General features: G+C 36.3%; 1 protein-coding gene across 1 annotated transcript; it reads left to right on the forward strand.

Moving 5' to 3' along the window:
- Nucleotides 1-31,577: 31,577 nt before the first annotated feature.
- LOC131067846 (uncharacterized) lies at nt 31,578-106,968 on the forward strand. The gene is made up of 7 exons (XM_058003014.2): nt 31,578-31,948; nt 65,881-66,183; nt 66,790-66,998; nt 67,133-67,181; nt 67,299-67,388; nt 67,615-67,677; nt 104,597-106,968. The coding sequence occupies exons 1-7, from the start codon at nt 31,781-31,783 to the stop codon at nt 106,826-106,828; spliced, it is 3,114 nt and encodes a 1,037-aa protein (XP_057858997.2). The 5' UTR covers nt 31,578-31,780; the 3' UTR covers nt 106,829-106,968.
- The last annotated feature ends 37,211 nt before the right edge of the window (nt 106,969-144,179 follow it).

Raw genomic sequence — 144,179 nt, forward strand, 5'->3', positions numbered from 1 at the left:
GAAAAATTGTTGGGATCGAGTAGTTGGGCATCTTGGTCCTATAACTACAAACATAGGCAAGTTTGGTCTTTTTGAGAATGACAAGACACACCAAGTACACTAGTGACCAAAAAAAATCATAGGGCTAGGGCAAACTTTCCCTTGTCCTCTGTGAGCGCCCTAGTATAGAGGGGTCTATGAAACTTCTATAAAAGCCAGTTTAGTTTGTCTTTGTCTCCTCTATCCCTTTTTGCCTTCACAACTCCTGAATCTGCCACCTACACACCAAAAGAAGAGAAATTATGTTGTGGATAGGGGTTTGCCTTTGATCAAACCCCGAGTTTGGAATCAACCCTAATTGAAATAAAAAATGAACTTTGCAATTGATTCAAAAATCTTTCCTATTGTGGGCAAGGTTGAAATGCTTGAATGCGTTGATAAGTCTTCCATGTGTTGATGCACTAACATTATAAATCATATAAAATTCATCATGAAATCGTAATTGAAACATGATATGAAGATGCCTTGATGTAGTTTGTTTCTCCTTGAATCAAATCTGCTATTAAGGAAGAATAAATTTTCTCTTGAATTAATATAATGTTAGCATAAGATGTAATAATGAAAATGAATCGAGAGGGATGCCTTATATAGGGATTTCATAATTAAAATCACCATTATCCCAACTTAGAATTGATGTATTTTTGGATAGAGTGGGGTTTAAATTAGAAAAGATTGCTAAATTATCCTCTCAAAATTTGGGGAAAAATGTTCAGGACCGGGTAGTAGAAATTTACCCCGGTCCTATCAACTTTTTTTTGAATTTCTAGGGATGCAAGATAACAAGAATGTAATGCCAAATCCAACTCACTGGCTCAAACCATAATGAAAAGATATGCAAAATATGATTTGAAAGTTGAATTTAGGGTAGGATTAAGGATAAATTATGACAAAATAATAAAGCACAAACCTAGAATTAAGTGCCCAAATAAGAGTGTGATGATGTAATAAAGTGAAATAAGACCCATAATATTGAATTAAATATTAATTAATTACAATAAAGCTCCTATAATGAATAAAGGAAAGGGAAACACTAAAATAGGTGGTAGGCGAGTGTGAAATTGGACACACTAATACACGTGTACAATTTATGACACTGCATTTAGCTCCCAATTTAGCAGAGTATGATGTCATGAGCATACTCTCGATAAAGTAGAAATGAAGAGATACAACATTTGAGAGCAAGAAAAACTAAGGATACGATAATACTGAGGGATGATCAAGCCCCCGAGCATAGGATCCTATCAATCCCTGTAAGTAAACTTTGAGTATAAAAAAAGGAAAACAACATTAGTACTAAAACACAAAGTTCCAAGTCAACTATTTGAAGAGACCTCGATAATCAAAATGTCTCAACTACTAATATCATTCTTAGCATGTTGTTGCAAGAGCACAAGTGAGATTATAGAAATAATAAGGATGTACAACAATTGAAATCGTGATAAACCATGATCCAACACTAGCAAAGTGTGTTATGTTATGGGTTGATGGGAGAGAAAGAAGGAACATGAATTCCATGAGCTAGCGAGTTGTGTTATGCTAGGTGATCCATGCAAGAAAGAAGAGTCATAATAGTCTAGTAAGATGTGTTATGCTAGTTCCACTCATCTTGATGCACATGTTGTTGTCTGGTTTTAGGAGTTAAGCATCTCGTATAAGACTTGTAGGTCTAGTTCAAGAATGCAACAACCTATATAAGACATGTGATAAAAAAAAATATGCCTGATTTTGAGCATGAAACATCTTGTATAAGACTTGTAGGTCTAGTCTCGAGAATGAACACCCTGTATAAGACATATAAAAGGTTGTGTTTAGTTTTGAGAACAAAGCATCCCATATAAGACTTGTTGGTCCGGTTTTGAGAATGAACACCCCATATAAGGCATGCAAAATATAGTACAAAGAGGGTGATATGCATGCCCCCCCTTAAGATGCCTACATAAAGGCATGTTGATGTCTTAAGGAATATTAAAACAAGAATGCACACCTTCAACACCAAGGAAATATGCTTTTAAGCAACAATATTCATAAATCCAAGCTAAAGAGGCATCATTCTTATAAGAAAATAAAATATAGCTGAAAAAGAGATATCTTGCAACAAGTGTAAAGGGATCCTTTTGACATATAAAAGGAGGAAGATATATTTTCCCAAAAACATCCACCTCCAAAAATAGAGAGGATATTTGATAAAGATAACATCTTTGAAAAGGAAAATAAGAATACACACCTTCTAAAAAATTTAGGAAATAGTGGATTCTTAGAGAAGGAATATACAACTTTCACTAAGGAGAGATTGTTCATGAAATATATATACCATTTCAAACAAAGAATAAGTCCTAACCAAGAAATACATATGTACTCATATGAAGGAAAAATTTCTTTGCAAGAAATGACATCAAATGAAAGATGCAACTCAACAAAAGAAAGGTGAATATTTGGAAGAGAGAAAGAGAATTGAAATGTTATTCTTTCCCCCTAAGCATGGAGATAAGGAGACCAAAGAAAGATAATTTATAAAAGACACACTCTTCTAAAATAAACAAAGAGATCCTCATCGGGGATTCATTTTCTCTATAATAGAGATGGGATCCTCAAGAGGGATATGCACGTCCATGATATAGAAGGGTTCATTATAAAAGATAAAACTCAATAAAGAGAAGGATTTGATGAATTATTATAGACTTTTGACACTAAGGAAGAGGTCCCAATTGAGGATATGTACTTAAGATCCTTAATAGGGATACTTGTTCCAATAAGAGGAAGGAGATCCTCAATAGGGATATACACCTGCATAATCAATAAGAGATCCTTATAGAAGACAATAACTCACACAGGGAAAGTTTAATATTAAGAAGGTGAGTTGTTTGAAAAATATTATTGCTCTGAACATAGAGATAAGAGGAGATACAAAATAGGCTATTATGTTGCTACCAAAGTATGATTGGACACAAAATTGTAGTACCATGAATGACAAAAATCCCCCAATAGGTAAGCTACTAATGTCACATAGGGACGATCAACATAATAGCCACTAATTTTATTTAATTATATGATAGATTGGATGAAGAAGATGAATACTCCATGTTAAATTCTCTACAATCAACAAAAGTAAAACCATGCATAAGATGATAAGTATTGAAATGTCTTGATCAACAAAGTATTTTCTAGGAGAAGAATAGGCCTCTAAGTCATGTTCCTCTTGCACACACACTTCCTAATACATCAAAGAAACCTTAGGAGAGGGACAAGTATATTTCATATTGGCCTCATTGGAATGAATAGAAGGTAAAGTGTCATAAATGAGATCGTCAATCCTATTAACTGCTTGGGAAGCTTCATAAAAGGGATTGTAATCATCACAATTTCCTAATGAGTGTTGAGAGATGTAGAGGGTGATTGAATTGAGTAGAAGTCATCAAGGGCTTCATTTAACATACCACAATCATCACTACTAAATATGGCATTCACGTTGAGAGATGGTTTTTTAAATTCTTTGGAGAGCTTTGAAGGATTATATCCAAGCGTAAATGAGGTTTCACGTATGTTTCTTTCCAAAGGAACTCTAATCCCTTGTTCACTCATGCCACAACCATTGTAATTATAACCAATTTTAGCTAAAATATGAAAACCCAAACCAATATTAGAAAGAGATGGCAGGGCCTCATAGGTCTCAATATCATAATTGAATGAACTATAAGAAGATTTTGAATAATTATTAAAACTAGAAGCAGCCAAAAAATTGTTACTAAGTTGTTTAGGAAAATTTGATTGCTTCTTAGGCTCCACCATAACATTATCATTTTTAGTCTTAGGCTCTACTGGGGGGACTTTATATTCTCCTATAAAGATAGGTGTAAAATCTATGGACCCTCAATCATCTTCTAAGAGTACCTCTTTAGATGAAGAAGTATCTTCAGGCAGAGATGGTTTTTCAACTTGAGTCTAGTAGAAGAATTAGAAGAATGTGAAGAAGATTTAGAATCGGATGAAGTTTTCAAACAAGCTTGTAAATTAGTATCAAAGTGCAAAGTATACATCTTATTGTTATAAATAAATTTGACTTGACGATGAAGAGTAGAAGGGACAAGCTCCACATTATGAATCAAGGTCTCCCTAGAAGAAGGTTGTAAGTAAGTTTATCGAACATGACTTGGATAGGTGTAGGTAAAATAATAGGTCCTACCTTAATAGGAAAGGTTATAGTACCTAAGGATTATCTAGCAAAAATATCAAACCCACGAATAGAAAGAGATTCGGGTTGAATAAGAGAAGTGTCCACATTAATCTTATGCAACAAATCAATGCTACAAACATTAAGGCTAGATTTGTTGTTCACTAAGGTTCTTTTTATAGGATTAGCATTAATAGGGACAACTATCATAAGAGGATCATATTGATTTTGAATATCATTAGAAGGTAACTCATTTTCAGAGAACACAATTTGAGCTTTAGTTGTTTTCATAGAATCAATCAAATAAGTCATATTATTAGGCATCGCTAAAAGTGGGACATCTAAGTTCTTTAAAGTATCTTGTAACATTTCATGATGTGTAGATGAAGTTCAAATCAAATACCAAAGAGATATCTTGGTAGGAGTGGCTTTAAGTTGTTTGATAAGGTCATACTCTTTACCAAGATATTGAGAAAGATGATGTGTTGGAGGAATTACTGGTTGAGAAGTACGAAGAGAAGAAGGGATAACTATAGAAGGGTTAGGTTTCCTATTGTTACCTATATTATATGTGTGGGAAATCAAATTATAACTCTCTCGACTGATTTGTTTGGCATATTCATAAGGACTCTTAGTGGCATAACCTCCTTGCATGGTAATATTTGGTTTGTCAGGAGTGTAAAAAGTATCATTATTATAACTTCTTGAACTACAAAAAGAGGCTTATTAAGAGGTTGAGAGGTTTGAGGAGTACTACCACCCTAAACAACAATCATAGGCTTATTAAGTGTTTTATAACCATTCACATGTATCATATTGATCAAAGATGGTTCGGGAATATGTAAGGAATATCTATTACAGATGATATTATCAAGTGGTTCATAAAGATGATTATAAATCTTAAACACTTCTTCATGAATAGGATTATCTTCAGATTGAATGAAAGGGAAACCTCATAGAAGGAATTTTTAGTGATATTAAACTCTTGTAATCTAGGAGAATCCTTACAAGGAAGGTACATTTTAGGAGAAAGATCAACATTACTCCTAGTTGGGAGACTATTAAAAGAAGTGTTGATTATATATTCTTGCACCAAAATGTCACCATGGATAGGACCAATTTTGGGAGAGAAACAAGCACTAGTCATCAATGCTTCTTCCTTTCTAGTGTAATCATCCTATAAGGTTTTCTTATGAGTAAGGTGTTAGTCCCAACCGGTATTGAGAGGAGAGGGGTGAGTCAGTACATTACCGGTTTTTACTAATTGATACTTTTACTTTAAGTATGAACTAATTAACCATTCACCAATGTAAACATTTACTACAGAAGATTAAGCATACATGAAAAGATACACAAAGACACACAAGTTTATGTCGTGGAAACCCAATAGGGAGAAAACCACGGTGTGAGTAGGAACTCACAAATTTGTACTCTTATGGAGTACGCTCAGTGAAGAGCCATCCATGTTAGGAGATTACAAAGATACTGGTTAGGTGCCACCCGGTTAAGGGATTTTGATCAAGGTCGATTAGTGCCTTTACCCTGTTAAAGGTAGCCTAGTTAAAGGAATTAGAACATCAATAAAGATGTTACCTGGTTAAGGGATTTATACAATGGGACCTATTAAAGTCCACCCAGTTAAGGGATTTATGTTGCAGTTATTAGAAAGCAACATATGGATGATCAGATACAAAGAGCTACACATTAGCCTGATCAGATCACAATTAAGTATCACTCTACGTCTGCATCAGTTGTGCTTGTTCTCCACAACTCTGCCTTCTGCCAGTTTGCTGGTACTTGAATTCTACACTATCGGTTCTTTGTCACCTGAGTCATTGTTCAGTGAAATCCCCTCTCTACTGGTCCTTTGTCACTTGACTCTGCAAACTCTAAAATTCCCCCTATGTCCACTTTCACATTGACTTGATTCACCTTGATAACAACCATCTCAAGAATGAGATATGTGTATTTATAGACCCTTTAGTCTATCACCAACTTTTCCCTCCAAAACATACCTTTCAAAATTTTGTTGTCATGCTTTAAGTTGCACTTCTGAAATCATGAAGGAATCTCTGTCAATATAGTCAAACATGTCGATAAGTCTGCTGATTGACTGAGAGAAGACTCCCATTTTAGCTGGCTGTAACTGAACATTACCAATCTATCGGTTACCGACTCTTCTGGTGTACCGATCAAAACTTGTCTAGTCGATTTCTTCCTATATAATGTTTTGCTCTTTGCTTAGCTGGTGGACATCTTCCATGCCAATTTACTCACCGCTTCCTGATCTCCTTACTGCTTGAAGGTATTCTCATTGCTTGTCGGCCTACTGCTTGTGATGTCCTTACTGCTTGTCGGTCTTCTCATTGCTTGTCGATTCACTCATGGCCTGCCAGTTTACTCACTGCCCGGTTTACTCACTGCCTAAGGACTATGAAGACTAAGGAGATGATGTTTCCAACAATGACAACCATACCATTTACCGTTCATACAAAATTACATTAGAATGCCAATATAAGGCAATCTCTAGGAGAAGGGTTAACACTTCCCGTCAATGCTTTATCTTTGAGAGCAATACCATGTATGGAATGTAAGGTGACATTAAGGAAGGTGTTTATGATATCTGTAGACACCTAAAATTGTCCAGTCTAATTAAATAAATATTTTATTTATTTAATTACTTTAGCTTAATTCTTCTATTAATTAAATAAATCCTTATTTATTTAATTAATTCATTTATCCTCTTCTAGCCTTATTTCTCATTTAAATAAATACATTTATTTATTTAAATTATCCTTTTCTTAAATTAAATAAATATTTTATTTATTTAATTTATCCCACTTCTTCTATTAATTAAATAAATCTTTATTTATTTAATTAATTCATTAACCTTTTCTACCTATGACACATGTCATTCATCTCTTAATTCATACACTACCTACCCTCTCATTATTTTATTATTTCTTTTACCTACCCTCTAATCATAGCCGACCTCTTTTACACCTCTCAATCTTATCCCTCCATTTCTTATAGTGTCTTCTATATAAGGAGATGCTTCCTTCATTATCAACCCTAATCAATCATTCTAATCAATCTATGCATCCTAACTACTTGATCAATTGACTACTCGACTACATTGCGCTTTCAAACATATGTGATCAAGCCTACTTGCAACCACATTTTCGTTCTTTGTTGAGCTCTTGTGCACATACAAAATCTGAGAGCAAATATACCAAGCAAGATCAATGGAGATAGGAAGAATGGAGATTCAAACCCTATTGGACATGTGATGGTATAATCATTGTGATTTCATTTGATTTGCATTGTCTTAGGTAATCTTCATATGTTATGGTGGATCTTTGTTGTTATTAGGCTAGGGTTTTGTGGTTGAATTCATTTAGTCTTTCAATATTGTTGTTTCCATTTTTACTGTATACATTTTGGCACGCCCCATGGGACATGGATTTTTGTTAGATCTGTGTTTTTTGCAGATTTTTCTAACCCTATATTGTTGTTTTGTAAAACAATTTGGAGAATAACCTTGTGCAGCTAGGGTTTTGGACACAAAATCAAGATCTTGGAGAGATTTTATCATATCTCACAAACAGCTTGGAAATTTGTACCAAATTTTTTTTGTAGGTTGAAAACAGTATCAAGAGCTCTCAAAAAAAAAAATTCAGATCTATTGGAGCATATTTTAATTTTCTATGAATTTTCATAAAAAAATAATTTTGAGAGCAAATGAGCGAATTTTTTGGATTTTCTTATATTTTTGGAAATATCTCATAATTATATAGAGGATCTGTTCTTTGTGATTTTAATTTTGATGCAAAATATTTCCTAAAAAATTGGATCTTTAAAAATTAGGGTTTTTCCTTATTTTGATCAGATCTCACAAACGGCTTCGAATTTTGGCATCAAATTTTTTGTGAAGGTCATGAAAAATATCAGAAGGATTCAATAAAAATTTCAGATTTTTGGATCAAATTTTCATTTTATATGATTTTTTTATGAGTTTTCATAAAAAAATTAATTTTGAGAGAAAATTAGCGAATTTTTCAGATTTTCTTACATTTTTGGAAATCTCTCAGAATTATACATAGGATTTGTTCTTTGTGATTTTAAATTTGATGCAAAATCATTCCTCAAAAATTGGATCTTTGAAAATTAGGGTTTTGCATTATTTTACTCATATCTCACAAACTGTTTGGATTTGTTACAGAATTTTTTTTATGTAGGTTTACAAGACTAGCAGGATTCTCCAGTAAAAATTTCAGATTTTTTGGATCGATTTTGCATTTTATATGAATTTTTTATGATTTTTCATAAAAAATTAATTTTTGGAGCAAATTAGCAAATTTTTTGGATTTTCTTACATTTCTGGAAATCTCTTGAAATTTTATAGGTGGTCTTTTTTTGTGATGAATCATATGTTTGAATTGGTCAACAAAACGCATTGTTGAAGGCCCCTATTTCACAAAGTCTTTTGGATCTAAAATTTACTTAACTTGTGTGCTTGCAGGAAGGGGTGATCATTTGAAACAATCCAAACTACTAACAAATCTTTGTTGTAGGAGCTTGGCAAGGGTTTTTGATCTTTATCATGTGCCTTGTTCTCATAGACTAGTAAACACTTCAATTGGTGCACTAAAATTGAACCATTGTCTTTTGTGTCTTGAGCAATAGGCTCTTTTTGTTTCATCTTTAGAGGGCCTGTCTCCCTGTGTGGTCATTAGGACTATTAGTGAGGAGAGAATGACCCAAGTGGTAGCAAAAGAAAAGCCATCTTCTTCCAAACCACTATAAACAACTGTATTCATGGTGAAAACTATGCATAACGTGTGCTGATTAGTTCATACCGACACTATGTCTCCCCATAAACCTGTTTGATCAAATTTATTTGATCATTTGTAGGGCGTAACCCCTACCAGCTAGGAGCCTTCTATATTTACAGAGCTGAAAGTGCCGCATGTATGGCCACACGAGCGGATGCCCTTACTAGCACCTTTTTGTTTTAGAAGCCAAAATCCTTCTAGTTGTTGGGGAAGGAGGTCGGACCTCTGGTAGCGGCCCACACACATATGGTTCTTAGTAGAGATACAAAGTTCACCACGGGGAGTTTTCATGGGGATTAATGCTTGGCTGCCCCAAGAAGTGAGTGTCGAGGGTGGAGCCAATGGAGTCAAGCATCTAAGTATCCGCTCTGAATAGCGTAGCCTCAGGGGAAACTCCATGTGGGATCAACAAGTATTGTCCTGGCCAACCATAAGAATTATGCTTGTCTTATTTTGAAGAATCAAACATTCAAGACCAAATAGCAAAACATTGTGTCTTTTGTGTCTTCAAGTGTATGCAAAACAAATTTTACATCAAATAACACACTTTTCTTGGAGAACAAAGCATTTTAGGAGTAAGATCAACATCATTCATCAAAACTTTATCCTTAAAATGCAATGGTGTAAATTTGGAATTAAGGTTTCAACAAATAAAAACACCAACTAACTAAATTAACCATAGATTAAAAGAAGGGGGTGAATCCAATAGATCTAGCTACATTTTGATTTAGAAAAGGGGCTTAGTATGCTGATCATATTTACCAATTTTGTGGGCTATGGGTCTCCTTCTTTTTTAGTTAAAAATTGGATGATATTTGGGAAATTAGGGTAAAACTATGAATAATTGAAGTCAACCGTTGAAAAAAAACTGCTATAGATATCCCATAGAGCCACAAACTAAGATCTAGACAAAATAAGATATTTATAACTTGCCCCCAAAAGTTTGGCTTGATTTTTTAGGACCAAGTAGATCAGATTTTCCCTTCGTCAAAAGTTGAACATATTCATTACTGCCAACTCTACCAGAATTCTTGAGTACAACTCCTAAGCCTTTTTCTTGTATAGCTCCTGAGCCTTTTTCAAATTAACCTTAATTGAAATAATGCAAACATTCAAATAAATATTAAGGAGATATACCTTAGATCTATAATTATTGATGATGATGCAATGCTCTTTGAATATAACCACAAATGATGAATGTAATGGCATGAGAAACACATTAACTTGAAAAAATCTAATCACACACACATGCTTGCATCGAGATTGATGTAACTTTGTTCCACAATGCTTGAAGAATGAAATGCAACCTTGAATCTCTGAAAAATGCTTGATGATGAATGTTTCACGAATGCACAAATTCTTTAGGTAGATAGTGAATGGAGACTTAGATTTAAAATGAATTGATAAGATGTCTTTATATAGGGTTCCCTAGTTAAATTACCAACCAGACTAACCTCCAACGATCAACTGTAGCCATAGGGACCGAATTCCATTGTGGAGGTAGAGAATCTACCCCATTTCAAATTGGGGCCTATTTAAAGGTGACGAGGGAATTTTGGGGTGCCATAGTCTAGACCAAGGCTCCACACCTTGGTCCTCCAACAAACATGACCTGCCAATCAACAAAAAGGGAAGGGAACTTCAATATGAGGGCCCACTCAATGGTGTTCATGACATCATGGGTTGGAAAAGGAGCCAAAACAGACCTAGAGAGGGGATAGAGATGGGACATGCTAAAGTAGGAACACAAACAAGAGGTGTAAATTAGATCAGTTACAATTTATGATGCTACAATAGGTACCTCCCTTAAATGCCTCTCCCCCCAACAATCACATATCAATAGTAACCTATTAGAAACAATACCTTTTTATTATTACAAGGTTGAGATGTCATTTTCGTAACATCCCAAGGGTTTGATGTTGTGCCTATTAACTATTCTTTAATAGATGTTGATGTTCAACCCGTTGATGGGCCTTCCCAGGTGGATCTAGTTTATGTGAGGGGCAGTGGATAATTAGGTCTACTATGGTTTGAAAAAAGCCAGAAGTTGGTTGGATGAAAGTGAATTTAGATGGTACGTTGAAGGGAAATCTAAGACCATCGAGGGTGGTATTTGTTGCTCGAGACTGGAATGAGAACATTTCAGCTATCAGAGCTAGGTGTTTGGTTGATAGGATGAATAACGAGGCAGAGGTGTAGGTGGCTTTATGGGTAGTGAGGATGGCTCGATCTTTGTAAGTTTCTCATTTGCATCTATTAGGTGACTCCCAAATTGTGGTAAATGCCCTTTCAAAAGGGTAGGTGAATGCGTGGAAGATTAATAAATTTGTTCAAATTTTTAGAAAGGATCTATAAATTTTTGAATCCTTTAAAATACCGCATGTTTTGAGGGAGGGTACTGATTTGGTTGATGTACTTTCAAAGAAGGCCACATCATTAATCAAAGTGTGAAAGGTTGGAGTGTGGGAAGATTTATGTGGTGTTAAGTTGGTGGAGGACTAATGAGCACGCCACATTTTGTGTAACCTTTAATGTCATTTAATGATATCCTTGCAAAGGGGTGAGTTGAAAGTCATTTAAATATGATGGTGGGTGGCGGGTTTTGGCATTCTCCAGGTGTTGGCATGTGGTAGAATCTTGAAGGATCGAGACAAGAGGAGGCTTAAAAGTTTTTCAACTAAGGGAGATGGAAGCAATTTTTTTACTCCACTCACTCACACGATAACTTGCCTTCTTTGACAAGATATCAAAGAAACAACTTAGGGGGATTTTCAAATTTGATGACCCCTCTTTTTTGTAGATAATGGGGATCCTACTTGAGGAGGATTACCAACAATCAGAATTTTGCCACAGAATAAAAGTGGATATTATTTATTTGATGGTGGAGGGGTCTAGCTTTTGGGTTGAGAGAGGAGGTGGTGTGGGTGATGAAGGCATGTGTTCCTGACCATTCCTTGTGTGGGTTGATGTATCTCATGGCAAGGATAGTGGTGGGGAAGGGATCACATCAACCATTTGGAGAGGGTATTATGTTAGGAGGGGAATCAAATATTGCATTTTGACCATTTATTATGTGAAACGATGGGGAAAATAGAGAGGTGTGCATAGAGGAATCTTGCTTTGGGTGGGAGGCACTCAAAAAATTCATCTGGGAGCATGAAGTGGAGCTATGAATTGCTAGGGAGGCCAAGAAAGGGAGCTCAAAGTAGAAGTATATGTTCAACCATCAGGATTTTTGGGTGAAGGGACCAAGCAAGGAGAAGAAGAAAGTTTAATGTGTATTGTAATTTTGTGTTTGGGATCTTGGGTAGTAGTATTTGTTTGTTGTTCTTTGTATACGGGTGCCTTGTGGTGGTGGTTTCAAACCACCTTTTATTTTTTGAAGGGTTGTGGTGTAGCTGATAGTTTGTATTTTTGGGGGTTGGTGGTTAATGTGTCAATGGCAATAAGCTTTCTGTTAGCTGATTGCTCTTCTCTTTACTCTAGGACTTGAATAGGGTTTAATCCTTGATTTTGAATTGATAAAATGTATTTTCTTTTAAATTTATAATATTAATATAAATCAAAGTTATCGATTAAAAAAAAAAACATATGTTGATGTGAATGGGTTTGATTCCTAGTTTACATGTTTAGACTAGTGAACCTCATTTCTGTCACTTTACATTTTTTTGTGAATTGGACATAGCTTGCATAGTTTGTGATTTGAATGTTCAAATCTATGTTTAATTCACATCATTTACATATTTAGAGACATTAATCACTTGTTTCATTGTTATAATTGCATACCAATTGTCAATTGCTTGCATTATCATTCACAGCCGTATAAAAGGCATTGAGAGCAAAAAAACAATTCCATTGACTTTTCCTTACTTCTTTGTTCGAGCTTGTTCTTGTGTATGAGTTTCACTACCCATTATGTCATATCTAATATCATGGTGAGAAGAAGTTATAAACTCATGGCTTCCCACAGTTTAAACACCAAGGGTGTTGAGCTTGAGTTGGTCAATCCTCTTCTCTTAATCCAACACCTACCATTCCTAGAATTGTTGAGTATTCTTCTCTTCATGCTTCTCATGATGAGGATGACTCTTTAACTTGAGTGTCCATTCAAAATTTAGGAAATATTGATAAGTGGTAGGAAGATATTCAATAATTTCCGAGTCAAGAGCACTTGGACTGAGAGGCAATCCCCTTGATAGAAGGTTTATGGAGGTTGATTCAAAATGATAAGCATGGTGTAGATGTTTTACATTGTATATCTCACATAGTGGATGAAAACTCTATGAAGTTGGCTAGGTTTGTGAAAGTGCTTGGACATTACACTCCTCCAAACCAAGTTGAGATTTACATGCCTATTCATACATCCCTACCTAATGTGCCTACATATACATCTTCCATCATGGCTACTGATACAATCAATATTATCACATTCCACCTTCAACCAATTTCCCATTTTTTTTTCTCAAATGTCTCATCCACCTACCTACCTATCATACCACACTTTCAAATCCTCGATTACAATCCAACCTTTCTAAATTCAATTTATCCATCGAAGCCACCATAAACCACTTGTTTCAAAATGTTTCATCTTTACAAAAACAATTTTCTACCATAGCTTAATCTAAATTCACTTTTCCTACATATTCCACATCTAGCCCACTTTTCATTGTAATTCTTCATACTCCTCTTCCACAACACATTGAGGTTCCTTATTTGGAGAAATGTAATGGACAACATGACTCCACACTTATGAAAATATTTTCTACTTTGTGTTGTGGCTTATTCTATGATAACAAACTCCTTGCAAAACTCTTCTTATGTTGTTTAAAGGATAAAGCTCTAGAATGGTTTCTCTCATATCCTAGTTATTCAATTGACACTTTTCAACAATTGGCTGATACATTCATTGAACACTTTCAAAACAATATTGGCGCACAAGTTATGTTGACTGATTTACTATATTGTAAACAAGGTGTTAAGTAAAAAGTAACTAATTTCATTGACCTAGATATAAATATTTGTATGCAAATTGCTTATCATGTGTCGAATGGTGATATTCAAAGGATTTTCATTAATGATTTGTAAAGTGACATTAGAGATAAGCTTTTATTTTTTGAATTTTCATCTTTCACATGATTGTACACATCACGCTACATAATTATTAGATTTAAGTGAGTCAATATAAACCCTCTTCATCTTTGACTCTAATTGATAGGAATGAAGATACTCATCAAACATTTCAAAACTTTAGAAAACAAAACAAGAGCTTTATCAAGATCAATGGCAATTAAGTCTTCCAATCATATTGAGTCACTGGGAATCTCTCTCATGACTCTAACTGGGGCAAGTACTCCTGCATCTAGTCGTATCAATCATGTCAATCCTAGTGGTACTCATGTTCATCACATAGTGCTACTCTTATCCTACTTCTTATGTTTATCACATGGCGTTGCATCCTATCAGTGTATATGTTTCTCACATTGCACTTGATCCTATTTTGCTAGAGCACTCACCTGATTTTATCAGTTCAACGACTTATCCTATTTTCATCTTAGCAAGCCTACCTATTTAGGGCACTTGTTGAGTGTGTCTGCTCAACAACTTATCCAATTGGCAACGTATGTTTATCATAGAATTAATTCTATCCTATCTTTCAATTTGTCTTCCTAGGGCACCTATTTGAGTGAATCCTCTCAGCATCTTATCCAATTAACAACGTATGTTCATCACAAAACTGTCAATTTTTTCCTATCTTAGACACAAACGCATTTTTGCTATGTAGATGCACTTTTTAACCTACCCAAACACATTTTGACGACATGGACATTCTTTCTTAAGCACAAATGAGACATTGTTTAGACCTAGACACGCTTTTGCAATGCAGATGCACCTGTTCATCACAGACGTGGTTTTGATCTTTGAAAACATGCCTTCTTGACAGAGACATGCCTATCTATCACAGACGTGCCCACATTCATACATAGACACAATTACATTCATAGACGTGTCCTAAGCCAACCTATACCTACCTATTCATCACATACGCATACAAACTAGACCTAGACGCGTTAAGACCTAATTTGTCAATTCTGTGTTTTTGCTAAACTACTCTAAAATGCATTAAATGAAGCAATAAATGCATAAATGTACAACTTAATGTCGAGGCACATACCGGCTCACGCATGTCATCTGGTCTTTGGAACCATCGGATGCGATCGAACCTGTGAAGCCACTCTGCCATCTCTCCTACATCATTGACTTCTTTCTAATCTCTAGGTGCTCTGATCTCCTTGATGTTGTGGATGTAAATGAGGATGTTTTCCTCGTGGCTTGTACATATAGGCTTGTTAGTCCTAGTCTTTTGTGTCAGTCTTCTTATCTCTTGTCTATCTCTTTTTCCCGTGTGACTTTGTCACCCTATCCTGTCGATCCTTTCAAGCCTTTCTTTCTTATCGAGAGATTTTCTGCAAATTTTTCATCCAATCTCTCGAGGGGGTATATCATTCCCGTTTAGGGCAACTTTGTATCAATTTATCTTCTTTGAGCTAATGCAACAAGCTGCATTGTCTCAAAGAGGGGCAAAATGTAGAAACCTAAAATTGTCCTAGCTTAATTAAATAAATATTTTAGTTATTTAATTATTTTATCCTAAGACTTCTATTAATTGAATAATTATTTATTTATTTAATTAATTCATTAATCCTCTTATAGCCTTCCCTTATTTAAATAAATATTTTTATTTATTTAAATTATCTTTTCCCTAAATTAAATAAATATCTTATTTCTTTAATTTTTATTTTTTTGGATCGGTAAGAGGCCATAGCCAAAAAAAAATTATTACTCAAATTAATTTTTACATCACTCCACTCGTGTGGGCGCTGGTAGGAAAGAGTGGAGGTGAGAAAACCTCCGGCCTTTCCCAGGACCGTAGTCCAAATAGTTTCTACATCTAATTACAATAAGCATAGATTCAGAATACTACAATAACACCCCGGGCTAGGGTGAGCAAGTGGGAAGATATTTTCTTTCCCTTACAAGCCCATATTGCTATTTGTTCAATTGTCATTGTTCTCCTTGTGCTTCGTTTAAGAGTTTGATATCTTATTTCTTTAATTGATCCCACTTCCTCTATTAATTAAATAAATCTTTATTTATTTAATTATTTCATTAGCTTTTTCTCTTCATGACACATGTCATTTATTTCTTAATTTTCCTCCACCTACCCCCTTCATTATTTTATAATTTCTTCTACCTACCCGTTAATCCTAGCCAACCATTTATTTATTTCACCTCTTAATCCCATCCCTTCATTTTCTAAAGTGTCTTCTATATAAGGACTATTTCTCTCTTTCTACAACCTAATGAGACTATCAAGCCTTCTTGCGATCAAGTGACTTCACTACCACCATCTGTTCTTTGTTGAGCTCTTGTACACATAGAAAAAATCTGAGAGCAAATTATATCAAACAAGATCAATGGAGATTGAAACCCTAGTTGACATTTGAATGGTATTATTGTTCAATTTGTTGATTTGCATGTTCTCAGTTATATTTATTGGTGTATGGTGAATGTTTTATTGTAGGATTAGGATTGTTTGTGGTTGGATCTTTGTGGTTTTACAAAATCTTATCATGATCATTTTTCACCACATACAACTTCCAAGACTTTACCACCTTCTTTTGATTCAAGAGCCTTTTGTCAATACCATCATCAACTTGGGCATGATACAGAGAAATGCATCTATTTGAAACATAAAATTCAAGATCTTACTAACTCTAATGCTATAGTGGTCAAAATGTGTGAATGATAAAGGAAATAAATTTGTGGCACACCCTAATCAAAATTTACAAATATTTACCAATCCTTTGCCTTCCCATTCTACCAATGTCGTTGTGCATAATGATACATGCTTTATAGCTATTGGTTATATATCTAATGAAGCTAACAATGTTGAGGTTTATTGAGCAACTAAAAGCCTAAGTGAGAACCTTGCATTACATTTGACTCAAGAGATATCATAAAATCATTTGATGGACCATTATACATTACTGTGAAGATCAAAGACAAGATTTCTCATGGAGTTCTCCTTGATCCAATATATGGTGAATTGTGTAGAAGAAAATCTCTATGCACAACAATTTCATCAAGATACTATGAAAAATTTGATATTGTGTTTAAGATGCATGATGGTTTCACTTGTGCCACTATAGTTTTCATCACCCTTCTTGTTGAAGTTTGTGCTAAGTGCTTAGATGTTACCTTTGCCATTATCCCTACCTGAGACCAATTTCATGTGAAGTTGGGGCATCCTTATCTTAAATACATGAAAGTCATCCCTTTCACCATTCATAAGTGTTTGAATTTTCCTCATAATGGGAAATTTCTAACAATCAATCATAGTCTTTACTAGCCCTAAGTTAATTGTGGAAACTTTGCCCTTGATTGATTTTGGCTAAAAAATTGCAACCTTTGAAACCTTGTCAAGATGTCCTCTTCCTTTCCTATAAAAAATTCAAAGCCAATAAGATATCAACCTTAAGAAAGTATTTGGGGGCTGCTTTGACTACTCTCCCTGTGGATCCTTCATCAAGTTAGAAATCTATGGAGAAGGAAATTTGTATTTTCTCATGTTCCATTGGATTTTTTTAATCTTAAAATTCAAATCTCTTGTATAAAAGAGATGGGTGCTTGAGAATGGTCCTTGGACTAATGAAGGTGATTTTTTATACATGAAACCTCGATTCCCTTCATTTCCCCCTCAAATTAAGACCTTCTCCTCTACCTTTCTCTAGGTGCTTCTTTGCATCCTCCCTTTTAGTTTTGAGAAATTGTTTGTTTGCAAGCTATAGGCAATTGCTTAGGCAGGTATTGTTATTTCTCAGATGAAATATTTAAGTATCAAAACTCCAAATTTGTGTTCGTATGTGTAGAAATGGACCTATCTAAGGGTCTCCTTATAGATGTTTCATTAATGGTGGGAGATCGGTGTTAGAAGCAACTTGTGGACTATGATAAAGTTCCTTTGAGATGCATAAAATGCTACTCTATAGATCACTTTATGCCCCAATCTCAGAAGTTTTGAGGTCTGTGAAAGAGTATTATAATAATCAAGTGGTAAGTCATCATATCGTGATGGGGTTGAGCTCCAACATTACGTAGTTACCCTCAAATCGCAGAATGTATGTAATGACAATCAGGATTCCCCAAAGGGAAATCCAATGCCCTCACCTCCTCCACCATCTAGAGCTCCAATCTCCCCTAGTGAGAAATCTCAAGTAGTTAATACTAAATTGAATGATCTAATTACCACTCCAATCTCAAAATCTACAAATTCCATGATCACTTATTTTTCTATTGAGCATCCAAGTGAGAATAACATTTTGGATATCCACACAAGTCAATCCAGTGGAGAGACACTAGGTAAAGTATTGTCCCCATGAAATGATAGAGATGACTCTTTTTCTTTTGTGGTGAGATTGTGTTAAGCCATCAAAGAATATGGTTTCTAGAGAGGTTTTAATAGATCAACGAAAGAGCTCAAAAATCACGTCTTTCGGGTAAGGAAAATCTATAAAGAATTTAAAAGAAGCAAATGATGATGGGGAGTCAGTGAAAATTTGAGCTCAAAGATCACATCTCTTTGGTAAGGAACATCTATAGAGAATTTAAAAGAAGCAAAGGATGATGGGGAGTCAGTGAAAATTGGACAACGATGCAAATAAAGAGGATGGAAAATGAGGTAAATTTCAACATGCATATTTGATCCCAGACTAAAAGTAGATCATTAATCAAGTATGTAGTTGAGTATCATCATTCCTGTATCATCCTGTTTTATAGGATCTCTTGTTTGGGAAGATTAGGATGTTTTTAACAAAGATGAGTTCCCGTATTTGTGGCCTCACGTAGCACATTCCAAGATTATTTTTCCTTGTATGAATGAATTAACTAGTGTGACCTCGATAGTGTCTCATTTACCAATAAAAAATAAAAATAATTATTCATTAAAATTTATTAAATATCATTTTTGTTATCATTGTTTTTTTGGATTAAGGCAAAAACAGGTTTTGAAGGGATCCTAAAACCCTTTACAAAAAGGATTCTAAAAGATTTAGAATCAAAGTTTTATAAAAAGTATCCAAAACAAGATAGGCTACGAAGTATAGAATATTATAAACAACATCCAAAAAGCCAATAAAAGCCCAAACGAGTAGCAAAAAACTAATAGAGAGACCGAACCCACAAACTAACAGAACCATCAACCCAACTACATGAGGCAATTGAGGGTTTCAACCACCTCCGCCTCTAGGATACTCATCTTGTTAGCTGCAACCTTCATTTCCTTGTAGTCCACATTTTGAGTGACTTCTTTCTTATTCATATTGCCTCGAGTCCTCTTATTGGGCTCTTCATCAACCAGGATTGTAGTGTCCACCCTTGACTTGACTTGTTTTGACTAGAGTTGACTTTTAATTCATGCATGATAGACATTATTGGACATAGGCTATTTCAGATGATTTATATGATGTTGATACTATCATTATTGATCGTGTGATTTATTAGATACTATATACTTACTATGTGATATATTATCAAAAGATTATTTTGATCATGTGATTTGATGAGCATAAGTGCTGATGGATTTTACATGCCTTACTATAATCATGAATTATTCTAATCATGTACTTGATGATGTTTTTATGTACTGACCATATTTAATGATTATCTATGATGAGTTGATCTTATGGTGTGTTTGATTGTTGTATGACTGTCTTCGAGATAGAGACAATTCTACATCACTCACTGCGAGCAGGATGTGTCATTGTGATTCTCTAACCCTTGCCTATTATGTGTGTGTGTGTGTGTGTGTGTGTGTGTGTGTGTGTGTGTGTGTGGTATCGTTGCTTGTGGGTGCAGGATTTGCAGGTACCAGACACCGACTCCACCTAGCTCCACAGGTCTGAGCATGTCTTTAAATCCCAATGGCATGTGGTTCGGAATTGACACAAGTTCCCCTCACATACTCTAGGTCTAAGTTGTGCACTGTGAGTCGTTAGCGTCTTGGCACAAGTCGCCATGTCAGTTAGTAAGCTTGATTTCTTCTGTGTTGTGAGTATGTTAGTATTGGTTGGTTAGTTCTATTATGTTGAGACTGATTGATGATTGATGCAAAATTAAATAGCTAATAATGTTTATTTTAATTATTTTGATTAATAGTGATTTGATTATTTGGTTATCTAATGTTTAATTTAATTTATTGGATTCTTGCCTTTTTGGGTATTTAATTATTTGATATTTAAATGTTTATTTATTTTAATGATGATTTAATATTTATTTAATATTTATTGTTTAGCCTATGTTGTGGTTTTATATTTATTTGTGATTTAACCTTTTATTGGTATTTAATTGTTAATTAATTAATTTATTTATTTAATCATCTATGGTTTAATATTTATTTGGTATTTAATGTTTATCTGGTTCTTTAATTCATTTATGAGCCTTTGGTTTATTTAATTTAATTTCTCCATTTGATTTATTTAATTGTGGCTCATGTTTTATTTATTTGTTTGACTTTTATATTAAGTGGGTTGTATAAATACACTTTAAAATAAAATAATAAAATATTGCCACCTAATTGTAAAAAAATGATTTATATTTATCTTACCTACCCTCTTCTCTTATTGGTTGAATTTGAAAAGGGAGGTAAAATTATATTATATGGTGGGGTTGGTAAAATATATTATAGAATCGAATATTTTGATTGGCTGTTGTGGAGGCTAGGGTTTTTGGTTATTGTTTGGCATTTTATTTTCATTCCTGTGATGTGTTTCGGATTGGCTCTTCTCTGAAAAATTTCTCCAACAAGTTTTCTTCCTTGGTTTTGGATTTCTTCACTCTTGGTTTTGGCTGGAGCTTGGTTGGATTTTGGTTTGGCTTTGTGGGAGCTCTTCTTCAGCTTCATTCCATTACTTCAGGTTGTAGGTTGGAGCTTGAGCCTATGTATTTTAATTTTAATGGCCTCTTTGTGTATGCACCGTGTCTGCAAGAGTATTGGGCTTGGGTTGAAAGAAATATGTATTGCATATTCTATAGTTTTAATATGGTTTTGGAAATAAATATTTGGTGAGAACTTTATGTTATGTGAGTTTCTGTATAGTTGGCTGGAAATTATATTTTGGTTTTTCTGAGAATATATTCACGACTCTGTAGATTTTTATTCTCTGTGAATGTTCTTCTTGTGGTTTCCATTCGAGTTGTTTGAGGATATTTTTGTAATCCCCTCTCGGAGTGTGATTATTTTGTGAGAGTTTTGTTGGGTTATTTGGAGATCTGCCAAGTTTATTTGGTTCTCTCTGCCAGTATTGCCGTGAGAAAAAATTGATATATTTTGATTTATACTTGGTTAGATTTTATTTCATTTATGCCCTTTATTTCCATATTTCCGTGCGACCTTGTTGGTCCTTGTTTTGTAAAATTTGGTTAAGTGTAAGATTTTATTTTTCTGTCGTAATTTTTCTGAGTATTTCTGTCAAATTTATGCATATGCGCTATTTTAACATATATGCGAACCTATTGAACATATGCGCTAACCTATTGAACATATGCATGAACCTGTTGAACATATGCGTGACCCTGTTGAACATATGTGCTAACCTGTTGAACATATGTGCGAACCTGTTGAACATATGCACTAACCTATTGGGCAAATGCGCGAATCTGTCTGGTTAATGTGTTTTTCACAGTTTTGCTTATTTTAATTAATTTTCCCGAATTGATTTTGTACCAGAGGCTTTATTTGAGGTTTGTTAATATTTTCCAGATTTGGCTTTTATCAGTTTTGATGTATTTTGATGGTTTTATGTATATTTACTTTTCTACACCATCTTGGATGTTTAGACTCTCTTCCATGTGATAGGCCATGGATGATTGAGATGATTACTATGTTGTTTTGGACCAGCAAGTGAGTAGGCCTTGTTGTGATGGTATATTTTATTTGATGGTAGCATTTGATGGCTTGATATGTCTTTGTTTATTTCTAACCAAAAGGCTCGTTTTGCTATATTGATGTTGTTATAGCCTTGCATATGTTGTAAGAGTATGTGGGGAAGTTTTTGGCTACATTAAGTATTATTCTCACGTGTGTATATGTTGGTAGAGCCTCTTGTGATTTATTGTTGGGCCATGTTAGGAGGAGTGGGCTTCCTTGTGATGATCGAGGTCATGAGAGATAGACTTGCATGAGGTTCCTTGTAAGGATGCACAAAGTCTAGACCACCAGGGTACATTGGAGTTTTTCATAATTTGTAAACAAGTGTTAACATTGATAATGAATTAATTGGGATGGGTAATTATAACTCATTTAAATGAGATAATGAATAGTTTTGGAGCCTCATGGCTTAGTCCTAGGGAGGATTTTTTAGGATAAGCATGAGAAGGCCGTGAAGATGGTAAGCTAATCTCCCTTGGTCTCTCATAGGTTGAGATGGCTCCACATGTCCATCAACCTAGTGCCTTGCGTTATTATGTTACTATGTTATGAGGATGTCATGTGATGACACTCCACTCCTACATGTGTTTCCCCTTTATGTTTTATGATTATGCTTATTGGATGATTTTATGTCCTGATGAGTTTTTACGCCTCTGGGAGTTTATTCTTGTGGTTCTGTGTGAGTTCTTGCTTGAGAGTCCTTGTGTGGTTAGTCTCCTTGGTTATAAGTGTCAGCTTAGATGTAGAGTGTGTGTTGGGACCTTGTGTCATCTCCTAGCACGGAGGGTGGTTCCTTTGGTTCTACATGGTCGAGTGGTTGGTGCTTTTAAACCATTGGGATGTTCCTACCTTTAGATTCTTCTTGCGTGGACGAGGATGTTTCTTCAGATAGTTCATGGATAATAAGTGCAAAAAGAATGTAAATGATGATGTGATTTATGTAGTGAAATTATTGTGTATTGGTTGTAAAATAAATCATGCTTATGAGAAATGTTTATGTTGTTCTAGTTATAGTGATAGCTTTTGGTTATAGTACATTATTGTAATGATGAACTTTGAGTTGTATTGTAACGCATTTATATTAAAAGAAATAGATCCACGAGATGTGAATAAGTATTGTGGGTTGGAATTAAATGATGCATTTGTATTCTTGATGAGCCATGTTAAAAGGAAATGGTGTAAATGTTATGATAATGGTAATAGCTTAGAATTGATGTCTTTAACTAATGCTTTAAGTAGAAGAAATGTTAAGCCTTGGTAGGATGTATGAGTATGAGTAATATTAGAAGATATCTTAGGACATGTTTATGTTTGGTGATTAAAGAATTTGAAATTATAGTATCATACTTTGTAAACATTGATCTAATGGTAGGATTGAAATCTTATAATGTTGGGGACGTAGTTGAATATTCCTTATGAAAATATTGTATGGATGTTCTTAATGAATGAATTACTAATCTTATTAATGGAAATTACTAATAAGTGTATGGATAGACAATAAGATGAGTGCTTGTCTTATAGGAAAGGATTAAAAGGTATCGTGTGTTATAGTTTAAGATTATATCTCCATTTGGTGGATGCTATTAGTTGTTATGGAATTAGGATATTGTACCTTAGTTGTGCTGAGATGAATTCGTGTAGTTACTTAATTTGTAATAAGATGATTGTTGGTTAATTGATATAGTGTAAGAGATTTTAGGAGTATTAAATGAGCTATGGGCTAAATATTTAGGAAGACTGTGATTATTGCTTTATGTACTTTAGGAGTCACGAGGAAGTAGTAGGAATTCTAGGAGCATAGAATCATAGATGATTATGTGGAAGTTAATCGTAAATGGAAATGGTGTTAATGCAATGTAAGGATTAATCATTGTATGTGAATGGTGATGTTAATAGTCGAAGGTTGGTTAATGGTAATAGGAACATTTGGACTTGGTGTATAAAATGAACCTAAGAGAACAAGGGAAACAACTATGCATTGAAAGATATAATCTCATATTAAATGAAATATTAAGTAGGTTGCATATCATGAGTGTTAGGTATTGACTATGTTGCACCTATGCTTGTAAAATGATTAAGATTATGAGGTAATGATCTGGAAGAAAGTAAATGCTTATTGCTTATGTAGGTAGATTAAGTAATGACGTTGAGATACCCTAGGGAGTTAGTAGGAATGATTTATTGTATTCCTCTTTCATAATTGTTTGAATAGCTTGAGTGAATTATTCTATGTTCATAACACTTAAATGTTGTTGTGTGCTCACTGCGTTGCTTAAGTGATGTTATGTGTTGTATGGTTAAATAAAAATAAATAAAAAATTAGTGTGTATTTAGCTATATTTCTCTGGGGTATTTTGGCGGGTATTACAAGGATCACATCATTATCATCTCCAATGGTAATAATAGTTCCGTCTTGATGCATGCTATCAAGGTTGTTCACCATTGCATTCATGGCATCTATAGTTTTCTTAACAATCTTATGGCTACAAGACATAATAGTCTTAAGGGTAGCCTGAATTTTCTCATAGCTAGCTTCCACATTGGAGATTCTATCTTCAAACCCTATTTTCATTTGGTCAATACCTTCTCCAACCCTTTTACTGCATTCCAACACCGATTTCTTCTCCTCCTCCATCCACTACCCAACCTCTTTCTAATTACCTTGGATATTACCCACAAGAATGGCCTCCATCTTACTTCCCAATGCCCTCTAATTAAGTCTAACCTCTTTCAGCTCATGAAACAACCACTCGAACATACTAAAGGTATCAATGGCATGTTCCCTTGCCATGCCCAACACATTGTCATAGTCCTCCTTCTTATCACTGAGCTCAACATATTTGGGATGAAGATCCTCATGAGCTGCAACACCAATATTAGCAGTAGTAGTGCCGGGGGGCGACAAAGGGGGAAACTGACGTTTTTGGCTGCCAACACTTGCTAACCTCCTTCTCACTCATGGAAACCTTAGGGTTAGCTTTAGGACCACTGGAAACAGCGGTATCCTTGCCAACCAAAGTAGAAGAAGAAACCACAACTTTCTTAAGCCCTTTTCTACTTTTTCCCATAAGAGACTTGGCCATTGGGGTTTTTTCAAACTTATCTTTTTTAAGAGGGGGAGGAGACATCATCAGAATTCGAGTTAGAATCCTCAGCACCCAACTCCCCAACACTAGTTGTATCCTCAGAAGAGGTCTGAATATAAACATTTATTTATTATTCAAAATAGGGTAGTTGGTTTAAATTTTTGTTGTTAAAATAATTAATTTTTAAGTACTATTAATATAATAAAATTATATTAGATGAAACTTGTTGAACAAATTTCAAAATTTTGCTTATAAATGATGTTTAAAAGTCCACATAAAAAAAACTTAAATAAGCAATTATTAGAATTATGTTGCAAATGTTGATAAAGAGAGGCAATGCCAAATGCAAATTAAAGTTATAAATACAGTGAAAATAATAATTGCATTTGAACCTAAATGAAATCAAATAAAAAATATAATTATGTTGAAAATGTCGATCAAAGAGAGACAACGCCAAATGAGAATTAAAGCTCTAAATATTATGCAATCTAACAATTAAATTTGAATGCATTTAACTTTAAAGTGACAAAAAATGTTAGAATTTATAGATTTAAAAATATAATTATTCATTATTTTTTTAAAACGTCTTTTTTTTTGTAATTAAATGGTAGTGTAAGGGTTGCACCCTTTGTATTTATAATTTTTTTAATAATTATTTTTCCAGACTATCTTCCTCTATCTTGTATTGAGACCATGGCAATGCATAGAATAGAACCTACTCGAACATTAGACATATATCCTACCACCTATCACTACTACTTGTTGAAGCATGCCATATTGCAAATCACATTAAAAAATTCTCTAGTAGGAAAATGGAGAAAGACTTGTGACATGTTCATTTTATCATATAACCAATAATAGAAAAAATTTATGTTTTATGCTACCAAATATAGTTATAACTCAATTTAGTTACTCGACCGACAAGCCCTCTATGTCTCCATTCAAACCTCCACCACACATTCTGAACCACATTGAGTGTGGTCTTCCAGAGTCCTGTCATCCTTTGGTTCCTCCCCAATCTCTGCCACTTCTTTAATCTCCATCCCAAATTCCTCTTCCTCCTCACTCTTGTAACCCATTTGTCCCTCTTCTTTTAGATACCTCTAAAACCACCTACCAAATCCAACATTTGTTTTAGAAAAAAGCAGACTTCTCTCCATAGCAATCTTCCTCCTGGGTAGAAGGGAGGGCTCACGGGAGTAGATTAAAGAGTATTTTCCAGCTTCCCTCCCATGGAACCAAACCACATAATTATCTCTTGACTGTGGAACACCCTATCCAAATCCACATTTTCAAGCACATCCTCTAATTTCCCCAAATGAAAATTCTAGATAAGCCATTTGTACATAACCCTAGTTGTCACTTTTGTTTCATCAACATCTAGCAATGTGGCCAAAACCATGGCCAAAACATCGGTATTAGCCCTATAATGATGAGAAGAATTTAAGAATTTATCACATAACACCACTTTCACAACATGAATGCTGAGGCCATGGACCATTATGAAGATACATTTCGACCTTTTGTTGGTCACCTCTCCCAAAAATGACATTTGTCTCTTTTTGCTAATCAATCTTAGTAGAGTGTCCATTGCAAATACTCAAAGCTCACTACTCACCAGAATGAAAAAATTACAAGTCTCTTCACCATCATTTTTCGTCTAGGGGAAAGGACCCAGTAGTTGTGCACCCTAACTTCGCGCTTCTCAAAATCTTACTTGGAATTTTCAAATCACTCCAATTTTTTTACAGCAGCTTACTTGGCAAGTCCCCTTCTTATAACTACGGTTTCAAGGACACATCATCAAATATGATGCCACATTAGCATGCTTTTTGCCAAGGTGTCCAAAACACCCCCCCCAAAAAAGTGAGACCAATAGGCATGCAAAAGAGACTCCAATAGTTGTGTAGCTGATATGGCATCACCTGATTGGTTACTTTTTACAATATTAGTACATTTCTTAACAACTATTGGTACATTTCCTAACAAATGTTGGTACATTTCCTAAAAAAAATTGATATTTTTTTGTTTCAAACAATAGATTTTATTTGTTCAATTTTTGAAATAAAAGGTATCAACAACCCTCACAACAATTGGTACATGCTCAACTACTGGGTCCTTTCCCCTATATGTTATGTCACATTTGGATTGCCAAATACTTCACACGATTGCTTCCCGAGAATTTGTGAGCAAGCAATCAAAGTTTTAATTTCCTCGTCATGTCAAATCTGGCACCACCACTGGGAATTAAATGTTCTTTGAATTTAACAATATATCCAATGATGCCATCACCCTTCACACTTAGTCATCATGGATGAATTACTGCAATTATGAGTTGGCTAGAGAATCAACTAACTCATTCCCCTCCATATAGATATGGGATATATTAAAGTCTTCAAAAAAGCCAAATGCTCACTTGCGAAGCTTCCAATTTGGTGTCATGTTCTGTCTTATTGCATTGATCACGATGATAGAATCTCCTGTGAGATGTAGTCTCTCTACTTTTAGTTCTATCCCACAGTTTAGTTGTTGTAATGCCACACAAAATTCCACATAATTTTTTGTGGTCTCTCTCAAAAACTCTTCTTGCATAACACCTTGCCACTATGATCTCGCGCCACACATCCAACCCCACTTTTCTCAGGGTTGCCCTTCAAGACACCATGAAAATTGACTTTTTCCCAATTTTATTTCTAGAGCTTCTTAGGTTATTTCGATTCACAGGTTCCGAGGAGGTTCAACCTTCCCAACCTTATTATGGGGGAATTTTTAATTAAGCATTATTCTTTATTGTTAACTTTTTAAATTAATAAATGTGAATTTAATCTATATTATTAATTCTTTCAATTATAGTATCTTATATTTTCTCTATTTCATGTGTTTAATAAACTAAAATTATTTCACAGGACCAGAATCTTTTAAAAAAATAAAAATTCATTTATGAAACAGAGGAATAAATAGTAACATACAAATAAATTTGTACCATTAACTTATTTTATAGTGAAAATAAATAAAATTAAAAGATAAAGATGATAAAATAATAGATAATCTAATTTTAATATTTTTAAAAAATTAAAAAACTGTACATTATTATAAAATTTGATCAAATATAAAAAAATATTTCTATGTAAGGAAGTAACAAAGTAAAATACTTATTTTGCTCCTACCGAAATTAACGATCTATATGACCATTTTTTTCACTTTTAGACCATATATGGCAACTTATAAAATTATTAGACCGTATGCATTCACACACTATTTTTTTGTAAAACCGTATATATGGCACTTCAAATTATTAATAAATCATCAAAATTCATAAAAATTCATAATAGGTAATATATAATAATATAATATATATATATATATATATATATATATATATATATATATATATATATATATATATATATATATATAGGTCTGTAATATATGATTTTTTTATTAATATGATGTATAAAAAAGAGTACATACTGCAAAAAAATCCCAACAATATTGACTACACAACATACCACCCACAAAATCAAAATATGAGAGTAGGCCCCCTTTACCCCTCTACAATCACTCCAAAATGGAAGAGTTTGGATAAACAATGTAGATCATTTATAGACAACCCAACCATTATCACTTATACAACAAATTAAAAACTATATATTGTTGTCATTTTTTAAAAAACAACCCGAAGCTAGCACCAAATATACTAAACTAAACAACTAAACATTCTCAGGTACATCTTTGAACTTGGCTAGAATTTTAACAACTTCCTTTATGTGCACTCAAAGTCTCATCTCTCGGCCCATCTCTGCCCGTGCAACTTCGTGCGCCACTTTAATAGCCTCCTCAAATCACATTAAATTAGCAAAGGTCTTGAACGCCTCCCAGCCACGCCTTGCCATTGCTCTGCACCTTGCCTTCAACTCATTCTCCTACCAATGAGCAAAGGGAAGGAGATTCAAAGGTTTCGCCATCCCTTCCAAAATGTCAATTCCCTCACCTGAGAGCCCATTCTAACATTGAATCCATACCTCCTAGAAATTCCTCTACTATTAACTCATGCAACACTCGCTTCACCTCATCCATTGTATTCTCAAATTCTAAACCCCATGCAACAATTAATGAGTAAATTTCCATGTTGGTCCTATATCTGTGGCTTATATACGCAATGTCCTTCTCTAACATGAGTTTAACCACATCCCTCAATCTATCATCCTTGTAAAGAAATAGGCCTTGTAATCGCCTACTGGACACCTTGCCCACGAAAAGGTACTAATTTCTTCTCAGTCTTAAAAGCAAAGCTAGCTTCCATCTTCCAACTGCTATAGTGTCCCCACCTCTGTAAACTTTGTCTCAACTTCTTACAAAACTCTCTTGAAGATGAACGAGCTTGGTAAAATGAACGAAAGAGCCACCAAATATCATTAAAATACTTAAAACACATCACATCATGTTCTAAGACTTGATGTCCTCCTCCGTCCTCATAAGCCTATTTCATCAATGCTTTGCCATGAGTACACTATCCGATCTTTATTCTCCACTCTGTCTACACGATTCGACATTAGTTCCACCTTTGCATCGTGCCACTTAGCATTTCTACTTTCCATTATTTTATCTTTCCAACAATCTCAGGCTTGCCATAAGAATGTTATTATCTTCCGCGTCAACAACATACAGGCTGCGAAAATCTTCCAAATGATATTCTTGTACATCTCCAAACGATGTGGCCCATTTGGACAACACATTAGCCACATTGTTTGCTGCTTTGCGCACATGAGTGACTTTAAAGTCACTAAAACAATTTAAATCACTTCTAATTTTCTTGACATATTCATTTAACAACCAAGTTATTAATGTATTTACAATGATTAAAGAATCTCCTTCCAAATGTAATCTTTTGAAACCTAATTTTAGTCCCCACTCAACCGCCATGTATGCTGCCTCAGCCTCATTATTTATACCCTTCTCCAAATGTTTAGCACCCCATGTAATTATATTGCCCTTCCAATCCCGAAACACCACTCCAGCTCCAGAATCACTCAGATTCCCTTTTGATGCACTGTCAAAATTGGCTTGAATCCATCCTTCTGCCAGAGGTGTCCATTCACAATTCAAATACAAGTTTATATGCTCTAGGGGCGGATCATCCTGTCTAGGCCCATGAACAAGCCATACTATTGATATATATTATTTTAGAATATTTATTATAAAATATTAATTTATTTAGAATATTTTGAAACAGTAAGATATAATTATGATATTAATTAAGATATAATTCTTTCTAATTTTATATTATTGTAATATGAAATTTTACTATCTATTTTTCTTATATAAATTCATAAACTTTATAAATTTATTTTTTCATATTTTTTATAAATTGTCTTAAATATCAATTTAGAAACTTGTCATAATTGACATGATAGGATTTAATTGTTTCTAATTTTTACAATGCATTAAAACAATAAAATAAAATAGTTTGTATTTTAATTATAAACAAGATTTTTTTGGTGTGAATTTAGAAACTTAATAAATTTAATTTTTTTGAATATATTACTAATTTATGATTTTTTAATCTTTATAATATATCATATGTGATACAAATAATGAAAGGACAATTTTTTTTTTCAAGAAACAATGTCTACATTTTTATTTACCATGTAGTTTATACTTCATACAATTATGTTCTATTTTTTTAATTTCTCAACAAAATTTATGTACTCTTTGATGTAGGTTAGCAACACTCTAATTATCACATTTCTTGGAGTAAAAACACTTCCCTTTTGGTGCCCTTCTTATCTTGCATTACAATTTTTTAAAGTCTTTTCTTTTTCTCTATGTAGCCTATTATTATTCTTTTGCAGAGCCTCTACTCTTCTCTCTCCCTTCTTGTTTTAATTCAATATCTCATTGCAATCACCTACATTCTCTTCCTATTCTTTGGAGTTTATAATTTCTTTCTTACTTTGCCTTACTCATTTCTTCAAAAGATTTTCTATATAGGTTTTATGACTTCCTCCAATCTATACCTATTTCTTTGTTTTTAAATCTGCAACTTTGAATTCATATTTGTTCAAAATTTTTATCTATACATTAATAACTAGATTATATGCACACTACTTTATTAAAAATAATAAAAATATTTTTCACATTTAATATATATTATTAATTAAATTGATAAAAATATTCAAATATAAAAACAATTATATAAAATTATTCATTAAAAAAAATAAAAAATTGACATATAATATTTTCCTTAAAACATAAAATAAAAGACATTACAATGACCAGTCATAAAAAAGTCATATGACAGGCATGGGTGGCCGTCAAATTCTAGGGTTGCTACCGAGTATGCTCGCACAAAAGCTAGGACCATCATCTTTCTCAAAAATAAATATTTCGAGATTTATAATTAGGAAGTAGGACTTGTGAAAAGGACTGGAAAACGATACAAAATTGACGACCAATAACTTTCCCAAAGAAACAAAAAATATTCCGGAATCTAAGAACAGGTACGACCTGAAAAAGAACTGAGAAGTCAAAAGATCAACTAGCGTGGAAGTAAAGCTAGGAAGAGGAGGAAAGAACAGACCAAGACGAAGTCTTGCTTATGCTCATGTCTCCTCTCTTCTTCAAACAAAAAATTTAGAGTCCTTACTGTCAGATCAAAGGGAAAACAATGGAAGAGTTGTGTACGGTGTGCATGGAGCCACTGAAGTGGATAGGCTTTGGGCATTGTGGACATCGAAGTATCTGTTCAGTGTGCATTGTGAGGTTACGCTTCATTGTGGGAGACAAGACTTGCTGTATCTGTAAACAGCATTGCCCTACAGTCTTCATTACTAAGGTGCTGATTCCACTCACATATGGTTTTCTGTGTTCCTTTTTTGTTATGCCTAGTTCTAGAAGCTTTGGGGAGCACCCATTTCAAATTCTACTGTGATTGCTCATCCATGACATTGGATGCATTCTTAGACAAGCTGGATAAGGGCACAAGCATAAGAAAATCTAAGCTTTTGCAGTCATTGGTAGGTTTTGAATAGAAACTGTGAATATATGATTGGAAGAATTGTAAGCTACCATCGGTACAATTTAACCAATCGATTCCGATGATGAATCAATTTGTATCTCTGGAGTGAGTCCTATGTATCCAGTATGTAGTTTGGAAGATGTGATCTCACAAAAGACTGCATCTAGTGAGCCCTAGTTTGTCAAGGTTCTTTGGAACCCTGTTTTGGCTTGAATTTCTTTTACAACCCAAGCACACAGCTATAATAATGAGGTGTCCTATGTGGTGACTTGTGGTAGATGTCAAATTTATGTCAATGCATGTGTATTTCGTAGAGGTAGTTTCTATGTTTGTCTGTGTCTGGTGATTCCTCATTCGATTAAGAGTCCTAATATGTGGGCTACCTTTTGAGAACTGAAGCCTCACCTACTTAAATAAAAAACTCATTTTGGTTGTGTTTAAATTGAGATTCATTTGGAGTCAGTTGATTCTATAGCTTTTGCAGAAGCAGATTTTGGAAGTTGCAGGAACTTGGAATGTCCTCACCTCAAAGGGCAAGATGTCATATTTTTAGAGCCCAAACTTTTATGTGGAAATTGATATGTTTCTTTAGGTTGACATTATTTTGGTTTTGGCTGATCATTCTAGCACAAAATAGAAGTTCATGATCCAGTTCAACTAGCTACCATGTTAAGCTAAGGCCGTTGTCTAAATTTTAGTACTGTAATCATGATCTAATTGGAGTTGTAACAAGATTTCAAGTTCTTACAAGTAAATTGACAATCGCCAAGTGTAACACAGAAACTAGAATCGAGTTGCTAATACATTATGTTATTCATAAACTCTGGAAACTTGTGCAAATGAGCAATGTATTTGTAAGAAAATGGCAAATAATTGAGTATTTTTCTGTTGTTTTTGTGTAAATTTAATGTCTATTGGTACATTTTCTATTTCCATAGATTAAGCTACTTGGGTTATTTATGTCCAAAGAAATGTGGGTGTTTAACCCTTTCTTCTTTGAGGTGGTTTATCGCTTCGATTAGCAGCTTGAGTCATTCAAGTGGCAGTTTTGGGCAGAATTATGAAAATTTTCAAAATCCAGTTTTTTGGTATACTATATGTTTTGCACGTTCTGCATCTTGAGAACCCACTGAAGTGGAATTGACCTTCGGATTTTGTCTAACTACTTTGATGGGTTGCTTTGTCATACCGTCAAGGCACCTAAACGAGTTCATGACCTAAGGTTTCCCATTTTTATCCAAACTTTGAATTTTGAGCTATAGACAAGGAGTTATTATAATGTCCCCTTTCAAATTTATTTAAGTTTGAGAGTATTGGGGTCACTTTCTTGCTTAGGGTAGGATTTTAGAGTTTCTGATACTAGCATACCATTCTTTCATTCCTTGCATCACCAACCCTGATCCCTATTGGCATCAGTATCTCGATTTCCTCGATCCTCACTCCTTGCATTGGGTATCTTCAAAGTATGACCCTTATCGTCTTGCCTCCCTGCCTATCTAGGTTTGTGGACTCGTTAACTTTCACATCCTTTTGCATCTTGACATCCTTACATCCCACTCACCAAACCCTTGACTTTGGATGTTTACAGAACATAAGACTTTTGGGCAACATCTTGACTCTCATTACCCCAATCCCTCTTGCCATTACATCCCTTAGGCATGCGAATCCATGGGCCCTTAGATTTTTGTATCTTGCAGGGACTTGCATTCTTGGACTCTTAGTGTTGGACCTTGGGAGAAATCTTTGCTAGTTCTTCAAGCATGCATCTCCTTGGAACCTTGCCTTTAGAGATGCACTTTCATAGAACCCCACTGTTCAAATGAAGGACTTTACCAATCATTATAAATGACTAGGAATGCCATTAATGGGCCCAAATTGGAATGAAGACTTGTGGGAAACTTTCAAATGATTCTCGGGTAGACGACTTCATAAGTTAGGATCATTTTTCATCATCTTATCAACAAACCCCAAACCTAGTTTGAGTAGTTGTGTTTAGCTATTGGATTTAAGGGCAAAAAGCCTTGGATTTGGAGATCAAGAACAAAAACCTTTTTGTTTTTGGAGGGAAAATCCATATGGAGGTCGCATTTGTTCTTTATTGGATTTAAGGACAAAAAGCCTTGGATTTGGAGATCAAGAACAAAAACCTTTTTGTTTTTGGAGAGAAAATCCATATGGAGGTCGCATTTGTTCTTTAAACTTAGAGGATTTTAACAATGCTTTGAACATTTCAGCATCTTGGGCATTTCTAAAATAATTTATAATCATTGAATCTTTGCGATCAATTGAAATTGTTATGTATTTGAAAGAAACATTTGAATGAAATATTTAATTACAATTAATATTCCATGTGCAAATCTATTATGTGTGTTGTAGGAATGTTTTTGCTTTCTTGCAATCTATTGGTAGAATAGTTTTGATGGGTACTTTAGATCCGAGAATTTTATATGGATATTTTAGCTAAGGATCATCCTTTCAAAGTTTGAAGAGTGCTATCGAGGTAGCCAATTATGGTGCTTATTAATATTGGGGCCACCCACACTTTCATTGACGAAGGCTTAGTGGTTAATGGGACTAAAAATTGAGAATTTCAGAGGGTTCAATGTCATGGTTGTTGATGGCTTCACCATTCCAAGCACAAAAATAGTTTGATAGCTCAACATAACCATGGGAGATCATAAGGTATGTGATGATTTCAATATTGTGGTTTTATGAGAGATTAACATGGTTTTGGATGTACAATGATTACACTCTCTCAGTGAGTTTTAATAGGATTATCAATCCATGGTGCTCTAATTTAAATTTGAAGGGAAAGATGTGGTACTTAGAAGAATTTTTGGTGGAGCACCACAAATGGGGTTATAGGAAGGGACAATTTGCTTGAGCAACAAGCTGTTTTTGTTTTGCCTGTAAACTTATCCATGGGTAAGAGGTGCACTTATCACATCAACATTCAAAATACTTTGGATAAGCATAGTAGGGTGTTTAATGAGTTGCCTTTGGGGCTACCTCCTAATAGAGGATTCCATCATATTAGAGTTGGAACTAAGCTCTAATCCTATCATGATGATTCCTCATTGCCACTTGGGGATGCATAATGTGTTAGAATAAGTCAAACAAAATTGTTTGTATGTGTCTGTTGTTGGCATAAATTGCCTATTGTTATGTTTGATAATATTTGTTATCCGACAAAGTATTAATTAATTGTATTGAGTGGGTTGTCAGTCTCAGGTAGTTATGTGTCGGTTGGTTGACGGTTGTGTACCTCTCGGCAACCGTCAGGTCCTTTAAATATGTCATGTACTGTCAAGGAAGTGGTACGGTATTGTCGGATATGTTGTAATCCTTGGCTGACCGTCTTTGGTCTTCTCTGTAATAAATGCATGTGTGAATAAAGATGTATTTTACTGCCGTGTCTGGTATGCATTGTCATGTACATTATTATTTTCTATATTTAATTTACCAGTTGTACCAGCAAACATTTTGGTGTCGTTGCCTTAAAAGAAATCGGGCCAGCCTTGAGTGATTCATGTCTGTAGATCCCATCAAAGGTGAGAAGAGGCCACGGGGTGGTCAAGACCAAGCAATTAGGTGATTCGTCAACCCTCGGCCGGAGGGAGCACAGAGATGAGTCTAAGCCTTGAAGTATTCAAGGTGTTGGGACACTGGAGGTGGACGTGCGCATATCTGAGAGTGCAAGGAAAGCACCGGAACGTAGCGGTCAGAACATTACACTCAGGTCCGACACACCTGGAAGTACTCGAAGTGTGTTGGGGACGCTCAAGGTGGATGTGTCGAGGACGCTTGCGTGGCCGAGAGTGTAGGGAAAGCACTAGAACGTAGCGGTTGAAATAGTCCACCTAGGTCCGACACACAAGGTGAATACGCACGTATCTTTCGAGTGAAAACAATGTTGAACACCCAGGAGAAGCGAAAACTGCCGAAGTTCACGGGAGACAAGTCGGAGGATTTGGTACGACATTGCAAAACATGCATAACCATTTGGGAGGCAAATGGCCAAGATATCAGGGACTATTGGCTGAAGGCGTTTCTCGCTATCCTTTGGGGGATCACCATTGACTGGTACACAGACCTCGATGCCCAGCACAAGACGAGATGGAGTGATTTGAAGAGGGCGTTTCGGGAGGAATTCAAACTCTTGAGGGATGATAATGAGATTGTGGCCAAAATCTATAATACTAAGCAAGGGAAAAATGAGAGTGTACGCGCTTACAACCGTAGGCTCAAAGAACTGTTGAATAAGATGGAGAACAGCCAGTCAACGAGTTGAAGAAGAGGTGGTTCACGGAGGGATTGATACCCTCACTGCGCAAGAAGATGAAAGTAGTGCCTCCGTCCTCGTACGTTGATGCTTACAATCGGGCAATTGACATCGAGAGTGAAAACAAAACCTCTTCCCGAGAGAAGAGGAAGATCGACGATGATGAGAGCACTGAAGGTAGCAATGACGAAGAATCCAAAACCGTACGAGCCCTTCAACAGGATATGTTGAGAACGATGAAAGAATGGAAGGCTAAGAGAGGAACTGACAAAGAAGGTAATGAACTATGGTGTACCGAGTGCAAAAGGGAGGGGTACACGAAAGGTAATTGTCCTAGAAATACGTTTTGTGAAATTTGCCAAGTACACGAGCATTCAATCAGGGAGTGCTTGTACAATTTGAAGATGAGAAGTACACAAGTACTCTTCACACAGGGAGAGTCCAGCCCATTGAAATCACAGAATGTATCGCCAAGTGGCTATGGAAATCAACGAGGGCGAAACCAAATATAGTACGACTCCAGAGGATGTCCTATCATACAATGCCGACAATGTAGTGAATGGGGACACTTTGCGAGAGACTGCCATAACAAGAAAGACAACATACAATTATTGTGCAAATGGTGTGGACCAGGTGACCATGAAGACACCAACTACCTGAATCAGAAGGGTATTAATATGCTGGACGTGGAGGAACAAGAGGATGCAGTTTTAGCAATCACAAGAGCACAAACAAAGAAGGCGATCTATTCACACTCTGGTATGGAAAAGGAACAAGCCGAAGTAGAACAAGTGTTGGCGAAGGAACGAGTAACTTCCAATGGAACTGCAAGTATGTCATTGCGAGAGTCAGAGAAGAACATAGTTCAACAGGTGCTACAAACAACTGTACCCATCAAGGTGGCAGACCTTCTTCAAACTATGCCGCAACTGAGAATGGCAATTGCCAACACAGTCAGTGACGACATAGTCATCCAGAAACAATGTAAGCCACATGAGGAGGAACTGATGGGAAAACCATCATCCGAAGGGAATGAGTCCAGTGATCCAATGTTGCTGACGGTGAGCATTGAGAGGAAGCCGACGGTCGTCGAGATGGAAATAATGGGGAAGAAGTTGACAAACACCATTGTTGATGGAGGATCGGGAGTAAACGTATTACCAAAAGACACGTGGAAATGTCTGGGGAAGCCGAATCTTTGGCCGCCAAGCTTCCACTTGGTAGGTGCCGACCAGCACGACATCCAGCCGTTGGGAACATTGATGGCACAAAAAGTAATGATTGGGACATAAATTTTTTCCTTGGACTTTGTAGTCATCCAGTTATAGAAGAAGGCATACGATGCACTCCTCGGGAGGGGATGGTTGGTTATTGCCAAGGCGAATCATAATTGGAAGCGAAACACACTGTCGATCGAGAGTGACGGGAGGAAGCACGTCGTTGACTTGAGGAACCAGGCGGTGAGTGAAGAACTGGCACCCTTGGACTTTGAGTCTGAGGGTGGAGAGTTAGGTATGGATGGAGGGAGGAAAGGCATTTAACCCAACGATGAAGGGGTGCTTGAACTGGAAGATTGCTCTGAAGATGAGGCGAGTTCCCTGAATGGACTATTCCACTGGCAAATGGAGGACTATGAGGTATTTTCACCAACCTGTAATTTTCTTGAAGCTGCAACTCCTGGTGAAAAGCAACTAATAGAAGCATGTAAAGTTATGAATGATACATTTGGTAGTACGGAGACGGAAAATGGACGGAAAAAGCCCACTGACGAAGGATAGGGGTCGTACAAACAAAGGAGCTTGCACGAAAGGAAATCATACCCGTACGGAGTTAGATCATATGCAAGCGTACTGTCAAAGAATATGGAATTGATAGGAAAAATCAAACAAAAGGAACCGTACAAGCCACAACGAATTCCATCTTAGTCGTACGACACCGATCGTACACCCTATGGAGTAAGGGATCGCACAACAAGGAGACCATATGACCCATAGAGATATGCGCAGAACCTAGCCCATACATTGCATGGGGACGAAGAAGATGTGGCCACTCTAAGCACATTATGCAGCCAGGAAGCAAGAGGAACTCGACACAGAGAAGGCAAAGGAAGTAGTCCGTATAGTAACAGGGAAATGGGCCGTTCATATTCGTACGAGCCAGATTGGGCCATTCGTACCATATCCATATGGGGTGTGCAGAACCGCATAGAGAAATCCATATGGGGAATACAAAATTGCAAGGTGGAATCTGTACGAAACTGACTAAAGGAGAAATCCGTACGGGGAATACAAAATTGCAAGGTGGAATCTGTACGAAACTGACTAAAGGAGAAATCCATACGGAGTGTGCAGAATTGGAGAGAGAAATCCGTACGGTAATCCGTACAAGGCGTGAGGATGTGTGAAGGAAATTTGCTAAGATTCGTACGGAATTGGAAAAAATCCGTACATAATTAGCTTGGAAGGCAAGTCCGTATGGTGGCAGGCACAACCCAGTCCGTGAGGAGGACGAAATTGATTGTGCAACAACAACCATCCATTTGTACAAGAACCATATGGAACTGCCAGGTGAAGTTGGAGAAGTGCGACCGTACAGAATCAAGACGAAGGAATTGGCAAAAGGCACCTGTACGAAACTATGCAAGGCAACAAAAATCCGTTCACAATTAGTACCGAATTCGCAGGAAGGAAAAATTTCTTACATAGTTCGTACACAATCAATTGGAGGAAGGAAATCGTACACAATTTGTATGGACTTAGCTGAAGGGGGCCACGCAGGCAGCGTGTACGACGACCGTTCTAGAGGGAAGCTTGGTGCGGGGGTAATTCGATACACACAAGTAGAAGAGGAATTTCTGTACGGAGAGGAGAGGTGGTCCATACGTAGTCCAGACTGCATGCCGTGTGGATTTGAGGCATAAATCAATGTTTTTGGCATCTTAAAAAATCACGAAAATCATGTGCGCTGCCTCGGGACCCTGCAAGGGGCGCTGCCCCTTGACCCCACCGGGGGCGCTGCCCCCAAACCCCCATTTGATTTGGTAGGTACACTACAAGTTGGGGTTGTCCAGTTGAAGTCATTGTCTGTCGTTAGTCTTCCCGAATATTACTAGATGTTTACTTGTCGTCTGGAAGACAACTTTTTCTTTTGGGGGGGATGATGTTGTCGGCATAAATTGCCTATTGTTATGTTTGATAATATTTGTTATCCGACAAGGTATTAATTAATTGTATTGAGTGGGTTGTCAGTCTCGGGTAGTTATGTGTCGGTTGGTTGATGGTTGTGTACCTCTCGACAACAGTTTGGTCCTTTAAATATGTCATGTACTGTCAAGGAAGTGGTACGGTATTGTCAGATCTGTTGTAATCCTTGGCCGACCATCTCTGGTCTTCTTCTCTATAATAATTGCATGTGTGAATAAAAAATAAATTTTACTACCATGTCTGGTATGCATTGTCATGTACATTATTATTTTCTATATTTAATTTACCAGTTGTACCAGCAAACAATGTCTAGCATCTTTTAGTTTGTTGGCAGTAGTAGTTAATTTGTATTCAAACCAGTGCTCCACCGCATTTCGAGACAGGGGGACAAAGGGCCCAAGTTAGGGGACGATGGTGGTGGGGTGGTGGTGCTAATATACATATAGTACTTGAATAACTAGTTATGAAAATATGTATAAGAATCTTAGAATTCCGAATTACATTTCAAATTTTCAAATGAAAGTATTATGAAACTTAATTTTAAATACTTGTAACTTCAATCATGAATTCATAATGCTAAATAAAATAAAAAATTGCAATTTGACAAATGAAATTGTCAAATTGGAGATTTCTATTAATCATAAATATCATAAGGATGATTACAATGAGTAGCATGATATCAAAATAAGGCTAAGTACAAAATGTAGTGAAGGGAGACCTCTACTCATCCCCAAACTCCTCATCTAGAATTACTGGAGTCCTCATAGTCAAGATTCGCCAAATTGACACCAACTAGCCCTACATTTGAAGTCATAGCATCCTCATCAACCTATGCTGGCTCCTTTAGCTCTACATCCCATCATGCTGTTGGACTCTCGTTGTACACTTGTGTCTTGCGGTCAATGAGACACAAAACTATGTATTGCCACTAGCTTCTTTGCTCTCCTAGAGGTAAGTCTGTTCCTCTTAAGAGGGTGGATGAAGATATAGGTAGACTTGTTCCTCTCAACAACTAAAGAACTAGAAACTTGAGATAGCAGGTGAATGGCAAGAGTGGTAGTATTTGATTTTTGATCGTGACAATTCCACCACAAAATTGGGTCCTCTTGTGCCATAGTTCGTATATCCATCTTAGCATTATCACTATCACCCATGAGAGTGGCAAATTTGGTCCACTTAGTTCCAATCCTGCCGGCAACATTAGGATCATACATCTTATCAATGCACCTGAAGAACCCTTCCTTCACCTCATCATCCCGAATCGGTGTGACTCTACCAGGCCTAGGCATGTACCACTTAGGATTCAATGCATAGGTAGCCATATGTAAGGAAGTGTTGAGCTTGTCCCATCTATGCTGAATGATTTTCCCAATGTGCTCATTATAGAATGCTAAACTGGGGTCCTTCGCATGCACAACAACCCTCATGTGGTCAAGCATAGAATCGATGCACTCATACACCTGTCCAAGTGTAGGTGCATCCCCATCTCCATATTTGATGACCTTGAAAACTGGAGCAATGATGGATACTATGTATTTTGCATCACTCCAAAACACATCACTCTTCACTATCTCCTTCATCCTCCTCCCCTGCTCTGTCTTGGCCTCAACTCACTGATTCCAATTTGTAGTCATAACCATGAGTTGTAGTGCCTCTTTCAACACAATCATTCTCTCCAAGAGAATAAAATAGGATGCATATATGTTCTTAACCGGTTTCAAGAACTGGTGTTGGTGAGAAAATGTGGTGCTCAGCCAAGTGATTGCTTTGGAGTTTAAGCATCCGGTCTGCCCCTAAATTGAAACAAAAGCTATTAGCGGTTGAGCAATTGCCAGCGTTGGAAGAAAAGACTAAAAGAAGATAGAATAGCTTGAAGGGATTGGTAAATTTGTTGTTGTTTAGTATATTCCCCCCCTTGATTTGATCTAAGAATCTTAATATTGTGAGATGTTTGTTTTTGTACCATAATTATTTGAAATATTCAAACACTTCACTTTTATTTCTTAAGAAATACACCCAAGTATATCTAGTGCAATCATCAATAAATATAAGAAAGTAAGAAGCTCCCCCAAGTGATTGAGTTTGCATGGGACCACACACTTCCTCAAGTTGCCCTAATTAGAGTTGAAACCCTAACACCACAATCAAATTTAATGAATTAAATAATAGTTACTTTATCCTCATAACAATTCTCTCACTTTGGACGTACACTTTATGTTATATGGTTTCTCCACTCATACTAACCTTTTATCTCTCTTCCCCATTCACTCTCTCACTAGGAATAGGTACATAGGAAAGGTGAAACTTAATATTATAAATATGTTTTAAGTGACCCAAGGAGAGACTAAAAAGTAATATGCATCAACTTTAATATCTCTTTTAATTTTTTTTCTCTCCTCATGGATACCTGGCAAGGAAGCACCTCACTCTCTCTCTAAACTCATGTATGCCTTCGAAGGAGATATTCTAGGGTCTAATGTAGTTTTAGACTGGCAACTTAGAGATAACAATACTGCCGACTAACTCTACCCTTGTTTACTCTAAAGTGCCCTCTGAAATAGGAGAAAATCACCAATTTGGTGTTCTTTGGCCATCTCGTTAGTCTACGAGGACTCATTGATAGACTAACTTTTGATCACTGATCCAAACTCGAAAGAGGGGACATTACACCTTGTTTTATTGCTAGGATTCTCTTCACCCTCTTCCTTAGAAGTTGCCTCTATTTGATGGGCTTGGCTTTTACATTTATGACCAGGTTCCCATCTCTCCTTACATCTATACCACAAACTTTTTCTATCCGATCCACCTTTATGGCAATGGTGCCCCCGTTCCCAAGGCTCTTGACATTTGAAACATAAATTATTTTTCTTAAGCTCATCTTTGTTTATAAAGACCTTGCAGTGATTATCCTTCTTGTGGAAAATCTTTGTATGATCATTTGGGATTTTGTCATTTGGGGATGATGTTTCTAGTCTTAAGGCCTTCTCAATAGCATCATCTAGGGTTATTGGATTCAGGGCACCCACTAACCCTCTCAATGTTTCTTTCAACCCTTCAACAAATAGATAGGTTAGCCTATCTTCGTCAATCCCTGCAACTCTTATTGCAATTCTTTGAAAATTAGTGACGTATTCATCCACTGTCCCTAGCTGTTTTAGCTGAGTCAAATCTTTGATGTCTTTTTGGGGATGTTTCCGGTCAAACCTTTTAATCAATTTTTGTGAGAATTCTTCATAAGAGACTATATTGGTGCCCTTGGGTGAGGATCTCATGGTGCCACCATTCGTGGGCGAAGCCTTCCAAGTGTAGGATAGCAAATTGGACTGCATCCTCTTCTGTCATAGGACTAAGGGAAAAATAGGTGTTTAATTTCTACAACCAAGCATGGGCTGTGATTTTATTTGACTTAACAAAGTTTGTAAGGGTTACCTTATTTATCTTATGCTTTAAGTCCTTACTTAATTGTCCCTTTTCTCTCCTAGGGGTCTCATGTTTCTTTGCTTCACAAAACTCCCTGAATCATATGATTCTTCTTACTTTAGGACTTAAGTTTATGTATGCTTCTGCCATTTCCTTTGTGGTGTTATAGAGGGGATTAATTTCTTCTTCCTCCCTTGATTTATCATTTCTTGGTGGGAAGGATGGTTTTTGGATCTGTTGATGTGTTTTTCATGCACATGCGAACACAAAATAAAATACCAAGGTATCTTATCCTCTCTTGAACAAAGTTTCCCCGAATGTTGAAGATTTCGCCTAAGGATCAATTGGGGTAACTCCAAGGTTCTGGTATGTAGGGTCTCTACGTGTGGATAAGCTCTTGTGGTATGATGTCATTTTGCTAGAATCACAAGGGGACTTACATTTGATGACCTGAGCGTTTGATTTACTTTGGATATCACTGGAACGTGGGTCTTTACTAATCCTTGATTTTTAAAAAAGAGAAAAAAGGATAAGGGTTGGAGTGGAATCTAATTCTAACACTAAGAATGTAGGAGCAATGGATAACCTTTGATGAAACTCTAACTAAATCTTGCTTTGACATGCTATGATCATCTCCACAAGGCTAGTGCGATCTTCTAAGGATAGCTTTATGATGTTCAAATCACCGCTACAAGCATAGACACCGTTAAGTTGATGCATATCGATGAAGAAGCGATAATTGAAATTAAGCTTAAGCTGAATGATTCCAGTTGACTACGCAAGGCAAGTTTTCAATCAACAAACCGCTAGTAGTATGGATGTACAAATTTCACCATTGATCATACAAATTCCTTCCATTCATCTAATAACATGAAATTAAATTTGAGAAGTATAGAGACCATGCAAATTGTTGAATCAACACATAGAATTCACCATTTCTTCAATGAAGTTTACATGTCTTTTGCAACAATGTCTTGACAACAATCTTTGCCTTCTCTTTCTACTCTACCCTAAAAACTAATTGCTCTTGAACTACCACTACTAACTATTGATTATCTCTAACTATTCACCGACTATTATTATTTACAAATGAAGAGCCAGGGCTTTATATAGGGAACCCTTTACAAATTGATGGCTTTGATTGACTTCAAATCAATGGCTAGGATTAAAGGATAGAAACCCTAATTAGGGTTTGTTATAACAAACTTCCTTAACCAATGAGAAAATTACATTCTAGGAGTGAGGACAAATAGGAAGTAGGGGTAGGTACACCAAAGTTTGTGCCGTCCCTGATGAGTTAGGTACATTGAATCTGGACATGTTGAGGTGGACCAATCCAATTGGAGGAAAAATGATTGGGATGCCACCTTGTCTGACGTCTGTGTCTTGGTTGACCTCTTTTCTGTCTTTTGACACGATGAATGATGTACCTCCTTGACTCCCATATGCTTGATGAGGCTTCCTTATTGTCAAGTCTTCTTTCTCCTCTGGTAGCTCATATTGCTTTGAAGAGCCTGTAAGGTCCTCCATTGTCATCATATGGTTCCTTTGTGTAGTAGAATGAGGTCTCGAGGCTAGCTTGCAACTGCTCGAACACTTGAACTCTTCCAACGCTTTAGAAGCACCTTGAGTCCTCCTCCATGCCTTTGAAGTGTCTTCGATAATGATGAGACTTGAAGAGGCCGTCCTTGTCCTGGCCTGGTCTCCCTTGAACTTGATTTTGTTGATCTGCAAAATAAACAAAAGATGATTAAGTATACATAATATATTCATTCTAACATAGCATTTCTTACCTTAAATCATCAACAAGAAGACATTAAAATGAAGTTTGCTCAAGATCCTCCCCAGGGACAGGCCATATAAGAATTTCTCTCTGGACCCTTTGGAAGGGTTAGGAGCGAAATTTGCTATTTTGCTCAATTTAGACCTCATATCCTTTCTTTGAACTTCTCTTGACCTTTGAATCGCTTTCTCCCGAAGACATCATTGATTTGACTCCCAAAAAGACCAAAAAAGAGGATTTCACTTTGGACCTTGGCCAAGGACAGGATCTATAAGGAATTTCGCTTTGGACCCTTTGGAAGGGTCAGGAGCAAAATTTGCATTTTAGGACAAAATCTTCACATTTTGTGACCACAACTTGATCAAGTGCACGCCTAAGGATGTTTTTAATCTCAATCAACACTAGGCTTGATGCAAAATTGGGAGCAAAATAGAGGTTTTAAGAATTTCGCTTTGGACCCTTTGGAAGGGTCAGGAGCGAAATTCACATTCTAGGACAAATTCTATCATTTCTCTCCTCCAAAATGCCTTGCAAGGCAAGCATACACTAGTCTTCTCTCCACCAAGGCCTAGGAATCCATCTCTTAATCTCAATCATGGGCAAACTAGGTGATTTTGGGAATTTCGCTCTGGACCCTTGACCTAGATCTATCCTTCTCATTTTCTATACTTGGACTCTCATCTTTGGATCCTTCCCCTATGAAGACTGTTGGTTGAAAATTTTGTACACTTGGGGAAATATACAAAATTGTGGTTTCAACCACAGCGTGTGAGTAAAACTCTCCCAATTAAGGGAAGGCTACCCCTATCTAACTACAACTTTGAAAATAAAATATGATGGGACAACAATCTTCTTCCTTCAAGAAAGACAATATCCTTTTCTTTTCACAGAAAAGGATAGCGATTTGATATAAACAACAGTAACCACTTTCAAAATGAAATGAGAGAAAGGAAATGAAGTTTCCTGAAAGCTCAAAGACTTCGTCACTTCCTTCGAGACGGGACAACAATATCAAGCTCAAAGACTTGATTATATGAAGTCCTAACTACCTTTTTCTATATTAATGCTATAAAGAACAAATTATAACAGCGCAAAGACTGGGATATCTTATTCTTTTCTACTTAAAACAATGGGAAGTAGTATAAGCTCAAAGACTTGCAGCTATTTCTCACAGAATCTATTCCTAAATTCTAAGTTACTGGTTCCGGTTCGGATTCAGGTTCAGATTCGGGTACGGATTCGTGGATTCGGCAAAAAAAATAAATTTTGGGGTATGGGTACGGGTTCATCCGTACATATATAGATATTTTTTAATTTTTTTTTATATATATATATATGTTCAAACTTCAAACATCAAAATTATATATGTTCACAGTTCAAACATACAAATATTAAGATTAAAAAATTTGTTTTTTAATTGCTTTTATTTGTTTTCTAACCCGTGGGCCTTGTTTTTGGGAACCCACAGGCTTGGGTTCACCCGGGTCCTCCTGGGTTCGACCTGGGTCCCACCCGGGTCCTGCCCAGGCGGCTGGCAGGACCCACAGGGAACCCAGCTGCCTGGGCAGGACCCGGGTGGGACCCAGGTCGAACCAGGCTCGGACTAGGACCGGGCACGGACCAGGACCAGGACCCAGCCATTTTTGGCAAGAACCGGTAACTGAGCCTAAATTCTCTTAAGAACAAGTGAAAGCACAAAGACTTGCAGCTTCTCTCAATAGAATATTTATTTTAATCTATATTAACCTCAAATACTTGCAACACAAAGACTGCAAATCAAATGTGATTAAGCTCTTTAAGAAACACTTGCAAGAAAGATAATATAGAACACAAACTCGAGTATGTAGCACAAAGACTCAAAGCTTGAGCAATTTCCTTCTATTCCTTTCAATTCTTGAATTTACACATGAAAGCTCAAAGACTTCTTTGTTGTAAATTTGGCAGAGTTTTTGCTTGCTTTCCAAAAGATAAAAATTACAATAGACCCCCTCAAGTATTTATAGAAGAGGAGCCTTGAGAAAAAGGTGGGAGGATCCTAAGTAACTTGAGAGATTCTCTCAACCACCAAGACTTATTCAATAACTAACTATGACTTATTCCAACTACAGTCCTAATTGAACACAACTTGTAGTTGCTTTACATGTAATTACAAAAGTGCAAGTAATGAGTTAACTTGCAATTACAAAGTTATTTTTTACATGTAACTTGTCAAAACAAAATTACAAATGCATAACTAAAACTATTCCATGTGTCCAAAGACACGACTCTATCTGCATCATCCTTTGTTTGTGATGATCTTCATGTCACTTCAGGATGCTAGAATTTGAAGTATTCTGGATTAGTAAAGACATCTTGAAGCGGAACGGGAACGTGCATCCTTGTCTTCTTGCTTGGGGTAGTACTATCTTTTCAAGAGGGAAAGGGTCGCCTTCCTCTTTTCATGTCATGACCATCTTTGTCTTGAAAGCATTCTATGCTCTCAACCATGAATTGTTGTTGTATCTCTTCTTTGTATCATCCTTCATTCTTGAAATCTTCTTGCAAAATAAGGCCCATGCCTTAATCCATTGATTTGGTAGATCATGTGTGCAAACCGCACTGACATGGGAAGGTATAAATTGATGCAAAAATGGGCTCACAAGTGAATTTCGGGTTTTGGAAGTTGCATTACATGTGTGGGAAAAACAAGAGCATTAACTTGCAATTGTGGGGAACAAACATGCAACTTCATATGTGTAATGGGTAACTACAAGTTTGCACTTGTAATTGGACCTTTATAACTCATTTTCAAATGTTTTTTGAGTGCATTTGGGACCAATTTCGGGTTCTGGATGGTTGACTGCAAGTAGACTTTAAATGGGGAAAATGAATGAAGGTGTGAAATGAATGGATGAAATGGTATGTACGGATGATGAATATGAAAAGATTTTGGGAAGATCATCTTCAAGAAAATGGGAAAAACTTTCAACATGTAATCCGGTTCTAAAAACCTGATTTTGAAAGAATGGGTATTTCTCATCTTTGCAACTTGGAATTTCAACAAAAGATGGTTAAATCTTTTATCCGTAAGGGAAGAACAATGATTTTCATCCAACTTGTAATCGGGATTTTTAAAATTCCGAATACAAGTAAAGAGGGAAAATGGGGAAGAACAATGCAATTCTAAAATTGCTTTACAAAGGGGAAAATCTCTCTCACAAAACTGATTTTTTTTGGGGAAGAACCAACATATTTGAAAACAAGAAAAATGAAACAAGAAGAAAAGAAATCTTACCTTGCTCCAATCTGAAAATGCTTCTTCAACAAGATGATTAATCAATCTTGGAATGAAGAAGACAATCCAATAAATAAACAAAAACTGCAATCCCAAACCCTTGCCACGTTTTTGAAAAACGTCCTTTGCAAAAAACGTGGTGTCAAATGCATGGAAAATGGCATGGAAAGTGGCCAAGACTCTTGTTGGTGTTAAGCCACACCCGAACCGACGATGGACTGGTCCAAGAGGGGCCAGTAGCTCAGTGGTAGAGCACTCCAGCAGCGTATGGAAGGTCCTAGGTTCGAGTCCTAGCTAGTCCATGTCTCAACATGGTATCAGAGCCAGGTCCAGGCTAGGAGCCCCAAGCACATGAGAGGTGTGGCTTAAGGGGGGGGTGTTGGTGTTAAGCCACACCCGGACCGATGATGGACTGGTCCAAGAGGGGCCAGTAGCTCAGTGGTAGAGCACTCCAGCAGCGTATGGAAGGTCCTAGGTTCGAGTCCTAGCTGGTCCATGTCTCAACAACTCTTTCTAACTTCAACGCCTTAGCATACCAAGCAAAACCATTTAGAAGATTGCTGATTCGTGGCATTTCAAATGGCAAAAAACGTGGTTGCTATTATAAAGCAAAAAACCAACAATCTTAACCTCCATGTGGCGAGAAAGATGTCTAACAATGCATGAAAATAGGAAGGAATCCTAAACGCCTTCCTCCTCCAACAAATTCTCCACAAAAATTTGCTAAAAATCCTCAAAAAACATTTTCCCCTTGCAAATCGGGTTTTTTGGAACAAATAGCAAGTTTTAATTTGCATGAACCAATGAAAATCGGGTTTTTTGGAGGAAATAACAAGTTTAAAATTTCACTTTTTCAACATGTTAGGCAAAATCGGGATTTTTTGACCAAATAGCAAGTTTAAAATGTCAAAAATGCACTTTATAAGCGAAATCGGGTTTTTGGAGACAAAGTGCAAGTTTAAAATTGTCACTTTTTCATTCACAAGGCAAAATCAGGATTTTTAGAGAGAGATGCAAGTTTAAAATCACTTGCAAAGCGGAAATAAAATCCCTTCACTTGCAAAGGGGAAATAAAATCCCTACAAGAAGTTTTAATTTACTTGCACACATGTAATAGGGGTTTAAAATCCCTATTACATGTAAAAACCATTAAAGTAGGGGTTTTTGGAAAGAATTACAAGTTTACTTGTAACTTAACCAAAAAATCCCTATTTTAACCGAAAAAGCCAAAAAACAACAAATACAACAAAGGGGTTTTTATTTTTCAATAAAGTGCACATGTAATAAGGTAAAAATTTCCCTACAAAGACCAAAACAATGGAAATCATTAAAACTTGCAGTTCGAGGAAAATTCTCCACCTGCAGTCAGGGAGAAAAAACCCGAATTTGAAGGAAAGACATAGTAAACGAATCCAGAATGTGACAAAATTCGAAACGTAGTTCGAAGATAGACTGAGGATTAAGCCAGTCCAAGGATTAGTTGAAATTTTGCCTTGAGAAGTGTGCCATAGAGTAAATTTTTCATTTTTTCACAAAAATTTCATGTAATGGTCCTTCATTTTTGAAAACAAAAATGAGGACAACAAAGACAACACTTTGTTTGACCTCAAAATGGCTTGAAAGGAGAAATTCACTCAAAACCATGGCCAGGGACAGGACCTATTTAGGATTTCGCTCTGGACCCTTTGGAAGGGTCACAAGCGAAATTCATGTTTTAGCTCAAAATCTTCATTTTTGGTGGCCACAATCCATTCAAGGTCATGCCTAGGGGTATCTCCAAACTTATTTCACCTTGATCAAGGTTTGTCTTGACACAAAATTTGGAAGAAAGAATAGGTTTTAGGAATTTCGCTCTGGACCCTTTGGAAGGGTGAGGAGCGAAATTCTAGTTTTAGGCTAAAATCCTTCACTTCTTCACATTCCATCACTTCAAAAGGCAAAGACATGTTAATCCACTTCCAAATACGCCCAAGGAACTAAAATGTTGGTCTAAACAAGGAAGAAAATGAGGTTTATGGAGAATTTCGCTCTGGACCCTTTGGAAGGGTCAGGAGCGAAATTTCCATTCTAGGTTGATTTTCACCATTTCATCACCTCAAACCTTCTTTCAAAGGCTAGAACACCTCAAGGTCACTCCAACCATGCTTTAGAAGTCCAAAACTTGGCCATGACAAGGAAGAAAATGAAGGTTATGTGAATTTTGCTCTGGACCCTTTGGAAGGGTCAGGAGCAAAATTTGCATTTTGGGTTGATTTCTGACTCTATTTCCCACATTTCTTCATTCAAACAAGTGAATTGCCTTCAATAATACCTGAGACATGGATTAGTTCATAGCTTTGGGCAATGTAGAGTGTCTTATAGAGGAATTCGCTCTGGACCCTTTGGAAGGGTCAGTAGCGAAATTCCTATTTTATGCTCAATTCACCTTCAAACTGACTTGACTTTGTCTTAGACTTGATCCTAGATCCATTTCCTTCCATATCCTTGCAAATTTGCTCGACCATTCAATGATTTAGGTGAAGAATTTAGGTCCTTTGTGAAATCCACATTCGCTTTGGACCCTTTAGAAGGGTTAGGAGCGAAATTTGATATTTTAGCCTCTCCGTCAGGATTCATATATGGAATATAACATTTAAGTATAAGAAAGAAGAAAGATATAAGGTTATACTTTAAGTTATATTCCATATATATTGTCAGGATGTTTGAGAGTGGTTTTGGACCTCCAGGAGTTATAATGCAAATTCTAGTTTTTGGAGGATTCCTCAATTTTCCAGACAGTCAAATTTAGGATCAGGATGACATTCTAGACTTAGCCCAATTTGAGGATCAGGATGACATTCCAGACTTAGCCAAATTTCAGGATATTTGAGGATCATGATGACATTATGTATTCAACCAAGGTTTGATTTAGCAACTTGAAGTGCGACTAGATAGTACACAAAAACAACCTAGGAATGATCTAAATTACCCCTAATCACTCAATTGACCTGACCTCTTGAGTAGATCCACCTGACTCAAGCAAAGCCTATCCTAATGAGCCCCTCAACGACCCTTCAAATGCAAAAGGCTAATAGCCAAGACTAGGCGACCAAAAAAACTGAACTAACCCTAGAAAGCAGAAAGTAGGGGTCTCCATTTGCAATGGGGTGATGTGTGAATATGTCACAACAGGATCTTAGATGTGGATGATCTACTATTATTTTTTGAGTGATTTGTACAAATGTCCCTTCCACTAGAATTCGTTCTAAGATCATCGTTTGAGGTATTCATGGTTTGCAAGGCTTGCATGAGGACTTGGGTTCTTTCATTTTGTTCCATTAATGTCTTGGTTGTTAGCTCCATAAATGTCCTCATCTCATCACCTATTGGTTCAGCCATATTATTGTTTTGATTGGGATTGGAATTTGCTGCAAGTTTTCTCCTTTACCTTTCTAACGCTCTTTGTGCCCTTTGGCTAGTTTGCATTAACCTAACCTTCCACACGATGGCAGGATATAGCTTTGATACCAATTGTAATGCCCCCTACTAGGTTTAGGCCTGTTTTAACAATAATTAATTTATTCTAATATACTTATGACTTACACTAAATTGATTAGGAGATGGCACTATTCTTAGCTCTTTCCTTAACATGAATAAAATCTGTGATATTCCATAGTTTCAAATAATTTATCAATTATTAATGAATAAATTGTGAATCTACCATACTAGATAATTAATTCTATCATACTAGATAATTAATTTTATCATCTAGAATTCTTAATGCAAAGTTCAACCCTTGTTACTATTCCAGTTCTGAGGAAGAAGAGGATGACTATGTTACCAAAGCGCTTGGATACCAAAATTCAATAGGCTCCCTCAAATTTTACAGATTCAGGCCCTTACCCTATCTTGGGACCATGCCCTCAAAGTTTACGGGATGCTGATCCTTACCCTATCTTGGGAATCATCCTATTGACTGGATTTAGACTGCCCCTCTTTGGAAACAATTCAATCCCATCTTCTTAAATACTGACAATAGTAACAAGAATGAAATTGAATATACATATTCTTCTTAATGTTTATTACCTTAAGAGTTCTTTTTGATTTACAATGCCCTCAAAGTTTACGGGATGCTGATGCTTACCCTATCTTGGGAATCATCCTATTGGCTGGATTTAGACTGCCCCTCTTTGGAAACAACTCAATCCCATCTTCTTAAATACTGACAATAGTAACAAGAATGAAATTTTATATACATATTCTTCATAATGTTCATTACCTTAAGAGTTCTTTCTGATTTACAATGCCCTCAAATTTTACAGGTTGCTGATCCTTACCCTAGCTTGGGAATCATCTCATTGGCTGGATTTAGACCGTCCCTCTTTGGAAACAACTCAATCCTATCTTCTTAAATACTGACAATAGTAACAAGAATGAAATTGTATATACATATTCTTCTCAATGTTTATTATCTTAAGAGTTCTTTCTGATTTACAATCTAATATTGTTATTTTTTCTGATCAAGACATTATATATATATATATATATATATATATTCTTTCACTTATATTTCAGATATTATTATAAATTGCAGCAGAATATTCTCAGAAAGAAACATTAATATTATAGCAATTGTTGCTCAACATACCTTTGGCAGAAAGATTCAACAATTCGCTGACATCCACCGATCTCAGCCTTTCTCTTTTCCTTATCTTTCGATGACTCTCCTTCTTGGAATCCTGTCCTTATAAACTTCTTCAATGGTCTTCAGGTTTGGTTGCAAGATGTGGCTTTTGGTAAATAACTTTTCCTCGCACCCCTTCTGTACACCTTTTTGTTCTCTTCACTCATCTGTTGTTAAGAATCGTGCCTTTTCAAGTATGACAGCCGATACATTATGGCTGATTATATTTAATCGATCATGCTTTGGGGTTTATAATTTAATAATAAATATTATTGATCATAAATTAATATTAAATATTAGACATTGATTAAATATAAGATAGAAAATAGAAGTTGGTTATACAATAAATAAATTAATAAGGTAAGAAATAAGATAACTGGTTATATATTAATATTTATGTAGGGATATTACAATAATAAGATATCAGTTTGCTTGCAAAAAGACTTGGGTCTTGGTCTAGTTTGAATCTGGTTCGGTGTCCTGGGCCGGATCACTTTGGGTTGGGGCAGGGCATCAGCCATGACCTCTGGGTTCATCCTTGCCCAATCTTGGGTAAACCTGAGGCGAATTTTACCTCCAAAAAGAGGTGAAATGTGCAGAGGACTCCTTGAAGCCCATAAAGGGTTCATGGGTCGAACAGGGGTGCCCATTGTATTTGATGGATGGAAAGATGCAAGAAATCACCCATTGATCAATATTATTGCAATGTCCCATAAAGGGGCAATGTTTTTGAAAGTAGTGGATTGTGAAGGAGAGGTGAAGGATGGTGCATTTATTGCTAACATTCTTTGCCAAATCATTGAGGAAGTGGACCCTCGAAATATTGTGCAAGTTATAATAGACAATGCCAAAAAACTGTAGGGCTGTTGAGTTATTTGTTGAGGAACATTATGAACACCTTGTGTTGTCCATTCCCTCAACCTAATGCTACAATAAATTGGCACCAAATTCGAATGGATCAAACATGTGTATGTTGAGACTGAAGAGATCCAAATGTTTGTTACCAACCACCATATTTGACAAGGCATATTTAGAACATTCTTGAGATTGGAGTTGCTGCAAGTAAATTAAATAATACATATGTTTTACTTAAGTAAACTTTTTAATTTTAATTTTTGTATTTTTTTTTTAAATTTTGATTTTCAAATAGGTTGTTGAGACCCGTTTTGCCTCCAACAAAATTTTGTTGAGATGACTTCGAAAAGTTTGCGAGGCACTATCTAACATGGTAATCAACCCAAATTGGTACATATGGAGGCAATTTAGAACTACAAGGGCAGCACAGGTTAAGCAAATGATCCTAGATGACATTTGGTGGGATAGTGTCGATTTTCTCTTTAATTTCACTGAGCCCATATTGAGCATGATCAATTACACAGATATGGATAGGCCTTGTTTCATTAAGGTATATAATGGCATCAAATCAATGATTGAAAATATGAAAAGTCATCATAAATGTAAAAGAGCAAGATCCCGAAGAAAAATTCTCAAAAGATCTACACCAAATCATGGTACAGAGATGGAACAAAATGACCACTCTGTTGCATCTTCTTGCCTTTGCGTTAAGTCCCCCCAAAAATAGTTTTCAACACAAGATATCCCCCATATAGAGATCCTAAAGTTGCTTAAGGGTATATGGCAGCATTTCATAGACTCTTTGGTGAGCGTGACATGTGGGATGTAGTGAGGGCTGAGTTCATGGGTTTTTCAAGCATAAACGATCATGGTCTTGAGTCTCTCTGTGACAAGTATATGGTTGATGCTCATAGTTGGTGGTACTTCCATGAAGAATCATACCCGCACCTACAACCTCTTACGTTCAAAATTTTATCACAAGTAAGTTTTTTTAAAAGAACTTTTTAAGTTTTATTTTTTATTTTAATTTATCATTTAAATTTTAAATTTTTGTAACTCTCAAGTGTCTAAAGTTGTCTAGATAAGCTGCTAGTTCATCTTCATTTGAGAGGAATTGGAGCACATACTCTTTCATCCACTCAATAAAGAGCAATAGATTACATTCAAAAAAGTTGGAGGACTTTGTGTTTGTGCATTCAAACTTGTAGCTCCTTACAAAGAAAGTGCCTACAAAGAAGAAGAGACAAACAAGTGGGATATCAAGCTAGAGCGTATTGAGTTAGATGCTTCCATTTCCCACCTTGCTATACTTGAGTTGATGATGACTATGAGCCACATAGTGAGCATGAGAGTGCTAGTGCCAGTGCCACTATTTGTGGTTCTTCTAATTTACCACAATATAGATCATCTAATATGGAGGAGGATGATGATATTTTTGATGACCTAGATGATATTTGAGCAATGATGGCTGATTGTTGACACGGATAATAATTATTTTTAAACTTTAATATATATGACAGTTGAGTTTGACTAATATTTGACTTTTACCATGGTGGTGTATTTCGCTATGTTATTTGACCATTAGTATGGTGGTGTGTTTTGAACTTAATTACTGTTGCAAATATGTATATATATTTTTATTTTTATATGTTTTTGTATGGATGAATCCAAAATGTACCCAACTCCAAAACTTTTATTGCCTGAACCCATGAACCAAACCCTCGAACCCAAACTTGAACTGGTAACTTAGTTTTTACTTAACAACAACAAATTTAAGATGTTTAAGAATGTTTTCCATTAGTATTGGCAACTTAAATAAGTCTTGCTCCTAAATTTGCTGATATAAATCTTCTTTGTTTCTATTTAACAACACCAAATGTTGAAGATGCTTAAGAATCTTTTGCAATAGGATCAGCAACTTAATCAGTCAAAAGTATGATTGGAATAGATAAGACTCATGTTGGTAAATCAAGTAGTGTAAAATCCACACTGATTATGGATCAGTTCCATAAGCCTTTGGTATTGATGGTGCATTAGCCCTAAAGCTATTTTTGGTTGTTTCTGGAATCAAGATATTGTTGAAAAATAGCTAGGTCGCATCCCTTGATTGGGCCGACCTAGCCTTTGAATTTATAATTGGCCATTGGCCTTAGAAATTCAGCGTATAAGCTGGACCCATTTGTAATTTGTAAATCATATGAGGCTGGCCCTATCTGGGCATATAAGCAATGTCTAATGTGTTTTAGGGCAGGACCCAAATTGGGCGGATGAGCAAACAACATGTAACTTGTAATAAATAATTCATTATTTGCATTTTTGGCGAAGTGTATTTAGTTGACCTAGCCTATAAGGCAATGTAACCTTGTATAAATACAAGGCATAGTGATGCCTTGTCACGATCACTCAAGCAATCATCTCTTCATTAGCGAACTTAGTTTGGACATCCGAATACACATTAGAGACCAGCGATCACACCTTGGAGGCTTGCGATCTTCATCTGAGTCTCAGCTAACATCATCTTTGCTCATAGTATCAAGTTCTGAGTGTATTTCATCTGCCGAATCTACCCTAGAATCTACCCTACTCGTGATTGAAGGATATTCCAAGTTCAAATCAGAAGTTACAAGTCAGATAAGTCAGTTTTGCCTTTGCCCTAGGAGGGCAAATTGTATTTGATCAATTGCTGATATTAATAAATAAGAGCTGAACATTGTTGCTTGGTTTTTCCTCCAAGAGGGAGGTTTTCCCAAGGTATATGTGTGTGTATTTTGTCTCTATCTATGTTTTATGTTATTTTGATCACTAAAATTAACATGGTATCAGAGTCAGGTTTGCTCTAAGTAATCAGATAAACAGTAAACTCTCAGTTTCAGTCTGCTGTTCTTATTCAGTCAAGATGGTGACAAGGCTGAAGGTAGAGGACAGACTTGAGGGAGCATTGAATTTCACTTCTTGGAAGGTTCGTGTCCTTCTTGCACTTGAGGAAAATGATCTACTTCAGTTTGTAGTAGGACAAGATCAAACTGAGCCTACAGATCAAGAGGAGTTACGTCAGTTCAAGAAGAATGCCATCAAAGCCAAGAAGATTCAAATTGATTCTATGAAAGACCATCTTGTTCCTATTATCTCTAAGATGTCATCTGCTAGGGAGATGTTCAAGCAGCTAGAAGGAATGTATGAGATCAACAACATAAGTAGGGCACTTGCATTAAGGCAACAACTGCATCAAGTCAAAATGGCAAAGGGAGAATCAATCATGGCTTTCTTCATGAAGATTTCAGAATTAAAAGATCAACTCAGTGCCATTGGAAACGAAGTTGTGGACAAAGACATTATTATGCTTGCATTAAATGGTCTTCCCCACTCCTGGGAACAATTCATTCAAAGCATAAGCGGGAGAGTTGAATTCCCCACATTTGATCGTCTCCGAGCTGATTGCATTCAAGAGGAATGACGCTTGGCTGCAAGAGGAATGATTAACAACTCCCATGGTGAAGACAATCATGTCCTTGCTACCCAATCAGTCAAGAAGAAAGGTGGCTATTGGAAAAAGAACAACTTCAAGAGAAATAGAGATTTCAGACCCTTAGCTGCTCCTGATTCAAGAAAGAAGCCAAAGGATCTATCTTGCATTCGATGTTTTAGATGTGACAAGTTTGGTCACCATGCGAAGGAGCGTCAATCTCAACCCAAGTAGCAAGAGACAAACCTGAATGAAGTTTTAGATCAAAAAAATAATGAAGACTTCCTCTTCATTTTTGCCTTGTCAAGCAACATTCCTACAGATATTGACACTTGGCTGATCGACAGTGGAGCATCTAGGCACATCACGGGCTATCGGGAGCAACTTTCAGATTTGGTAGAGGAGGAGTCCAACCTTCATGTTGTTATTGGTGATGATGCTCGATATTCTGTAAGAGGTTTTGACACTACTTCTCTTAACTTAGATTCTGGAATTTCTCTTCAGCTGAGTGATGTTTGTTTGTACTGGGAATTAAAAGAAATCTAATCTCAATATCTGCCCTAGAAGATAAAGGTTATCAAATTGGATTTTCTGAAGGAAGAGTTCTTGCATGGCCTAAGAAATCTAGCATCAAATCAGCTCGTGTCATTGGAAATAGATTTGAGAGTCTCTACAAGCTTTCAACCCATCCTATTCAAACTCTCATCCATGAAGCACCTGAGTCAAGTGAACTATGGCATAGAAGACTCAGACATCTTCACTTTCATGCTCTTCCCATAATTGAGAAGATGGTTAAAGGTATGCCTAAACTTAGTCATATCCATGATGATACATGCAAAGGTTGTGCTATGGGTAAAAACACTAAGAGTCCATTTCATAAAAGTGAATCTAGGTCTAAAGAGAAACTAACTTTTATCCACTCTGATTTATGTGGACCTATGTTTGTTGCATCTCCAAGTGGATTCTTGTATTATGTAACCTTCATAGATGACTACTCTAGGAAAACATGGATTTACTTTCTGAGAACAAAAGAATCTGATGAAGTCTTGAGTAGATTTAAAGAATTTAAAGCCTTAGCTGAAAACTTATCTGGGAAAAGAATTAAAGTACTAAGATTTGACAATGGAGGTGAGTACACCTCGGGTGGATTTCATGATTTCTGTGTAGAGGCAGGGATTAAGAGGGAGTTCTGTGTTCCCTACAACCCTCAACAAAATGGGGTTGCAGAATGAAAGAACAGATCCATAATTGAGGCAGCAAAGGCAATGATTCATGACCAAGACTTGTAGATGTTTCTATGGGCTGAAGCAATTAGGACTGCTGTCTATATTCATAATAGATGTCCTCACGGTGTCTTGAAGGATATGACTCCGGAAGAAGCTTTCTCAAGAACTAAACCAGATATCAGCCACTTGAAGATCTTTGGAAGTCCAGTTTATGTTCATGTTCCTAAAGAGAAGAACCAAATTGGAACCTTCAAGCAAGAAGGGTATTCTTGTGGGCTACAGTGAGACCTCCAAAGCCTTCAAAATATACATTCCATGTTAGAAATACATTGAGGTTAGTAGAGATGTTACTTTTGAAGAAAATGTTGCGTTCAAGAAGTCTAAAAATTCGTTAATAGAAACTGATAATGAAGCTAATGGAAATCAAGATATGGATATTGATCATGATGTTGACATTCAGAGGGAGTCCTCAGAACCTATAGATCATAATGATTCAATTGAGCCCATGGATCCCACTGATGGGCTGAGAGATATTACAGTGAGTAGGAAAAGACCTCTTTGGGTAAGGAACACCATTTAAGAAGCTGAAAAATTTGCAGCCTCCAAAGGCACCTTCAAAGAAAGTAGGAGACCTCAGAAGTTCTCCAACTATGTTGCATTGATGTGCAACATCATTGAGACTGAACCATCTAGCGTTGAAGAGGCTATGAACCAGCAAGCATGGAAAAACACTATGGATGAAGAATATGAGTCTATCATCAAGAATGATGTGTGGGATATTGTGCCTAGACCCAAAGGTAAGTTTGTTGTATCCTCTAAATGGTTGTTCAAAATTAAACATACTGTTGATGGAAGTATTGAGAAATATAAGGCTAGATTTGTAGCTCGTGGATTCTCTCAAAAGGAAGGCATAGATTATGAGGAAATATTTGCTCCTGTTGCTAGATATACTTTCATTAGAACTATAATAGCTATTGCTACAACTAAAGGTTGGAAGTTACATCAGATGGATGTAAAGACTGCATTCCTAAATGGTGTCATTGAGGAAGAAGTCTATATTGAACAACCGGAAGGTTTTGAGATTCATGAAAGATAATCTCACGTTTGCAGATTGAAGAAAACACTATATTTAAGCAGGCTCCTCGTGTTTGGTATGAAAGAATTGATAAATATTTGGTAAGCTTAGGATTTTGTAAGAATGATGTTGATCCTAACCTTTACTTCAAAGTGTTTGATGGTGAAATGCTAATTTTGGTTTTATATGTGGATGATTTATTTCTAACTGGTGAAGATAGTCTCATCATTAGATGCAAGAAAGAATTAGCTTCAGAATTTGAAATGTAAGATTTAGGCCTAACATTACTTTCTAGGACTAGAAGTATGGCAAAGACCCAACGAAATCAGTCTAAGTCAAGGAAAATGTACTATTGATATCTTGAAAAGATTTGGAATGTTAGATTGCAAACCTATGTTTTTACTCATATGGAAACTAACTTGAAAAAGTTAAGTATATTTGCTGCTAATTCTGATTTTGTAGATCCAATTGAGTATAGACAATTGATTGGATCCTTGATGTATCTAGTTAACACTAGACTAGACATCTGTTATGCAGTTAGTGTTCTCAGCTAGTTCATGAATAAACCTAAGCATGTTTTTTTGTTTCAGCCAAGCATATCTTGAGATATTTGCGTGGCACAGTTGGCTATGGATTGAAGTACTCCCTTAATACTGTCATCACCTTGGAAGGTTATTTTGACTCCGATTGGGTAGGGAATGTCACTGATAAAAAGAGCACTTCAGGAGTATGTTTCAGTTTGGGATCTGCCATGATTTCTTGGGGCAGCAAGAAATAGTCCTCAATTGCATTGAGTATTGCTGAAGCAGAATACATTGCGTCAAGTGTGGCTTCAAGGGAAACAGTGTGGCTTCACAAGCTTCTTGCTGGGTTGTTTGGACAACCTTGGGAATCCACATTCATTGTGATAACCTGTTGGTTGAAAATTTTGTACACTTGGGGAAATATACAAAATTGTGGCTTCAACCACAGTGTGTGAGTAAAACCCTCCTAATTAAGGGAATGCTCCCCCTATTTAATTACAACTTTAAAAATAAAATGGGATGGGACAACAGTCTTTCTTATTCTTTCAAGAAAGCCAATATCCTTTTCTCTTCACAGAAAAGTGATAACAATTTATCATAAAACAACAGTAACAACTTTTTGAAATGAAATGAGAGAAAGGAAATGAAGTTTCTTGAAAGCTCAAAGACTTCCGTCACTTCCTTCAGGACGAGACAGCAATATCAAGCTCAAAGTTTTGATTATATGAAGTCCTATCTACCCTTTTCTATACTAATGCTACCAAGAACAAATTATAACAGCTCAAAGACTGGAATATCTTATTTTTTTCTACATAAAACAATGGGAAGTAGTATAAACTCAAAGTCTCACAACTATTTCTCACAAAATTTGCTCCTAAATTCTCATAAGTGCAAGCACAAAGACTTACAACTCCTCTCAAAAGAATATTTATTCTAATTTATATTAACCTCAAATATTTGCAACACAAAGATTGCAAATCAAATTCGATTAAGTTCTTTGAAGGAACACTTGTAAGAAAGACAATATAGAACACGAACTCAAGAATGTAGCACAAAGATTCAAAGCTCGAGCAATTTCCTTCTATTTATTTCAATTCTTGAATTCACACATAAAAGCTCAAAGACTTCTTTGTTGTAAATTTGGCAGAGTTTTTGCTTGCTTTCCCAAAAGATAAAAATTACAGTAGACCCCCTCAAGTATGTATAGGAGAGGAGCCTTGAAAAAAAGGTGGGAGGATCCTAAGTAACTTGAGAAATTCTCTCAACCACCAAGACTTATTCAATAACTAACTATGACTTATTCCAACTATAGTCCTAATTGAACACAACTTGTAGTTGCTTTACATGTGATTACAAAAGTGCAAGTGATGAGTTAACTTGCAATTACAAAGTTATTTTTTTTTACATGTAACTTGTCAAAACAATATTACAAATCCATAACTAAAACTATTCCATGTGTCTAAAGATACGACTCTAATTGCATCATCCTTTGTCTGTGATGATCTTCATGTCGCTTCAGGATGCTAGAACTTTAAGTATTTTGGATTAGTGAAGGCATCTTGAACCGGAACGAGAATTTGCATCCTTAATGATCTTTGTGTCCTTGGCCAACAAACTTCAACCTTATCTTCTTTCTTGGGGTAGTATTGGATTTTTAGGAGGGAAAGGGCTGCCTTCCTCTTTTCATGTTATGACCATCTTTGTCTTGAAAGCATTCTATGTTCTCAACCATGAATTTGTTGTTGCATCTCTTCTTTCTATCATCCTCCAATCTTGAAATCTGCTTGCAAAATAAGGCCCATGCCTTAATCCATTGATTTGGTAGATCGTGTGTGCAAACCGGACTGACAAGGGAAGGGATAAATTGATGCAAAAATAGGCTCACAAGTGAATTTTGGGTTTTGGAAGTTGCGTTACATGTAGATTTTCAATGGGAAAAATGAATGAAGGTATGAAATGAGTGGATGAAATGGTGGGAATGGTATGTACGGATGATGGCAATGAATATGGAAGGATTTTGAGAATGTCGTCTTCAAGAAAATGGGAAGAACTTTCTGCATGTAATCCGGTTCTAAAAACCCGATTTTGAAAGAATGGGTATTTTTCATCATTGAAACTTGGAATTTCAACAAAAGATGGTTAAAATATTACAACCATAAGGGAAGATCAATTATTTTCACCCAACTTGTAATCGGGATTTAAAATCCCGAATACAAGTAGAGAGGGAAAATGGGGAAGAACAATGCAATTCACAAATTGTTATCAAAGGGGAAAATAAATCTCACAAAACCGATTTTTGGGACAAAACCAACATATATACAAATTTACAACTAGAAAGGAAAAACAAGAAGACAAGAAAGCAAGAAAATGAAACAAGAAAAGAAAAGAAATCATACCTTGCTTCAAACTGAAATGCCTCTTCAAAAAGATGATCAATCTTTAAAAGAAGGGAGGAAAACTCTTAAATAGAGATTAACCGTATTCCAAAACCCTAGCCATGTTTTTACCAAAATGCCATGGGCAGCAAAATGCCTTCCAAAAGCATGAAGAATCGGTCAAATAATAACTTCACCCTCCACGCCTAGATGAAAGAAGCCAAAACGACTTAGGAGAGTTATGATTTGTGGCATTTTCAGAAGTAAAACATGGCATTTTCAAAAACGTTTTTTGCTGTTAAAACGCCTTCAAACCAGCAAACAAATCCACCAAATGGCATGAAAAGAGTTTCAAAATGCATGGAAATAGTAAGGAAACCTAAACGCCTTTCTCCTCCCAAGATTTCTCCACAAAGATTGGTGGAAAATGTCAACCAAATCCTTCAACAAATTCGCCTATGAAGCTGGTCGGGTTTTTGGGAGTGAATGACAAATTTCATTTTGCATGTAATAGTGAAATTCAGGTTTTAATTCCCATATTACAAGTTTAAAATGTTACTTTTCTCTGAACAAGGGAAAATCGGGTTCTAGAAATCCAATTGCAAGTTTAAAATTCCTCTATTTACAGTTTATGGAGAAAATCGAGGTTTTTGACACAATAACAAGTTTAAAATTGTCACTTTATTCCATTTTTAGGCAAAATCGGGTTTTGGAGAGAGATATGAAAGTTATAATAACTTGTAAAGGGAAAATAAAATCCCTACATCAAGTTTTAATAACTTAACACATGTAATAGGGGAATAAAATTCCAATTACAAGCAAAAGACATTAAAATAGGGGTTTTACAAAATAATTACAAATGACTTTTAAATATGCAATTTAAAATTAACTTGTAACTTATCCAAAAAAATCCCTATTAAGACTTAAAAAGCCAAAAAGCATCAAGGGGGAAATAAAAAGTAAGTTACAAGCTCTTTTTTCAATAAAGTGCACTTGTAATTAGCCAAAAATTTCTCTACAAAGACTAAAACAAAGAAAATCATTAAAACTTGCAATTCAAGGAAAATTTCCCACCTGCAGTTAGGGAGAAAAAGCCCGAAATTGAAGGAATGACATAGCAAACGAACCCAAATTGCGATGAAATTTGAAATGTGGTTCGAGGATGGACTGAGGATTAAGCCAGTCCAAGGGCGAAGCAAAATTCTGCCTCGAGAAGCGTGCCATAGAGTAAAATCTTCAACCTGCAGTGACTGTTCTGAAACTCGAAATTGCACTGAAAGCTAGGAAAGGAAGACCAAAACTCACCAAAACTTGAACAATGATGGCAAAGACACCCCCCAATGATTTGACACTATCAAATGTGAGTTTTGTACCTCGTAAAACATGCCTTGGAGACAAAAATGACAGTTTTTAAGCAAAAAATTGTAGGGGTTGTCACATTTTTGAAAATCCAAAAATGAGGACAACTTAACCAGAGTTGTATAAAGATGTTTGTCAATTCTGTGTTTCATGATAGATCAAAACATGTGGAGACTCATTATCACTATGTTCGAGACATGGTACAGAGAGGTGCCGTTCAATTGAAATACATCAGCACTAATGAACAGATAGGAGATGTTCTCACCAAGCCTCTTACTCAAGTGAAGTTTGAATATTTCAGAGATAAGCTTGGAGTTGTGGAGAACATAGCTCTGGCTGAGAGGGATTCTCAGCTTCCATGATACATTAAGTTGTATCTTCTACCTTCTACGGGCAATGCAAGGTGGAACCATCCTCTGCGGGCAATGCAAGGTGGATCCATCCTTTGCGGGTATGCATGATGGATATCATGGAAAGAGTCCATGAAGTATTTAGATCACCCTCTGGGAGTGCCATGGTGATAGTCACAATGTGACTTGATTATTCAAGGGATCCTCCCTAGCTAAGAGGGAGTGTTGAATAATAGCTAGATCGCATCCCTTGATTGGGCCGACCTAGCCTTTGAATTTCTGATTGGCCATTGGCGTTAGAAATTCGACGTATAAGCTAGACCCATTTGTAACTTGTAAATCATATGAGGTTGGCCCTATTTGGGCGTATAAGCAATGTGTAATGTGTTTTAGAGCAGGACCCAAATTGGGCAGTTGAGCAAACAACATGTAACTTGTAATAAATAAATCATTATTGGTATTTTTGGCGGCAAGTTTATTTAGCCGACCTAGCCTATAAGGCAATGTAACCATGTATAAATACAAGGCATAGTGGTGCCTTGTCACAATCACTCAAGCAATCATCTCTTCATCAGCGAATATCTCTGCGATATCAGCGAACTTGCCTTAGGTATCAGCGAACTTGTTTTGGACATCAGTGAATACACATTAGAGACCAGCGATCACACCTTGGAGGCCTGTGATCTTCCTCTGAGTCTCAGCTAACATCATCTCTGCTCATAGTATCAAGTTCTGAGTGTATTTCATCTACCGAATCTACCTTAGAATCTGCCCTACTGGTGATTGAAGGATATTCCAAGTTCAGATCAGACGTTACAAGTCAGATAAGTCAGTTTTGCCTTTGCCCTAGGAGGGTGAATTGTATTTGATCAATTGCTGATATTAATAAATAAGATCTGAACATTGTTGCTTGGTTTTTCCTCCAAGAGGGAGGTTTTCCCAGGGTATATGTGTGTGTATTTTGTCTCTATCTATGTTTTATGTTAATCTGATCACTAAAATTAACAGATATTAGTATTGTTTCAGTTTTTCTACACTTATAGTAGGAATATCATCAAGACAATCCATTATAGGAGTAATCTATGACTCACCTCAGTAAGCAATTAATATAATGTTTATAGTAGTAAGAAGGTTTATCAGTTGTTCCTTACATAACCAAATGAGGAAAGTTGTGCCCTTCTAAGTGTAAAATTTGCTGGGTGCATTCATTTGTTATGGGATAGAACATTTGCCTTCCATCTAGTTATGCTTTTTGGCTACATTTGCTTGTGTGGTGCTGAAGTCATTGGTTTGCAACATGAAAAGGGGGAACTGAAGGTTAGTCTCAATTAATGTGAATCTGTATAAAATTTGACATCACAATTCACAACTGAATAACACAATGATATTTTAATCAACTGGCACTTGTGGGAATTGGAACACATTTCTCATAGTTAGCTGCGGTTGAATGTTCAGTTGAGGATGTGAAACCAAATTTTGTGCTTGGTATAGTCAAGCAATGCAATATTCTCAGGAATTCTTTATTGAATATAAACAGAATAAATGTTATTCACTTTACATAGTGTAAGGACCAACATAATATTATGGTAAATATTCTTTAAAGGCTAATCTGACACACACACACACACATACACATCCCTTCACATTCATGATTCTTTTCAGTTCAAATGGCACTGTGTTTGACTAGAAGATTTAAAATCTTTAACATAATAAGCCTCTTACATATGACCCTGATAAGATGGGCAGTCCGTTCAGTCGATACAAGCAAACTCATTTTATTATTATAACAATCATCAATTTACAACAATGCTTAGTCCTTCTATTGTTTGACATTCAAAGTGTTATTATGTTCATGTGAATGCTACTTATGTATAACTCTGTTCATGTGTCTGTACAGGATTTGGGAGATTATACAACTGGAATTGGGGATTGTAGTGTTTTTCCTGCATTGGAAGAGGATAAAAATAGGCAGTATTGGTTTCATGAAGATTCACAGGCATATTTTGATGATGAAGAGCAATACAATAGAATAAAAGCAATGTGCGGGCTGTGCTGCAGTATTTGTGACAGTATTTCACAAGAAGCAGGAAAAGGTTTCCCAAAAGGAGTTCTAAACTTTCAACACATTGACCAGTTGAAAAAACACTTATTTCACATGCACAGTCGCTCTTTTTGTGAGCTGTGTCTGGAAGGCCGGAAGGTAGGCATGATTGAACCTTCTCATTCCTAATTTGCAGATTTTTTATGTAACATTAAGGAAACTAATAGATTTTTGAATTGGAAGAGCTGATTATTGTGAATGGACAAAAGTCGTAAGATTTGCCCTACCAAAAAGTTTCTGTTCTTCATTTTGTGTTTTTCAGTGGTTGTTTTAGCAGTAGATGCTAGTGGATCTGTTGTAGCATTGTGGTGTTGAAGTTATATAGTGGCTTGTGGATAAATTATTTTAGTGGTTGCTGAAAAACATCTTGTTTTGAGGGTACTTTTCATCTTCCAGCTGCAATTATTATCCTCCACTTTTTTACATGAATACGCCAATATTTCCAGTTCTAATTTGTGTCTATTGTTTTACTCATGATGTCTAATTATTTATTAGGCATAGAATTTTGTTTTTTGATTTGCAGTATAGTATCTCATTTATACTTTTATATTTCAAGAATGTTGTGAAAATGTGTTGATGCACAATTGTTTCTTTAAAAAAGATCTTCACATTTAAATTACCTCAAGGTAATCTTCTACTATAACTTGTGTTAGCTATTAGTTTGCAAGCTTACTCATTTTTCTATCCTTGGCAATGGTGGAATAGGTTTTTATTTGTGAACAAAAGCTCTATGCTCAAAAACAGTTACATCACCATTTTTCCAGAGGTGATTCTGAGGTTGATGGCGATGAGAGAGATAGGGGAGGATACACAGGACATCCAATGTGTAACTTCTGCAAAAAGCGTTTCTATGGAGAGAATGAACTTTTTCAGCACATGTCAACAGAACATTATACCTGCCACCTATGCCAACGGTGAAATTAATAATGTCGATTTTGTTGTGTTCTCTTCTGTTTTCAAGGCATTTGTTTGGAGGGATGTCAATTGAATTTGTAGATGGTCTTCACTTCCTCTTTTTCTCTGATACAATCATCTACGGGATTTGCAGAATGAACCCTGGACATTATGAGTATTTTCAGAACTATAATGACTTAGAAGTAAGGCTTTTATACTAAGTATATCAATGGTATTCACAAACTGAAACTGCATAATTTGTCATCTCCTGTTATAAAGCAGTCACTTCTTGAATCTGTGATATAAATTTGTTGCTGCAGGTACATTTTCGTCAGCAACATTTTTTATGTGAAAATGCAGAATGTCTTGCAAAAAAATTTGTGGTATTTATGTCTGAATTGGGATTTAAGGTGAGTTTTTACTAAGAGTTAAATTTTTAACATTAGGTATTATGAATTAGAAGTTTTAGTAAAGGCCAGTGTGTTTTATATAAAGGTCGACTTATCAAGGGTTTTGTAATGCTTTCTTTTGATATGCTATCATAATTGGCTTGGCACTTTTCTGATTTTTGGAAGCCATAAGCTGCCAATCCTTTTCAAAGAAGTGATTAAGCCATATGTGTCTTCTTTATTTCAGAAGCATAATACATTACAGCATGGTGGGAAAATGTCTCGGTCCCAGCGTAGTGCTGCACTCCAAGTATGAATCTTCTCTCTTACAAACTGATAGCTTGTTTTTTATGGGTTTTGTGTTGCTTTGAAATTAAATGAAATTTTGAAATAATGTCCATGAGATCTAAAGGTCTCTGGGACCAAGCTAAAGGAACACAAATATTGGAGTATGTAACAAAGAGTGTGAAACATAGGGGACAACACTTAGTCTTGAGACAATTTTGCTGTTTTTTGCAGATTGGGTCTTTCTCTTTGATATTGTCTAAAATTTTTCCTGCCTATGCTTGTCTTTCTCAAACAAGGCATGCAAGGAATTAAATTTCAAATTGTATATCTGGTCTTTCAGATGTCACTATATGTAGTGTACTCCATGATAAAATCATTCGGTCCCTAATTGCCTTGGAAGAGAAAAGTGAACATTTCTTCTCCCTTCATTCTTACTTACCACTGCTAGTTTTATAATGTGATCACATGAGCTGACCTTCAATTGAGCTATAAGCATCTCTATCTTCCATTTTATTTTCGGCCTCTATTTATGTTTTTTAATGATGTTCATATATGGGATTGAACTCAATTATGCACTATTGTCTTTTTTTTCCAATTACCTTTGTCCACATGGTTTGCTTTTTCTTACACTTTTTTTGATTTTGAACTTTTTTTTGGGCATTCTTGAAGGCTAATGTTCACCTACTCATATGTTTATTGTTTTGTTTCATCAAAGTATTTATTAGTCTGTTCAGCCCTTCGTAGTCCAATAGTTGTTGGGAATATGAGAACTACGCCAGCTCCGGATCCATTTGTAGTGCACCTACCATCAAACTCAAGAGTCCACACATCATTCGAACTGTCGTTTTCATTGGAATGACTAGTGCTACCTTCATCAGAAACAGATGAATTATGAAAATAAAAGTTGTCATCTTCCTCCATAGGAGAAGATGAACTCTCATCTTGTGTAGGTGAAGAGTGAAACTCTTCTTGTTGGGAAGGTAGTGGAGCATTTTCATCAGCAACAAGAGATGAAGCTTCTTCAATCATAATATATGAACTTGAAGACCCACCTTCCGATGCTTGGTCTTGCTCAATATCAGCAAATTTTTCATTTGCTGAAAGTAGTGAAATGTCGGGGCTGTTAGAAGGGCAATCTTCAGCGAACTCTGAGATTTCATCTATATGAAGATAATAATTCCCGAAACCCGAAGATTCAAAAAGAATCTGAGCATGGGGATCATTAGACTTGACAACCGTGTATTTGGTTTCTCTTTCAGGAACTAACTTCTGCACAATACCTTTGACAGGTATTCTTGCTTTAGTCATATCCATGTTGAGTTCACCCCCAACATCCTTGCAAAGTTACGGCCAAGTAATATTCTTGCTTCAGTCATATCCATGTTGAGTTCACCCCCAACATCCTTGCAAAAATTACGGCCAAGTAGCATTCCATATGATGCAGGAACGTCAGCTACCAAAATAGTCATTTTTATTTTATTATTTGGGAAAGCTGCAAATGCAAATTGAGCATCCTTGATTTGCCCAATAAGAGGCACTTGTTTGTTTTCCATGGAATAACAATGACCAAATGTTCTGGTCAAGGTCAGCCCCAAAGCTTGAGCAACTTTAGCTAGCATGATGTTATCAGAAGCACCAGAATCCAAGACACAATTGCTCAATTGAAAACCATTGATCAACAGGGAAATATAAAAAGGTTCTATCTTTCCTTGGGTAGTAGATGGAATGGTCACCAAATGATTGGACAAATTCTTGGGTTCTTGAGGGGTAATATTTTCAAGTATAGGACGAGTTTCCTTACTTTTAACAAAATTAGCTAACCTATCAAATTGATCCGGATTAGCTTGTAAGTATTCAACTTCGGACATTTGAATCTTGGTCTTCCTAGCATGATCAATAATGTTGAAAGCTTGAAACGAACCAGCTAGGGAAGGATGAACATTGTCCAATTGTGGTTTGGGGTTAGGCATACTGGGTTTGGGATCAATAGAAGAAGCAAAAGGAGGATTATTGTTACTTACTTGACTTTTCGCTGCATCCTTTGGAATGTAGGGCAGAGGTGTTCCCCTTTTAGCAATAGTAACAGGTGATTGTAAATCACTTGCAACTTTCGTGGCTTCATCTTGTTGAGCCAACCAAGTCTGAGATCTCGTCATCACGACAAATGCTTGACTATGAGTCCTTTCAGCAGCAACAGAGTCATCATAGTGCATATAGCGTATAGTAGAGTCGCCAGTTACATCTTCTTCTTCTTGATGAGGAAGAGCAACATCATCAGACTGATAATCAAAATAAGAAGACTCATTTTGATTCGTCTCATAATAACCAACTGCTGCCTTTGAAGGAGGTGGTTCAAGCGCAAGCCTCTCGAGAGGAGGAGGTAACTTGGGTTGATTCTTAGCAGCATAACTGGCAGCAGCATTAGGATACGTCTGTCTTGGGATATCCTTGTATGGTGTAGGATAGGAATTCTGAGATACTCGCTTCTTTAAAGCAAGAAATTCATTTGCCAATTTCTGCACCATTGGGTTGGTAGAACCAGAAGATAAACTCTCCATATGTGAACCTCCTTTGGACCGATTAGAATCCTTTTTTATTTTACCAACTAGGATCAAATCGCCTTCAATTTCAGTAGCCATTGATTGAGCAATAGCTAAATCAATGGGAGATGCTCGCCTAAAGAAGAAACTGACCTCCGACAACTGAGTATTGATGAAAAAGCACTTGAGATTCTCAGGAGTAGATTGAGAATTAATAGGAATTCTATTTGCTAATTTGTTGAACTTAGCAATGAATTCACTCATGCCTTCATGGGTATCCTTCTTCATTTGGGTCAATTGGGCTAGCAAGGCGTGTTCATCTTTTGTGGGCTCGAAACATTCTTCAAACTTGTCTCTCAACGAGTTCCAAGAAACATTGAACCAACAACAAGATTGAAAAACCAATCGGCTGCAATACCTTGAAGAGTTTCTACGAACAAACGAACATCTTGATGTTCTACTCCAAGAACACCACATGCCATATAGAAAGATGTGACATGCTGATCGGGATGTTGCTTTCCATCTCCATAGAACTTGGGAAGATTTTTACGGGAACCTTGTGGAAGTGGATGAAGAGGTGGGGTTAGGGCTAAGGGACCAAAAGCTACTGCCCATAGACCAGGAGGAGGAGGTGGAGGTGGATTAACCATACTAGATGATGAAGATATCAATGATTTGAAAAAGAAAGGAGAATTTTCACTTGGGATAGACTTCTTTTTCCTTGACCGAGGGTAACTTGTGGTTCATGAAAGGGAGGACGTACTAGTAAGCAAATGGAATCTAGCTCGTTCAGCAGGAGAGATTTCTTGAGAACTTTCACCCTTCTTATGACGAACGTAAACACGCAAACCTTCCAGCTTGAGAAAATCTGAAAAACCACAGCGATAAAATTCTGAAAAAAATCAGCAAGACATGACTTCAAACGAAAGCGTGAGGCTTTCGAATGCGTTTGTGTCCCCAGCAGAGTCGCCAAAAAACTGTTGGTTGAAAATTTTGTACACTTGGGGAAATATACAAAATTGTGGTTTCAACCACAATGTGTGAGTAAAAATCTCCTAATTAAGGGAAGGCTCCCCCTATCTAACTACAACTTTAAAAATAAAATAGGATGGGACAACAATCTTCCTTCTTCTTTCAAGAAAGACAATATCCTTTTCTCTTCATAGAAAAGTGATAGTGATTTGATATAAAACAACAGTAACAACTTTCGAAATGAAATGAGAGAAAGGAAATGAAGTTTCCTGAAAGCTCAAAGATTTCCGTCACTTCCTTCGGGACGAGACAACAATATCAAGCTCAAAAACTTGATTATGTGAAGTCCTATCTACCCTTTTCTATACTAATTTGATTAAAAACAAATTATAACAGCACAAAGACTGAAATATCTTATTCTTTTCTACATAAAACAATGGGAAGTAGTATAAGCTCAAAGACTCACAGTTATTTCTCACAAAATCTACTTCTAAATTCTGTTAAGAACAAGTGTAAGAACAAAGTCTTACATTTTTTTCCCAATAGAACTTCTACTTTAACTAAATTAATCTCCAATACTTGTAGCTCAAAGACTGCAAATCATATTCGATTAAGTTCTCAAAGAAACACTTGCAAGAAAGGAAATATGGAACACAAACTCAATAATGTAGCACAAAGACTCAAAGCTTGAGCAATTTTCTTCTATTCCTTTCAATTCTTCAATTTACACATAAAAGCTCAAAGACTTCTTTGCTGCAAATTTGTTAGAGTTTTTGCTTGCTTTCAAAAAGATAAAGATTACAATAGACTCCTCATGTATTTATAGAAGAGGAGCCTTGAGAAAAAGGTGGGAGGATCCTAACTAACTTGAGAGATTCTCTCAACCACCAAGACTTATTCAATAACTAACTAAGACTTGTTCCAACTACAGTCCTAACTGAACTCAAACTGTAGTTGCCTTACATGTAATTATAAAAGTGCAAGTAATGACTTATCTTGCAATTTCCAAAAAGGCTTTTACATGTAATTTGTCAAAAGAAAAACTACAACTAAGATTACAAATCTGGAAAAATACAACTAAGTGTTGAAAAACACTTAAACTGCAGTATGTGAAGACATGAATCCTTCGAACTTCTGGATGATCATTCGTAGTTCATCAGGATCCGATTCATGGGTGTTCTTGGCCACAATCATGGTTTTCATGATAACATCGCTGCAACGAAGGATTGTGGCATTATTTCTCTCAAAGGAAGACTGAATTTCCCGCAAGTAACCTTGATAAATCACTAAGGCTTGAATGGATGATGCTGAAAATGGTTCACTTTTCCACTCTTGACGGATCTTCAACTGTAGATCAGAAAGAAACTTTTCTTCTATCAAGAATTCTCCATCATGACCCATGATGGTGCAAGAAGCTTTTTGACAATGAGAGACCATATCTTGAAAAACTTCCATTCGTAGCTCATAGCATCATCAATGTCTTCAATAAGTGATTTAAGAACAAGGGCTTTGTTCTCCAAGAGCTCCTGATATTCCAAGTACACAACTCTTGAAGGAATTACCTGACGTTCTAGAAGAACGCTTAACTTTTGCTGAGGAATTTTAAGCCAAATAGTCAAGCTGTCTTCTATCTTTTCCAAGTTTTGTTTGAAAGTATCAGAAACTTGGTTCAATTGTTCTTCAATGGTTTTCAACTTGGCCATCATTTGGAAAACCTCCTTCAAGACTTGTGCAGATAGATTATGAAGCTGATCAACCCAAGATTCCAGTGCTTGTACCTTTTGAGCAACTCTCACAACTCCCTAGATTGATTCTCGTGCTTCGGAAGAACTTGTAGGATTACTGACTTCACTAGTCGGTTTTGTGATTTTACGAACAACTGCAACAAGTTGCCGGTTGTCCTCTTCTAGCTTATCTTTCTTAGCTAGAAGTTCATCATATCGTTGCATTAGTGAGGCTACAAAATATTGGGCATCATGTTTAACCACTTCATGCGTTTGCTTGCCCAATTCTACCCTTTTGACTTTGTAATCAGCAACTGACATCTCTTCAAGTGGCTTATCTGTTAGAGGTTCAACAATTTCAGCCACTTTCATCTTGTTGCTATCAACAATTACTCTTGAGATAGTCTTGGCCTTTTTAGCAACTTCGAGTCTAGATTGTTTAAGTTGCTGATAATCAAAAGCATCAGGTGAGATTTCTTGCTTCTTCCTCTTTGGGGTAAAAGAATTAAGCCATGGAGGTAAAGCCATCAACTCTCCTTCAGTAGCAGCTGCAAGTAAAGGAGAAGCAGTTTTTGTTTGAACAACCGTGATCACCCTGGGAGGAGTATCTGTTTGGATGGCGACCATGGTTTGCTTAGTATCCAATGGGCATGAGGATTGCCTCATAAATTCTTCAAAACCAGAAGTGGAGGTATCAATCTCTGACAATTGGATACATGCAGGAGTATCCTCAGGAATTTCTAGCACACTCTCTTGTTGATGATCAGGAGGCGGCTCATATGCTAAAATAGGAACGACATTCTGAGGAGACTCTTCCACCATTATGTCAGGAGGAGAAGGAGGCATCTCAATGGAAACTGAGGGAGGAATCTCATGAGGTGAGTCCGAAGCTAGAGACTTAGGAGCATCATCAGATTGTTGTCCTTCTTCTGGATTATCAAGATCGATCACCTGAACATGAAATCGTGACTTTTCCTTTCCACGAACTGTCGCTTCCTTAGGAGGAAGCACTACTGCCCGACTAACTTGCAATTTGATCCTGGTGCCAGAAAATGATGCACCTTCCTTATTGTCAATCTGAATCTTAGACTTACGTCCAAGAGGCCCCGTAGAGTCATCTTCTTTCCCAACCTTAATCTTGATAAGTCTAACACCATTACCTTTGAGCCAAGTATTGGTGTTAGCCAAGATAGGCTGAAATCTTTCAAGAATGGACGTGCATTCTTTATGCGACCATTGGATTAAAGGAAGTGGAGCTTCCTCAACCCTTCATGAAATATATTCAGGATCAAGTACATGCCCATCATCAATCATCCCTTGTGGAATATCCACCAAGTTCAAATCAATAACCTACTCAACCATAAGCCTGCAGTAATCCATCTTGAGAATCTCCACTTCTGTACGGAGATCTACCCAGATATCTTCAATACGGTGCACGTGCACGAAGGACTTTTTGATCTTTTCCTTCATACCCCAGTAATCAAAATCAACTCTATTATTAAACCTTTTGAGTTTAATTTCCTGCAACTCAGTCTCCATAGCTTTGGCTTTGACGGAAGTGACAAGAGAATACCGGCCAATTTTCAATGGGTTTGTTGTAGAAATCCCCATTCCGACCTTATGTCTGACAGACTGATGAGCGTGCACAGCCATGATCTGTCTTTCCAACTTCATAAGTATGATCTTATCAGTCGGGTATCTAGGGAGCATGTATGGCTGCCCACTATAGCATCCGACTCTCATATAGGTAAAGGTCGGGAATTGAAGAAACAAACACCCATACTCATTCACTCTTTCCCATGCCTCATTTGACACCCTTTTGTTCTTTAGAGTTCTGTCAAACTGGCACATGAAGTAACCTAAGAATGCATCTTGAACTCTTCTGGAATGCAATCTGCTGGGTCTCAAAGGCAGCTGATCATAATATTCACATATAGGTATAAGCGAGCGGTCACCCTTGGTAGAAAGACCAGGGAAATGTCTGAGTGATGCTTCCAAATACACTAAGTATGAATTCATGTAGAAAGTCATGGTGGAAGGGACTGCTGCAAGTTGTTCGCACAAAGCATTGCTGATAATCTCTCCCCATGATATATGATGGGATTGCCTTATGAACATGGTAAACTGATACATCCAGGGTTCAAAAACATCGGAGTGTTCAAGACCCATCATCCTGCTGAGGAGAGTTATGATGTCTCCAATTTCCCACTTGAAGTCACAACGGTACAACTTAGCCCATCTTGAGAAGGTGGCTTGTGGCTCATGAATCCACTTGTTAATATGATGTTTGCAGTCCTTTTCCCTTTTGACATAGTACTCAGCTGCACTATCTTTGGAAATCTCCATATAAACAGGTGCTGGTGGTATTCTGAAGACTTTCTCAATTGTATTTGCATCAAGGCGGATTATTGCTTCACCATCATCATTTTTGATGGTTCTTGTCTTTATCAAAGTGATGGGCGCAAGCGAGAACAAATTCAGGTTCTAGGGCAGCCACTGGGAAAGAAGATGTGTGATGGATATGGCTGTCCAACAGCCGTTGCATATTGCTATCTTGTGGATCCTCCACCCTCTTGACAAATTCTGACATGTCCACATGCCCTATCTCTGTATCTTTTATGCGATCCAAAGGAGAGGAAACTTGAGAAGGTGAAACCTCATTTTGGTACTTGTCATATTTATACTTCATCTTCTTTGAAATTGGAGATGACGACAAATCTGACATTGAAGGACAACCTGGTATACTGCGATGAAGACTTAAAAGTGTTAAAGCAACATCATAATCGGCTGCAACTAACATTTTTCCTTCTTCAAATGGGAAGAACTCCAACCCTTGCACTTCACGTTTTTGTGAGAAAAAGATGGGAAATAAATGGGAAATGCTAGGAATCTTGACTTTGACCAATTTCGGATCTTGGGGAAAATTTTACAAGTATACAAGTTGGGAAGAATGCACATGCAATCAGATTTTTAAAACCCGAATACAAGTATTCTTGTAAAATGGAAAATGGAGAAATGAGTGAAAAATGAGAATTAGACTTGCGGGAAATGACGTGAACAAAAAGTACAGATATAGGCAATATGGATGGATAAAAAATGGGAAGATTTTGGGAATGACATTTTCATGAAAATGGGAAGAACTTTGAACATGCAATCCGGTTCTAAAAACCCGATTTTGGAAGGATGGTTGTTTTTCATCTTTGCAACTTGGAATTTCAACAAAAGATGGATAAATTCTTTTAACCATAAGGGAAGAACAACGATTTTCATCCATCTTGTAATCGGGATTTAAAATCCTGAATACAAGTAAAGAGGGAAAATGGGGAAGAACAATGCAATTCAAAAATTGCTTTTCAAAGGTGAAAATCTCTCTCACAAAACCGATTTTTGGGGCAAAATAAATATATACACAAATTTACAGCAAGAAAGGAAAAACAAGAAAACAAGAAAATGAAACAAAGAAAGGAAAGAAATCATACCTTGCTTCAAATTGAAAATGCCTTGTGACGTCCCTACTAGTTAGAGATCACTGTCCTGCAAAACCGATTCTCAGGATACAACAAATATATATATATATATATATAACTAATCTAACTTGCAATTTAACTTTAAAATACTTAATTAACACAAATCCCAATTCTTTGTCTAATAAAAATGATACGAATGCCATACGGAGATATGTCCTTAGGCGGTCGTGAAGCTTGTCTTCTTGGAACCCATCTTGGTTCCAAGCCATCTAGGAAATCGAAGGTGAATTTGATTCCTGTCTTGGATGTAATTTCTTACATCCAAGCCATCCAGGAAATCGAAGGTTAATTCGATTCCTGTTTTGGGTGTAATTTCTTACACCCAAGCCATCCAAGAAATCGAAGGTTAATTCGATTCCTGTCTTGGGTGTAATTTCTTACACCCATGTAATCCAAGAAAGACCCTATGTCAATTCCTTGCCTTGGATGATGCATCTCATCATCCAAGTCCTCAGAGGGGACCAACCAGATCCGTCTCTTCTTGGATGAACTTAGTCCACCAAGCCATAAATATGCATATAGATATTCAGTATATATACTGCCCTAGGGATTATCATAATCCCTCCCTTAGACTAAGGGAGTTTCCTCCCTATAGCCTCCAACATGTAATCACATTTATAATACATTTTTGCATTTTATTACTATTTTCCATTCCATAATCTACATTTACATGTTCCTAATTTAACATGTATTCCCTAACATATATTCAGAAAACATCCATTATCATATACTCATATTTATTTATTAACGTTATTCCTAGCTATTCATTAATATATTTTCACATATTCATTAACATATGTTTACATATTCCTTAACACCTAAAAGCCCTTCATTAACATATATATTAAAAATTATGCATTTAATTATATTCATTAACATATATATATATTAAAATATTCATTTATTAACATATATATTAAAATATGCATTTAATTATATTCATTAACATATATATATATTAAAATATTCATTTATTAATATATATATTAAAATATTCAATTATTAACATATATATTAAAATATGCATTTAATTATATCTATTAACATATATATTAAAACATTCATTCATTGCTTACCTCTTCGTAACCCGCAGTTCCTATCTTTTCCCTTGCTGTTCGTAGACTGCTCTTTCTCCGCGAACCCCTGCCCCCCTCCCCTTTAGAATGATATTCCAGTCTCCTTTAATATATCATGATCAGGTGCGATCTGGGTTGCAACTATTTTTAATACAGCTTATTCTCTTACCAATCACACCTCTTTGTAAATGGATTACTATTATTTCAAGTGACATCGCATCCTTTGATAAAATTCTTAACAATCCAATTATTGTTTAATTAGTGTCTTAATTATAATTCATTCAACATGCTAAACCACTAATCATTTTAATTTTTCAATGTTTTTCCCTGAGTAACAATTGCTGATTGCATATGATCACGTCCAGTAAGGGAGTTGCGTTTAGCGTCTATAGTCATGGTAATACTAATATTTGATTCATACTAATGCTATGCGCTTTACTTAAGCCTTCGTTTCATGTGATGAATGTTTGATTCCCATCGGTGGCAATCTCTAGTAGCTTAGTCACCACGATAGGCTATGATAATCGTTAAATCCTTACACTTCGATCTCTGTTATTATCGATGCTTAGCAATATCGACTACTTCTCTAATCTTAGCCACACCATGTATGCAATCGCTGATATGTCAAGGACGTTGACCAGATCACTGCCTTAGCAAATCGTTGTTGTGACTTCTCAATGGTGATATTATAGTTGCTGCCCCATATTATCGATGTCTCTGATATCCTCTTACGATTGAAGTGGAAATAAAATCAATAATAATTCAAATATCTCCTATTGTTTCTAAAGTTCGTGAGTAATATCATTTGGAGGGGATACGAACAGCTATCAACATCAATTATACTTGAAGTGAAGGAGAATCTACTTATATGGAAGCTTTAGAAAAAACCCGAAATTGAAGGAAAGACATAGCAAACGAACCCAGAATGCGATGAAATTCGAAACGTGGTTCGAGGATGGACTGAGGATTAAGCCAGTCCAAGGATTAGGTGAAATTCTGCCTCGGGAAGCACGCCATAGAGTAAAATTTTCATTTTTGACAAAAATTTCATGTAATGGTCCTTCATTTTTTGAAAACAAAAAATGAGGACAACAAAATTGGAGCTAGTTGTTTGTTTGAGGTAATAATTGGATGAAGAGATTGAGACAAGTCTGGTTTCAGGAACGATCTATCCTGTATAAGACGTGATCTAAGCATATTAGGTTGATCAGATTGATGTGTGATTGATTGAACTAGCTGGGATATAATCGACAAAATTGTGTAACACAACAACAGGGGTACACTATCTAGATTGATATGCTTAGGATGAAAAAGACCAGATATATGCTCACTGTGGACTGATTAGGCAAGTATGACAGATCCAAAAAAGCACGCAAAAAGAAGGCTTCTAGACTAATGAATACAGAGGCTTGTAGGACAAACTATTAAGGACCATACGCCAATATACTAGTTACTAGACAACGAACTAGAAGACCTGTACGAGTTGCTGCCTTAAATTGTTAAAAAGTTGTAGCAAATTGTTCAGACTCGTACGACAGTTTAGCTTTTCCTAGACGACAATTCCCATTGGATAGTACGACAAACTGACAAATATGAACCTCTAAGATTATGACTCGTACGATAGTTTAAGGTTAACTAGATGATAATTCGCAGAGACCAGCACGACAAACTAGAAGACTCGTACGACAGATGGACTGGACAGGGGCGAGTTTCTGACAAGAACAGAGTTTTTGACCATTGAGTTTTTGATGTTTTGATTATTTTCTCCAGTTTCAGGGTTTTAGTTTCTATATCAAGGACAAAGACAACAAACATGCAAGATGTAAAGTGACTTCAAGCACAACATGCTATCCTAAGGAAGTTGGCCGAGAGAGAAAACTTTTGCTTGCAAACTCAGGTACACCCAATAGCTAATCAGAATACGGCCACCGAGTCTCACGCAATGGATTCTCAATGCCGTATTAGCCGACTCCAAATGCTAATGGGGGCACGATATGGCAAGTATCTTGGGAGAGTTACTATATCTCTTGCACAAAGATTATCCCCCTTTTGGAGGTGAATTGGGTAGCTTCTATCTTAAAGTTTTTAGTAAGGACTTCCGTTCAAAATTACCCCTTGAAATCTCGCAAGCACAATTGAGGCCTATAGCTCGACAAGGTACCGAAACAAGATGTAGTCACGCAAGTGTGATTGGGGCCGCGAGGCCCTACAAAATGCCCGATATGAGAGATCTCAAAGAGAACATTCAAATAACTCTGTCCTCCAAGACTTCAATCCCGAGAGGCCTATTTATTATAGTGAGTCAGAATGCTTAGGTCTAGCTGTATTCACTTGGGTCGTTCTCACAGGGTGATTACTTTTTCCCACTGTGATAGGCCCGCTAAATGAACACAAATCTCAAACTAGAAAAGCTTCAAGGGTTTGGATTTTTGATTGTCTATATAGACAAAAGCATACTCTCCTACCTTTTAAACTCTTCTCAAACACGAAAAACAGATTTGTTCATTTACCACATCGCAATTTAAGTGCCTAGAAAACAATTAAGAATACACAAAGTTTACTTGAATCTCCTCAGGCAACCTGCTAAAACAATGAATGAGTAGTCATATTATTTTTTGAGCGACAAACGTGTTTTTGGACAAACCTTCTGCAAAAGCTGGTTAGGTTGTGAAAAATCTTTTAGGCAGACCGAAAACATATTAGGGTTAGCATTAGTATCATCAAAATTCAATCAGAAAAAAACCCTATTGTACGAAATCCAAAAATGAAATGGGCTGATCTTTAAGGCTGAAAGTCGTAATCCTCGGGCCCCATAGTGGGCGCCAAAAATGTGTGTGAAAAGTGGTAATCCTGTAAGCTGTAAGACACAACACTTCAATAAATCATTGCATGCATGGTTAGACAGATATAATCAATGAATGTTAAAACCATAACAAATTGACTTATTACCTTCTAGAAGATGCGAGTATAGACTTGCTCTCAGAAAGATTTGTCTAAGCAATACCAGATACTAGACTACACCAAGATGAAGGATTTAATCTATATGAGCACAAAATTAAGCTAAATCGATGAAAGGTTAAGTTAGATGGATTGCAAGATTAAGCTAGATAGATGCAAGATTAAGCAAATTAAGCTATATGATTCTAATCAAGTTAGATGGATGCAAGCAATCATGATTAAACTAATATGCAAAAAAGCTAAGATGCAATAATCTCAAAGCACAATATTCTCAATGATTCTAGAGCAAAAACAACATAATAACAATAAATCTTCGGGGTGCCTTGATTGAGAGATGAAAGCTTGAATTTATAGAAAATCCAAAGAGAGACCAACGGTCGAGATTGATTAATGATGAGCGGTTGAGATTCATCAAGAAAAAACACAATCCAGGTGAATTGAAATGATCGGATGCTTTGATTCAGTTTCAGAGGAGATAAGATTGAGTTGATCTCGAGATAAATTCAATTAAAGCTTGATTGAATGCATTTGAATTATAAGTTTGAGTTTGCATTGGAGATAAAATCAATTGAAGTCATGCACTTGAAATAAAATTAGTTAATTCCATGCATATTTCTTTTATTTGCTCAAGATTTTTATTTAGAAAAAGTCATTTTCAATACAATTGAATCTCTTTCCTCAAGATTGCTTTGAGTTTTAAATTTAGAGAAAATGATTTATTCAATTTAATTGCTTTTTTGAGATTTCTCAAGTTATCTCAAATTTAGAAAAAGAAATATCTCAAGTTGATTTCTTTTCTCAATTTAATTTTCTTTTGTAAATTAATTCTTTTTTGATGATTTAAATGGCAAATTGATTTATTAATTAAATATGCTAGGATATTTAATTAAATAAATAAGATAATTGATTAAAATGATTTACTTGGAATGATTAATTAATTAAATACATATTTAATTAATTTAGAATGATTTATTTGCCATGTGACATTGATGATTGAGGAATTAATTAATTAGGTGTTCAAGATTGATTTAATTGCCTCTGGTTAGGACCTTGGTGATTTAGTTGAGATTAGGGGCCCATGGTCTAGATGACCATTTTTAGGGTATTACACATACATCCTGCAACAAAATGGAGTTGCAGAGAGGATGATCAATGTTGATGGAGAGGGCTAGGAGTATGCGAAGAGGTGCTAGGATTGAACAAAAGTTTTGGGTTGAAGCTGTGGCGACTGCATGTTATTTGATTAAGAAATCTCCAACTTGAGCGCTAGTTGGAAAGATGCCCATGGATGCATGGTCTGGTAAGAAGCCCTCGTTGAGACATCCGAGAGTCTTTGGTTGTGAGTCATATGTACTAAATTAATATTTCTTTATTGAGTATCGATCTGAAGCAATATGTCAATATGCTGAAGATATCGATCTCTTCCTCAAGCACTAGTTTTCTCCAATATATTCAATTTGATTGTTTGAGTTTGTTGGGCGCTTATGTAAAGTATATATATTCCACAAAGACAACACAACATATATATTTCACGGGCATCACACGTATATGCACAACATATCATTCACTGATGATCCTCCTCCAATATCCCCGATCAAAGGAAACTATATACCTGTCTAAAGCAAACGACGAACATACATGACTCTAATCGGGGGGTCAAAAGCAAGGGGTGTGATATCAACCCGATAGTAACTAATATAATCACACGTTGGAATACTAACAAACAATTTCAATAAATAAAGAGATCGCAGAAATAAGATAGTGATAACTAGGAAATGAATAAAGTGCTTATAATAATTAATACAACAGTCAGGTGGAAAGAGAACTTCTGCTGCTATAACATCAACACTCCCTCTTAGCTAGGGAGGTATCTCTCCAGATATTCATGTCATGGAGTCTCTCAACATGACATTCACCATGCTACTCCCATGTGTGAAATAAAGTTCATCACGGAGTCACTCAACGTGATATCGTCATGGAGTCACTCAACATGACGTCCACCATGGCTACTCACATGTGTGGAAAGGAATATGTGCATAGGTGCCTATCACGGAGTTGCTCAACGTGATGTTGTCATGGAGTCTCTCAACATGACATCCACCATGACTACTCCTAGAGGGTGGATAGAACCACATCTTCGTCTCAGAGATGGACAAGGGCTTTCACCTCAAGTTTCTCTGTCTCAGAGAAAAATGCATTATAGCAGATAACGCAAATCACTGATGTTGAGCCTCCCTCTCAGCAAGGGCTTCATTCTCCATAACTCCAAGCTTGTCTTGAAATGTACAAACTTCACTCTGGAGAGGGGCTTGGTGAGATTATCAGCTGTCTGATCATCAGTGCAAATGTACCTCAGTTGAATAGCTTTCCTCAGTACCATATCTTTGATGTAATGATATTTGATTTCCACATGTTTTGTTCTGTCATGAAACACTGGATTGACAGATAACTTCACACAACTTTGATTGTCACAATAAATAACAGTTGGCTCCAATGATTGTCCAAACAATCCTATAAGAAGCTTCCGAAGCCACATTACTTTTCGAGCTGCTACACATGCTGCAAATATATTCGACCTCTGCAGTGCTTAGTGCCACAGAAGACTGCTTCTTGCTACACCAAGAAATGATGGCAGACCCCAAGCTAAAACATCTAGAAGTGCTCTTCCTATCACATACGCTTCCGGCCCAATCAGAATCAGAGTAGCCTTGTAACTTTAGATCTACATTGGATGAATATCTCAAGCCATATCCAACTGTGCCACGCAAGTATCTCAAGATATACTTTGCTGCAACTAGGTGAATTTGCCTTGGTTCACACATGAACTAACTGAGGGCACTCACAACATAGTAGATGTCTGGTCTAGTATTGACTAGATACATCAATGATCCAATCAACTGTCTGTACATGGTTGGATCTACCAAATCTGAACTAGCTGCAAACTCAGTCTCTTCAAATTTGTTTCCATCGCTGTAGACATAAATTTGCAATCCATCATACCAAATCTCTTAAGGATATCTATGGTGTATTTACCTTGACTTAGAATAATCTCATTAGGTCTCTGCCATACCTCCAATCGTAGAAAGTAATGCAAAAAACGTAAATCCTTCATCTCAAACTCGGAAGCTAACTCCTTGCATTTGGCAATGAGATGTTCTTCCCCAGTAAGGAATAAGTCATCAACATAAAGAACCAATATTAGAGCCTCACCATTATTTACCTTGAAGTAGAGATTTGAATCTGCATCAGTCTTGGAGAATCCCAAGCTCATCAGTATTGATCAATCCTCTCATACGAAGCACAAGGTGCCTGTTTAAGGCCGTGCAATACCTTCTTCAATTTGCACACATGAGATTCCTTTCCATAAATCACAAACCCATCTGGTTGCTCAATGTACACTTCTTCTTCAATCACACCATTAAGGAATGCTATCTTTACGTCCATTTCGTGTAGCTTCCATCCTTTAGCTGAAGCAATAGCAATAATAGTTCTAATAGATGTATAACGAGCAACAAGAGCAAATGTCTCCTCATAATCTATTCCCTCCTTTTGAGAGAATCCTCTTGCCACAAATATTGCTTTGTATTTTTCAATACTTCCATCAGCTGCATGCTTGATCTTGAAAAGCCACTTAGAACATCCAACTGATTTTCCTTCAGGTCACGGTACAATGTCCCAAACATCATTCTTGATAATAGATTGATATTCGTCAGCCATAGCATCTATCCATACTTGCTGACTTGATGCTTCCTTAACACTGGAAGGCTCAGACTCAATGATGTGACTTATCAATGCTACATAGCCAGGAAACTTCTGTGGTCTTTTGCTTTCTATGAATGTGCCTTTAGGGGCTGCATACTTCTCTGCATCTTACATAGTCTGTCTAGCCCTCAAATACCGGTTCTTTCATAAAATGCCGAGGTCTTGGTCCTGGTTCATGCCCGGTCCGAGCCTGGTTCGACCTGGGTCCCACCCGAGTCTTGCCCAGGCGGTTGGGCGGGACCCGGGTGGGACCTAGGTTGAATCTAGGAGGACCCGGGTGAACCCAAGCTCGTGGGTTCCCAAAAATGAGGCCCACGGGTTAGAAAACAAATAAAAACAAATAAAAAACAGTTTTTTTAATCCTATTTTAACATCTAAACCCTAATCCGCCCCTTTATGATGCATTTCATGCATCAAAACATTCATTCAACTCATTCTACTTGCATTTTTGAAGAATTTTTCTCTACAATCAGGGTTCTTAGTTTTTTCATTTTTCTTCGAAGGTGATGACTATGAAGATGTGAGACACGCATCAAAGGCGTAGGAATCACTGGAGAAGGAAGATTTAGCCATCAAAGGTAGGTGAATCTCAATTTTTTTCAAGTTTTCAAGAATTTTTTCAAATTTTTAATTTTTTTTGAAGAAGTCTTGTATATTTTTTTACACTTTGTATGCATAGTATGGGTTTATAATGATGAAATTCAAATAATTTTTTTCAATAATGTTGTGCTTTCTCTTTTTATTTTAGGTGCATTATTCATATAATCATACATAATGGCTGGAACTGGAAGTGCAAGTGTAAGCTCTAGTTCAATTGCAAATGTCCGAACTGAAAATAACCCCTTTAAAATTGATCAAGATTCACCACTTTGGCATTATACAACAATGATCAAGCAAGTGTCTGGTGGTGGGGGTTTTGTTTGACAGTGTAACCATTGTGGCACTGAGTATACCAGCTCATATTTTCGAGTGAAAGGCCACCTTTGTTTCATCACTAGATGTGGAATAAAATTTTGTAAGGGATCAGACAGCAGGGGGCTGTCAAAAGCTCTAGTTTTGGGATATATTAGAGAACAAGAGGAAGCTGATAGGAGAAGTAGCAAAGCAAAGACTGATCATCCTCTTGTCCATCCAAGCTCGACGTCTAAGAGGCCTTCTAGTAGCATTGGCTCCACAAGATCAGCTGGTTCACATCCTTTAATACAAAACTCACCAGTTGATGCAGTAGAGAATCAAAATGTTGTGGCTTCACGGAAAAGAGGCCCATTGGATTTTGCCTTCAAAAATGAACTGAGAGAGATTGCAGATTCCAAAATTGGACGTTGCCTTTATGGCAATGGGCTTCCTTTCAACCTTGTTAGATCACCTTACTTTCGGGACATGGTGCATACTCTTTGCAATACACCTTCTGATTATGTTTGTCCAGGGTATGAAAAGGTGAGAACCACCTTATTGGCAAAGGAGAAAGCATCCGTAGAGTCACAGTTGAAGGTCATTAAAGATACATGGCAGGAAACAGGTGTGACCATTGTTTCTGATGGATGGAAAGATTGTAAAAATAGGCCATTGATCAATGTTATAGCAGTGTGTCCTAAAGGGATAATGTTTTTGAAAGCAGTGGATTGTGAGGGGCAAGTGAAGATGCAAGTTTTATTGCCAATATCTTGATAGAATGCATTGATATGGTGGGGCCTCAAAATGTTGTCCAAGTTGTAACAGACAATGCGAAAAATTGTAGGGTAGCAGGGACTATAGTGGAGGCTACATATGGTCACATCTTTTGGACACCATGCGCAGTCCACTCACTCAATTTAATCATGCAAAAGCTTGGCACACAAATTGATTAGGTGAAAAAACTGTATGCGGAGGGCGAGGAGATTCAAATGTTTGTGACTAATCATCATATGTCCCAAGCCATTTTTAGGACCTTCTCCAAGTTGGAGTTGTTGAAGGTAATTTATAATTACTAATTTTAAATATATATTTTAAAAATTTTTTAGTTTTAAATTTTTATTTTTTACACTTACAGTTGATATATGCTGTGTGTTTTGTTATGTTATGTTAGGTTGCTGAAACACGATTTGCATCTCACACGCTCGTCTTAAGACGACTTGTGAAGGTGTGAGATGCCTTGAGTTCTATGGTCATCAACACCTTGTGGAGTGTATGGAAGCAGTCCCACACAGAAAGAGCTCTAAAAGTAAGAGCAGTGATCCTTAGTGAGAAATGGTGGGATGATGTGGAATATGTTTTGAATTTCACTGAGCCCATCATGAGCATGATCAGGTATGCTGATACTGATCCCCCATGTTTGGGTGAGATTTATGATGGCATGAATTGCATGGTGGAAAAAATAAAAGAAGTAATAAATAGAAAAGAAAATGACCCAACGGAAACATTTTTCAAAGTTGTGCAGAAAATTGTTGTTGAACGTTGGAACAAGATGACCACCCCCTTACATCTCTTAGCATTTGCTTTGACGCCAAAATTTTATAGTGCAGAGATGCTTGCAACACCAAGGAAGGTGCCACCATAGAGAGATGCAGAGGTTGCTTTTGGCTATAGGGCTGCCTTAAAAAAATATATCAAGATGAGGAGACAAGAAATATTGTCTTGAGGGAGTTTGGCCAATTTGTATCCGCAAAAAAACATGATGTTGTAGCTTTTAATGCTAGATATGGGATGGATGCTGATGAGTGGTGGTATGTACATGGTCAAGGCTCCGTTTACTTGCAGCCTCTTGCAATTAAACTTAGCTCCCAAGTATGTATCTTTTTATTTTTTATTTTTTATATTTTTCCAATTCCATTTGATGCTGTCATATTTTTATTTAATAATTTATAAATTTCTAATTATGTTTTAACTTTCAACAAGTTGCAAGTTCTTCTTCAACTGAGTGGAATTGGAGTACATATTGCTCCATCCACTCAGTCAAACGTAATCATTTGGGTGCAAGGAAAGCTGAGGATTTGGTCTACGTACACTCCAAACTTCGTTTATTGTCACATAAGGACCCTGGATATCGTTAGGGTGTAACAAGGAATTGGGATCTAGCCCTTGAGTGTGCTGATTTAGATGCTACAATTACATAGCTTGCCCAAGTCTCTATAGACGAGGCAGCTATGGAATTTGAGAGAGACATTGGCATTCCATTTGATATTGGTTCAATTGATGCTGAATTTGAACCACTTGATGACCTTGGGCTTGGGTTGGATGCTTCAGATGAAGATGAATATACTTTATTGTGTCTGTTACTGAAATTTTCATCATATTTACAATTCAATGGAAAATTTTAATACCCAGGCAAAGATTACAGTCACATAATTGTAATCTTTCAATTGTCATTTAATACATTATATTTTATACAGTTGAAATGATTACGAGAAGTAATCTACAGAAAGGAGGAAATGATTACGAGAAGTAATCTAAAATAAATTCTCTCTCACACAAGACCGTGAGAGTAATCCTTACTTTCCTATGCAAAGGAGAAAACTGAAATAATAAAGCAAATGCATAGATAAAATAAGAAAGGCACCAGCCATTGCCTGGGGGTATATGGCTGGTGTAAATCTGCTCTCAACGTCGTAAGTCTGCATCCGTATCCCTCCAATTTCCTCCTTGTCCTGAAAAAATCAATAAAGGTGAAGTGGGTTAGATCAAAAGATCTAAGCAATGACTAGATATCTACTTATCTTACCTATACACTTGGATCATTAATCAAGCTCCCCTCGACACAGAAAAATAAACATCTTGGAAGACAAATAAGAAAAGTTCATCTTCATTCCTTGAAGAATTAGTGTTTTTGTAACTGTTTGTTTAATGTGCAGAGACAGGTAAAGAATTGCAAATTTAAGAGGTTTATTATGAGTGGGGTTAAATGAGTCTCCCACAAGGGTCGAGCCCAGCTCATGAAAACTATCCGATTGTTCAGAGGATATTTGCAGGTGTATGGGCAGCCATGAAGATGTAGATTACTGCGGTGAAATAAGAAAAACAAAAGCCCAAGTTTTTGGAGTATGAAGGAATATGCCAAGCAATTCCTAATAAACAAAAGGAAAGGAAGACCATATCTATATTGCAAGCGCAAGTAAAGCCAAAACTGTGATAACTAATTCTAATGCAAAAGGTAAAAGGGCATTAGAATGCTTTCAAAATCTTTCAATCAAAGGCGTGAAGAAGGTGAGACATACATAGCAAGCTGGGCTTAAACAATATTTATCAACAGGTTTTCATTCAAGAATGTCATTTTCAGAAAGTGCAGATTTTACAGTTTCTGCCTGTTTCTCAGAAATATAAAGGAATTTCAGAGTTTACCATTCAAAAGTTCAGAGATTTCTTCTTCAAAGATACTACATAAAACTAAAAAAAGGTTTGCAGAGAGGGTTCCTTTTAAGATTTGCAGAATTTTGTCCAATGAAACCATCTATTTCCTCATTTACTTTTCCAGCAGAAAGGGAAACAGGAAATTTCCAAAAAATTAGTGCATTAAAGAGACTATCAGCAATTTTTATATCCAAAGGAAATTTACAGAATTCTTTTTAGAAGTGCAGAGATAATAGAAAAACATTTACATTTTGTGCTATGAAGATTTGTGTACATTTCATGCAGAAATAACAGAGAGGATTTCTTTTTCCAGAAAATGCAAGGAAAAAAACCCACGAATTTAGTATGAAATCCAGAGATACAAAGAGATTTGCAGAATGAAAAAAACCCAGAAATTTCCAGAAAGAACGTACATTAAAAAAAAAAAAACCATCAGCGTTTTTGTTCTTTTCTTTTGAAATTTGCAAACAATGTTTCTTGTGCGAAAGTTCAGAGGATTTCTTTTTCCAGAAAATGCAAAAAACACAAAAAAAACTCCACCATCAGAGCTCACGCCAAAAAACAAAGTGTCGAGTTCACAGAATTTCGGAGTGCAGAAAATATCAGAGTTTTCTAAAGGAAAAGATAGGCGATTTCACACAAAAATGCCAAAGTTCGCAGTTTGAATGCGATAAAAATACCTCATTTTTTTGCCAAAATGGGTGATGCCGCGGTTTTAAGAAAAACCCGTGTTTTCCAATGAAGAAGCAGACCAGTTAAGCCGTGGATAGCTGCCACAGAAGGACGAATCAACGCAGTTCCCAGTTTTCATCTCCAGCCAAACCCTAACATCTCGACCCATTTACCTTCTCGGCAAAGTTTCAAATGCAAAATGAAAAAACTTTTTAGGTTTTCATCGATATATTCCCCTCTTGTTTTGCTTTTGCCCATTTTTATGGGATTGTATTTTATTTTATAAAATGTAAAGAGATTAGAAATGGTGGTCGAGGTTTTCATAAACTCCCACTTAGATTTATATTTTAATGATAAGTTTTGCCAAGCCGTGGGGAGGCTCTAAAACCCTTAAGTTTTATAAACTTATCATAGTTTAAAAGATGAATAATTAATTAAATATTTAGTGATTATATCAATGTTGAAATAAAACTGTTATTATTTAACAACATTTTTATAATTAATAAATATTTAAATTAATTACTTTTTGCATGTTAAAAATTTCCTAACAATATACTCTTAAAGGAAATTATAATTTTTTGCATCTTTTAAACTTAGGATTCAATACCTTTCTTCCACATACACTTGAAAATGTAAAATGAATATTTAATTGGATGGTTTATAAATCCAATTGATATTTATTAAAATTGTGTCTTAAGGAAGATATTGAACCTTAGATAGGTGAAGTTGTCAGATGAATTTAGGGGTCGAATTTAGGCTTGGGATGCAGTTATTTATGAGTTTGGGCCAGTCTATTTGCAATTAGAGCCTGATTTTGAGTATTTCATGGGTCAACCTTCAGGTGACCAAGTGTTTACACCTGTTTTCACACAAATATGCAAATTTTGAATCCTTTTTGTCGGGGCTTCTTTCCCTATTCGGAAATGGAGATTTTCTTCACTTGCAAATCACTCATGGAGACTTTCAGTTGAGCACTAGTCATCTCTTCCTTTGCCTTTGGAAGACTTTTTGCATAAAGGAAGAAAGGTTTTCAGTTTCAAGGGGTTCTGGATTTTTTTCTCAAGCCTGGCTGAGTTATTGTATCTTGTAACCCATTTTGCAGTTTTGATAGAAGATTTGACTAAATATCAGTTCATGCCTTATCATTTTTTGAGTTATTTTTCATTGTGTGATTGAGAGCAACTTTCAATTTTGTGTTATCTGTGAAATAACCTTTCTTGAATTTTTCTGTCTCATGCATGAATCACAGGTCATGCATTGTAGTTTTTTATCAAAAAAAATTGTTTGTGAAAGTCATTTCCTTTAAAGTTTTTGAGCAAGAAACCTTTGTATGAAACACTTTTTGTGATATGAATTCAGAGATTGTCATATGTGTAGAACAGGTGCTTTAAAAGAGTTTTTCTGTTATCTTTCAGATAATTTGGTGTATCACCTTGTTTATGTGGTAGCATTTCTTTCATCCTTATTTTCTTATTCTCTCTCCCTTTTCCTCAAAAGTTTTCTTAAGGTCTTGTTAGAGTAGATGATCCGTCAATATCAGGAACCGGCTTAATCTGGAGGTCCAATCATAATAATAGTTTACCCATAGACTCATGATTTTTCCCATGTTAACCAAAAGTGCTAGGTTTTAATAGCTTAGTTTATGGGTGCACTTTTGGACCTTAATAGTTTTGGCATGCCCGGTGGGACCTTTTCCTTAAGGTCAGAGATTTTTTGTTCTTATTGATATATTTTTATATCTGGCGACTCTGTTTGTTAAAAGAGTGGAGAAGATCAGTGTTTCTCATATTTTATGAGATAGATCCAGACTAGGAGTTCAAGTTCTTTTGAGTATTTGCAGCTAGAACCTCCTAGGAGAAGAGGAAGAACACTTGCAAGGGCTCAGCCTCTGAACCATTTTCAGTCATCGACACCTGATTTTCAGGTGTACAGACGGAGAGAAAGACCATCCAAAGGAAAGGAAATCAGGCATTCAGCAAGTCCAACTTGCAGATCAGCAGCATCTGACCCTCAAATTTCAACATTTCCATTGTTGACAGTAAGTACTACATCTGCTACAGCAACTGTTTTACCTGCTGTTTCTTCATTTACAGCTGTTGTTCCTCTTGTTTTTCCTATAATGGCACTCCCAAGAGTGCATGCATTTGTTCCTTTTGATCAAGGCAGCCCCTTGAACTTTGTACAACATCATGATGTGCCATTGGCAGTACTTAAAAGTTTGCCTGATTTTACTGGTGAAAGTCAGATGCAAACAGGACAACCAAAGATTCTCAAATGACTAACCTCAGGGTTCACACCTGTAATTGCTTCTTCGGGAGTCATATTTTCCAATATTCGATGAGGGCTTCGATTCTGAACATACACTACAGTTCTGGATGCTTCTGCCCAAAGGAAGGTTTGTTAGTCTTGATCATGGATCATAGCTTTGGCTGCCTCAACTATGGATCTATTCTTTCTTTCTGGAACTCTGTTTTGCTGGGGATTGTAAGGAACCAAAACTCCCTCTTAATCCCTGCCTCAATACAGAAGTTACAGAAGCCACCAGAGGTGTATTCTCCTCCGTTATCAGATCTTAGAACCTTGATCCTTTTCCCAAACAAATTTTTTACTCAAGCCTTAAATTCTTTGAGTTTCTCAAGTACTTCTTTAGATTCCTTATACTTCAAAAATCAGATCCAAGTCTTTCTAGAGTAGTCATCAATGAAAATTACATAATACCAAAAACCACTCAAGGATGCCACAGACATTGGACCACACAAATCAAAATGAACAAGTTCTATAATACATTTTGATCTACTTTTACTACTATGAAAAGTACCCTTAGTATTCTTACCCATTGCACATCCTCTACAAGTACCATTATGCTCTTGATTGAGTTTCGGAAGGCCGGTAACCATCTTCTCCATGGATGGAAGAACTCTGAAGTGAAGGTGAGCAAGTCTCCTATGCCATAGCTCATTTGAACTGGTGGAATCATGTATCAATGCTTGAATTAGACTAATGGAAAGTCTATATAGACTCACTTGACGAACACCAATCACTTGGGCTGTTTTGATACTAGAGTTCTTCGACCAAGCAAGGACTTTTCCCTCAGAAAATGCAACTTGATATCCTTTGTCTTCTAAAGCTGAAATTGATACAAGATTCCTCTTGATTCTTGGCACGAACAAGACATAATTCAACTGAAGAGGGATGCCAGAATCTAGGTGAAGAGAGGTGTTTCCAGTACCTTTTATTGAATAGCAAGCATCATCTGCGATTATCACTTGAAGGTAAGTTTCTCTTTCTACTAATTCTGAAAGATGTTCTCTATAACTTGTAATGTGACGTGAAGCGCCACTATCAATCAACCATGTGCTACTATCGGTTGGAACATTGCTTGATAGTGTAGAGATGAATAGAAATCCACTTGAGTTATCTCTTGATTCCTTTAGAGGAGAGACATCATCCACATCCGCAGTAGAGGCATGATGCTTTGGTCTTGTTGGACAATCTTTAGCTTAGTGACCATATTTGTCACATCTGAGGCACTGAATATGGGAGAGATCCTTCTTCTTCTTTGATTCAGGAGCAGCATCTAATTTCTTGTCTCTATTTCTCTTGAAGTTTCCTTTCTCCCTTCTCTTCTTTTCCTCTTTGAAGTTTGAGCAGCAAGAACATAATTGTCTTCATTGTGAGAGCTACGACCAATACCACTCGTTGCCAACATGGATTCTTCTTGAATGCAATCTGCTCTAAGGCAATCAAACTCTGGTAGTCTAGATCTTCCACTGATACTTTGGATAAAAGGCTCCCAAGATTGAGGAAGACCGTTAAGTGCCAACATTACTAAGTCCCTATCTTCAGCTATTTCCCCAATGGCATATAGTTGATCCTTCAACTCAGTAATCTTCATGAAGAAGGAGACGACTGAATCTCCTTTAACCATCTTGATGTGATGAAGTCATTGCCTTAAAGCAAGAGCCTGCTGGTGTTATTGATCTCATACAATCTCTCCAAAGTTTTGAACATTTCTCTAGTTGACTTCAACTTGGAGATAATAGGCACAAGGTGGTCCTTCACAGAATTAATCAATATCTTCTTGGCCTTTGTGCCATTCTTCCTCCATTGTGTTTTCTTAGTCTCATCGGAAGGCTCAGACACCTCGCTCTCCACGAACTCAAGAATATCGTTTTCTTCTAATGCAATTAGAACTCTAAACTTCCAAGAGGTGAAGTTTGAGGCACCATCAAGTCTATCTTCAACCTTGAGTCTGCTCACCACTTTTGATGCTAAGATATATGTCCTAAGAAGAAGAGAAGAACATTTCACTGCTTAATCAATTCTGATCACTATCCTACTTAAACCCGCTCTGATACCATGTTAAGTTTTGGATCAAAAGTTAAATAAGCAAAAGTACAGAATTAATATCTCTTTAATGAGTATCGATCTGAAGCAATACGTCAATATGTTGAAGATATCGATTTCTTCCTCAAGCGCTAGTTTTCTCCAATATATTCAATTTGATTGTTGAGTTTGTTGGGCGCTTATGTAAAGCATATATATTCCATAGAGACCACACAACATATATATTTCACGGGCATCACATGTATATGCACAACATATCATTCATCGACAATCCTCCCCCAATATCCCTGATCAAAGGAAACTATATACCCCCCTCTAAAGCAAATGACAAACAGCCATGACTCTAATCTGAGGGTCAAAAGCAAGGGGTGCGATATCAACCCGATAGTTAACTAATATAATCACACATTGGAATACTAACAAATAGTTTTAGTAAATAAAGAGATCGCAAAAATAAGACAACAATAACTAGGAAATGAATAAAGTGCTTATAATAATTAATACAACAGTCAAGTGGAAAGAGAACTCCTGCTGCTATAACATCAACAATATGCACATGTACCGAGTGAGAAAGGATCAAAATTGGAGAACAAGGCGTTTAAATGTATCTTCATTGGCATGGTGTCGGTGTGAAAGTTTACAAGTTTTGGGATCTAGTTGTAGAGAAGGTGCCTTATAGTAGAAGTGTGATCTTTCGTGAGTTGAAACGTTCCATTGTTGACGATCGAAGGAGGAAAAACAAGACAAGGAGGTAGTTTTGGTACCATGTACTCTGATAAAAAACGAACTATGCACTCTTTTTGGACTTGATGATGAGGAGAGCTCAAGCAGCTCTGAAAGTTCTGAAGAACAATAAGAACCTCAACCTTAGCAATTGAGGAGGTCTACCCATGATAGGAAGTGACCTGATAGATATGGTCGTTCACTAGAAAGGTTTGGATATTTTTTGTTGGATTCCAGCTGCATATTTGCTTTGATTGCTAACATTGATGAGCTAGGACTGTTAGAGTGGCTATAGATATGCATGATATAGATTCTTGGATGGAAGCCATGAATGAAGAGATGGTTGCATTGAAGAAGAGTGCTACTTGGGATTCGATACCTTTGCCTGAAGGACGAAAACTTGTTGGATGTAAATGGGTGTTCAAGAAGATACTGGGTCTAAATGCCATTGTTGAGAAGCACAAGGCACAAATGGTCACAAAGGGGTATTCTTAGGTGGAGGGAATTGATCATGGTGAAAAATTCTCTCCTGCAGCTAAGTTGACATACATTCGATTCCTATTATCACTTGCAACAATTTACGACCTAGAAGTTGAGTAGATGAATGTGAAGGCAACGTTCCCTCATGGTGATTTGGACGAGGGAATTTGCATGTCACAGCCAAAGCATTTTGTTAAGAAAGGTAAAGAAAACCTTGTTTGTAAGTTGAAGAAATCTCTGTATGGTTTGAAACAATATCCTTGAATGTGGTATCAAAAGTTTGACACCTATGTGTTGTCTTTGGGATTTATGAGATTTGTGTGACCATTGTGTGTATTATAAATCTGAAAATGGTCACATTCTCATTATAGTTTTGTATGTAGATGACATGTTATTTATAGGGAATGGTAAAAGAATGATTTCAGATTTGAAGTCTCAATTAGCAGCATAGTTTGATGAAAGATCTAAGTGTGGTGAGATATATTCTTGGGATTGAGATCATTAGAGATAGAGCTAGCAAAAAGGTTTGGATGAGCCAAAGTATGTTAACTTTGTGTTGGAGAGATTCAACATGAAAACTTTTAGACAGTTAGTTGTTCCAGTGTTACAAGGGACGAAACTTTTTGTTGAGGATAGTTCAAATTTCCTACTGAGATGGAGGACATGTCTAAGGTACCTTAAGCAAGTGTTGTTGGCAGCTTGATGTATGCTATGGTTTGTACTAGGTGACATTGCCCAAGCAATGGGGTCCTTGGTATATAGCTAATATTGGTAGGGTGCATTGGGATGCGGTTAAGAGTGTTTAGGTATTTGAGGGGTACTTTCGAGTATGGTTGTCCAATTGGACCTTGACATTTAGTTTGCATTCGTGGATATGTGGATTCGGATTGGGCAGGTCACATTGACAGCAAAAGATCCACCGGTGGATATATTTTCATGATGTTTGGTGGTGCTATCAGTTGGATGAGTAAGCAACAGGCTGTAGTTGCTTTGTCACTTCAGAAATAGAGTACATGGCAGCTACTCATGCTTGGAAGGAAGCCATTTGGCTAAAGAGATAAGTGTTCTGATATTGGTTTGATGCAGGATAGATTAATATCTGTTGTGACAGCTAGAGTGCTATTTGTTTAGTGAAGAATCCTACTTTATGCTAGAACAAAGCACATTGATATACAGTTTCATTATGTTCGTGATATGGTGGAAGATGGAAAAGATTGATACTTTGGTGAATGTTGCAAATGCATTGATGAAGCCAGTGAGTACTGAGAAGTTCAGATGGTGTGTTGGTCCTATAGGCCTTGGGGCCTTGAGGAATTGACATAGTTTTGACTCTTGACAGGTCTTCGACAAGTGGAAGAATGTTGGGATTAAGGTGTCTCTACCGTAGAGTCCAAACATGCCTATTTTTGTTATTTTCATCCACTTTGGAAGTCCTAAAATTAGGGAGCTAGTGTGATAGGTTGCTATGTTGGAACTATGACACATTTCTATTATGTCTATGATGGTTGCTAGTTCAGTGGAAGAGTTGCGGAGAGTTATTTTTTGGTAGTTGGCATTTATGTTTTTTGACTTTTGACAAGTGGTTGAGGTAGGAAGACACCTATTCTTGGTCATGGTAACTTCTATGTTGTACTTACATTGCATTTGGCAAGATAATTGCTATGGATGAGATTAGTGTTCTTGCTTCAGAAGTTGCTATGTGCAACGTGTAATGGGATTAAGGAAGATGTTGTTTGTGACACAACTTACCTCCTAGGCATTGAAGATGGTTTTGGAAACCATGGGCACATACCTTTGTGTTGAGCTCTATTTATATGCTGATGCCTTTGTTGATTTGAGAGATAGGTTTATTATTCTCCAAGACATTGTTATGCTACTAGAATTGTTCTTGAGTTCTCTATTGTAGCTACTCCTGAAGAGCATTGGCTCTAGGCATTATATTGTAACTATTGGTTATTACTGATAATACAATTGAATCTGGCTTTTGGAGTTTGAGTTTTTTCCCGAAGGGCTTCCCATGTATATCTGATGTTGTGGTTTTATTTGTTTAAATCTGAATTTAATGTGTTTTTATCTAATCTGTAACAGTTAAGGGTTTGTAAGAAATTTTTCTAGAACCTCTCTTGTTAGATTTAGCATTTGGAAGCATTTATTCTGCACTTGGCTTCCTTTCAGAATGTTGTATTATTACATCTTTTGTTTAGTATATAGGTTAGTTTATAGTTTAGTAAATAAATAAATGTTAGTAAGCAAACAAATATAGTTAATTGTTAGTTTTGGGAGTTATTCCCATAAGGGAATTTGGAGTCTTTATGTATGGGAGAATAATGACTCTATAAAGCCAATGCATTGAAATATAATATTATTGAAGAATCCTTGAAGAAATTAACATATATTGTTCTATGATATTTTGTTGTATCAAAATGGTTTGATTTGGTTTTCTTCATGCTTGCTCTACCATTTTCATTAGCAATAGGAGATGACTATGGCTACCTAGGCCTTGATAGTGACAAAGTTGTGCTAATACAGACTTTCCAATATTTTAGAAGCTATTTGGTGGTGTATTTATATATAGGAAAGGTGCTATGAAGATGTGAGCTTGTGAGGGAGGCAAAATGGGTAGTCTAGGTAAGAGAAAATGGAAAGACGAGGTTTTTTGGTGCTTGAATAACCCATACAAGCAATTTCAATCAAACCACTGGTTTCAGTAGGGGGCAATTTCATAATTGATGCAGCACTTGCAAAATTGTCATGGTGATTTCAAAAAAGCCATGGCAATTACAAAATCATTAAACTGGTTGCAAGATTGTTGTGGTAGTTACATCACCATTGTGGTGATTATGAAAGTTTTGCAAGAACCTCAGCAAATATGATTAGTTGTAAGATTTTGCAGCAGTTAGTGATTGCTGTTGTGATTATGAAATTACCATTGGCGGTAATGTAGCCACTGCTTGCAGCAAACAAACAGTTTGCCCAGATCAAGGGAAATGCAAGAGAAAACGAGCCAAAAAGAGAGAAAGGAACTAAAGGGTTATGAAACAGGTTGGAAGGTCTAGAGGTTTGATTGATATAATTCGTTGTGGAGGTTAGAACTGGTTGTTGCTTTGTTCAGCCATTTTTGCTTTTAAACTTTTTAAGGGGTGTTAGACATCATTTGACTCAAAATGTTGACTAATGCATTTTTGGGTAGTTATTGATATGTGCAGCATAATACCTAGGAGTGCAAAGACTAGAGATAAGAGTCTAGGGAGGCATGAAAGGAAGCGTGGTTCGTGGAAATGCTTCCTTCACCATTCTAATGAGAGGAGATAGCGCAAATTTTTATTAAAACCCTTAATAGTTACAATGGCGAGATGCACATACTACCAATAAAATAACATGCAACAAAGCAATAATACCATAACTCAAGATGTATGTGGGGAAAACCCTTTTGAGAGAAAAACCCCACACTCCAAAAGCTTGTTCAATGTATTGGGATAAACAATGGTTTTACAATAACTTGCAGAGCAAGTCTTCTTCATAGGGGTTTATAGTGTCAATATTTGGAGCTATTCCGTGAGCATAATATTACCTGCAAATTACAATATACATGCTACACTCCAAGGCATCTAATTTATAGAGAATACAGAATGGAGGAAACTTCTAAGCCAAGCCAAAAGAGGTGGGCGTCCAAATCCATGTGGCACAGTTTTCCTACATCTCCAAGCATGCAAACGACACTTGTAGAAGATTCTCTAGCCCCTCTTACATGCCTCCAAACTTGGGAGCCTAAATTTTGCTATAAATAGGTATGACATATGCTCTTACACACCTTATAGTTGTCATTTAATCTATCATAATTGGCAGCACTTACAGCTATAAGAGAATCTGTCATAACTGACTATTAATAGCTGATTCTCTTATAACCTGTCATTATGCAACTTGGGCACTGTTGACGTGTATTTTGTACACCATCATACACAGAATAAAATACCTAAGGGCATCTTATCCTCTCTTGAATAAAGTCTCTAACTGCTGAAGATTCGCATGAAGGATCAGTTAGGATGACTCCAAGGTTCCTTAATGTAGGGTCTCTACGTGTGGATAAGCTCTTCGTGGTACGATGTGATTTGCTGGAATCACAAGGGGACTTACATTGAACTTCCGATCTGCTTTGCTGGACACAGGCTCTGACTAACTTGGATTTGAAAAAATGAAAAAGGAAGGGCGAAGAGAGGATCTAATTCTAATACTAAGAATGTAGGAGCAATGATTGATTTTGATGAAACTCCAACTAGGTCTTGTTTTGACATCAATGGAACATCTACACAAGGCTAGTGCGATCTTCTATGGGAAGCTTTATGATGTTCAAATCATCACCGCAGCCATAGATACCATCCAAGTTGATGCATATCAATGGAGAGGCGACAAATTGAAATTGAGCTTGAGCTGAACGATTCCAGTTGACTACAGAAGGCAAGTCTGCAATCAACAAACTGCTAGTAGTATGGGTATACGAATTTCACCATTAATCAAGCACATTTCCTCCATTCATCTAATTATCTACCATCTAAGATTGAAGACTTCAACAAGAAACCATGCAAATTGCAAGAAAACGACATATTTCACCATTACTTCAATGAAAATGGAGTTTGTTTACAATCAATGGCAACAATTTCTTGCCTTGTCCTCCTATTCTACTATCTATCTACTAACTACTTTCAACTATTTCTATCCTATCTCTCTAATTCTCTCTAGCTATTGCTAATTCTCTCTAATCATCCTTTACAAATGAAATGTTTGGGCTTATATAGTGCCCACAATACAATTTGATGGCTTAGATCAATTCAAGATCAATGGCCAAGATTTTACAATGAAAACCCTAATTAGGGTTTGTTACAACCATTACATAACATTCAATGTTTGACCAATGATAAAATTGTATTGCTTGGACACATGTCCCTTTTAGAAAAATTGACCAATGGATAGCCAGGGTAGGTACATCGGAGTTTGTGCCACCTTCCATGAGTTAAGTACATTGAATCTGGACATGCTGAGATGGACTTCACTGATTGGAGAAGTGATGACTAGGACGCCACCTCATCTGACACTTGTAGCTTGCTAGATATTCAATTTGATGTCGTTGAGAGGCTATCTTTAATTAACTCTTGTCCTGACTCCTTGTGTCCTTGATGTGCAGGAAGATGATGTACCTCGCCTTGGAACATTGGATTGAAAGAGGTCGCCCATGTCTTGGCTTGATCGTCCTGGCGAAGACCGTCCTGGCGAAGACCGTCCTGGCGAAGACCGTCCTTGATCCGGCTTGATTTTCCTTGATGAGATCTCCATTTGATGCCTACACAACATTTCAAAATTAGTAACATGATTTTGCAATACATAACATAAATTAGAGAGCAAATTTTTTAGGAAACCTAATGATAAGTCCTTTATTAATCATTTCCTAAAAACGTTTGAGCTAAGGCAAAACAAAATTTCAAAATTCAAAATTAAGGCAATGACGATCAAAATTCGAAATTAAAACAAGAGATCTTGCCATACCTTACTTGAGAGCTTAACTCTAAAAATAAAGGAATTCGCCTAGGCAAAAATTGAAATAAGATGACTTTGACGTGATCTTCAATGTCCTTGGCAAGTTTGCCTAACTTGAAACTCGAACTCCTTTGATAATGCTTGTACCTTCCCTTTGAAATTCGCTCCTCCCCTTGAATGATCTTGGCGCCTTCCTTTGTATACTCCAAATCGCATTTCTCCTTTGTCTTCCTCAAATCGCATGTAAGAGATGAAAATGATGATGTGAAAATGAAGATTTTCACCCTCCCTTTATAGCGCTCATACCTCTTACCACCATATAGGCCGACTTGTGTAAAAACATAAGGCAATTTAAATGATTTTTAAAACAAATAACAAAGGCCGACCTCTAAAATACCAAGCGCTCCCTTTTGATTTTTATTAAATTAATAATTAATTATTAAATGCCTTTATTTTCAATTAATAAATTTCGATTTTTTACAAAGGCAAAAATAATTAATAAATACATACCATGCGCTATTTAAATGCTTTTAATTAAATATCGATTTTTTTCTAGCATTTAAATAAATTCAAAAAATGTGTTTGAGCGCCAAATTTTGAAGATGAAGGATACGTACCTCATCGCCCTGGTCCCTGACTGAGGGACAGGAGCGATCCATTACCTTGGTCATGATCCTTGCATATTTTACGTCCAAGGTCTTCATTTCTACGTTGAATTTGCCATTTTCCTTGGGATCTTCGAACTTGATTGACTTATCCTTGCGATTGAATGTCCTTTTGTGGTGATATCGCCCTGGTCCCTTGAAGAGGGACAGGAGCGATCCATGCGTTCTAGCTAGAATTTGCCATCTTTCAACCTTTGTTCCTCGTTCATTATCTTTCAAATGGCGTCCTCGATCTTGCCCATCCTTGCATTGTCTTGATTTTGAAGGAGCACAAGTGTTTTAATAGAAATCGCTTTGGTCCTTGTCCAAAGGACAGGAGCGATATGAGCTTCTTAGCATGTTTGACAATGTTTGGACGTTCGAAACTTTGGCATGTGATCTTCAAAAAACGCCTTGGACCTTGTATAACCTTTTGAAGTCTTGACTTGGTATGAACTTGAAGCAAAACGAAGAGTCCAAAGCAAATCGCCCTGGTCCCTTGGAGAGGGACAGGAGCGATATGGTCTCCATGTTCAATTTGATGATCATTTTACATTCAAAATCTTTGTGTATCGTCTTCAAAAGACACCATAGACCCTCTAAGACCTTGCAAAACTTTGACCTTACGTAAACCTTGCATGAGTTGGCCAATATATCTAATATCGCTCTGGTCCCTTCCTGAGGGACAGGAGCGAACTTCATGATTTTGAGCTTGTCATTGCCTCGTTCAACTTGTCATCGCTATCATTGTGCAAAATAAAGTTCCTTGATCCTTCGTGATTACTTGATGCTTGTTAAACTTTCAAATTTTATGCCTTTATGCAAATTTCGCTCTGGTCCCTGCCTGAGGGACAGGAGCGAACTTGGGCATTTGAGTCCTTTGTTGATGTTTTATAATCTTCAATTCGTCTTCAACGGGTTCAATTGACCGCTTTCCTTGCCTTCAAACATAAAACTCGCTTGATCTTTGCCTAGATCGGTTATGAAGAATTTCGCTCTGGTCCTTCAGTGAGGGACAGGAGCGAAATTGACCCTCTAGGCAAAAACTTCATCATTTCGTTATTTTTGATCAAGTCTGGATGCTCTATCATGCTCATTTCGTCCTTCATCATGCCTTTGATGTCTCGATTCGTCCAAACAAGGTCAGGAATGGCTCAACTAAGCATTTTCGCTCTGGACCCTTGGTGAGGGACACGAGCGATTCGCCTTGGTCCCTTGGAGAGGGACAGGAGCGCTTTTTCGCTCTGGACCCTTGGAGAAGGACAGGAGCGAAATTTGACTTTTCGCACTCTCGATCAGGACAATTTTAATGGAATATAACATTTAAGTATAAGTGACTTCACTTATACTTTAAGTTATATTCCATATATACTTTCAGGATGTTTGAGAGTGGTTTCAGACCTCCAGGAGTTATATTGCAAAATCTAGTTTTTTGAGGTTTTTTCAATTTCCAGACTTAGTCAAATTCAGGATCAGGACATTCCAGACTTAGCCAAATTTCAGGATCAGGACCTTACTCAAGCCGGACATGTTATCCTGTTGATCTCCCCGACAGCGCTTCAAGTTATATTCATTTGATAAAATGCACCTCTTTGGACCTTTTCACATCGTCAAGACGTTAAAATCTTGCAAGGACAAAGCAAAATTGGATTTGTAGCTCCGGTCCTTCACTGAGGGACAGGAGCGATTTTTCCCCTGGAGGCATTTCTGTGCTCATGAAAATCTTCAATTTATATTCAATGGAAAGATCTCGCCTTTCTCCATCACTTCCAATTCGTAATTCATCTTGACCCTGCAGGAATAGTAAAATATTTGAAAACGAGCTCCCGTCCTTCACTGAGGGACAGGAGCGATTTTGCTCCTACAGGCCAAAATAACATGATTTTACACATTTTAACACTTCACAAGGCGAAAACAAATCATTTGAGATGCCTAGGATCAAAAATCAAAAATGTCAAAATTTGGTCAAAAATATTCAATTGGACAAAAATTCACATTTCATCTTCAACACTTAGACAAATTTAAGCTCTGCATCAACATTCCAATTGAAAATTAGACCATTCTGGCGAATTCATTGCATTCAAAATTTGCATTCTAGAAAAGGAAATTCAAAAAGCTCTCAAAAGCGACTGGATTCAAACCAAAACCCTAAAAAGCAAAGCGAAAACGAGCAAAAAACATGGGTCCCCATTTGCAATGGGGCGATGTGTGAAAACGTCACAACAGGCACCCACCTTCTCCATGCAAAGATGCCTCATGACACTTGTCCAACCTATCATAGGATTTGGTTCTTGCGCATCATAAATCGTCATAGGAATCTATCATTCACCATAAGTTGTCATAGGAATCTATCATTCACCATAAGTCGTCATAAGCTCTTACACACTCAAGATGTTGGCACATGGCAAAGAATCTCTATCACAAAGTGGGATGCCTACCTCCTCATGCGAGGACAAAAACATCCATGTCACCTCCCATGCCACCTCCCAATGTGATGACAACTCACTGTGTCTTGTCATACAAGATGACAAAACAAGATGTGCAAGAAAATACAAAATAGGCATTAAATAAATATATTAATTAATTAAATCAATGCTAGGAAATACTAAGGTTGAGACACCTTAATTCCCAACAAGGCTGAGCGAGCATAGTTGATATAGAGACTGGCAGCAGCAGAGGCCAAGAGTTTGGAATACTATAGGAGGTCGAACAACTACAGGTAAAGCTACCAACACAGGGAACATCACAACTGTATGCATGGAATGTGACATACATGACTACTTGGGGTCAGGTTAGACCAAGCTAAAGAGATGAGGTTTGATTTGATCTAAATGCTCTATGGCTGGAGGAAGATGCAAGCAACTAATAAACTAAGACAATAATCTTATAAATAGAAATAGAAACAAACCACTGAAAATTTTAAACTTCTACCACAGAATTTTTTTGTTACAAGCATGAAATGAACATACTACTGTTTATACTTTGCTAAATTGTTTAGAAACTAATTTAAACTGATCTAAATCACCCAAATGCTCTCAAGAGGACACACAGGTCAGAAAACAGTAGCTAAGTATCATGAATTGAAAGTGCTTTGTAAGGAGCATTAAGATCAGGTCATGAAACGACCTTTTTGAAACCTCTTGTAGGCTATTTTAAATTATTTTGCAATCGGATTACTCCTTAAAACTGCAATATATAAAGCAAACTTTGTTAGCAAATCTTTGAATGCGTTACAGGTTATTTTAGCAGTTATTTGTGCTGGACAGTACAGTCAATGCGGCATGCTTAATTATTTTCACTTTGTTTTCCCAATTTACAGTCCATCTTTCACTACATATCATGTTGACCATACTTGTGGAGATGCCAGCAAAATATTGAAGGGTATTTTAATAGTTGGGAAGTCCTCTTGCTTATTGCAGAATATTGTTTCTGTTTTAGGTTTTCTGGGAAATCAATTATCTTTTTTTGCTTGTGTTGTCCTGAATTGCTTTCTTCCACCAGTAGATGTTTGTTTTATGTGCTTCTATCAACCTCAAGTCTGATGAAATTGTTCTAGTTTTTTGTCTTGTTAGTTTCGTATGATACCTTGATTGCTATAGTGTTTCTTCCTTAGCAATCTCTGTATTATATTAGTTATTTATACTTATTCATTTGCCTTACGCAGATTCCTGTTAGCTTTCGATACAGGCATGAAGTTTATGACATAGAATCTCATCAAAGTGGCAGACGACAAAGGCATAATGCACATGACCATGAAACTGCAGCTCTTGAAGCAAGTATCGAGCTGCCTATTTTTGACAATGCTATTCACAAGTCCTCTATGATGAGGGAAACCAGCCAGAATTTAGCCAAGTCAGAGGTAATCAATCGGTTATCGTCTTCCTCAGGAACAGTATCTAGCTCTTCAAATATCACTGGCACAAACATTCCTTCTAGATGTTTTAAAACAGTGAGTCCATGTGGATTACCTATTCCCCTTGATGATTCTTCTTTTCCTCCTCTTCCAATGGTCACCATGAGTACTCAGAAGAAAGCAGAAACCACTGGACAAACATACGGTAAGACAATGGCTAGGACTCTTCGTTGTGGTAAATCTGGAACTGTAGTTGTCAATAGAGAAGAACCAAGAGAAATTAGACAGCACTCCTTGTCAGGTTCTGTAAGTTCAGGAGGACTCTCTTCGTCAGTTTGTGTAACTTCGGCTGTCAGTCAAGCAAACAGCATCACTGACATTTGCCTGATGGAAAGATCAAGTCTCTGTACCAGCAGTGGAGTACAGACATATCAACTCACCAGTCCTGACATTTTTGGGGGAACGCAAGCAAATGGTGACAACTTTCTGCTTATTAGTGGAGCAAATAGTGCATGTTCTGTATCTATTTCTGAAAAGCAAAACTCATGTCCAAGCAGTGTGCCTTTAGTGAACAAGAAAGAAATGCATGCTGCAAACAAAGCATTAGTAAAACACATTTGGTCTGTTTTAGGGGAGAATGAAAAGCAGTTTGCTGCCTTCAAAAATGTGTCTACTCAGTATCGGCACTATCAAATTGATGCTCAGAAATATTATTCATGCATATGTGAATTAGGTTTGTTAGATATTGTTTTAGAGTTTGTGAGATTATCTCCCGAGACACATAAACAGAAGGAGCTTCTTGACATTCACAATGCCAACATACAGAAAAGTGTAAAAAACACACTACAAACTGATATCCGAGTTATGGATTCGCCTGTGTTTTCTGATAATAGTAACAAAGATAAAAAAGAAAAGTCCAAAGTTGGTGTGAATTGTAGAAAGGATCCTACATTCAATTCAATCTTAAGTTCTATACATAGTCTGGAGCTGGGCAGAAAAGCTTCTGATGAAAATGTGAAGGTATTATTGAAGGATGAATACTGGGCAGGAGAGGAAAAGGGAAAGAAATGGAAAACAAATGATCCTTGTAATGCATCTAAAGCAGTTATCTCATTGATTAAGACAGAAAATAATTTGAATTCTGAATTATTGGTAAGCCAGAGTTTTGTCCCGGCATGTTGTGTGGATATTGATTCCACTGAAAGATGGTCATGCCTTGTCTGCACTCTTATAAATGAAGTTGATTGTAGCCATTGTGTGGCTTGTGGGATGGAACATCCCAAGAATAAATCTAAGGAGGAATCAAATACAAAAAATACGATGTTACAAACTGATATCCAAGTTATGGGTTCACCTATGGTATCTGATAATAGTAACACATGTAAAACAGAAAAGTCCAAAGGTAGTGGAAGTTTTAGTGTGGTTCCCACTTCAAGTTCAACCTTAGTTTCTAAACCCAGTTGGAAGCTTGGCAGGAAACATTTGGATGAAAAAGTGAAGGTATTATGCAAGGGTAGAAATTGGGCAGGAAGAGAAAAAGCAAACATATTGGAAACAAATGATCCAGGTAATGCAGCTAAAACAGTTTGCTTATTGAATATGACAGAAAATAACTTGAATTCCGAAGTATTTGTTGAGGCGAGTTGGAGTTCTGTGCCAGCTTGTGGTGCAGAGAATATTGATTCCATAGAAATATGGTCTTGTCTTGTCTGCACTCTTATAAACAAAGCTGATTGTAGTCATTGTGCAGCTTGTGGGATTGAAAACCCCAAAAACAAATCAAATCCCCGAGAATGGGAAATGGAAAAATATAAAAAGAAGACATCAAAATTCCACAGAACATGCTTAGGTGATGGTTCAACTGCTAGTTTCCTTGACCTGGGAAATAAAGAACATAATTTAAATGGTAAAGCTAAAGGAACTTTTGGAAATACTGAAAAACTATCTAGTCACAGTGTTTGGAATAATGGTGGTGGACAAAGATTAGTAGCATTGGCCCAAAGAAATCATCCTACTGACATGGTTTGGAATTCTTTAAAATGAAACAGCAGAAATATATTATTATTTGGTTTTGCTGGCAACATGAATTCTATATTTTGTAAATATGTAAAGTGGAGGTAATAATAACCTTGTCAATCAGCGTAGTTTTACTTATGAATATATTCTGGAAAAATTTCATTGTCCGTGCCAAGTTAAAATGAAGTCATTTTTCTCATTTGATATGTTTGACACTTGGAGAGGGGCCCTGGGCACTTCCTAAAACACTTTGTTATCACTTCGTAGTTCGTACATACAATAACTTAATTTTGTAAGTCTTTTAAATTTCTCCAATTTTTGAGAGGTTACATTGGTAGCTAATTCCAATGGCTTGATTTTTTTGAGGGGAGTTTCTTGCATCACATTTTAGACGAAATTCACTCACTTTCCTGTGATTAGATGCTTATTTTGTTTCGTTTCCAATTTCATCTCTTGATTGAATTGATTGGTGTAATGGAGTTGGCTTGGCAGTAAATTTTTAACCAAATCAAGGATGTTGAAAAAGAAAGATCAAAAGCCTATGAATTTCCATGAATGACTGAAATTAAATGGAACATGAAAGTACTAGTTACAACAGCAAGTAGGAACGTTGAAAGTAACTTAAATAACCAGAAACTATATGAATATCCACAAATTGCTGGAGTAGTACGATGGAACTTGAAAGTTCAAGTTACAATAGTAAGTAGGACTTCTAAATGGAACTCAAATAACCCCCCAAAAATGAATACCAAAACAAATAAAGATTGGGGGAAAATTCAAACAGATAAACCATGTGAAAGAAAGACCCCTTGTAAAATAAATGTCCACTAAATTCAAGAGGTGGTGTCTGAAGGAGCGAAAGGCTGGCTTTGGCTATAATATGTTCCAGAATTTGAGGCAGAGTAAGGGTCATCAGCCCCATTTATTGCCATGAAAGAGATGACAAATAATTTGATGATGCTCTCACGAGAATGAACTAGGCTGTGAGGGGTTGAACAACCTTAGCAGGGAGGACAATACTTCTCAGAACCTCACTGAACATCCATGGCCAATTATACCATAGAAGTATAGTGCTGGTAATATGCGTCTATCTCTGTAACCAGGACTGTAGTGGAGTAGCTGACTATCCATGCTGTCACCAACTTACACATGCAGTGTGAAAATTAAAGAACTTGAGTACTTTGGTGGCCACTTGTAAAGAGCTATATGCTTTCTCACATGCATACCATCATCTGTATGGGTCACTAGTACACACCAAGTGTGCTTAACACGTTCAATTGCTGGAGTTACCTGAAATGAGATAATCAATCTGGAGTTACCTGAAATGAGATAATCAATCAGGTTTTCTCTATCAAACTTGACATTTAAAGGTCAGAAACTTGTTTAAGCTAAGGGACCATCTGATCATGCTAACAATAGAAGGTAGATAGGGACCTTATTTTTTTCTAGGCAACGATATCTCCTTTGAATCACATAGATGATAGTACACATGATAATATGGAATACTCTTCATATATTACCCAAAATGGGAGAAACAGCTACATCTTACCTCTGTGAACAAATATATGCTAAGATGTGCAGGTAGTTAAACTAGGTTGCAAGTTTTGGCTTAAGTGAATTGGGGGTTTACTGTAGAGCAGTGATGATCAACGTATTTCATGGAATAGCATTCATCAAGATCTAATGCCTTCATCCATTATCTTTTACTTTTTGATGCTTTCAGATCTAAATGGTACATTTAGTACGTACAATTTGTTAAATTCTTTCAAAATTCTGTGGTCAAAATAGAAGAGATGGAGATATGATCTGAAAGTTGTATTTTATCTGCTATAGCGTGTTTTAAAGATGTACCACACTTATCAATTTCGGTGTGTGCATCCTCCTCAATGTAAGCATGCTATATAAGTGGATGAGGGGTTACGTAGTGAAGAGATATGTCTTCCCACGTGGGAAGATACATTTCTTCCCTACGTACCTCTCACCACAGTATATAAACTAGTCACCGTTTACTTACCCGATTAGAATGAGTGCGACTTGTTTGAGAATCGCTTTACCACTCAATACCATGAACGGTGTAACTGTTGGTCAAACGCGATAAGTTAACTTTGGTTTTATTTATCATTAGTTAACGTTAACATATATATATATATATATATATATATATATATATATATATATATATATATATATATATATATATATATATATATATATATATATATAAGAAGCATGAAATAGTACGACCGACGTTACAAAATTAACACTTCCTCTTAACTAGGGAGGACACATTTCATGTTAGAGAAAACATCACAATTCATCCATTGATTGTGAAGAGATGAGATATCACACCATAGTGATATTCAAAGATATGGTTCAACAATGAATATCAAGTCTCATGATACTCACCATAACTCATAGTTATCAAGTAAGGTATGTGCACTGGCATCAAGTCACATGATGCCTACCATACTGATAATGATTTCATGGCATGTCCACGAATATTATGTTCATAATATTCACCATGAAGATCTCTATCATAATTATGGTTTATTTAATGATATCAACCAATAGATATCTACCATAATGTCTCACAGATATATATACTATCATGACATGTCCACAGATATCAAGTCACATGATATCCATCAAGATAGTTAAATTGATAATTGTAAAATCGTCACCTTACAATATCAATTTGAAACAAGTGTTCATTATTGAAAAGTCGTCACCCTTCAATAATGTCATAGAAGGCCCATGCAGTCATGGAGTCACACACATGACAAATAAAAGAGTTTACACACTAAACATCTTTAAATATATTAGTATATCAGAATAAATGAGACTCTATCTCAAAATTAAATAACATTTTCAACCATACCAAGTTTATCTCTAAAGTGTTCAATCTTGATCCTAGAGAGAGGCTTGGTAAGAATGTCTACAATCTGATCACCTGTACTAATATAATTCAATCGGATCACATTCCTTTCCACCATATCTCAAACATAGTGATAAGGAATCTCAATGTGTTTAGACTTGTCATGAAATACTGGATTCATTGAAAGCTTGATGCAACTCTGATTGTCACAGTAGATGACAGTAGGATTTAAGGGCTGACCAAACAGTCCTACAAGCAATTTTTGGAGCCATACAACTTCTCTTGCTCCCATGGAGGCTGCAATGTATTCAGCTTCTGTAGAACTCTGAGCAACTGAAGACTATTTTCTACATATCCATGAGATCATTCCTGATCCTAAACTGAAGCAACATCCTGATGTGCTTTTCCTGTCAACTATGCTTCCAGCCCAATCAAAATCAGTGAATCCCTGTAGGTCAAGTTCTACATGTTCATATTTCAAACCAAAACCAATAGTTCCTCGAAGATATCTCATAATATGCTTTGCAACAACAAGATATATTTCCCTGGGTTCACACATGAACTGACTTAGTGCATTTACAACATAACATATATCAGGTCTTGTGTTTACCAAATACATCAGAGATCCAATAATCTGTCTGTAGAGTGTAGGATTTGCAAACTCTGATTCTGCATTTGTTTCTTTTAGCTTGTGCAGATTTGTCTCCATAGGTGTGGTCATGGATCTACAATCCAACATTCTAATCTCTTGAGTATATCAATGGTGTATTTTCCTTGATTAAGGATTATACCATCTGCCTGCTGCCAAACTTCCAATCCAAGGAAGTAGTGAAGAATTCCTAAATCTTTCATATCAAACTCAGAGGCTAATTCTTTTTTACATCGAGAAATACAATTATCCTCTCCTATGATTAGTAGATCATCAACATAAAGAATAAGAATTAATAATTCACCATTGATTACCTTGTAGTAGAGATTTGGATCTGCTTCATTCTTGAAAAACCCTAATTCCAAGAGATAGTGATCAATTCTTTCATACCATGCTCTGGGGGCCTGTTTCAGTCCATAAAGAGCTTTATTTAATCTGCAGACATGTGATTCAGCCTTATGAATCACAAAACCTTCAGGTTGCTCCAAATAAACTTCTTCTTCAATCTTACCATTCAGAAAAGCAGTCTTGACATCCATTTGATGGACTTTCCATCCTTTAGATGCTGCAATAGCCAAAATTGCTCGGACAAAAGTGTATCTGGCAACATGAGCAAATGTCTCTTCATAGTCAATACCTTCTATATGTGAGAAACCTCTGGCAACAAACCTTGCTTTGTGCTTCTCAATGCTGCCATCTGCTGCATGTTTGATTTTGAAGAGCCATTTAGAAGATACCACATATTTGCCTTTAGGCCTAGGCACAATATCCCAGACATCATTTTTCAGAATTGACTGATACTCTTCTGACATAGCATCTTTCCAAACTTGATGCTTGAGCGCATCTCCAACACAGGAAGGTTTTGCATCAATGATCTCACTCATCAAGGCAGTATAACTAGAAAATAGGTTAGGTCTCTTACTTTCTCTGAAGGTCCCCTTTGGAGTAGCATAATTTTCCGCTTCTTGAAGCATCTTTTTAGCCCAAAGTGGTCTCTTCCTAGTTTCAGGATAATTTTCTTTAAAGGTAAGCCTTGAACTTCATGCTCAGTATCTTCAGGGGTCTCCCTCTGAATCTCAGGGGTGGAATCCTCATCCAAGCTTGTAGGAGGATCTTGGTGTTCTAATTCATTAGAGCTTTTGGACCTCCTGAATGCTATGTTTTCCTCAAAGATGACATCTTTGCTTAGTTCAATTTGTCTTTGACCAGGTATGTATATTTTGTAGGCTTTAGAGGTTTCATTGTACCCAACAAATACTCCTTTCTTTCCAAAAGGTTCTAACTTTGACCTCTTTTCTTTGGGGATATGAATATAGACTGGACACCCAAAGGTCCGAAAATGACTTATGTTAAGTTTGTTGCCAGTAAAGGCTTTTTCAGGGGTTTTATTGTCAAGAAGAGAATGAGGACATCTATTTTGAATGTACACAGCTATCCTAGACACTTCAGCCCAAAATGAGGTTTCTATATTTTGGTCAAACAACATAGCCCTAGTAGCTTCTACTATACTCCTATTCTTTCTTTCATCTACCCCATGTTGTTGTGGGTTATAAGGTAAAGTTAACTCCCTCTTAATCCCAACATTTATACAATAATCTTTAAACATATCATAAGTGTATTCCCCCCCATTGTCTGTTCTTAAGGTTATGATTTTCTTATCTGTCATATTTTCTGCAAGAGCTTTGAATTCCTTAAATTTAGAAAGTATTTCTTTAGACTCTTTGTACCTCATAAAATATATCCAAGTCTTCCTAGAATAATCATCTACGAATATTACATAATATAAAAATCCCCCCTAATGAGGGTATAGACATGGGTTCACATAAATTAGAATGAACTAATTCTAATACATTTTTGGATTTACTGTTGCTAGAATTAAAAGACCCTTTAGTATTCTTTCCCAAGGCACACCCTTTGTAGCCTTTGCAGGCTCCTTTAGATTTTTGACTTAGCTTGGGTAAGTCGATCACCATCTTCTCTATCTTAGGTAGGGCATGGAAATGAAGGTACCCTAATCTTCTGTGCCAAAGTTCATTCGAATCTGGAGTCTCATGAATCAAGGCTAGAGGTGGAGTGGTGCAAAGTCTGTAGAGGCTCCCTTGTCTTACTCCAATGGTGTGCGCTTTCTTGATGGTCGAGTTCTTTGGCCAAGCAAGTACCTTTCCTTCCATAAAGGTTAATCTGTAACCCTTATCTTCAAGTGCAGAAAATGAGACAAGGTTTCTCTTTATACTAGGTACAAATAGAACTCCAGTCAGCTGTAGGGATATGACTGACTTTAGGTTGATATTGCAGGTTCCTATTCCCATAACTGGATAATTTGAGTCATCATCAATTGTCACTTCTTCATTTGAACTTTCCACAAGTGTGTCTAGGTGCTCACAAAATCCAGTGATGTGTCGAGATGCTCCGCTGTCAATCACCCATGTGTTGAAACTGGAGGTGACTTGACTAGAGAGGGTTGAGTAGAAGACTAGTTTCTCAGAATTACTCCCTTTCTTAATTTCTGCCATTGAAGCTTGTTGTTTGATCCTGTCTGGACACTTCATTGCATAGTGCCCATATTGGTCACATCTGAAACATTGTACTTCATAAATGTCTCTCTTCTTCTTTGAAGACCTCTTCCCATTTGAGCTCTGGTCCCTCTTTCTCTTAAAGTTCTTCTTCTTTCCTTTCTTGTGGGAATTAGAGTTTAGAACTTGAATGTCTTCATTACCATTGTTTTGTTTTATTCCTGTTGTGACAAGCTGAGATTCCTCTTGAATGCAATCGATTTTCAATCTATCAAACTTAGGAAATTTAGAACGAGCACTGATTCCTTGAACGAACGATTCCCATGAGGTAGGAAGTCCATTTAGGGCCATCATAGCAAGTTCTTTGTTGTCTACTAGATGTCCAATAGTGGATAGTTGATCCCTAAGCTCAATGATCCTCAAGAAATAGGATGTAACTGTTTCTCCTTTATTCATCTTTATATGGTGTAGTTTATTCTTTAGGGTGAGAGCCTTGCTAGTGTTGTTGATTTCATAAATGTTAGCTAGTGCTTTGAACATTTCAAATGCCGTCTCATATTTAGAAATGACTGGTACAATGTGGTCTCTTACTGAATCCACAATTATCTTAAGGGCCTTTTCGCTGTCCTTGTTCCACTGAATTTTCTCTGTATCATCAGAGGGTTCAACAATTTCACTTTTGACATGGGAGTCAATTTTATTTTCTTTCAAAACAAGCATGATCCTGAAATTTCCAAGATACAAAATTTGATGCTCCTTTTAATCTATCTTCAAACCTAACTCCGGTTGCCATTATGATTATGGGAATGTGATCTTATTAAGAGCCTGGTGAAAGTTTATGAGATCATTACAAAATTTTAATATGATCTTCCTTAACTTCGATCCGATACCATGTTAAGTTCTTTCAAAATTCTGTGATCAAAATAGAAGAGATGGAGATATGATTTGAAAGTTGTATTTTATGTGCTATAGCGTGTTTTAAAGATGCACCACACTTATCAATTTTGGTGTGTGCATCCTCCTCAATGTAAGCATGCTATATAAGTGGATGAGGGGTTATGTAGTGAAGAGATATGTCTTCCCACGTGGGAAGACACATATCTTCCCTACGTACCTCTCACCACAGTATATAAACTAGTCACCATTTACTTACCTGATTGGCAGGAGTGCAACTTGTTTGAGAATCACTTTACCACCCAATACCATGAACGGTGTAACCGTTGGTCAAACATGATAAGTTAACTATGGTTTTATTTATCATTAGTTAACGTTAACATATTAGTATATGTAATCAAATTTATATATATATATATATATCAGAAGAATGAAATAGTACGACCGACGTTAAAAAATTAACACAATTTTGGTTAAGATTTTCCAAAACCTTTTATGAAATAAATATATGATTTGTTTCTGGCTTTGAGAAAGAGGGTGCATTGTTTGAACCGGAGCTCTTAGATATTTTATTTACATCTTTTTTTGTTGAATGGTTGGCTTGAAGTTGATATCTAGTTTACAACCATAAGAAAAGTTTAAAGGAACTGATTTTATGAACAAAATGCATGGACAATGTACATGGAAGTACGTAGAATTATTGTTCAATTTGATGAGGAGTTCAGTTCCATAATTGCCCAAAGTTGCAAATTCTTGTTTCTTCTTTTCTTTTGCAAGTATTTCATGGATTTATAGGCTTGAGAAGACCAAAGGTCCTAAGAACATGATGGAACTACAAGAAAACTATCCAAACAAAAAGTGGCTGTGTTCCATATGGAAAAAATCATGGAAAACCTAGGTATGAGGAGTATCTCTCGATTATTGTCATTTGTCATCTTTTTGTCTTTAAATGCCCCAAGATGGTAGCTAGTTTAATTTTACACTTCAATAGATTGCTGTAATGTTGTCACTATGTTTATTTTTTGATATCTAGAGGAATCTACATTGTACTCTATTACGATATTTTTTAATTCAGTCACAATTAACTCAATGTCTTAGATTTTTAAGAGAAGGTTGAGGGACTTGAATGTCCAGGCAGAGCACCCATTTAAAGAAGCATGAATATTTAGTTAGTCTCCATACAATTAATTATTACGACAATTGTTGAAATTTAATATAAAAACCATATAGATGTGTGTATTGCACTCATTAGTTTACACCTACCAGGGAATCCAGTTTTTAGGATTGCATACTTAACTTTCTTATCTAGACTGCCAGCAATTTCAGGTACATTTGAGGATATCCTTCTAGAGATAGACACAATTCAATACACTTATTAGACTTGCAAATCTGAATGGTATAGAGGTTTGAGGTCCAAGGTTGGGATCCACTGAGTGGGTGTGTATTGCTTGGGTCCCAACTCGCATGCTTGAACATATGGTTTGTTACAAAAGAATGACTAGTCAGTGCACTGTTTAATTTGAGTTTGCCACACTATCCCTTCACCTTGACAGTATCTTCAGACTTGAGATGCTCATATTTTTCTATTTGTTCAAATGAGACGATTGCCTTTTTTGGGTCCCACTAAGTGTTGATGTTATTGGTATCTTGAGACTAGTAGGTTCTTCCAATTTATTGACATCGTTATTTTGATCACCTTCCTTCATCTAGCTGCTCATTAGATGCCCATCCTTTCCTTCTTCTCAAAGGGTACCGAGATGGTTGTTTGGGAGGATGTAAATGATAGCTCATCCAAGTCACATGGACATCTTTGATATCAGTTGACATCAAGTTGGCTTTCTATGCAACACATTTTTTATGACTGTAGATGTCATTATCATTCAATGTAACTATTTCCAACAACAAGGTGTACTTTGAGTTGCTCCACCTCTTTCAACACTCCCTAGGATTGGAGGTAACAACCAACCATTTGATACATCAGATTGACCCTCAAATGTGGGCAAACACGTGAGATGGTGTTCTTTGTTTATTACTATTAAAGTGTTTGAACCCTTGCTTACCTAGCCTTAGTCTTGGTGAAACGAATCCCCTTTATCTCAATATTGAAGGCTTTCCCCTTGTTCATAGGCCAAGTCATGGATGTAGGTGTGCACTACCTTGCTTGCTCTAGTACTCAAGACTAATGGAAAATCAATGTTAGGAGAACTTGAATTCCTCCTAGGATTGTCCAAGTTGTTAATACATAGAGGATGTATCAGTTTATACCAATTTTTTACTTCAAAACTTAATACCATTATCGCATCTTACAATAATATTAAAACAACTATGCAAGAGATAAACACATCTGCACATCAATACATGAGAACACTAAATTTATGTGAAAACCCAAAAGGGAAAAAGTGTAGTGAGAATAGGCACTTGGATCTATTGCCCAAATCCAACCTCTCAAAATGATAATGAACTTACATTGGTTTTGTAGGCACCAATTTACATGAATTTTGACCTAAGGAGACATCAATCTCCAATTTGATTTGTAGACACCAACCTACAAGATACCAGTTTCCTAATCTAATGAACTGAGCACCAACTTAGATGATGAGGCATCAACTCAAATACAAAGTAGATAGCAGAGCTTCCAAAATCAAACACCATCATCTATCTAATTTGACATGTTTCAGAACACTCTCATAATGTGTATAAGATATGTATCTTAGTTCTCACACGTTGCAACATATATCCACATCCTCCCCTTCAAGAAATTGATCCTTGTACAATCACACACTCAACTACTCACATTGGAATGAAATTGATTGACATTATAAATGCATTCCAATATTATTTACATCTTCATGTTTGCCTAGAACCAAATCATTGTTTGCAAATCGGCCAAGGATAAATTTCTTAAATCAAACGTGTAGTCGGCTCGATCCTAACACCAACACAATACACTAGGAGTAAGAACATGCTACGTGTTTTTCAAGACGAATGCCTGAAACTACCTTCGCACGCTTCCTCCAATTGATACTCGTTTCCTTTCTTTGATACATCCAACATGAACTTCTACATAGCCACCAAACCTCCATAGTGAACATTCTCCTTTCTAACTCTTGTATATAGGAGAAAAAGCTTTGAACTTGGTGTAGCGTCGTAAATTGTACGCACTCGCTAGGGTGGTACAATTTCACACCTAGTTTAGCACCCGCCTTAGTGCATTTTACATTTTGCATTGCATTTCTCCTTTAGCACTTAATTAATCAAATTAATTAGGTCTAAGGTCCTATTTTATCATCTTCTACATCATAAAGTTGGGCCCTTTCGTTAAAGCGTGCCCTTTTCATTTTATTCCTCCAATACATCACTCAATCAAAAACCCTAATTAAGTCCTATTTCGAACTTGGGTGCTTGGTTTCGGGGTCGAAACATCTCGAAATCACCTGTAACTTCGGGATTCTCTCTAAAATCATCATATCCGACAGCCCTGAAAATTTGGTGAAAAGTTGTCGGGACCGTGGCGCCCAGAGTGCACATGGTCCCGGACATTTTTCCTGAAATTTTAGGAGCACAATCCAATCATAAAATAAAGCTTAACCCCAAGAAATTGGTGGGATATTCAATCTCTAGGTCGGCCAAAAGACGAAATTACGATCTAGGGTTTCATACATAAGAGCTCTCTTTCTTCATTTGAAGGGATCCGATTTTTGTTTTCAGGAACCTCATATGCAGCGAAAGAGCAGATCTTTGAAGACTTCAACAACACTCAACATTCCTCTATCAAGCATTCATCAATTTCATTCATCCATTTAGGGCTTGGAAGACATTGAAGAACAATAGGAGATTACCGACTGAAGATTGGCTTGTACTCCTCCCTTGAGGGTTGGGTATGATTTCATGTTGTTTTCATGTCTTTGCATAAGCTTCAATATATCCTTTATTCATGATTTAGATCACTTTGCATCTTGATTTAGAGCATTTACATTGTCATTTACAAGCAATTAGGGTTTACTTTCTAGGTTGCTCTAGTTCGCTTTCTTGCATTTTAGGACCTTGCACACACACTAGGTCTGCACACACAATACATTTTACAAAACAACTTGGCTATTCGTGGAGGTGGAAATCACCGAAGCGGGGGTTTGACTAAGGCAAAACCCTATATAGCCACCCATACACCCTTTTTCAGATATCAGTGCAGGTTTCGGGACTCGGACGACGCCGCAGGATACAGATCTGGAGAGAACAGGTCGAGATAGCACTCTGCATCAAATTGTAGAGCAAGAGACTGGGACAGGGGCGCTGGGCGCCCTGGTCCTGCCAGGACAGGGGCATTGGGCGCCCTGGTCCCTGGGACAGAGGCGCTGGGCGCCCTGGTCCTCCGGACAGATAACATTTCCGACAGTTTTCGACAGTGTTTCAGAGTGCAAAACAACAGTTTCCGGTGCAGTTTTCAGGACAGAATCAGGACAGTGGCGCTCGCGCCCCCGTCCCGAACATTTTCAGTCCGATTTTGACTCTGGGTACGCATCTGCATTCTTATTTCATCCTTGTATTTACAGCTGTTCATTGTTTAATCTCGATTCTGCAATCTTGTTATTAGTTCATACTTGCATTTTGGGATTAGGGTTTGAACTTGCATCATTTGATCTTCCAATTTCAACAAGGGAATAGAAATCCTAATAGATATCCCGTGGCTCTCTCTTTCACAAAAAGAAGTAGCCAATTGTGTGATATCTCTAGGCTCTTTCGTATTCTGTAATGTGTGTCAAAAGGTAGGATTAGGGCATGTTAACCTAGTCTCGCTTTTTCCCCTACACACTTGGATATAACATGCTTCATGTGTAATTTCACTTCCAAACTACAAACCATAACTACCAACTATGGTAAAATGCAGTACCAAAAATCATGATAGTGCAATATAGTACATATACTTTCTTTGAGCGACAAGCCTAAGAAATCTATCACAAACATTTCCAAGCCTCCACAAATACACAAGACACTTAGAAACAATTGATATCGGTACACAATGATAACATTAGCATTCTACAAGAGAGCTATCCAAGACATTAACATCAACAAACTTTGTCTTACGTTGTTCTCAATTATTCAGGCATGACTCAATCACCTTAACATCAACAATCTTCTTGACATCATGACAACACAATGTTTAACAATTGGCCCCATAAACACAGACATTATTCTATGAGCACTATTGTATCTTGTATTGGCCTTATTATGACGATAGAGTATGGTGTTGGTTCTTTTGAGTTAAAGATTTAATATGCAAACACACACCTCAAGGCTTTTGCCATGATTTCTTGAGCACTTTAATATTTTTCAAATTCACACTTTTTGAAGGATCTACCTTCACAAAGCTGTGATCTCTTAATCTTGTGGAAAGCATTGCATGGAGGAAAATGAATTGTTGTGGTTGCAAGAGTATATCATGGAATGCTTTATAGAGAATCTAGAACTTACCATTCTTATGGTGGGTGTTCATCAATGGGTGGTGCTCAATTTGTTGCAATCTAATCAATGAAAGGGTTTGGGTGTGGTTGATGGCTTGATGTTGCTTCCTCTTATTCTTGAGGAATGTTTTACAGCTGGTTTGGTAGATGAATGTAGTTTTATTTTCAAGAAGATTTTTGCAGAGCATCATTTTGTGGAAAATTTGTGGACTTTTTATTTAGACATGAAGGTAGTGGTAAAAACTCTTTTAGTAGCTTATTTTAATGGGGTTCTAGAGGTCACAATTCCTTCACTTTCCCCTCCCTTGATGGGATTAATTTGTCTAATTTGTTGTATCAAGTAGAAGTGACTCATGAATGTCCAAATGTCTGCAATGGTAATATATCCTTGCTTAACACTAAGTCTATTATGGTTAGGGTTTGTGGTGAAGATACGAAGGATTCTGGATTGTATGTTGCTACTAACATGGGCACAAGTGTTGTTGTTTCTAGTGTTAGTGTTAGTGGATGGGTGGTAGCTTATTATCAATGAGGGTTGGTTTGTTGTGCATTTTGTGGTTGTTGGTTGGCTTGGGTTATTGGTTCTCATTTTGTGTTTTTGTTACTTTGCCTTTCCATGGGCTTGGTTAGTTATTTTATCTATAATTTATATTTTTTTGCATCTAAGTTTTTGCTTTTAAGATGGGGGCCCCTCTGGAACCTTTTGGAATTTAATAAAAAAATCACCTCTCCACAATAAGATAGACATTTGAGGATAAAAAGGTTATTATCAAACTCTTAGACTAATAACTATATTTCTCAAATTCTTGCACTAGGAATAATATCAATTTATTTTTATTTATAAGAATTTCCTTGTATAGATATTTTGAGGCTAGATTAGGTTCAAAGGTATCTTTATATTAAAAATTTAGTTTTAAAGAGTCGCTACCAATGGTATTCAAATTTGTTGATGCCTTTTGAAGTGTGTGTAGACATGAATAAGAGTTTCATTTGAATTGTTGTTTTAGTTGTGTTAATTATTTAACTTTTGTTCTTTGATACAAATGTGTATGTTTATTCTTATCTCTTCTTTCACAAAAATAACAATCTTAGATTTGATCTATCAAATTTCTTGTAGTAGAAACATATAACTTTTTAATATTTTAGATGCAGGTATACTTTTTGTTGATGACATTACTCATCATAATACAACCACATTTACAACTATAGGCATTGGCTTCAAGCCATTTGATAGATTTTTTTTCTATCTTATTGTAAAAAGAGGGGAGGGTTCAAGATGATTCCAGCTATACGATGAAATTTACTATGTATCACATCCATCCACCGACAATGGCTTGAAATGGTGAATAATATAACACATGCTCAATGAAACAACTTGCTTGATTTGTAAGCAATCAAGTTAGTTCTACTAGTCATATTTATAGTTATTATTTATTAGTGGGCTCTTTAACAAGGTTGAAATTACTAGCCTTTATGCTTATTTGATTTCCATAGCTACTTCAATCGTCTTTATAGAAAATTGGTTGCTATCTTGCTAAAATGTGGACCTTACAAATTGTCTTAGCACTACATATGCACTTTCAACAAACCACATAGCTCACCCTTCTCCAACTCATGTTGCCATTCAAAGGCTTCAATATGCACACTTGTTGATAGATCATAGGAAGTCTTACAGTGTAACTTTGGGATTGAACAAGTGAGGTATTCCTCCAAAAATTGTCTTAACCTAAGCCCTTTTGTATTGAAAGGAAGATAGGTAAAACTATAAAACTTATTACCTTAACCCAAAGAGGGAATTAATGCTAAATACAAATAAATATAATGATTTGAGAATAAATATGAGCAACATACACAACAAGTATACACAAAACATGAGGTATACCTTATAAAAACATTTTGGAAAAAAAACCAACATCGAAGGAGAACTTAATGTATTGTCTTCAACATGTAGGTTATGATACATTATAGAGTATCAACTCCTTCAACATAAACCTATAACCTTTCTCTAGAGATAATTTAATGATGTAACCCCTACAAATCTATCAGTGCATAATACCTCCATTCCAAGCATTAATATATAGATCAAAGGCCAAACTAGTAACAATGAGCAGCTTTTAAAACAATGAGGTCAATTGGGGTGGCCAAATTGGTCTTCGAAATTCCAATGCCCCTCACAATGAGTCAACCTAGCAACCTTAGTACATAACTCTTGATGTTGTAGATTTCATCCACAAAATTTGGGCGCTCCATTTTGGTCAATCCAAACCTTTAACAAAATGTTCTAATGCACTAAAAACTAGTAAAAGGTCTTCTTCCACATCCTTTCAAGTCCAATTTTTGATTCCCTCTTACTTGATCTAGCACATGATAAATTCTCTTACACATTATAATGCCATATATGTTCTTACATATCGTACATGACATAGATACTCTTACATTCATCATGATACAATAGTCAATAGGCATAGTGTCATACCAAGGAATCTTGATATTTCTTCCAAATGAGACATCCTTATACATTTGGCCTCAAATTTATAACATAAAATCTTGAAAAACTCCCACTTATTATGTACATTGGAAAAGCAAATGGATTTCAATAAAAGCGAACTAATTTTTAGGAGTTGTGATGCTTATAGCCATATTGCACCATCTAAACTTTTATGTGCTCATGGGCTTTGTGAATGCATTTACCATGTTCACTAAAATATCTACTTTCTCAAACACAACCCGCCAATCTTCCACTATGTCACAAAAAAATAATACGAACATCAATGTGCTTAGTCCTCTTATGGAAAATAGGGTTCTTTGCCAAGCTGATAGCATTGATAATCATATTTAATCAACATTACACCTCAACTCAACTTCATATCAAGACACGACCTTTTAGGATAGATTGCCTCTTTACATAAATGATTGATTATTGTATATTATTTGACAAAGTGACCACAATGTGTTGCTTGCTCATCCAACTAATCACACCACTAAATAAGTTAAACACATTACTAATTATAAACCTTTTGTTGTCCACATCACTCCAATCCGCATCCACAAATCCATTTATATCCATTGTACTATTTTATAACATCTACTATGGAAACTCCATGCTATTAAGGAATAATGCAACAATACCTAGTTACATTTAATTCATTTCCTACATAACACATGAGAGAAAAACATGCATACAAGCTTACAAAATCACCATTATGCAAAGATCAAATAGATAAGCCATAAGATAACACAAGATATACCCTAGGAAAACCTTCATGAGGGAAAAACTCAACCTAAAAAAGCATCCATACTCCATATTATTGAACAATAAAGCAATACACTGTACTTACAGAGTTACAATGAATACTTGAATCATCAAACCCTCTTATGCATTCTCCATATATCCAACCATGAATCCACACATCGCATGTCATGCTTCACATATGCAATCCTCCAAAGGACTCAATACACTGACAACCCAAACCACTAGCCAACCTTAACCACTAAACATGTGCTTCCTTTTATAGACACAAGCTCAAATAAATACAACAAGTGGTAAATTAAGACCATGTACCACAAAACTATGTGAACACAATACCATTGACCCCTCAGTTAATATTGGGTACTAAGTTTTCACTTTAGTAAATATCTTTCCTCAATTAAATAATTACAATATAACATTACAATGTTACAATACTGTTGGCAATATGTTGGATTTGGTTAAGTGTTGTCATTGATGTCAACATTGTATCTCAATTAGTCTTGGTGATCATCTTTGTTTTGGCTTTGTTTCTGATCAGATCTCTGGAATCAGTTTTGGGTGCTTATTTTGATGGTTATATGCTTGCTATACTCTAGTGGTTCATGATTTGGTTATTGCTTTTGGTATCTACTAGTACGAGATTATCTTGTGCCTTTACCGGCTAGCTTTTGGCTTTACCGACTTGCATAGCATTCCCGGTTAGCTTTACCGATATGCATTATTTGGTGACTTGCTCAGTGATTTTGGGTCGGGCTTATGGAATCAGTTTCTATCATGCTGAAGGTGTTTCTTGTTCATACCCCGATCATTTGGTGACTTTGCATTGGATGACGTGTTGCTATGATGTTCCTATTTGGACCTAGTTAAACTTTCACTAAGGGTTTCTACTGGTTGGTGAAGTGTGTTGGATTTTGGTCTTAGCAGAATTACTGATGGATATAATTGTTTAGTTACTTGATTTAGGTCCATGCTATGTAATGTAAATCATAATTTTGGTCCGGTGATATCATGTGATGTAATTTTTTGTAATTATGGGTTTATGGGTTTAGGGTTTAGTCGACCTTGTCAATAAGGTTGATGATCTGTATTTATAGGTGATTTATTCATGTAATTGTATATGGGTATGTGATCAATGGTTATGGATGGTTAAGTCTGCGTTATCAGAGGAAGGATTATGTGCGAACATAGTCATATCATATTAGTGAAGGTTGGTGAAGGTTTTATATTGCAGAGCAGACATCAGTGCTTAACCAGAACTGTATCAGGCATTAGTAGATGCTACATTCACAGTTCATTTATTTTCGGATTGTAGTCCGATGTTTATGTAAGTCAGTGAGACTTCCCTTTGTGATGAGTAATGTGCTCTAGGTTGTTGGCCTTTTTGCAAGTGCGGACCCTATTGTAATTATTCACAGTACTATTGCAGAGTATTCATTTGATTGTGGGTAGGGTTTCCCACCGTGGTTTTTCCCTTTCCGGGTTTTCCACGTCAAAATATTGGTGTTATGTGTGTTGTGCTTTCATGTCATATTCTTCAACTGTGTTGTGCTCCAATTTAAGGTTTATAATTGAATTGACTATTGTAACTATTAGCAAACTGATTCACCCCCGCCCCCCTCTCAGTTTGCTCTCGGTATTAGTGTTGTCCAACAATTGGTATCACATCAAGGCCTTCTTTGCAAAAGCTTAACCACTTGAGGAGATCTGATGGTATTAACATCTAGTTCTACATTCAATCCCTACTACAAATTACAAAATATGGAATGAGCGAATGAAGATACATCTTAGATGTCTTGGAACATAAGTTTGGGAAATAGTGGAGAAAGGGTATATACCTCATGATCCTAATTTTGGTACATTGGCACCTATTGATGAACATAAGAGATCTCAAAATGATGTGAGAGTAAAAGAACCTGTGTTGAGCGCCCTATTTAATGAAAAATTATTGAATGTCATAGAATTGGAGAATGCTAAGCAGATCTAGTTGAAGCTTGAAACTCTTTATGAAGGTGACTGGGCAATGAAGATTGCTAAACTTGAAGGTTTCCAGGTAAGGTATGAAACTTTGAAGATGGAAGAGGATGAGAAGATAAGTTCTTTCATGGATAGAGTCAATGAGATTGTCATGGGTATCAAATGTTTTGGTGGATTAGTCAGTGATGATGAGATAGTGTCAAAAGTTCTAAGAGTTCTACCTCCAACTTACAAGATGAAGGCTACTGCTATCAATGAACTTCAGACTATGTCAAGTACCCCTGTGACCAAAGATACATTACTTGGGAAATTGACTGCTTTTGAACTTGAAGAACTTGGAGATCAAAGTGCTGCTAAAACTGAGACCGCATTTAAAGCATCTGCCTCTGGTAAACAAATGATACATTGGAAAGAAATGTATACTAGGGATATGGAAGAAATTGAGAAAGAAGAAAGAAAGCTTGAAGAGATGGAAGCCCTAATTTCTAGAAGAATCCCTAAAGGACTAGCTGGAAGTAAGTATGAAGGAAAAACCCCTTTTAAATGTTTCTCATGCAATAAGATGGGTCATTTTGCTTCTAGATGCCCTGAAAGAGTTGCTAGGAATCATGAAAGATTTGTGAGGAGTTATAAGCCTAATCTTGAATATCAGAGCAGGCCTAGATTCAAAAGGAATAAGGATAAGTCATGTTATTATGTTGGTGATGATGATTTTGGTATTTTTGATGATGATGATGATGATGAACCTGTGAGTGGATTCGATAATGGAGCTTCCTCTGGCAAAGATTCAGTCTTCATTGCTATCAAGGATGATTCTCCTGAATTTGTCATTGGAGCAACACATACTGAGGAAAAGGCTTTGACTGCTAAAATTGAAGAGAAGGATGAATGGGTCATAGACAATGGATGCTCACATCACATGACTGGTGACAAGAGAAGGTTTTTAACACTGCAAGAATTTGATGGTGGATTGGTTAGATTTGGAGACAAGGAGGCATGTAGGATCAAAGACAAATGAACAATATCTTTGGATGGTAAGACTAATACTGATAATGTTTACTATGTTGAAGGCTTAAAGCATAATATTTTAAGTGTAGGTCAGATGGTAGATAGAGGATTTCATTTGCAATTCAAGGATGTAAAATGTAAGATTATCAATAAATCTGGATTGGAGATTGCTTCTAGAACTCATACCAAAGGTAATATCTTTCATTTGAACTCCGTGAGACGACTTTCTTGATTGCTTAGATTGATGAAAGTTGGTTATGGTATAAGAGGACGTGTCATGTAAATTTTGATTGCATAGTGAAGATCAATTCAATATTGGCTACCAGAGATTTGCCTAAAATTGTTAAACCTCACAATCTAATATGCAGAGAATGTCAAATAGGTAAGCAAGTTAGAACCTCTTTGATAAGTATACATGATAAATCTAATGAAGTTCTTGATCTTATTCACACTCACTTGTGTGGATCGGAAAAGACTAAAAGTTTTCAAGGTGATAGATATTTCATGTTACTTATTGATGACTATTCTTGAATGACGTGGGTAGCATTTTTGAAAGAAAAATCTGAAGCTCTTGAGAAATTCAAAATCTTTAAAGCTATGGTTAAGACTGAGACAGGACTAAAGATAAAATGCTTAAGATTAGATCATGGTGGTGAATTTATATCTGGTGAGTTCAACAACTTTTGTGAAAGGAATAGTATTAGGAGACAACTTTCTGCACCTAGAACCCCAGATCAGAACAGATTGATGGAAAGGAAAAATAGAACAATCTTGGATGCAACAAGGACTGTGATGATTGAAGCTAAATTAACTGATATCTACTGGAGAGAGGCTGACAATATTGCTGTATACACTTTCAATAGAGTACACATCAAAGGCGATATCGGTAAGACTCCCTATGAATTATGGTTTTGTCATACTCCTACTGTCAGATATTTCAGATTTTTTGGAAGCAAATGTTACTTTAGAAGAGATGATGCATTAGGAAAGTTTGATCCTAGAAGTGATGAAGGAATATTTTTGGGTTATTCTACTAAGAGAAAAACATATAGATGTTATAACAAAAGATTGAATAGGATAATAGAAAGCATAAATGTCAAGGTGGATGAGCATGGCAGTAATCAAATCAGAGCTTATGATTATGGACCAGAAGATGAATTTACCAGACTTGAACCACTAATGCAAGAATCAGTTCAGAACAATGAACCAGTGACTCTGGTAACATTAGAAAATTTAACAGTGATAGATGAACAACAAAATGAGTCAACAAATCAAGAAAATTCAAAGACTCCTAGGAATGTTAAACTAAATCATTTTGAAGATTAGATCGTTGGAGATAAAAGGAAAGGTGTGATGACTAGGAGAAGGTTAGCTGCTGAAGAGGTATGTTAAATTTCTCAAATTGAACCGAAATATTTTATTGAAGTAAGGATGAAAATTGGATAAAAGCAATGGAAGAGGAATTAGATTAGATTGAAAAGAATAAGACATGGGAACTAGTACCTAGACCTAAAGACAAGAACATTATTGGAACTAAATGGGTTTTCAGGAACAAATTGAATGAGGAAGGTCAAGTTGTAAGGAATAAGGCTAGATTAGTCTGCAAAGGTTCACAGGGAGAAGGTGTTGATTATGGAGAGACTTATGCCCCGGTTGCTTGAATTGAAGTGGTAAGACTTTTTCTTGCTTATACTGCACACACGAACTACAAAGTATATTAGATGGATGCCAAATGTGCATTTATGAATGAAGATCTTGAAGAAGAAGTTTACATTGAGCAACCTGATGGATTTTCTTTATCAGAAGACAAAGACATGGTTTGCAGGCTAAAGAAAGCTTTATATGGACTAAAACAGGCCCCTAGAGCATGATATGCTAGATTGGATAAGTATCTTTCAAAACTTGGCTTTAGTAAAGGTAATGCTGATAGTCACTTATATTACAAAATTGAGCATGATGATATATTGATTATTGAAGTCTTTGTGGATGATATCATTTTTGGAGGAGAAGAAGGTCTATGCATGTAATTTGCTGATGACATGAAGAATGAATTTGAAATGTCTATTATTAGTGAGATGAATTTTTTCTTAGGCTTGCAGATTACTTAGATTAATAAAGGTATTTTCATTTGTCAAACTAAGTATGTGAAGGAATTAATTAAGAAATTTGGACTTGATAATTCTAAACCTGTTGGTACTCCTATGATAACCGGTTACAAATTGTCAAAGGATAGTGAATCGCCTAAAGTGAATCCGAGTAGATACAAATCAATGATTGGTGGATTGTTGTGCCTAATTCAGACTAGACTCGACATAATGAATGCTATTTGTATTGCTTCTAGATTTCATTCAAATCCTAGATAAACCCATGATATTGCTGTCAAGAGGATATTTAGATATTTGGCAGGTACAACAGACTTTGGGTTATGGTATCCTAAGGATGATGACTTCACATTAGGTGCATATACAAATTTCGATTGGGCAGGAGATGTGGATGATTGGAAGAGCACTACTAGCGGCGAATTCTTTCTTGGGAAGAAGTTGGTTTCATGGCTCAGTAAGAAACAATTATGCACTTCATTGTCTACTGCTGAAGCAGAATATGTTGCAGCTGCTACCAACTATACTCAGATTTTATGGATGAAACAAATGTTAAAGGATATAAGGGTAAGTTATGATGAGCCTATTGTTATTCACTGTGATAATATTGCTGTTATTAATATGTCAAAGAATCCAGTATTTCATTCAAAATCAAAATAAATTTCAATAAGGTATAATTTCTTGAACGAAAAGGTTGAAGCAAAGGAAGTCAGATTGGTTTATGTGCCTACTAAGGAGTAGATTGCAGATATTCTAACTAAACCATTTCCTTAACACACTTTTGAATATCTTAGAGATCAGTTGGGGGTTACCAACCCTCCGAAAGAGACTTAGAGATGCAAGAATGCATCAATCCGGTGAGCTTATCAGACACACTTTTCTGATTCGGGTTGATGATTATGGTGCTACTACTTAGGGGGATTAGTCAGCTGTTTGGTTCAGTATTCTTGGTTTAGTATCCGTCCTTTGTCATTGATGTCAAAGGGGGAGAAGGTATTCATGTGAAAAACTATAAGATCCTTTGGGGAGAGGTATTCATGTAAATCAAAGGGGGAGATTGTTGGCATTCCTTGGCACTTGGATGTTTTTCTCATTCAGTATTGCCATCAATGCAAAAGGGGGAGATTGTTGGCAATATGCTGGATTTGGTTAAGTGTTTTCATCGATGTCAACATTGTATCCCAGTTGGAGACTATCTCGGTTTGGATCTATCCCGGTTAGTCTTGGTGAACATCTTTATTTTGGCTGTGTTTTTTATCAGATCTCTGGAATCGGTTTTGGATGCTTATTTTGAAGGTTATATGCTTGCTATACTCTGGTGGTTCATGATTTGGTTATCGGTTTTGGTATCTACTGGTACCGGATTAGCTTGTGCCTTTACTGGCTAGCTTTTGGCTTTACCAACATGCATAGCATTTCCGGTTAGCTTTACCAATATGCATTGTTTGGTGACTTGGTCAGTGATTTTGGGTCTGGCTTATGGAGTTAGTTTCTATCACGCTGAAGGTGTTTCTTGTTCATGCCCCGATCATTTGGTGAGTTTGCATTGGATGGTGTGTTGCTATGTGTTGTTGCCCAGAATAAATGGGTTTACACTACCACAGGGCAGAGACCAAGCTGATTCCTCCAAATACCTATGGAAAGCGACTTCCAACTATCAATATCCTTCAGGCTTGGACCAACTTCAACAAGGATACAAGATCCTTCTACACTTTGGGCTCTGCAAAACTTGGGAGGGTAATCCCTTTAGTGAACTTCCTGACCTCTGCAACTTTACTGAGGAATGTTGGCATTCTACACTCTTATGAGAATAGATGGCATTGTCATTGATGACAACCATCTGGCAACCTTCTAGCATTCATCTGGTAAGCCATCGGCAGGCACCGACATGGGCATAGACATCTACATACACTGGCATACACTTCATCGACAATGACAACAATGCATATCGACATCCCAGCCGATAGGGAATACACTTTTGTTTATTGTATTTAAATGTAATTATCTTCTGTAAAGCTGACATGGCATATTGTAATAGACTCATATATATGTATGAGATCTTATAGGTCATTTTGTAAGCAAGTGAGTATGATGGATGATAATATGCATGGAGAGATATATGGATAATATTTTTGTATAAGGATATAAAGTTGACAATGAAGGTTTTGGTTAGAGAATGAGCTTAAACCGATACTGAACCTGGCATAGTTGATGCTGATTTGAAGTAGTACATTGTATTGGATTACATAATTCATTTTGTAAGTCAGTGAGACTTCTATTTGAGCAGTGAGCTCTAGGCAGTTGGCCTTCCTGCATGTGTAGGCCCCTCATTGTAAGTAATATTTATTCATTGGCCAGTGAGTGAATATTGCGGGTCACAAATCCCACAAAGGTTTTTCCCACACTAGGTTTCCTCGTTAAATATCTTGTGTTATGGTGTGTTCTCTATGCTGTCTCTATTGTTCTTATTTGTTGCATTAATTCTTATTTACCGGTACACTGTTTTGGGATGCAAAGTTCTTAATAAGTTTAAATATTCTGTCAACCGGTTAGATACTGATTCACCCCCCCTCTCAGTATCTTTGGGACTGTCATTAATCCTAACAAGGAATCCACTAAAAACAAAGCAGATTATCTCATAAAAAGGCTCAACAGAAAGGGAGAATGCTCAAGGATGACAAATCCTTTAGTCATCCTTGACCTTAGGCTGGAGCATGAGATGGGCATGACAACTTTCAGAAAATACATGAAAACTTAACAATGATATTTTGATATTTAAAAGATTGTTTTAAGGAGTCACAAAGGAAATAGACCAGGAACCGAAAACCTAATGACATTTGCTAGCAAATACCAGTGCCTTATTTATTTGGGCTACAATGTCTCTAAAACATTACTGAAATCTGATTAAAACTTATATATTAGCTGATTTAGTCTTAAACAATATTGTCTTACAATATTGTTCCATCTACAATCCCTTATCCGAACTACTTATCAAATCCTGGTACAAGTCTTATCTCTCTGTAATCTCATTCAAGCACTTTTAATTGACCCCTTGGATTAAAGCATAGAATAGAAAATTACATACATTATAACAATGTACTAAATAAATGAAACCCTTGATCCCGTTCACTCAAAAGAAAATAAAATTGTACATAGGAGAATAAAGATTCAAGAATATATCTGTATTAATCTCATAAGCTATCTTCTATTAGATAAAAGACAACAATTTCGATTACAGAATAATCCATTTGAAAATGAAACTAGTAACTACTTCATTACTTCTACTCTACAGAATGACATTACAGTTCCTTTATTTTTTTCCATGACTCTCTAAAACTATATGGAACCTAACCCTGCAGATTGGACCTACTTTATAGAGACCCTTGTCAGAAATTTCGGAACCCTAACTTATGGCCTTGATTTCCATTTTATAAAAAACAAGGGAGTGACAAGCTTCATGCCCAAAGACACATGTCATCAAAAACCAAGCCAAGGAGGCTGTACACAATTCTGTTACAAAATATTCCTTATCCACATGCTGGTGCCCGTGATGAGGTGGAAACAAAATCTTCAACTGATTATCGATAGAAACAAAATCACTTGAGCTGTGTCAATATCACCCTGACACTTCTAGATGGACCTTGAGATGCTCAGTTTGCTCTACACAACATTTCCCTTCTTGAAAAGGAAAACAGATCCTGACAAGAAATAAGATTTCCCACGAATTAGAGGAAAATCTCCAACCTCTATGCCCCAGATCAGAGGAAGTGGAAACATGAGCTTGGGGGTAAATGTAATATGTTGAGAAGGCGTTGCAGCTTCCATGTCATTGCAGAGATGACTGGCTTCCACTCCTTACTCGAACAAATCCTTCTTTCAGTTCCTTGCGTGCTCCCTCTTGAAACACTCTGCCAAAACAATACAGAGTAAGAACAAAGGATATGTCATGGGTGGCTTTTCCTAATAGGAAAAGGCTTTCATGCCCCCTTTTACAATCCTTTGAACTTTCACAACCCCTCTAACAATGAGCAACCTCATACCAGAGAGAAAACATCCAACCAGTGTCAAAAGATGCAACGAATCCATGCATAATTATGCTTGAACACCATCTTCTCACTGATGAAAAATTGTTCTAAAAAATATGAAGAAGTTTGTATCCATTTCTACCAATTCTATTACCATCCTAGTAAATTTATAATCAGAATTCCACTCAAAGTGGCGGTGCTAATCCATGTGAAGAATCATCATCCTGATATTTTCTGCACATCTTGCTAGCTATGGATTCCAACAATAATTCCTACAACTCAGGTCATCGTCATTTCTGGGCCATCACTCCATTGCCACCTGCATGTGTTCACGTTGCGTGAATGATTTTGTTCTGATCTTATTCCTTATTGAGTGTACAGTCTTTGCCTATCAATAGGGAATTTCTGAATTCATCAGAGAACTTGTGATCCATTGAATATCTAAACTTGAAGTAATCCTGATCCTTTCACATCTCTAAGATATCATCCTTACTTGTCTAATCAACTCTTTTCCCAACAAAGACCTCGTACAAGCTTCCTTAGGGGTGAGTCAACATTCAAAACTTCAAACTCATCGCCACCTATCTTAAGTCGACAAGTCTGCATCCTATTCATCCTATCTTTCTCGTGTGGGCTACGACCAATATCTTTAATGATCCCTTTTAATCTCAAATTTGAAACTCAGTCATAGATCTTACCCAGCCTGGCAAATCAAACGATCATTATTGATCGATGTGGCAATTTACCTTCCATTTGTATTCGCGGACCCACAAAATTATGACTAATCAACGCCATATCATCTTTCAACCAAACTTTGTTAGTGGCCCCACCATAGGTCTTCCTGGTCATCTCGAGACACGTGGCATCATCTCATGATGCCGCGGTCCATAACCTCCTTGCAAATTCCATCGCGGGGATACGCGGGCCATCGAATATGTTCACACTTTATTGCTTCAACACAATGCTTGTTAACCTTTTCAGAATTAAAAGACAGACACCTTTTCGCTTTGAACATAACGTCACCGTTCATTTTGAACACGTGCCAATTGATGGGACTGTTAGTAAACTGGTCTTTACCGCCTGAGAACCGGTAACACAAGTTTTTTGGCAGGTTACACAGCCAACTCGTCCTTTTTCATTGAAGACACGTGGCATCATCTCGCGATGCCGCAGTCTTTATCTTCACTGCACTTTCAGTCATGGGGAAGCACGGACCGTCAGATCTGTTTAACTTTTATCAACCTACCAAAACACTTAGGAATTTTAACTTAGGAAAAATGCGGGCGCTGGCACAAATATTAAATGAGACCGACTATAGGAAATTTTGCATGCAACTTTAGGAAAATCATTTTTAAAATCGGTCTAACACAACTTAGCGCTTAGGAAATGAAATGGCCCCGCCCATGGTAAATAACCCTTGGTTTTTAAGTGGAAAAAAGTAACGACAAAATATATCATTGCTAGGGTTTTTCTTCACAAAGCTTAGGAAAATTTGATAAACCCTAAACCCTAGACTTTGAACCTTGACAGAGGATACAAATAGAACTAGAAAGACCACTATTTAAGCTCAAAATTGAAAATTCTCATGAAATCAATTTTTAGGGCTATCACTATGATGGTCCTATTTGGATCTGGTTAAATTTTCACTGAGGGTTTCTGTCGATTGGTGAAGCGTGTTGGATTTTGGTCTTAGCAGAATTACCGATGGATATAATTGTTTGGTTACTTGATTTAGGTCCTTGCTATGTAATGTAAATCATAATATTGGTCCGGTGATATCATGTGATGTAATTTTTGTAATTATGGGTGTATGGGTTTAGGGTTTAGTTGACCTTGTCAATAAGGTTGACGATTTGTATTTATAGGTGACTTATTCATGCAATTGTATATGGGTATGGGATCAATGGTTATGGTTGGTTAATTCCGCGTTATCAGAGGAAGGATTATGTGCAAACATAGTCATATCATATCAGTGAAGGTTGGTGAAGGTTTTATATTGCAGAGAAGACATCGGTGCTTAACCAGAACTGTATCAGGCATTAGTAGATGCTACATTCATAGTTCATTTCTTTCCGGATTGTAGTCTGATGTTTATGTAAGTCAGCGAGACTTCCCTTTGTGATGAGCAGTGTACTCTAGGTTGTTGGCCTTTCTGCAAGTGCAAACCTCGTTGTAATTATTCACAATACTACTGCAGAGTATTCATCTGATTGTGGGTAGGGTTTCCCACCGTGGTTTTCTCTTTCCGGGTTTTCCACATCAAAATATTGGTGTTGTGTGTGTTGTGCTTTCATGTCATATTCTTCAACTGTGTTGTGCTCCAGTTTAATTTTTATAATTGAATTGACTGCTGTAACTTTTAGCAAACTGATTCACCCCCCCATTCTCAGTTTGCTCCCTTTATCAGTGTTGTCCAATAGTTGGTATCCAATCATTCTAACAATAACTCATAAAGTGGCCCCAAGAATATTCCTAATGAAATCTCTACATGATGCATATCCATCTAGGTTCCCCTAGGTGCAACACACACATAATAAAATAATAAAACATTACAAATATTATGCAAGGTGTACAATACCTTTTCCCAACATTCTCCCATTTGTTGTATACACTACATAAGGGTGAATCAATGAAATATATCATCATAGCTATACATGTAACCGCACGAACCTCAAACATGCTATTGTGCTCCAACAAGATACTTGCAATAAAACCAAGTGACCAGCATCTCAAGCAAGAAATCCTCTCATCCTTCAACATGCCACTTATGGAAGTAAAGGATCAAGCCAAGGTGAAGATGCACCAATTCAAGAACACAAGCATCAAATCCAATGTGATAACAAAGGCTCCAAGCTGCTAGCATAAAGTTAAAAAACCACATGATCAAAAATTACATCTACAACATGTGCCAATACATCCAACCATTTATACCTCCTAGGTATAATCAATATTAGTAAACTCATGCCAACATCATATCAACCCATTATAAACCACAATTAAGATCCTTATATCAAAACCTATCAATGAAGAACATACATATCCAGGAACTCCCACTGCATGGGTAATACCAAATCTAAATTGAAGCTCAAAGCATATCAAGTCTACCAATCAATGCTCATATCAAGGTGTGATTTAAGTAAATGAAAACATGTAGTCCCATGAACAATACAACGATCAACATATGCAACCTACTCTCCCACAATATGTCACCATCCTTCCAAATCATATAATCAAGAATCTCATGAAAGAACCCATAGTATGAGGAGAGAAAACCTAAAAAACATAACATTTTCTTCTACCAACACCTCAACGAAGTAAAATTGTGCCAAGAATGATCTCCTCCACAACACAACAAATGAAAAGCCATAACAACACCCAAAGCGGTTCAATATTTTAGATCAAACAAACATATGCATTATGTAATGCCAACATGGATCTAAGCCTCTCATAACCAAGAAGATCAAGATCATAAAGTAACCATTTCCAATTAAGGAACTCAGCCCAATGAATTATCTCCTAATATACTCGTATTGATATCATAATAACAACACATGCACAAGGAGATAACCGTGCTATCTATCTCGCAAAAGAATCATCTAGAACTAACCATCTATCCATAGCTCAAGATCCATATCTATAAAAGTTAAGCATAAATATAATGCACCTAAAAGGAATAATTGGAAACCTTTCAAGTAGTAAGCTACCTAGTGAACTAAGAGTTGGAATGAGAATTCTCATCAAGATATCCAAGTCATCATGTCTCACTCTAAGAACAATCTCCTCTCAAGTCCATACTAGGTGAAAGCTTCTTGGTCTTCCCAATGAAACAAGCAACCATCCCAACAAAGTCTCTAACCATAAGAGAACTCTAGTCTCACCTATGTTTCCATGTATTCATGAGAACTTGTAACCAATAAATCCATGCCAAAGTCCAAATGAAACATAGCACCACCATGAAGTAACCAAGCAAATGGTCATGTACTCAATACAAAGAGAACCACCAAAGATAAATGCCAAAGCTCTAACCACAAAATTAGGAACTTAAACATGACAGCATGACCTAACCATCTCCTTCTATGAGATCACATGTTCCATATGAACATATCGACTAGCTATAACATGCCAAAACTCTAATCTAGAATCAAGAGTGTACCATGACATAATAGGAACCATCTTGACAAACAAGAATAACATGTCAAATGAAAGCATAAACCACACCTCAACCAAAGACTCCATGAGTCCTCCATGGCTCCAAGATGTCAACATCTCTAATCTAATGAAGAATGCCATATTTTACTAATGAAATTGCAAATGTGAAAGACCCTTCCACAATAATAGGATCTAGAGCTCCTCCAAACATCTGCAACACTAAAATAAGATCATCCACCATCAAATGATGAATACACATCATTGCCAACAACTCCCATGATATCGAGTCACACATGGCATCATGATAACCATATCCTAAATCAAGATCATCCCGGTCGACATACACAATTGAATGTCAGTAACATCAAGTGAAGCCAAGATCTCCAATCGAAGAAGATAAATACACCCGCCAACAAACCACCAATTAGGAATCAATCCTACATTGTCAATACATTACTGTCAAAAACTCCCATTGAGAATTGCAACCAATAAACAATGAATCTATCATGACATCATAATAAAAGCACATGCTACAAGTCCCAACACCTACTATCTAGGTACTATAAAGATTATCCATCCTCTCATGTCAAAGAAAATCTACCAATGCTCTAATGACCACATGCAAGACAAACTAACAAAGTCTATATCAATACCGAATCAATCATGTAGATATAGACAATCTACTACGAGCTGTCCCACTGCAAGTGAATGAATAGTTAATCCACAATCTACATAAGTCAAAGATATAAGCAATGAAACATGCAAATTCATCATCACATCAATAACTTACAAACCAATATATCAAAGAGAATAATCTTATAGACCAAATAAATCATATACCGAATCAACCTCAGATTTGATTTGCAAAACATTTCCACAATCAAGTACCAGAGTCAAGGAACCAAATAAGCATCAAGGGGATAAGAAACAACCTCCTAACATAAAACCAAATCACCGCTAAATCACCAAAAACATGAGTATGTCATGTCAATGCAAAAGGTATGTTTGCATAACCATGACACCATAACCATCAACAAAATTGTACCTCCACTCAACTATCACCCACATGAGACTCCAAGTCTCAAGCCATATCTAACATGTCCTCAAATCGAAGAAAACCTATGTACCTATCACCATCAAAGTCCAACTCTAAAAAAACACCTGTAAACTTGTACCATGAAGCACCAAATCTGATAATCAACTGTAGCATCATAAATATCCCATAAAAACATGAACTCCCTCAAGGTTTTGCCTCTTGACTCGTCTAGATGCTCACACAATCACATCTCAAATTCTAGGCACCTACAAGTGATAAAACAAGTACACAACTCTTCATACGCATCTAACTAATAAATTAACAACACCACCATGTAGTAGATTGAAGATGCTTTCCAACACCTATTCAAAATAAAAAATCTAATTATGTATGTAAAAGTTATGCCCAAAAGCATGCAAAGGAGAACATTTAACTTTTAGGCTCCAAAAACATGTCAAGATGAAAAAATCAAAAAACAAAACCTATACCATCGTGTAGTGATTGAAACCAATTTTCCAAGGAGCATAAAAAGTCCAAAATCCAACATCTTGGGTGAAAGTTATGCTTGTTAGAAAAACAAATAATTTTACTTAAACATGTAACTCAAGGTGGACCCCACTCCATTTTCCATTTTTATTTAATTTAAAAGAAAACATCATATCTCACCGCTTATCAAAATTTGTTTATTTTTTATATGGAGACTTTGGTTGCCCCTTTTCATTCAAATTTTACTTTTAAAACATTAAAGGTGAGGTGGAGGTGGGGGTGGGGAGGCATTAGTACTTGTGAAGTGAATTATTTTAAAAATTTTCAAAAGCTTTTTCTTCGATCTGTTAGCTTTTCTTTGTATCTTGTGTCGTCTATTCCATTTTTGGTTTGTGTTTGGTCTTTCTAATTAGTTTCTTTTGTTGATTCTTCTCGATTCTGTTATCGAATGCTTAAGACACTAATTCTTTGTAAAAATTTTGAGTTCATGTTGAGTCCCTTACGATGCTTGTCCTCAATTGGAATGAGTTATTAGCCCCAAATTTAAACTCAACAAATTCTGAATTTTTTGCATCAAAATCCTTTAAATGAGAGTCTCCTAATTGAAAATATCTCCAATCACCCTCAAATGTTGAGTTTCGAGTTTCTTGGTGTCTCAAAGTAGAATTTCCATTGCTTCAATTAGAAACCCCAAGAGTAGTGCTTCATTAAATTGCAGATAATTACATAAGAAAATTTAAAAAAACAATACTCTCAAAATTAGTGTAAGCTAAATACAAAATGATTTGATAGACAGATTGTTAATACCACCTTGGACAACATAACATTTTTTTTGGGGGTTAAACTAGCTTCGGATCAATCAAATATTTACCTATTGATCAATGGAAACAATTATATGGAGAGTTTTGTTTGGTTTAAAGAAAATCGGTTGGTGAATTCTGGTCATAGTATTTTCATTAAGAAATATTATTGATCGAAGAAAAAGTTATGCATCATTCTCTGTTCGCTCAATTGGTGGATTTATCTGATATTATCTGGAGATGTCAAAAATAATGTGAAGGAAGTACTTATCAATTTATGTTAAGTTTAGCAACTTAAAGCTTTTAAAAATCTCGGTGAATACAAAGGCACCCTGAATGATGTCATATTAGATATCAATTGTATGCATTCCACTAAAATCGGGTTAACGGTCGCACGATCCTCATACACACACATGCAAGATTTGAAAACATCCATGACATGTGAAATGTTTGACGATAATCCTTGGAAGAAATGTGGTCTCACATATACCATGATAACAAATTTCATGTGCAAATTGGATTTATTAAAAAGGTTTTAGAAACATTAAGAACATGATCTCATTTATTAGAAAACAAGATAGGATCCCTATTTTGAAGCCTTTTGTTCAGGATGTCATTAGCAAATCCGATCCTATTTCAAATTTTGATAAAAACTAGCAAATTTTTAAAGACTCTATACAATAGCTTCAAAATTCATCAAAATTTAAAATTCATCAAAATCAAAATTTGACCAATACCTTTTTGGAATATAACCTTTTGAAACTCTTATTTTAACCTAAAACATTCATTTTGAACATTCTTTGGGAGATTGTGTAGCATCATGACAAATTTTTGAAACTTCCATAAAAAACCTCAAAATAAATAAATTGATTACTGATTTCAATTCTATAAACAATAAGGATGCATTTCATATTCCACAAAAAAAAATCCAAGTTCCATTTAGAAATAATGACGACAAGAAATAGAGGAGGAATGAAGATCTTACCTCAAACTTTTTATTAAAATTTAAAAATGAAACTTCTTCACACACACTCGACATATGTTCAATTCCTCGCAGCAGTATGATCCCCTCCCAATCCTATGCTAATGCAACTAATTTCATTCACTCTAGCTTCCACAATCATCAAAACAAATTTTTGGTATGTAGGATTTTTTCCTCTCACCATTTCTTCCAACAAAATGAAATAATTCAAGATAAATAACCTTTTTCTATTCATTGAAAACCCACTTTCATTTTTTGAAAACAAAATAAATAAATCAATCCTTTTAATTCCTAAATGTATATTATTTACTCTCCATTCTCAAAATGCATAATTTACAATATTCACAAGCCACACTTAAATTTCCATCATTAAATTATGATGTAAACTAAAAATCTCATTTTTTACATTTAAATCTTATGAAAAAATATAAATTAACATAAATATCCAAACACTCATTACTAGTTGACTACCTAGGGATTAGGGTTTCTAGAGTACTAACAATCACTATATCATAGATTTAACACTAAACATAATTATGAGAAATCATTCTTGAATCAAGTACAATGGTTGAGGAAGAATGGATATGCCAATGTGGTATCTCTTCATAACCACCATCGAGGAATAACTTAGACCTCTTAAGTCGACTTGAAAAATTCTTGGTAAATATAACAACTCAATGCATATCAAGTGTACCTATGCACATATAATATCTAAAGCACATTCAATTTCCCAAAATGAGGTATAAAATCATAATCATCAGAACAATCACACAAGCATACATGTGCATAATCAACCGAAATAGAAACGACATAATAAACATACTATAATAATATTGTAAGTGTCTCATAAATTTTATCCAATACTGATGTCAATACAAAAACAATGGTGATACAAAAAATCATGAATAAAATATATAGGTATATCTACACGAATCATGTCTTAAAATGTACACATCGAAACACAAATGCGAGAGACATTACAAAATTAATTGAGCAACCTTGAGAATAATAAACATTAAATTAGAGTATTGTAGAGTTTGTCACATGGTACCCTAGACCCTATTTGGATATGATACTTAAATTTTCTAAACTTCTTTGGTTGGGTGTTATACCTTACCTTTCCCAGTTTGTATTCTCATGAACTCTCCAAATGTTATAAGTTACACTAAAAATTATGTCATCCTCATTATTCATTATACACGTTGTCTTATAGTGTCTACTGATACATTCTTAACCACTAGGGCCATATTTCCTTAATTATAAAATCAGGTGTGCATTGTAACGCCCCGTTAAGGAACCCCAGAGGACAACTCATCTAACTAACTAACCTCAAGAAAGAAAACATATTTTTTTTCTAAAGAGATACATTAACTCATTAAACTATAACAATGAATAACATAATATTCAACATAAGAACAACTTATCTAAGCACAAGTGGAAACAACTTAAAACAATAACACCTACGTCCTCTAAGGTTCTCTAACATCGCTACAAGGAAACACTAACACTTACTAAGGCATAAGAAGCAAATCTAAAGTAACCATTGCATAACACAATGCCTTAACATAAATATATGAATCTTAACATATAAAAAATATCATACAAGGACTAAACAACATGATTACTCCTAGAGACTAGGTTCATTTTAAATCCCAAATCCAAATGTTCCTAAGATTACTTCCACATTATCATACAACCATAGCAACTAGACTTAGATAAATGAGACTATGCTCATGAAATACCATTTTATGTAATACAACTAGCATATACTAACTAAGAATCTAATCATTCATAAGGGATAGATGATACCAACAATGTACTATCTAAACTCACAAAACAACCACATAGTTAACATCATTATATTAAATTTACATTACATCTTTCTCTCAAATAGAGTGTTTTTATTACATAATGAACATAAATAGAAATATATTCTAAGAACATGAATTAAACATTACATAAGAGATTACTACTATATCCTGAAGGCAAAGATTTTGCAACCTGAAGAAGACATAGTCCATCCATGAAGTTCATGAACATAACACCAAAAATTCCCAATGGAAGAAAGCATCAACCACCTGACCATGTGGAACCCAAAGGTCCACCCCCAATGGTCCAGAGAATGACATAAGGCCACACACACTAGACCTACAACTAAGTTTGACACTAACATAACCATGAAAATTCAATGAACATGACACAGATACACCAATCACAAGGACTAGAACCAAACATAACACGGACTACCAGAGGCTTCTACACATCACCGCATAGACTAGGGTATTGGGATACAACTAGGAAATAGTGTCATCACATGGCATCGACATGGGTTTCCTTGGTAGTCTGACCCTCTCCAAACTCCAAACTTCAGTGCCCATTTGATTGCACATGTGGAATTGAACAATCCTTCCATGGAAGCAAGGAAGTTCGATCTGTCATACATGCCTTTCCAATCTCATCCAAGGTCTAAACGAGCACTCCAAGCCATGAGATCTCTTCCTCTATCTATACAAGCACACAAGGCATGATTGGGGCACCAACAATTATCTTATTAATGTGTGTACAACCATCCCTTAATTCATTTAATTTAATGTTATCACTTGATTAATACAATTCTTAATGAGATTCCTTGGTGGCCACTTTAGGGCCCTCACACCCACTTGAGAGCCACTCCCCCTAACTTGCACCTAGACACCATTAACCTATGGGTACAAAAAAAGGATCACAACAACCTCATACACATGTGAGGTACATATAATGATTTATCACAATCTACCTTATAAAAAAAAAATCTCATAAATTAAAACAAGACTTCTATAAGACCTCAATCAACAAAAGGGTCAAGCTTTGAATCCATTGATCCATAATCATCAAAGAATGGGATTGGGCCTATGATCACCATATAATTCACATCATAAATTGATTTTATATAAAAATTTGAACCATAATTCACTTTTTGAACCAGATAACATTCTTTTATCCAAATGTACTCAAGACACCTTCATGATGTAGAATCAACAAACCATAATGAATGAATGCATATAAATGGAAGGAGAAACATGAATCCATTTAAAAACACTCATACAATCTCTGAAAATTGCATGATAAAAGTTACAAAACGAAGAACAAGCCTTTGGTCTCACTTGGACCGACACAAGTCCCAAAAACTGAACCAAGAAGCGAAAATAGGGTTTCTACACTAAAACCCCTGAAGTGGCACATTTACCAAGTATTTTGGTGCTTTTGAAAGTTCTTTTGGCCCATTTCCATGCTGTTTTAACACATTTAAAACAAGAAGTAGGCTTGAAGCCCAGGGTTGACTTTGGGCTCAAAAAACGACAACCAGACCAACAAAATTGCAAAAAATGATAGAGACCCATTTGAGAGGGGTGAATCCCATTTATATAAATTCCATTTGATTACCCCCAATATACATAATAAATATCCATTCAAGTTAAAACACCATAAATAGTCTAGAAAAAACACATCAATGGAAACACCTACTTCATCTAATTTTCAAATTTCAAACCACAAACGCATAATATTTCTAGAATAGAATCAAGGCATTAAATAAATAGACAAAAAAACATTTTCAAAGCCATAAGTAATTCAATGCATAAAAATCAAATGTCTTAAAGACCCAACCTAGATAAAAGGAGAAAATGGGCAAAGAGAAGATGAAGAATCCACTCTTGCATGCACAAGCCCACACGAACATCAATTCCAATCAATCCAGGAAGCTTTCACAATCTTCAAAAAATAATCTCCTATAAAATCCACTCCAAATTATTACACAATCTTCTAAAAAATCCTCTAAATCCAACACAAAAAAGGTTGCAATCCTTCTCACAAATTTCCTCCAAAAACCACAAAATTTCCAACAAATGATCCACCCCCAAAATCATGTCATTTCCTAGACCAATACCATTCCCAAAAATAGGAGTTGGTGTTTTTATGAGAAACAACCAAATTTACCAACCAATCAAAACTAAATATTAAATTATATAAACCAAATATCAATTAATATCAACCATATAATACAATATCCTGCTTATAATATTTTATGCATATAATTATTTATTACCATCAATAAAACATAATTACTAATTAAATAATTCTTCCTAAAAAGTAGGAAGGAAAATAGGGATCACAATCACATAAAATAATCAATCCCATTTACTAAAAAACACACATATAAATAATACAAGAATAATATAATCACAGATTACACTTAATCTAATATAAATAATATTTAATTAATTCAATAAATAAATATTATAATAATTAACCTTATAACATAATAAATCTCAATAAAAATAAATAAATGAAATAGATTAAAAGGAATAAAACACACTAAACACATAACCATCCTCAAGACCACACATCTTGCAAGAGAATTAAACCAATGATAACACAAGCATGACAGAAAGACAAAACCAAAGACACAGATTAGGGTTAGGTGTGGTAGGGCCTTAGTGTCACCTCCAATCAACTAAAATTGGGAAAGGAGGCACACTCAAATCTATGGGACCAAGTGGATTCGGTGCCTAGTACATGCACTCCAACACAACATCACATGTATAAATGTGTGTGTGTGTGTGTGTGTGTGTGTGTGTGTGTGTGTGTGTGTGTGTGTGTGTGCGCGTATTGGTGCAGGAACACCCAAGGCACCATCAAGCCTCTATGAGGGAAATTATGAAGTTTTTTGTGTTTTGAAGGATAAAGGTTGTAAATAAGGTATTTTAATACCATATGTGATGTAATAAGGTCATTGAGACCATTGGATGTTAGGTCAAGTCCTATTAGGGTCATATTGTTAATATCAAGCTAACAAATTGTCAAAAGTTGTCATTTTGTGAGAAATAGGTCTCCATGGGTCAAAATTGATGTTTAATGGTATATAAGGGTTTTTTGGATCTATTTGGACTTATCTAATTTATTTTGAGTCATCGTTTGGTTTAGGATTAAGTTTTAGGCAAAAGTTGCTCATATTGTCAAAAATTGTCAAAAACAATTTTTTGTGTTTGAGAAGGTAATTAGGTGTTTGTTAGTCATGTATGTTCAAAAGGTGGATATATCAGTTGGGAGGACTTGGAAGAATTCAAATAGGCCCTTTCCACGACCAAAATTAGTTTTGATGGTGATTTTGTATGGAGAACTCAGTTTGAAGGCAATTTGA

The sequence above is a fragment of the Cryptomeria japonica genome, chromosome 8 (assembly GCF_030272615.1).
Source record: "Cryptomeria japonica chromosome 8, Sugi_1.0, whole genome shotgun sequence".
Lineage (NCBI taxonomy): Eukaryota > Viridiplantae > Streptophyta > Pinopsida > Cupressales > Cupressaceae > Cryptomeria > Cryptomeria japonica.

Bases quoted from the DNA above. Each gene is read 5' to 3' on its own strand.
- LOC131067846 (XM_058003014.2), top strand. From the start codon at position 31,781: ATGGAAGAGTTGTGTACGGTGTGCATGGAGCCACTGAAGTGGATAGGC. The intron at 66,184-66,789 runs GTAGGCATGATT...ATGGTGGAATAG, and splicing joins TGTGTCTGGAAGGCCGGAAG to GTTTTTATTTGTGAACAAAA. The intron at 67,678-104,596 runs GTATGAATCTTC...TGCCTTACGCAG, and splicing joins AGCGTAGTGCTGCACTCCAA to ATTCCTGTTAGCTTTCGATA.